At 40.6% G+C, this 144,179-nt stretch overlaps 5 protein-coding genes across 6 annotated transcripts in view; 4 read left to right on the top strand and 1 right to left on the bottom strand.

Annotated features, from left to right (window-relative positions):
* Nucleotides 1-17,795, top strand: part of LOC114666589 (protein unc-79 homolog) — a 223,515-nt gene extending 205,720 nt beyond the window's left edge. Inside the window, exons 46-51 of the mRNA XM_028821501.2 lie at nt 1,424-1,599; nt 2,331-2,514; nt 8,055-8,252; nt 9,636-9,713; nt 14,993-15,034; nt 15,117-17,795. Coding sequence (XP_028677334.1) covers nt 1,424-1,599; nt 2,331-2,514; nt 8,055-8,252; nt 9,636-9,713; nt 14,993-15,034; nt 15,117-15,317 — 879 coding nt within the window. The 3' untranslated portion in view covers nt 15,318-17,795. The remainder of the gene's footprint in view (nt 1-1,423; nt 1,600-2,330; nt 2,515-8,054; nt 8,253-9,635; nt 9,714-14,992; nt 15,035-15,116) is intronic.
* A 3,341-nt stretch (nt 17,796-21,136) lies between these two features.
* Nucleotides 21,137-26,142, top strand: tmem251 (transmembrane protein 251). 2 transcript variants are annotated; one of them, XM_028821771.2, is made up of 2 exons: nt 21,137-21,425; nt 24,272-26,142. In XM_028821771.2, the coding sequence occupies exon 2, from the start codon at nt 24,287-24,289 to the stop codon at nt 24,683-24,685; it is 399 nt and encodes a 132-aa protein (XP_028677604.1). In that variant the 5' UTR covers nt 21,137-21,425; nt 24,272-24,286; the 3' UTR covers nt 24,686-26,142. The 2 variants fall into 2 exon arrangements, with proteins under 2 accessions (XP_028677604.1, XP_028677603.1); XM_028821770.2 differs by having other exon boundaries at nt 21,140-21,350.
* A 2,568-nt stretch (nt 26,143-28,710) lies between these two features.
* si:dkeyp-55f12.3 (uncharacterized protein LOC568418 homolog) lies at nt 28,711-48,970 on the bottom strand. The gene is made up of 2 exons (XM_028821954.2): nt 48,722-48,970; nt 28,711-29,790 (listed from the first exon to the last, which is right to left on the bottom strand). Exons 1-2 carry the CDS (start codon nt 48,921-48,923, stop codon nt 29,663-29,665), a joined length of 330 nt encoding a protein of 109 aa, XP_028677787.1. The 5' UTR covers nt 48,924-48,970; the 3' UTR covers nt 28,711-29,662.
* Nucleotides 48,971-61,996: 13,026 nt separating this feature from the next.
* Nucleotides 61,997-90,710, top strand: ubr7 (ubiquitin protein ligase E3 component n-recognin 7). The gene is made up of 11 exons (XM_028821357.2): nt 61,997-62,194; nt 63,961-64,094; nt 71,455-71,515; nt 75,382-75,477; nt 76,043-76,096; nt 76,214-76,319; nt 76,665-76,783; nt 77,615-77,794; nt 82,876-83,044; nt 86,709-86,770; nt 89,731-90,710. The coding sequence occupies exons 1-11, from the start codon at nt 62,066-62,068 to the stop codon at nt 89,803-89,805; spliced, it is 1,185 nt and encodes a 394-aa protein (XP_028677190.1). The 5' UTR covers nt 61,997-62,065; the 3' UTR covers nt 89,806-90,710.
* A 4,024-nt stretch (nt 90,711-94,734) lies between these two features.
* On the top strand, nt 94,735-140,295 carry btbd7 (BTB (POZ) domain containing 7). The gene is made up of 11 exons (XM_028821221.2): nt 94,735-95,158; nt 100,367-100,577; nt 103,743-104,825; nt 118,625-118,833; nt 123,562-123,637; nt 125,227-125,387; nt 125,759-125,902; nt 129,809-129,998; nt 133,428-133,606; nt 134,403-134,807; nt 137,982-140,295. Exons 2-11 carry the CDS (start codon nt 100,373-100,375, stop codon nt 138,750-138,752), a joined length of 3,423 nt encoding a protein of 1,140 aa, XP_028677054.1. The 5' UTR covers nt 94,735-95,158; nt 100,367-100,372; the 3' UTR covers nt 138,753-140,295.
* The last annotated feature ends 3,884 nt before the right edge of the window (nt 140,296-144,179 follow it).

Genomic DNA, 144,179 nt, shown 5'->3' with positions numbered 1-144,179 from the left:
AGATGATACCAAACTAGGTGGAAGTGCAGATAATGGCAGAACAGTCAGATCATCACAGAGGGACTTGGACATCATGCAGGCATGGGCAGATTTGTGGCAGATGAAATTTAACGTCAATAAATGTAAAGTTTTACACATACAATACACAATAAGAGGTCTGAAAATCAAAAGTACACCTTATGAGAAGGGCTTAGGAATCATAGTGGACTCTAAGCTATCGACATCCTGACAATGTTCAGACGGCGTTAAGAATGTTAGGTTATATAGCACGATGTGTGGAGTACAAGTCTAAGGAGGTTCTGCTCAGCCTTTATAACACACTGGTGAGGCCTCATCTGGAGTGCTGTGTGCAATTTTGGTCTCCAGGCTACAAAAAGGACATAGCAGCGCTAGAAAAGGTCCAGAGAAGAGCGACTAGGCCGATTCCAGGGCTACGGTGGATGAATTATGAGGAAAGATTAAAAGAGCTGAGCCTTTTCAGAGATTAAGACGTGACTGAAGAGTTTACAATTATGAATGGAATTAGTCCAGTGGATCAAGAGTGGGACTTGAAAATAAGTTCAATAAGAATACAGTTGAAAACTTGTTATGGGCTGACTGCACAAATCTTAGAAAGTTTATCTTCAGGTAAAGAACCAAAGACACACAGACAAGTAGTGTGATGGAGAGTCAGACTTTAGGGACCTCTAAATCTCAGCTTGATGTTATTTTAGAGAATCTGGATCAATAGGATGTATGAGTTTGTTGGATTGAATGACCTGTTCTGATCACAATTTAACGGGTTGCCAGCTGGCTTTGGCACAAAATATATCAAAGGGGCACTGTTCAGGGAGTGGATGTGGAGGTGGAGTACTGCTACAAGTATTAGGGGGTTCACATCAATGGCAGACAGAACTGATCTTGTAGCACCAAGGAACTAGAGATGAAAGAGCAGAGCAGACTCTGGGCCGGTCATATCACTTCGAGAGGCCCACTAAATCAACTAGCTGATTAAGAAGCCAGGCTCAGTTATGGGAAGCACTCTGGACCTGCTGGTAGTAGCAGGGAATCAAATAAAAACTGATGGCCATTATGAGCAATGTAACACATCCTCTCTGTGACACACCAGCACTGAGGACTTTTAGTCAATGACTTATTCAGCAGAGTGTGCCAAGAAATGATACTGGGGCTCCTTCGTGCCAATGGCAGTATAGTGCCTTACTGTGACTGCTATCTTAACTTTAGCCAAGTTAGTCATCTTTTTTGCATTTAAGGAGGGAGTTGTTGTTTGTTTTTATAATATTTTTTATTTCTATAACTTCCATAAAAGCTAAATTTCCCCATGAGACAAATAAAGTACCATCTATTTGTCTTTTGATCTATTGTATCTATTTATTTATGGAAAGATAACCATGTACTGTATCTTCATATCTTGAAACCTCAGAGTCATATGAAGACCTGCTCACAGCCACTACATGAAGATACGTTTGGAGGGAACCTGAAAGTAGGATTGTCTCAGATAGCAGCGATGGAAATCAGTAGGGGGAACCATCGCGACAATAAGGCAATCATCCGGTATCTGCCATGGCTTTACCACCCTCCATCGACAATGCAACAAGGGTGAGAAACACCTTTTTTTTGCCAAATTTGATGATCCAAAGCTGGCCATTTGGTCATCATTAACAAGAGAAAGGAGTCTTTTATGAAGGGACTTGTATGCTTTTAGCCTCATTAGTTGAACCTCACAACAGTCAGCTCTAAACTTATGAGAGCACTTTAATATAGTAGACTTTGCAGCCATGAGCAACCTCAGGACATATGATGATGTGAATCCAAAATGTAGCTGTGACGGCTCCCTTTTGACCCAACTGACTACAACCATTAGAAAAGAACCAAAAACAGACAATTTATGTAATGTTCATGTGCAGTTCACAAGATGAACAGGAAATAGAGTTACTGCTTAAATGTTGTGTCTGAGGTTAATTGTGTTCCTTGCTCAGGCTTAGATGTGCTGTTTCCTATGAATTGGAACCACCATATTGGTGGTACAAAAGACTGTGTGGAAACGTGGAAGGGGCCATCCATGTCTTCTTATTAGGCTGTCACCTCATATTGGTAAACTTCTTAATCCTGGGGGTGCCTTCTCAGCACCTGATATTGGAGCGGCAATGGTAGGCCATGTCTTCCTGGGATGGCCCAAGTAATTAATGCAAAACTTTTGAACTTTCACAGGAAGCTCTGCATGGACCCGTGTCCTCCCTTCTTTATTCTTAAAATTTTAGGATCTACAATCTACGCTGAGAGCATATTGTGTGTGATGTTGTCTCATGATTTATTTGTTTTCTTTACAGGCCTAAGGAGTTTATCGAGTGTGTGTCCCATATACGGTTACTCTCCTGGCTTTTGCTGGGGTCTTTGACCCATAGTGCCTTGCACCAAGGATCTACATCATGTATGCCTATACCCCTGGACGCTGGCTCTCAAATTGCTGACCACTTAACTGTTATTTTGATTGGTTTTCCAGAACAATCCAAGGTAACACACAATTCTCTTTTTTTGATTTAATGATTAGTTGAATGATTGCATCAGTGAATACAGTAGACCACTGGGGTCCGAAAGTCTAGCTGCTCACCATCACTATGTAGTTTGTATTTTCTCTTCTTATCTGTGTGGAATACTGACCTGCCACATTAGGTACATTGGAGACCCTGTATGGCTGGATGGGTGGTGGCACCCAATTCCATGTTGACTTCTCCCTTGTGTCCAATGCAGAATTTGATTAGGTGGTGTCTGAATAGTGGGGTTATAAGGTGAGATTTGTTCAGCTAAATGCACTTCGAGGAATACCTCTCAGGAGACGGGGAGTCCCAAAACCTGTAATCCCAAAAAATGCCCACTAGAAGGGGATATCACTTTGAAACCCTGGCTAATAATAAGAGCGTACACAGAGTCTTTTGTGGGCAATTTGGATGGACACTCGTCACATCTAGAAAGTGTTGGGTTGCCAGCCGGGTCACCAACTTTTTATCCAACACAATAACTTTAAACAGAAGGAATGCTTAATGGTGTTAAAATGGTCTGAAATTGAATCTAGTTTAAAAAGGTGAAGTGTAAGGTTTGTGGGTGTTTTTACTCTTAATGTCTACAGCACTCAATGTATCCTGCTCCAAGAAAATGTGCTTAATGTTCTGTGCTGGAGAGTTTCAAAGCAGGTAAGTCCCAATCAGTTCCAAAACTGCCAACTAGAGGGTGAAATCCCATTAAAAGCCCCAGGTTAGTATCACAGAGGGCAATGTAGAATCGATATGAAAAAAAGGATTTATTTTCAAAAATGGCTCTGTTACACAGTGAAGAGCACAAGAGACACAGCAGGAAATGCCTGAAAAGCTAATAGCAATCCAAGGCAAACAAGTCCCGATCGCAAATCCAGAATACAAAGTCAAAAAATCCAGAAATCAACCAAAAAAAGCAAAAGCACAGTGAATCACAGTAGGAAACTCCCAAGTGCATTCGAATGAACTGCAAGGAATTATGGGTTATCCCTGCGTTTATATGGCTGAGAGAAGTCCCTTGTGGTGATGGGCAGGAGGCCTCTACCTCTTGGGGAAGCACCCACAAAATACACAGAACACTTACAGAACATACACTCACTGGCCACATTATTAGGTACACCTCTTCAACTGAATGTTAACGTAAATATCTAATCAGCCAATCACATGGCAGCACCTCAATGCATTTCGGCATGTAGACATTGTCAAGACGACCTGCTGAAGTTCAAACTGAGTATCAGAATGGGGAGAAAGGTGATTTAAGTGACTTTGAACGTGGCAGTGTTTTTGGCACCAGACGGGCTGGTCTAAGTATTTCAGAAACGGCTGATCTGCTGGGATTTTCCCACACAACCATCTCTAGGATGGTCTAGGATGGTCAGAGAATGGTCTGAAAAAGGAAAATATCCAGTGAGCAGCAGTTCTCTGGGTGAAAATGCCTTGTTGATGCCAGAGGTCAGATGAGAATGGCCAAACTGGTTTGAGATGATAGAAAGGCAACAGTAACTCAAATAACTACTTGTTACAACTGGGGTACGCAGAAGAGCATCTCTGAACAAACAATACATCGAACCTTGAAGCAGATGGGCTACAGCAGGAGAAGACCACAATGGGTACCACTCCTGTCAGCTAAGAACAGGCAACTGAAGCTACAATTCACCAAAATTGGACAACAGAAGATTGGAAAAACATTGCCTGGTCAGATGAGTCTTGATTTCTTCTGCAATATTCAGATGGTAGGTTAGAATTTGGTGTCAACAACATGAAAGCATGGATCCATCCTGCCTTGTATCAATGGTTCAGGCTGGTGGTGGTGGTGGTGTAATGGTGTGGGAGATATTTTCTTGGCACACTTTGGGCCTAATCACACATACTACCTGAGTATTGTTGCCCATCATGTCCATCCCTGTATGACCACAGTGTACCCATATTTTTTTAAGCAGGATAACGCTCCATGTCACAAAGCTCATATCATCTCAAACTGGTTTCTTGAACATAACAATGAGCTTACTGTACTCAAATGGCTTCCACAGTCACCAGATCTCAATCCAACAAACTTGCATCAACTGCGTGATGCTGTCATGTCAACATGGACCAAAATCACTGAGGAATGTTTCCAGCACCATGTTAAATCTATGCCATGAAGAATTACACAAGTTCTGAAGGCAAAAGGGGGTCCATCCCAGTACTAGCAAGGTGTACCTTATAAAGTGGTTGGTGAGTGTCCATGGACATAAAAAAATCAGTAATACTGTTAACATAAACAACAAAATAGCCATTAAAACAACATTTGTGCCCCAGTCAGGGTGAAACACAACACATACAACAGACACCTTTGATGTTATATTTTAAAAAACTCCCATGAAGGGCTTTGTTGTTTTCTACCAGTCATGTTGATCTCTGATGCCATCTCAGCCACATCTGCAGGCCTGACAAGTGATTAACAAAACAGAAAATTGATTCTACTGTGTTCTGACAGATGTCAGGGGCTTAGGGAGCAGGGGGCCCTTCAGCTTCAGCCCCCACCTAAAGTCATGGCCGAAATTATCGGCACCCCTGGAATTTTCCCAGAAAATGCACCATGTCTCCCAGAAAATTATTGCAATTACAAATGTTTTTGTATATACGTGTTTATTTTCTTTATGTGCATTGGAACAACATAAAAAATCAGAGAAAAAAAGCCAAATCTGACATCATGTCACACAGAACTCCAAAAATGGGCCGGACAAAATTATTGGAACCTTTTCAAAATTGTGTGTAAATCGTTTTATTCCAAGCATGTGATGCTCGTTTGAACTCACCTGTGGCAAGAAACAGGTGCTGGCAATATAGCAGTCACACCTGAAGCCAGTTAAAATGGAGAAAAGTTGACTCAACCTTTCTGTTGTGTGTCTGAGTGTGCCACACTAAGCATGGAGAACAGAAAGAAGAGCAGAGAATTGTCTGAGGACTTGAGAACAAAAATTGTGGAAAAATATCAACAATCTCAAGGCTACAAGTCCATCTCCAGAGATCTTCATGTTCCTTTGTCCACTGTGTGCAACATAATCAAGAAGTTCACAACACATGGCACTGTAGCTAATCTCCCCGGACGTGGACAGAAGAGAAAAATTGATAAAAGACTGCAATGAAGGATAGTCCGAATGGTGGATAAACAACCCCAATCAACTTCAAAGCATATTCAAGCTGTTCTGCAGACTCAGGGTGGACAGTGTCAGCTCGAACTATCCGTCGACATCTGAACAAAATGAAACACTATGGCAGGAGAGTCCGGAGGACCCCACTGCTGACACAGAAACATAAAAAAGCCAGACTGAAGTTTGCCAAAATGTACTTGAGGAAGCCAAAATCCTTCTGGGCGAACGTCTTGTGGACAGATGAGACCAAGGTAGAGCTTTTTGGTAAAGCTCATCATTCTACTGTTTACAGAAAATGGAATGAGGCCTACGAAGAAAAGACCACAGTACCTACAGTCAAACATGGTGGAGGTTCTAAGATGTTTTGCTGCCTCTGGCACTGGATGCCTTGACTGTGTGCAAGGCATCATGAAATCTGAAGACTACCAAAAGATATTGGGGCACAATGTAGGGCCCAGTGTCAGAAAGCTGGGTCTGCGTCAAAGGTCATGGGTGTTCCAGCAGGACAATGACCCCAAACATACCTCTAAAAGCACCCAGAAATGGTTGAAGACAAAGCGCTGGAGAATTCTGATGTGGCCAGCAATGAGTCCAGATCTAAATCTGTTTGAACACTTGTGGAGAGATCTCAAAATTGCTGTTGGGAGAAGGCGCCCTTCAAATCTGAGAAACCTTGAGCAGTTTGCAAAAGAAGAGTGGTCGCAAAATACCAGTTGAGAGGTGTAACAAGCTTGTTGATGGTTATAGGAAGCGCTTGATTTCAGTTATTTTTTCCAAAGGGCGTGCAACCAAATATTAAGTAGAAGGTGCCAATAATTTTGTCCAGCCCGGTTTTTGAGTTTTGTGTGAAATTATGTCAGATTTGGCTTTTTTTTTCTGTTTTTTTGTGTTGTTCCAATGCACATAAAGGAAATAAACAAGTGTATACCAAAACATTTGTAATTGCAACAATTTTCTGGGAGAAATGGTGCATTTTCAAGGAATATTCCAGGGGTGCCGATAATTTTGGCCATGACTGTAGCTGTACCCTTTCCCATTGAATATAATGGTGAGTCCCGACTCTGCAAGACCCAAAAGGCAGCAACCCGCGACCCTAAGAAACTATGCTGTAGCTCGCTAAAAGCGAATGTCGAGATCGATGTACTGGGGTTCTCTTTTCTTAGTTTTAGTGACCGTTGTGCCGTCAGGGTTTCAAACAAGTTGCAATTTTTATAAGAGCCTTTTTTGGGCAGGCCTGAGAAAAGAGTACTGCCATGGTCTAATCTGCTGAAGCTAAAGGCATGAATAAGTTTTTCTAAATCTGTTTTCCACTGATTTTAGAGATATTTTTGAGATGATAGAATGCTGATTTAATTTCAGCTTTAATATGAATGCTAAAACAGATCTGCATCCAGAAAGGACACCACGATTTCCAACTTGGTTTTAAGATTATAGCGCCTTGAAGTCGCGGTAGGAAGCAACTCAAAGTCTTTCCTGTTCATTTCCAAATAAAGTAGAATCCCTGTATCCGTGGATTTGGTTTCTGCAGTTTCAGTTCTCCACAATTTGCTGTACTGTAGCCTGAAAATATCAAATAGATCATTCCAGAAAGAAATGGTTTCTGCATTCTGTGCGCAGCATGCGGGGGAAATGTCACTGTGTCTGACATCATTTTTGACTCGCTGACGCATTGAGCATTGTATAAACCAGCCTTTAGCCTCTGACATTCACACTGTTCGCATTCATTATCGCCTTCTCACAGTATTGTTGTGTACATACCCCTTAATTTTGCTTAGTTATGACGCCAAAGTACATGTAGTGATGCTGGCAGTTCTTCAAAGACTAAAAGAAATCGTAAAGTGTAACCCTCCAGTGAAAACACTGAAAAATGGAAAAGCCGGTGAGTACCCACATTAGGCTAAGAGATTTTTTAAGAAATAAATGTAAAAGTTTGTTTTGATTGTATGTATGTGTGTGTGTGTGTGTGTGTGTACAAGATATTTTTCTCTGATCTGTCATAACTTGGGGGTTAACCTAAATATCAGAGTTCCGTTCATTCCCGAGAGAACAAGAGCACAAGTATAATTAACGTACAGTGCATTTTATTATTCTTTAATGCTGTTAATCTCTTACTGTGTGTAATTTCTCAGTTAAAGTTTATCATAAGTGTGTATGTAAATGAAAAATGACTGATACTGTATATATAGTTCACTACTATCCTTAGTAGGTTTTGGAAGGTGCATAAGTCTGTCCTTGTGTTAATCAGTATTCTGTCGATTCTGCCAGTGTTGACTCTCTGCTCTCCTGCAGTGGCACAGACTGGAAAACTGGAAAGATGGACAGAAAGAAGAAAGGCTGCGATTGTTTTTTTTCCTTTTCAGTTGAAATGTTGTCATTTTCTTCTTTGCAGACCTCCGTCCTGCACATGTGCTCCCTCTTCCACGCCTTTATGTTTGCTCAGCTGTGGACTGTGTACTGTGAACAGGCAGCCGCTGCCCCATCACTGCAGAACCAGAATGAATTTTCATCCACAGCGATTCTCACTGGCCTGGAGTTCTGGAGCCGGGTGACTCCTGGGATCTTGCAGCTCATGGCTCATAATAAAGTGGTAAGGATGAAATGTGGCTGCACTTTGGAGTGAGGAGTCGTAGCACTTTAGTTCTTTTGTATCACTGCATGGTCTTTCAACCAGATGGACACACAAACACTTTTCCATTTTTTATAGAGTCACTAGCTGTGCTACCTGCCTAAGACAGGTTGAAACCAAAGTAATCAATGTAGACCTCAATGGTAACACTTGCAGGGAACCATCTATCGGAATGTATTTGGTAAAACATGTAGCAATAAAACACATTGCATTTGTCATTCCAGCAGATGATACGTCACAAACATTTCTAGTAATAAAATGGATTACTACAAATGTTTGTGATGTACCATCTGTTGGAATGACAAATGCAATCCATTTTATTACTACAAATGTTTGTGATGCACCATCTATTGGAAAGACAGACACACATGTAGATATACAGACACACTGAGACTTATTTGTAGGAATAAAATGCATTACTATAAATGTTTGTGATGCACCATCTGTTGGAATGACAGTGACATAGCAACCAGACAGACACAAAGACAATGATCCTTTTATTACGGTGGAATAGATATGCTTAAAACAAGCTGAAATCTAAATAGTGAACATAGACCTCAGCATAAATGTTTGCAGCGCAACATCTATTGGAATGTATTTTGTGATGCATGTAGTAATAAAATGCATTGCATTGGTCATTCCAACAGATGGCCCATCACAAACATTATCACTGCTTTTGCAAATCTCATGCCAAAAAGTATATCAGAGACACATGTCTCAGATGGCGCATCACAAACATTAACACTGCCTCTGTGAATTTCATACCAAATCCCATATAACAGAGACATGTGCATTGTATTTTTCATTCCAAAAGATGGCGCATCACAGACATTTGTAGTAATAAAAGGTATTACAAGTGTCATTTCAACAGATGGTACTTCACAAACACTGATTTTATGAATCCCATACCAAATAGTATATAACAGAAGTGTATGCATTGAATTTGTCATTCCAACAGATGGCACATCACACACATTAACACTACTTTTACAAATCCCATACCAGATGGCATATAACAGAGACATATGCATTGCATTTGTCATTCCAACAGATGGTGCATCACAAACATTAATACTGCTTTTATGAATCCCACACCAAATGGTATATATCAGAGACATATGCATGGCACATCACAAACATTGCCAGCAATTCATTTTATTACTACAAATGTTTGTAATGTGCTGTTGGAATGAGAGAGACATAACAACTGAATATACACACAGACATGTATCCTTTTATTTAGATGGACAACATTCTGTCATGTCCAACTTAATATTTAATATTATTGTTTTTCAGATATTTTCAGAGCAGTGCTTACTTTTTCCTTCTGCTTCACATTTTCAGATGATTGAAATGGTTTGTCTGCATGTCATCAGTTTAATGGAAGCTTTACAGGAATGCAGCTCAACAATTTTTGTGAAGGTAATTCTTCTGCCGTTGACAATTAAATGTTTGAAATCAGTGGTTTTAGGGTTGAGGTGATAATTCTGAGTAGTGACAGACATCGCAAAACCATAAGACAGCAAGCCAAACTGTGGATTGTCCTGCTTATGTGTGTCTGCAGCAGTTTAGAGACAGAATGGAATCATAAGAAGGCACGGAGAAGTCATAATTCATATGGGTCGTAACTGGGAAGACATCAATTAAATATCAGACCTTAAGATTTGTAGCCAGAATCAGGAGCAGGAGCCATTAAATTCCAAACTAGGAACAAGAAATTAATCAAGTCTTAGAAGAGTAGTAACATGTGATGCCAGCTTTTAAAACATCACGTTTTTGACATCATGATGCGCAACCTTCAGGAACCACATCCCAGCAGCAGGGGGCCACATCCTTACAACAAGATAGCGGGACCCATAATAATTAAGCTGACGTACACATTGTTGGAGACCTGGGCCATGTTTATCAAGCATCCCAAGGCTGTACCATGTAGCCTGATGGGCACCTCCTCTAAAATGTGACTCCACATCTCAATGATACAGACCCTACGCAGAGCCTTGCAACTCTGATTGGCCAGTGTGGTAATTACATATTTCCTGAAAGACATTTCTGCTCATTTTCCACTATTCTGAATTAACACGGAGCAGACAGGGGAAAGACTTGTCAAACGAAGTTAGAAAATATACACATTTATATGGTTCCTCATCACAGCACTACAAAAAGAATCAGATGGCAGTTAATTTGTGGTGTGAAATATCGTTTGACTTTGGTTTGGAAGGCACCAAATATGTGAAAACGTCAGAAAATGAGAGGGACAAACATAGAAGAAAATATGCAGTAAGAGAACCAGTCGATCCTGGAGGGCAAAAACTGCATTTTAATGGATCATTTGCTTTTCTTGCATGCGTGGTGTGACACACAAGTATAAACTGTGGACTCGATGAGGAAGAATAAATCAGCCTTAACAATCACTCTGATGAATTGCAGTAAACGTCTGGCTAGGTTAAGAATTAGTTCAACCTCAGTTACGAAGCCCCATAGTTCTAGTTAAGAGTTCATGTTTGACAATGAATGATGTCACAACTTCACGACACCCTGTGGCGCAAATTGGAACTCATGACATGATGATAATTAGTAGTTTTTTGATACAAACGCTAGAGCTGCACCACAAAGATAATACTAATAATAACTATATTTAAATATAGTAGTAGAGGAGAAGAATTAAAACATAATACATCCAGAAAGAGTACAGAAGCGATTAAATGGACTTATAAGATATCAGATTAGATTGAGGAGTCCTGAAGCACGTAAGTTCCAAAAGAACTTCCAAAAAAGCCCACTAGGGAGGATTTACTGTCAAACCCCGGCTAGTGATGAGGGCACACACAGGATCTTAATAAATTAAAAACGTTTATTTTCACAAAAGGGCGGCACGGTGGCGCAGTGGGTAGCGCTGCTGCCTCGCAGTTGGGGGACCTGGGTTCGCTTCCTGGGTTCGCTTCCTGGGTCCTTCCTGTGTGGAGTTTGCATGTTCTCCCCGTGTCTGCGTGGGTTTCCTCCCACAGTCCAAAGACATGCAGGTCATGTGCATTGGCGATCCTAAATTATCCCTAGTGTGTGCTTGGTGTGTGTGCGCCCTGCGGTGGGTTGGCACCCTGCCCGGGATTGGTTCCTGCCTTGTGCCCTGTGTTGGCTGGGATTGGCTCCAGCAGACCCCCGTGACCCTGTGTTTGGATTCAGCAGGTTGGAAAATGGATGGATGTATGGATTTTCACAAAAAAATACACCATCAGACTATGAAATGTGAAGACCGGCCTCGACCACGAACAGACACCAAGACAGCTATGTCCGAAACACACTCTTTAATTGTGTTTTTCTCCTTCCAGTACAGCACAATGCACAAATCACTCTCAGTCCTTATTATTTTCTTCTCCTGCTGTCTCCACTCCTCTCTTGTCAAGCTCCGTCACGCTACCTCCCAACTCCGGCTACCAGAATGAAGCGATGCGGCCCCTTTTATACAGTACCCAGATGTGCTCCAGGTGCTTCCTGACGAGCTTCCTACAGCACCTCCAGGTGAGGCGGAAGTGCTGCATGATCACCCGGAAGCACACCGGGAGTATCTGTCTTTGGGCTTAGCAGCACTTCCTGTTGTGGCAGAAGTGCTGCAGTCCATGTTGCCTGGAACATTTGGGCGTCCCCTGGCAGTGGCCACATGCCCCAACAGGGTGGAGCATCCCAGTTCTGATCTTGTGGCTCCCCTGCACCCCAGGGCAATAGCCCTCTCGTGTCCCGGGGAGGTATTGGCGCTCTCCCGGTCCTTCCATGTCTCAGGCATCCTGACTGCGCAGCCTAAAGGCATAAAGGAGTTGCTGGCAAGGTGATCCAAGATGAATAAAATCACAACACAGAATCCAAATAGAGTGGTCAAAAAACTTAGCAGGAGTTCAAAATCCAGAAATCCAATAAATCAAAGAATAAAAATAAATGCAAATAAACTCACCAACATCCTGAGCACATTCACAATGAACCACCAGCAACCGTGGTATAGAGATGGAGGGAAATTACTGGTGGTGATTGGTAGGTGGCCCTGCCTCGTGGTGGACCACACACAACATACATGGAACATCTCCGAGGCTCTGAAGCATAAACACAATCAATAGTAAATAAACATAAATAAAATGAATACATAGAAAAGACCCAAATACAGTTAGGTCCATAAGTATTTGGACAGTGATACAATTTTAATAATTTTGGCTCTGTGTGCCACCACCAATACTTTTGAGACCCTAATGGCTGTCATTCCTAAAAGACTCAAATGATACAGTCATATGAAAAAGTTTGGGAACCCCTCTTAATTCTTTGGATTTTTGTTTATCATTGGCTGAGCTTTCAAAGTAGCAACTGCCTTTTAATATATGACATGCCTTATGGAAACAGTAGTATTTCAGCTGTGACATTAAGTTTATTGGATTAACAGAAAATATGCATCATAACAAAATTAAACAGGTGCATAAATGTGGGCACCCCAACAGAGATATGACATCAATACTTAGCTGAGCCTTCCTTTGCAAATCTAACAGCCTCTAGATGCTGTCCACCTATAGCCTTTGATAAGTGTCTGGATTCTGGATGGAGGTATTTTTGACCATTCTAACATACAAAATCTCTCCAGTTCAGTTCAGTTTGATGGCTGCCGAGCATGGACAGCCTGCTTCAAATCATCCCATAGATTTTCGATGATATTCAAGTCAGAGGACTGTGACGGTCATTCCAGAACATTGTACTTCTCCCTCTGCATGAATGCCTTTGTAGATTTCGAACTGTGTTTTGGGTCATTGTCTTGTTGGAATATCCATCCCCTGTGTAACTTTGTGACTGATGCTTGAACATTATCCTGAAGAATTTGTTGATATTGGGTTGAATTCATCGGACCCTCGACTTTAACAAGGGCCCCAGTCCCTGAACTAGCCACACAGCCCCACAGCATGATGGAATCTCCACCAAATTTGACAGTAGGTAGCAGGTGTTTATCTTGGAATGAGATGTTCTTCTTCCACCATGCAAAGCGCTTTTTATTATGACCAAATAACTCAATTTTTGTCTCATCAGTCCAAAGCACTTTGTTCCAAAATGAATCTGGCTTGTCTAAATGAGCATTTGCATACAACAAGCAACTCTGTTTGTGGCGTGAGTGCAGAAAGGGCTTCTTTCTCATCACCCTGCCATACAGATGTTCATTGTGCAAATTGCACTGAATTATAGAACGATGTACAGATACACCATCTGCAGCAAGATGTTCTTGCAGGTCTTTGGAGGTGATCTGTGGGTTGTCTGTAACCATTCTCACAATCCTGCTCATATGCCGCTCCTGTATTTTTCTTGGCCTGCCAGACCTGCTGGGTTTAACAGCAACTGTGCCTGTGGCCTTCCATTTCCTGATTCCATTCCTTACAGTTGGAACTGACAGTTTAAACCTCTGATATAGCTTTTTGTAGCCTTCCCCTAAACCATGAGACTCAACAATCTTTGTTTTCAGATCTTTGGAGAGTTGCTTTGAGGATCCCATGCTGTCACTCTTCAGAGGAGAGTCAAAGGGAAGCACAACTTGTAATTGACCACCTTAAATACCTTTATATCTCATGATTGGACACACCTGTCTATGAAGTTCAAGGCTTAACAAGCTAATCCAACCAATTTGGTGTTGTAAGTAATCAGCATTGAGCAGTGACATGCAGTCAAATTGGCAAAATTACAAGGGGACCCAAATTTTTGCACATCCAGTTTTTCAAATTTAATTTAATTTCATACAACTAAATACTGCTTCACTAAAAATCTTTGTTCGGAAAACACCCCAGTGCTCAGATGTTCCTAAGAAATGAAAGACATACCACTGTTATCTTTTTTGTTGAAAGTAGAGTCAATTATTATGCAGGCTGAGAGGGGTTCCCAAACTTTTTCATATGACTGTATTTCTACTAAACCCTTTGACTTAATGCTGAAAGCCTACACTTCAATCATGTAATGACTACTTCATTTCAAATCCATTGTGGTGGCATAGAGTGCCAAAATTATGAAAATTGTGTCACTGTCCAAATACTTATGGACCTGACTGTATGAACAAGGACAACATAAAACCCCAGGCCTGGCAATGTGTACGCATAAGGAGGTGATGCTTAAGTTTTATAACACAATAGTGAGGCCTCACCTGGAGTGCTGTGCTCAGTTTTGGTTTCTGTTTTACCATAAAGACATAACAGTACAAGAGAAGGTCTTGAGAAGAGTGACCAGGCTCACAGGTTTGAGCTATGAGGAGACATTGGAAGAGCTGAACCTTTTCAGTTTAAGCAAATGGAGATTAAGAGGAGACATGACTGAAATCTTTACAATTATCTAAGGAATTAGGACTGTGGAGTACTTTAAAATGAGTTCTACACGAACACAAGGACAGATGGAAACTTTTTAAGGGTACATTTCACACAAACGTGAGGAGGTTTTTCTTCCCACAGAAAACTGCAGATATCTGGAGTAAGTGACCAAGTAGTGTGGTGGAGAGTAGGACTTTAGTGACCTTCAAGACTTGACTTTATGTTTTTTCAGATAAATACAGGAGTCAAGCTTGTTGGGCCGAATGGCCTGCTCTTGTACATGAAGTGCCACAAGATGGTCTTCACAGTGGCTGATATATGAAGACAATGCCGATTTGTTGATGTTTCCGTAAGGTCCCATTGTTACCTTCTTGTGTCCTTTCTGTTTTACAGCTTATTCCAATGTGGCTGCCCATGATTCAGTCAAATATAAAGGTAACAGTGTTAGATCCGTACGACTTGTCTTTCCATCTTTCATCTCGTGTGTCTCACCGGTTCTGTTTCTTGTTTTTAACAGCACTTATCTGCAGGACTGCAGTTGCGACTACAAGCAATACAAAACAACGTCTGCCACCTTTGTTTCCAGGGGGCTCAAAGCGGCGGGCAGGCAAGCGCTGTGTCCTCTGCAGTCCGCAAGTGGCTGCAGTGCACTCAGTTCAAGATGGCCCAGGTAGAGATCCAGTCATCTGAGGCAGCGTCTCATTTTTACCCCATGTGACCTTCACTACCGACTACCCTGGCTTTACAAGCCTGAATGCACCCCACAGCAAGAGGTTACCAGACCTTAGGTTTGAAGGATGGTTGATATTTCCCCTTTTTAGATTTGATTTTGTGTTACCCATTTGAGGCCATGTACTCTCTTGGAGTGAGTGGCATTCCTCTCAGATGGTGCCAAACAAGTTCCTTACTTCGCCATCCTAGATGGAAGTATAGAACCACTGACTATTGAACATCCGGAACTTCAATGGCAAGATGTCCTAGGATTCTGTTATTATCAGTGAACAAAGCCATGATGGATGGGACCAATGGCCGTCACCCTCACAGATTTGCCATATGTACATTCTGTATGAGGCCCTCTTCTGTATGAGGTTGTGTCAGGAATCAGCTGGGCACAGGCTGTTGGGATTGTTTAACATGGAGTCATCATCTGAAGTTTGGCAGGCTCCTAGTGATGCCACACCAGCCATTGCAAAATTTGGCCCTGCCTGCCCAGCTCTCTGATTCATGGTGTTCTTGTTAGAAAACAACGTACAGCATGCCAGGAGGAGCTGCTCCTAAAATGGCTGACAGGTGCAGTACCACCATGACTCATGATACACCATAGAAGTGCCAATTGAGTTCAAATTGTATTCTCCATGTTCTATGTTAGCCCACCATCAGTCCAAAGATATGCTGTCATGTGCACAGAAGGGAACAAGTGTTGACTGACATTCCTTCTCAGATTGGTACCTGGTGTGCCCACAGTGCCACCAGACTAGACTCTGCTATGCACAAATGACTGTTTGTTTGTATTCAAGTATGGCTGTCCTTCTTTTAAGCCCCCCTTTAATGAAAAGGTGCCATGGAATGTTGCTCATTTCATTGCCAGTTGTGTCCGTGTTTCACCAGCTGTACAAGAGTGAAATCACAGAAAGTGGCAAAATATTTTTACTGATATTTAAAATGCCAAGTGCACCATTTAGCATTTTGCAAACAGAAGCAAAATGACAGAATGAAACCCAAGTGGTGTGGGAATTTCCACCCAATTGCAAAATCGGTTAACATGAAGATTGCAGCCACAAGGGGGTGCTGTAACCCTGCTGTGTATGACATAGTGCCGTCAGTGTTGGCTGCTGTGGATTCACATCACCTGACTGCAGAATTAGTAGCCATAAATCAAGTGTCATTTCGAGTGATATCTCTGTAATGGAAGACTTTCATCTGATGATGGCGGGTAGCAAAGAATTATTTCCTTTAGAAGTCCTCGATTTTTGTACACTGGGCCATGCGAACGATGACGGTCAGCACGGTATTCATCTCATAAACAGAGACAAGCCTGAATCCCAAGATCTCTCCCTTGTTTTAGAAGATGTCCACTCACCAGTCAGTCAGTCAGTGATTTTCCAACCTGCTATATCCTAACACAGGGTCACAGGAGTTTGCTGTAGCCAATCCCAGCCAGCACAGGGCGCAAGGCAGGAACAAACCCCGGGCAGGGCGGCAACCCACTGCAGGGCACACACACACCAAGCACACACTAGGGATAATTTAGGATCGCCAATGCACCTAACCTGCATGTCTTTGGACTGTGGGAGAAAACCCATGCAGACACGGGGAGAACATGCAAACTCCACGCAGGGAGTTACCCGGGAAGCGAATCCAGGTCTCCTAACTGTGAGGCAGCAGCGCTACCCACTGTGCCACTGTGCCGCCCTGTCCACTCACCATTTACTTTAAAATGAGGCTGGTGCTACTGAGGCCAAATGTACTCACCACCTACTTGGGTGGGATGCTGGGAAAAGTGTACCAATACTTAATGGGGTCTAGTGAGCCACCTAAGGGTTAACTGAGCTTCCTCGCTTCTGACTCCTTCCGTGACCGTGTAAGGAGCCAATGGTGGACTGGTGTTTGATGGCAGCTCTCTGGTGACCACCCGGCAAGCTTGTATCCTGGCACTTGACGTGGATGAGTAGCACATTTCATGTACTGAGATATGAGGATTAAATGAAGTAAAGTTGAAAAGGCCACAACTGGTTAAAAAAGTATGCAACTGGACATTCACAGCTTTTTGAAGTTCTCCTTTGCTCAGGTGATATCTGTATGCTTGAAGTTGAGCTCATCCGGCGCAGTTCATACGTGGACGGCTCAAGAAGGTTGCCCCCGTTGAAATGGAACAAACTGGCAGCGTTCATCCGCATGTACGGAATATTCCTGTTAATGTTTTTTTTTTTTGTGCTATTTATTTTTTCCAGCTACATATGCATTCTCTGCCAATTGTTTTGTCTTTCTTTCATACGAATAACCGGAGACCATCCAAGGCCAAAGGAGAGCAACATGGTGGACTTTTGGGGTGGATGTACATGACTATGACTTTGACATGACGGTGTAAATACGTATACCCCCATTTGTAAAAATAGATTATTTTAGTTAATTGTAACAGATTATTTATAATGTTTCTGGTGTAATACACAAATTAATAATAAAAGCTATAAAAGTACCCGTTTTCCGTTTTTGTTTTTTTTTTGGTCTCCTCCTTTTGATTGAACTGGTGTCGTTTCAGGGTCAGTAGTACTATTGTCACACTTATTACTGAAGGATGCATCATGGTGGCACAGTGTGACTCCTACACCATCCAGCCCTGTAAAGTAGCTGTGACACTCTGGTGGAGCCCCCTGCTGGGGTGTACACACTTCTTACTTGCAGATGCTAATCAACATGCATTAGTTGCCACTCTCATCAGTAGAACCACATGACCTCAAAACCTCCGTCCACCCCCCAATCCCCCCCCCCCCCCAAATATTAGCTGGACTGCAAATGGTGGTCCTGCAGGAAATGAGGACTGAGATCCCTGGGTTAGCCCATCATCTGTTCACACTGCTTATTGTTATAAAAAAGAAACGGAAAGCTTCTGACTCTTAGAAAGCAACTAGCAAGCCCGCGATTCTCGAAAGAATCGCAAATCCAAGAATGGCAATCACTTTCTGTTCCCTCCGATATTTGGAGGGATGCCTCTGCTGTGTCAGAAGCGCGTTGTGGGTGCGTTCGTTCATTGTGTTTATCCATACGGGCTCGTTTTGTATTTCCGTTAGTTGAGCTCTTTCATTGTGGAGCCATGACGTCTTTGTTTCTGGTGTGTCTGAAGCGTGTTGTAGGAGCCTCCGTGTATTGTTTTTATTCATGCGGTCTCGTCTTTGTTGTTCTGTGGCTGTGTCGTTAGGTAGAAGTCATTTACTGTTAGGAAGCATAATCCAACTTACATTTAATACTGAATTACCGTTATGTGATTCAAATATGCCACACCGACTGCTGGCACAGAGGATTAGAGCAAGTGTAGTTTACAGGTTGTGGTGCTTGGGCGCCACGTACTGACTCTGGGAAGTACGGGCTCGGTTTTGTATTACAAATCGTTGAGCTCTTTCCATTTGGAGCTGTGACTCCTTTGCCTCTGCTGACACCAACTGCTGGCACAGTGGATTAGAGCAAGTTCCGCTGGGTTTGACTCTGGGGCGCTGCAGCACAGTGCGCATGCGCTTTGGTGCGTCCGCCGTCCGTGTTTCGTTTTGGAGTCGTGACTTCTTTGCTACTGGTGTTTGTGAAGCGCGTTGTAGGAGCCTCCGTTTATTGTTTTTATCCATGCAGTCTCGTTTTTGTTTCTCTGTTACTGAATTACCGTTATGTGATTCAAACATGCCACACAGACTGCTGGCACAGTGGATTACAGCAAGTTTAGTTTACAGGTTGTGTTGTTTGGGCGCCACCTACTGACTCTGGGAAGCCGCTGCGTTTGACTCTGGGTCGCCGCGGCGCAGTGCGCATGCGCTTCGGTGCATCCGCCGTACATAAATTAAACTGTCATGTAGTAATATAGATAAAGGAAAAGAGATGGGCTCCATTAGCAGAAGTACTGGAATACCAATGTAGGAGGTGTGTGTGGCGTGAGAAGAAGAAAAACAAATGATAGATTGATGTCAATCTATCATTTATCAGTGTTGCCTTTGACATTGCCATTAATTAAAAAAATTAGTAAGATGCCCACCTAGAGATATCAGATTAAGATTGTGTGTGTGTGTATGTGAGGATTTTAACTTCTGCCCTCCCAAATATGTCTGTAGTTTACCTTCAAGCCAGGCTGTGAGCTTAGAAAATGAAGAGGTCTGCGCAGATTATGAATGGGCTTCATAAAACAGCGAAAGTCCTCATTAAACACGCTCACTCCCTCTGTGGTGTACTTCAACAAATAACCCAAACACACGGTTCAATTAACCAAATTATACTTTACATTTATAACATAAGAACAGAAAAATAGCCGGCTGCAACCATATATTGAGAGAAGATTTACATTTATCAATCATCCTGCAAATATTTAACCTCTCACTTCAGTCGCTATCTTTGGCAATTTGTATTCTCAGATAGTGTACAGTGGATTTAATCAGAACATTGCAAGCACTGATCACAGGACAATCATGAATTAACATTAGTTTGCATTTCTTACAATTTAAAGTTAAACCAGATGATTTTAAGTAAAACATCTGATAACTTCAAAGATAGATTGACAGAGAAATAGATACATGAAAGGTGCTATGTATGAGATGCATGGATCGGAAAGGCACTATTTGATAGACAGGTAGATAGGAAAGGCACAAAGATAGATTTATTAATCCTGAATAAAATTGCAGCAAACGGCAAAAATATTCATATAACAAGATTTATAATAATCTTGGGTATGTTAACAATGCTTAACAATTATCTGTAAGTAAATTTTTAAAAGTGTTTGTATTGACTAAGTGTAAAGGGGTTAAAATTAGAACAAAGTTTTTAGGATATCATTTACGGTTTTTTTTTTACGGTATAACGGTGTCATCAGCAAACTGAGAAATGGAGATTGTTTTTCCAAATACATTACGTTTAGTAATATCTGAATGTTTATTATACATGGCAAGCATTTCTGGGACTATAATAAAAGTGGAGATAAGGTGCAACTTTCCTTTTTTTCTACGATAAACTTTAAATCTTAGCATCTCCTATACGGCAAAGAATCTGAACTACTTTAATGAGAATGCATAGATTAAATTGTATTAATTAATTTGTTTCCATTTTTTTTTTTACGGTATAACGGTGTCATCAGCAAATTGAGAAATGGAGATTGTTTTTCCAAATACATTACGTTTAGTAATATCTGAATGTTTATTATACATGGCAAGCATTTCTGGGACTAAAATAAAAGTGGAGATAAGGTGCAACTTTCCTTTTTTTCTACGATAAACTTTAAATCTTAGCATCTCCTATACGGCAAAGAATCTGAACTACTTTAATGAGAATGCATAGATTAAATTGTATTAATTAATTTGTTTCCATTTTTTTTTTTTACGGTATAACGGTGTCATCAGCAAACTGAGAAATGGAGATTGTTTTTCCAAATACATTACGTTTAGTAATATCTGAATGTTTATTATACATGGCAAGCATTTCTGGGACTATAATAAAAGTGGAGATAAGGTGCAACTTTCCTTTTTTTCTACGATAAACTTTAAATCTTAGCATCTCCTATACGGCAAAGAATCTGAACTACTTTAATGAGAATGCATAGATTAAATTGTATTAATTAATTTGTTTCCAAATGATGGCCTAGACGATTTTGACGACGCACTGACTGACCAATCACGTTCAATAAAACATTTATTTGAGTCAGAGCGGCGCCACGCCCCCAAGCTTGTTACGTTGCTTTTCGATACTAAGCCCCGCCCTATCAATTTTATCCGGCTGCAGGTTGAAGACTCGGCCTTCTACGCCCCCGGTCGCTTTGGCGAAAGCCACTCCCCTTTCACTGCCCCATTTCGCCCGCCTCCTGAGGACATCGCGGCCGCGGCTCTGACGCGGTTGCGCCGACGGTGTCCTTGGCAGGAAGTTTCAGACGATCATATGATTAGCTGGTTTGACTCGTTGTGTGCCCGTGGCAGGCACGAGGTGGCAATGGTGGCGATTCGAAGAGACGGAAGCGCCAGGAAGAAAAGAAAAGCACAGGGGAAATGAAGCGGCGTCGTGAAGAGGACAGGTGAGCGAAGACACAAGCGGACGGGAGAGGGAGCCGGCCACCCCGCCGAGGGCCTTTTATTATCCTGAAACGGCGGTGAGCGTTAAATACCTAATGGGGGATCGAAAAAGGGCAGCAGAATAGAAATAAGGAATGGCCCCAAGTACTGTTACGATTTCGTTGTGATTTGGAAGACCGTTGCCGTTCGCAGTGTGCAGAACTGAATAAGCGGCAAACAAGGCGAGGGCCGCAAAGGCTTCTTTTAACGGTGGGTGGGCGGAACGATAAACAGACAAAAAAAAAATGCTTTTGTGCACACGTGTTACTGGCAAAGTGGCAGGATGTGACAGTGTGACCAAAGACTCACTGGCAGCCTGTCCAGGATGGGCTCCTGCCTCGCGCTCGATGCTGTCCCTCAAGGACCCCTCCTCCGCAAACCTGAATTGATGTAGTCGGTTAGGAAGTGGAGAGGAGAAAGAGGCAAAGTGTTGGAAAAATTGGTTTAAATTACTTGGAGAATTAAAGCGACTCTGCCAGGGATGTTAGTGCCACAAATTCAGAAATACAGGTCAGTGCCAAAGCCAAGTCAAGGATCTCGGGCAGCCATCATGCCAAAAGCTATCAAGCCCTCCTCTGGATGGAGAAGACCAGGGCGGGCCACAGAGGGCAAGTCTATTGTTTGGCCTCGACATTTAAAAGAAGTATTGAGTGCCCTGGAGGGAGTTTTGCATGTGCTTTGCCTGTCTTGTTTTTTTATTTCCTGGAGCAGCGGCTCTTTATATATTTTTGGTTGTTATTGTTTTTATAGCCTTGTTTACAGTTCTTTGTCATGTGTCCTTCCTGTGTGGAGTTGCATGTTCTCCCCATGTCTAAAAGGATTTTCCCCTACAGTCCAAAGATATGCAGGTTAGCTAGATTGGCAATGTTGAAATTGGTGTGCGTGCGTGATGTATATGCTGTCGGGGGATTGTCCCTGCCTTGTGCCTGATGTTTGCTGGGATGGGCTGTAGTAGCCCCAGTAGACCCTGCTCAGGATAAAGCAGATTTTAAAAATGGATGAATGTATGTTTAATGCTTTGGGTCCCCTTGACCCTTAATTGGATTATGTGGGTTTCAACGGATATTTCACCCAGCGATATGTAAACTTTACTCATGTAGTTTAACATGATGACCAAGAAAAAAAATTCAACCTCATATTTTCATGCAGAACAGAGATAACAAAGCTTTTGAAACAATATAAGTCAATACTGACCAGTGTTGGACAATAGCAAAGAATATCAAAGACGTCCATTAATAAAAAAAAAACTCATGTTACTGGTGTTGCATCATCCATTTGTCTAGTCAGCAGCACACAACTGGCCTAACACATTACTTAATTTTAGCAAAAAGAAAGTAAAATAAATCTCAGGAAAATGAGAGTCATCCATAAACTGGAAGTCCAGTCACAATGGATTGCACTTCTGAATTGTAGACGGGAGTCTGAAAGTTGATTTTTTTTCAGATTGAGGGTGAATTACATACTTGAGGATTCAACAGAAGTAATGGGAAGTCTGGAAGCACTTCCTTAATCAAGGAAATGTGGGAATCTGGAAGAAACTACCAAGACATGGAGCTGAAGCAGAGACCTTGACAGCCTTTAAGAAGGATTTGGATGAGATGTTGGGACAGCTTAGCTATTAGCTAAACAAACGTGTGAAAGTTGGACTGAGTGGTCTCCTCTTGTCTGTCAAATTTCATTTATAGTTTTGTTCTCTTGTTCAAAAAATAAGGAGGGGGGGGCAATCCCCTTTGAGCAAACAACCTGTTTGTGCACAACTTTCATTTAATGGAGTTAATTTATCAGTACTTTAGAAAAAAAAAAAAGATGCCTATTTGCATGTTGTCAGCATACAACTGGATGGCTTGGTGTGTGGATTATGCAAAGCAATTTTTTTTTTCCATGGATGATTTTTATGTATCCTCTCTGTGACACAGTAAGGCTGAAGACTTTCCACCATGGAATTATTCATCAGAAGTGTCCAGAAATGCAACTGGGGCTCCTTTATAAAATCACCAATAAACCTGTATAGCACATCACTGCGACTAGGACCGTCATTTCAGAAGTCTTCCTTCTTTTTAGTAATTTTTATGTGTATTTGAAAGGGTTATGTGCGGTATGTTGTTTGTCATATTTTATGTATTAATCTTCTCTAAGAAAACAAATTTCCCTCTGTGAACACATGCAGTCCTAGCTATGCTGCTGTCCAGCATTGGTCACCATTAAGTCCCGATGAGATTCAATTTTTTTTCTTTGTCATCTTTCAAACTGCATGGTGTTAGTAACATGGAAAAATAATCATTTTTGTATGGAGTATTCTTTCAACAAATGTACAGTTATGTTCAGGGTAGCACGGAAGCACAGCAGCGAGCTTTGCTGCCTCCCAATTCCAGAGTTTGTATGTTCATGGTGTATGCTGCATTTCCTTTAAGAATCCCAGGGATGTGCTGACTCTAAATCCGGGTTTTCCAACTCCGGTCCTGAAGGGTTACAGTGGCTGCAGGTTTTCATTCTAACCCTTCTTCGTAATTAGTGACCAGTTTTTGCTACTAATTAACTTTTAGAGTTGGAGACCCCTGCTCTAAACATAGTATCTCAATAAGCTGCACAGTGGACTGGCACCCCATCCTGGGTTTGTTCCTGCCTTGCCCATGATGCAGTTGACCCCAGCTTCACACTATATAAAAATATGATTTGTCTTATTCATATCTGGTGGTTGAAATCTGTAAAAGCATACAATTTCACAAGTTGGTTTGGATAATTCATAATGTTACTGGTTTGAGGATGCCAGTTTTCATTCTTTTACTCAAGACCAAGTAAACGTAGTGCTGACGCTCACTTCACATCGCCTCTTATTTGTATCGATGAAGTTTGTTTTGATTTGAACATTCTTTGTGCCTTTCAGGAAGGAGTATGGAGAATGATGAACTTTCGTCAGCGTATGGGATGGATTGGCATGGGACTCTACTTACTGGTTAGCGCGGCGGCCTTTTATTACGTCTTTGAAATCAACCAGACGTACAACAGCCTGACACTGGAGCAAGTAGCACAGGTGCCGAGGGAGTCGCAGACGGGACTGACATCCTGGATGCAGAGCCTGAAGAGCCGCCTGCTGTCCTTCCCCTTTTGGATGTGGGCCCTTATTTTCTTGGTTCCTTACCTGCAAGTTTTTCTATTTCTGTACTCTTGCACTCGGGCTGAACCCAAAAACATTGGCTACTGTATTATCCCTATCTTTTTAGCAGTCATTTGCAATCGGCAGCAGACGTTTTCAAAGGCCTCAAATCAGATAAGCAGGTTGCAGCTGATTGACACTTAAGACTTTTGTGTTTTTTTTTTTTTTTTTATGAATTGCAAACTTGAAAAAGAATTTACATCTTCAGACATTTGCTAATTTCCTGGAAATCACAGTGAAGTGACACCTTGCACTTTTGGTTGTACAATGTGGACATTTTTTGAATCAAGAAACGATTTTTACAGCTGACGTCTTAAGAGAGGACTTTGTAGAAGGGGGTTTGTGTCCCTCAGTGGTCCTCCAGCACACTCCGAGGGAATTGAGGGATGCGCCTTGATGACCAGATACACGTTAATATATGACTGACAATGTGCTCTCATTTTGATGGGTTTTTTTTTTTTTTTTTTTATAAGTTTTAATGTAAAGTTTGCCCTTTTGCAATATGTGTAGGTAGTTTTAAAACCTCCACTCATGAGGAAACCTGAGTAAGAATGATTAGTTCCCTCCATGCTGGGTTTTTCTTTCTGTTTTAATTCTGTTTTCAAACAGAAGCCAGGTGTTTATCAGAAGAAAACAGTATCATGAGACAGAAGGGTGATCCTCCACTGCGATTAACATGCAGCAGCCCCGGTGTATTGTATTTATTAGTAATATTTAAGCATTCACCTGCAGTTTTGCATGCACAAGTTCACCATAAGTCTGTAACTGATGTTGTTTGGACTTCTGGCTTTGGTTTGCTTCAGAGTCATGTCTGAAAACTTGGATCGTTGATGCGTGCACTGTTACTGGTTCATCCTATCTGTGATTCAGTGTAACAGAGAGACCACCACATGATCCCCCAACTAAAGTGGCTGTCTGTAACACAGAATTGAGAGCGGGAGACCAGGAGAGGGAGTTAAATGTTGACCACAGTTTCAGGGCTTTTTGATTTTCATGTCTGTATTGCGTGGTTGGAGGCATTAGCAGCAATTTTAGGGGCTGTTTGAAGAACGTGGTTATGGCACTGTACCGTCCTGAACATCATGAGACCTGATTTATTAATGGATATTGTTGTGAATAGTCTTCATTTAGAATTATGTGTACTTTTTCATAAAAATGTGACAATTTTGAAATGGAAAGTACATTTACTAATCCCAGTAACATCATTGCTAGTTTCTCAGTGAGAACTCCGTTGGCTCGTTTTTCTTTTTTTCCTTCCACAGTCTGTTGAGATGGGGAATGATTGCTCAGTGCATTTCCTAACAGTAAGCCATATTAAAATGTGGTGTAAGGACGGGCTGCTCCTGCTGTGAGGGGGTACGCCAGATGCCAAAGAGGTGTGTTTGTTTGCTATATCCTTAAAATGTGTACAACTTAATGGGAGCTCTAATGGCTTGTAAAGGGGGGGAAGAAATCAATGCAATTTTGGTTTAACTAATGTTGGGTATTTTGTGCTTCTAAAATTCAAGGTACTTGGTTTCTGCTTTTTGTTTTCAATGAATTGCACTGTGATATAATAAAATTATGTTTGAACGTAATTTTGGTATTAAAATATCTGGACCAGGGGTTCTCAAGGTTGGTCCTGGGGGCCCACTGTGGCTGCAGGTTTTTGTTCCAACCAGCTTGTTTTTAATTGGATTCCTGGGCTAATTAAGTGAATGCTTATTTCCCAGATTCTGTGTTTTGGGAACAATATAGAAATTAGAAAACTAAGTTTGCTAAAATGAAAAAAAAAAAATTAAAATGTACTAAGCAGTTATATGGGAATGATGTATTTTTTTTTTCTTTTTAACAATATTTTCATCTTGATGTTCATTGTTTTTTTCTGGGTGTTCTAATAATTAATCCATTGTTTTCTAATTAGTGGGTCTAACGCTAAAGTAGTTGCAGCCTTTCACGATTCAGTGTTGTGTGCCTGGGTGTCTGCTCTGCTCATTTTTAATTGTCATTATCAAGATACAATGAAAGGAGCAAACTGCACAGAGAAAGGGCAAAATATAATGAAAACAACAAAAGGGAATTAAGCATTTAAATTTATAGCAAAAGCGGAAATATTTCTAAATGTCTTATAAAAATCATGCTGCTGTGCTTTCTTAATGTAGAATAAGATAAGAGAAAAAATACCAGCTAATTGAGATCAGTGTTATTAGTTGTCTCTAATTATGAATCTGGTTGAAGCAAAAACCTGAAGCCACAGTGGGCCCCCAGGACTGACCTTGAGAACCCCTGATCTGGACCAAGGACACAGCTACTTTGTCTCACTGATTGTGTCCATTGCATGAGCTGTCCATCTAGTCTACTGCCACAGTAAGCCTCTACCCTACCATCCCTTGGTGCAAGCCTGGAGCCCACCTAGGACTGAGTGCCAGTGCATCACCAGACAAACCTGTACTCTGCAACGTGGCCAGATTGGAGCCACCAGTAAACCTGATATCCTCCTCTTGTGATAGTTGGAAAAACATGCAAACTCCACTTTTACCATATTTGATTAACAATAGAATCCCTGAAGTTTAATTTTTTTTTGTTGTCCCTGACCTCTGACTGCAAGGCAGCCTTTGTCGATTTTTTGTAAAGCATTTCACTCGGTTGACTGAGCTGCCCTGTGGGACATCTTGAGGATTCACAGGATCTCCTTGAGGTTGCTGGATATCAGGGCCGGCGTGTACACTGGTACTGTGAGTGCTGTGCAGAGTGGAGGCAGAACCTCTGTGTTTTTCCCACTTGATTCTGGGGTTCCTCGGCGGTGAGCTCCGCTCCTACTCTGTTCAGTGCTTGTATGGACTGGGTGTTGGGCAAGGTCGTGGGGTTCAGTGGCTGTGGGGCATCTGTTGGTGAAGAAAGATTCATGGATCTTGACTTTGCTGACAATGTTGTGATCTTTGCGGAGTCAATGGAGGCTCTGATCGTGGCACTCGAGAGACTGAGTGAGGAGTCTTGAGTGTCTGGGCTTGCAAGTGTCCTGGATAAAAACCAACATCCAGGCCTTTAATGACCACTTTTACACCGCCATCAGCAGTGTGTCTGTCTGCGGACACAGTGTCAACCTTGTTGAGAGGTTTACTTACCTTGGTAGTGACATTCATGTCTCTGGTGACTCTTCCTATGAAGTCAGTAGCCAGAAAAAGAAAGCATGGGTGGTCATGAGGTCACTGGAAAGGAGTGTGTGGCGCTCCCGATATCTATGCAAAAGGACGAAGGTCCAAGTCTTTAGAGTCCTGATGGTCTTGCTATATGGTTGCGAGACATGGACGCTATCCAGTGACCTGAGACGAAGACTGGACTCCATTGGTACTGTGTCTCTCAGGAAAATCCTTTGGTATCGTTGGTTTGACTTTCTCGAATGAGCAGTTGCTCAAGTAGTCCTGAATGAGGCACATTACCTGCATTGTGAGGGAGCATCAGTTACGGCACTATGGCCATGTGGCACGTTTCCCCGAGGGATATCCAGCTCTTAAGATCCTCATTGTTGGGGACCCAAGTGGCTGGACCAGACCAAGGGGTTGCCCATGGAACACCTGGCTGTGGCAGATAGAGGGTCATTTCAGGAGGCTGGGACTGGACCGCGTGTCTGCCTGGGGGGGGGGGTTGCCAACCAGGATCCTGAGTTGTTTCGTCGTGTAGTGGGTGCGGCAACGAGCTGTACCAGTGCATGCTTCTTGACTTGACTTGCTTGACCTCCTTAAATTTTCCTGACTTAACCCAAGAAGCTCTTGGCTCCTTATCACTGCGCTAATAGCCCTCTTTTGTTTTGCAAATGTGTGAATTAGCAGAACGCAGCCTGCTACACCCACACCACCACCAACCATTCACCCAGATGAAGGCATCACCTTGCTGCAATCCTCAGAGCTGAAGTCTGTGTTGAAGTGTTTATCTGGCGTTGCATTTGTAAGGAATTATCTAGGTAATGAAATACCTTGATCTGAAAAACATACGTTTCATGTGTGTTCGGTGTCTACAACAATCTGTGTAAATATAGAATGACAGAGGAAATGTGAGGCAAGAAATGCTGAACACACAGCTAAAACAGAAAATGTTTTCATATGTTATAGTAATAATGACAATTTTCATGTGATGTGTGAAGACTGAAGCCCAAATATCCAAGAAACACTTTCACAAAAGGTTTAAGAAAACAAGTATGCTTTTATTGTAGAGTAAAACCGAAGAAAAATAAATTGCTCAATTGACATGTTGCTGAAGCCCAGCTATCAGTTGGTACAAAGTAAAAGACGTTCGCATACGTGTTTGTTTGCACGTTTAATTTTCAACAAGCTGTCACAGTGATGACACTACTTTGTCAGGGATCTGCAGAAATGGCGCAGTGGATCAGCTACCGTTTAGCAACTGCCAGGTAATAGGTTCAAATCGTGCATCATCTCTGCATTTAGTGCTTTTGAGTAGTGAGCTGCTGCTATTATGATTATCATATGATAAAAAACATACATTTGATGTGAGTCTGTAAAATCCTGGGAACATTTATTAATCTTCATTAATTGTGAAATTGTGTCTGCAGTCGGTTGTTTCTATCTTGTTCAATCCCATTTCCTAAATCATTGTCCAAATGGCAACTCCTTTCTGCTGATGGTGATTAAATAAGAACACCGGTGTGTGGTGGGGCCATGGTCAGCTGTGTGTGTGTGCATGTAGTATTTCTGCACAGGAACTCAAAGCTTTCCTTCCAACAATTTGGAGGGATGCAAGGCAGGAAGGAGCATCCCAAGATGGGACAACTAACAATGGCCTCATAAAAGAAACACCCATAGTTTAGTAATGTTTTGTGATAAAGCTAAGTGCCACATTGGCAGTATAACCTAATGGTTAAGAATTAAATGACAATGATGCCTGTATATGGGAACACTCCCAGTGTGTTCACTGTGTAAGCTAAACAAGATGAGGTGAAATTGTAGGTCAGGGAGTCAAGTCAGGTAACAGGACCGACAAGATTTTGGGGGAAAAAAAAAAAGATTACCTTTGACAAAAAAAGTTTTAATCTGCTAAACCGAAAAAATTCAACATAAATGGCATCTTTCAAAAGATATAAAACGTCCAACCTATATCGCTTGAAGTAGACTACAGAAGAAGATGTTAGGTACAGCTCTTGGGATTCAAAGGTGGGCTTTGCCGTTTTCGTTTAGGAGGTGGAGGTGTGGAGTGAGACTTTTTGCTTTTCACATCACCATCTTCCTCATCGCTGTCATCGTCCTCCTCTTCATCTGTCAAAGAAGGATTTTAAAGACAAGAAGGGTTCAGTTCCTTGTTTAGGATTTGTCTGTTTTTCCACATAGCCCATACAAGTTTACAATTTCAAAGACTGGCAGACAGGCTACGTGTTAGTGTCAATTTGTAAAGTGGGACACCAGGGGGCTCATGCATAACGCCATGCGTAGAACTCACACTATAACATGACATAAGCACAAAAGCCGAAATGTGCTTACGCACAGAAAAATCCAGATGCAGGAATCTGTGCATACGCAAACTTCCACATTCTTCTGCTACATAAATCCCAATCAGCGTGAAAAGTAACTCTCGTGCACGCGCCTACTGTCCCGCCCCAGCTCCTCCCAGAATTATGCCTCTTTGAATATGCAAAGCAATGTAAATAGCCCTTAAGGTCAGTGTTCTGTGAAAAGTCAATGGGAAAAGCAAGAGAAAAAATGGAAGAATTTCAGCGAATACCAAGTGGAGGCAAAGAAAAACGTACTATTTGTTGGTTTAAACAGTGATATGAACAACAAAAGGAAGCTAATCGACTGACAGAGTGTCGGAGAAACTCGAAAGCTCAAGTTCACAAAGTCGCACAGTGCCCGAAATGTCAGATATCAAAGTCATCATGAAAAGGTGAGACGTAGCCCACCATCTGAGTGTCCTATGAAAGCTTATTAGGGTACAGAGAAAAAAAAGGCACACAGTGGGGGAAAAAGCATGAAATATCAACTTTAATCTCGAAATTTCCACTTTAATCACGTAGGTTATTTTGTCATTAAAGTAGAACATCATAAACTTCATCTTAAAATCGTTTAACCAGTTTCTCAAATCACATCGTATTTAAAGTAGCACGGTAAATGCTTTGTTTTGTATGTGTTCTTCTATGTGCTCTGTGTGTGTGAATCAACGCGTGCTTCTTAAACTGGCTTTCTCTTCTTCCGATAGGACACAGAATCCATTACATTCGTGATATTACAGCTCTCTGAATAACTAAAATACTGACATGTATACGTGATATCATTTTCATGATGATATGGAGTTAAAGCACATTATTAAACATGGGAACACGGTGGCACAGTGATTATGCGCGATCTTCGATGAAATAATTTTATTGCAGCAGTACTCAGGGGCGGCTCTAGGCTCGTGGCAGCCCTGGGCAGAGAAAGAATCGGTGGCTCCTTCGCCCGCCAATGTCAATATGGTATCTTTTGCATGGCGGATGGCCACGTCCGTTGCGGATACTGCATAGCCACCTCGTGCTCATGACACAAGCGTTTAACTTTTGCCGAAATTGGCCGCTGCATTTTTAGCTGTGTTGTTATTTTCTCTTTCTGTTTTATATTCAATATATATTGGCGTGGCGGCCCTGTGCAGGTGCACAGTTTGCACATGCCTAAGGCCGTCCCTGCAGTACTGTCTCTTTCAAACGTACTAACCTCCAATTCCTGTCCTTCCTTTTCTTTCTCCAAGTAACCGATCGCCACACAATCAGCTCTATAATAGACGTTAAGCCATCTGTAAGCTTATAACGCAGATTCTTCAAAACTTTTAAGGAACATTGAAATACCTTCATAGTACATGTTTTATTATTCTATCATTCACACCTGTCCCAGTGAAGCATCCAGTGCTTTTAACTGTATAATATAATAAACATATTTTGCTGCATTTCATCTTAAAAATGATATCGTCATCATATGTAAATACGCACTTTATAAAGTGGCTCAGGTTGTGCAATATTATAACTGTAGTGCAAGTTTACAGTGAGGTGATTGTATTTATAAGTCCAAACAGTTCTACAAGGAGCAGTTGATGGACTGATTGAGTGCGTTTAGAGCTCTTGGGATGAAACTCTTTCTGAACTGCAAGGTCCATACAGGAAAGGTTTTGAAGCGTTTGCTGTGTGAGAAGCAGTTCAAATAGGAAGCATGGCTGAGGCAGCGTGTGCTTGATGCTATATACCGATAATTCTCTTTCCGATCAGCTGCTTCGAGTGGTGCAGTGAGAGTAATATGGAAAAAGATGATCTGCTGTGGCAACCCCTAACGGGAGCAACTGAAAGAAGAAGAAGGTGCAGTGAGAGTAACAATGCTAAAGCAGTTATGGTATTTTGAATAGTTTGACCAGTCCGTGGACCATTATATTGTTACTGGTTAATTACAATCAGATGCATTAAACTAATAAACAATATGCGGTTAATTTCAGTGTATTTATAAAGCCACCTCAGGGACATGGATCTGAAAAAGAATGATAAACCACACAGGAACAGTAGCACTGCTTTGACGCTGTGTGCCGCCAGTCTGCAAAACTGAGCAGAGAGCTTGTGTACGACAGGGTATGATGTACCGTGAAAATGTGCATGGCTGTACGGCAAGTTTAGGTTTTATACACTGCGATTTGTACGTGGAAACGTTCTTACGCAACATTTCTGTGCGTACGCACTGTTTATACATGAGGCCCCAGATGATGTCTACCTGCGTCCATTTATAAAGCACTCTGAATAGGCAGTGACTGTATAGCAAAACTGGAAGGTACAGACAACAGCGGCACTGGCTGTCCTCTTGAACCATTAAATAAATGACCACTTGCAACATGAGGACCGTTAAATGATGCAGCAGCGAACCTGTGCTACATGCTTGAGAATTTGCACACTTTTCATATTTGAAAGCAATGATGTGTAAATGGTAACCTGAGAGGAGAACTAGGTGGCCAAAAATTCCTTTATCGACCATAGGGTGATGGCTCCATCCTATTCACTTGGCACACTGCAACCTGCCAGAGGACTACCAGGCTAATTGCTGCTTGTTCTGTGAAAAAGCACAGCCAATATGATAACTAAAAGCGCCTTGTGTTTGCTTCAAGCGGTGGTACTCGTATGATACCTGTTCAGTTTTTGCTACTCTTCAGCTCATTTCTCCTGCTGTAGGGGGTTAGGCCACTCTGCCTATCACCATCTTTGCGCTCATCACCTTTATATACTCACATATAAATTGGGTCTTGAAACCCAAAAAATTGATCATAAAATCAAACCCGACTTATACACCCGTTCAAAAATGTGACTTAAATTTTTTTTTTTTTTTTTTACATCTTCTTGCCTCCTCCAATCTCACATCAGTTTCTCAGACACATTGAAATTTGTCGCAGCAGCACAGTTACCAATTTCTTTCGCTATTTCATTGACGTTTAATTTAAAACCAGTTTCATATTTTCTTCTGATCGCTCCATTGTAGATAAGGGATGCTCTTACGATAAAGGTGTCTGAGGGTGTGAGATACAAAAAACAAAACAGTGCAAACGTTGCTTCAGATTGGTTCTGGTATTACCGTGTGGTCACATAGGCACAATAGAGAGAGAGAGAGAGAGGGGTTAGGAGCACACGCAGATACAGTGCACTGCCGCACCCAAATAGAAAAAAAATGGCAGCGTGCTCCGTGATTACTCTGTCAGGTGGGCGTTAGCATATCGTAATCTCTTGGACCAATAGCGTGAGTTTCCATATTCGACTTATACGACCGACATTATAAAATACTAGTTATTTAGCCCGTTATAAAATACTAGTCATTTAGCCCGTTACAATAACGGGCGCTAGAACAGTAGTGCATAAACATTAGTAGGAACAGTTTATATTAAATGGCAAGGGACTTTGACCTCATTCTTTTTGTTGGTTGTATTTTTCTTTCTTTCAGCCTTTCTTTTGTTGATGTTTACTTGCTGAGCTGACCGTTCTTCGTGGGCTGCCGCCATGTATTGTGTGTCTTTAATTTTCTGTGACAGTAATACCGTCTTGTACGGCTCTACTCAATAAGGGCGCGCACAAAAAGGCGAGCTTCAAAAGGGCGACCTCAATTGAGTGCGGCGAATAAGGGCTCGCCTTTTTGTGCGCGCCCTTTTTGAAGGATACCGTCTTGTACGTCCGCTGGCTTGTACGTCTGTAATATACCTTTAATTTTCTCTGGCGGTAATACAGGCGTGCGTGTCGATAATATGCCTTTAATCTCCTCTGACAGTAATACTGGCTTGTATGTGGCTGTAATATGCGTCACTGTATTGTGTACCTTTAATTTCCTCTCGCAGTAATACTGGTTTGTATTTCCGTAAAACGCCTCTAACTTTCTCTGACAGTAATATCGCTCGTCGCACCGTGCCCCGCGCATGCGCACTTCATCAGAAGACACCCACACACGGACACCTGGACACACACAGAGATTTTATATATATATATATATCAGAAATTATACTGTAAAATCGAGTCATGACTTATCCGCAAGTATATACGGTACTCTGAAAACTGTCATGGAAGGCCAAAACAGTGCAGCTTAAAGGAATACTCCACCCAAAAAATGATATTTTTTTTACACATTACTTACCTTATGTAGTTTAAAGTGGCGGCTGAGAAAAATTTTAGTGTCATGTCATGTAGAACAAGATAAAAAAAAGTTTGATATGATAGAACCAAATGGCAACCTATGCTGAACAACGGCAAACGATGCAAAAAACTTTCTTGGAAAAAAGAAAAGAAAATCTCACATTAGTTGTGTCACATAATCCACATATCAGTTACCTAGTGGTATGCGTTTTTGATAAAATACTGTTAGTTACTTCCGAAAAATTCAGCAGACATCATAAACAGGAAACTAAGGTCTCATGGCAGTCTCTTTTCAAATTGAATACAGGTCTGCTGACCAAATCGTGAAGGGGAGAGGGTGGTCTTTTATTTAGAAAGTCCACAAAGTATGCTGGAAGTGTCTACCTAACAATATTTTAGCAAAAAAAAAAAAGCATGCGTTCTGAATATGCGACTGGATAACAGACATGTGGATTATGCGACATGAGTAACGTGAGATTTGTTTTTTCCCTTTTTCCCGTGGTATTTTTCGCATCTGTGGCCACCATTGCCTATTGTGATATCAAACTTTTTTTCTCTCCTTTCTCCATGAAAATATATGATTTTTGTTTTTGGCCAACACTACAAACTGCACAGGGTAAATAACATATAACATTTTGGGTGGCATATACCTTTAAAAATGCAAATCATTACCATCTTTTGGGATGCCAATAATGTCGAGACTACCGGCTATTAAAGATCTTTGTTTTGTCAGTTTACTGCCTTGATAAAGGACAGAAACAGAAAATACTCCCTTGCACTGATTACTTTCTGTGTAACCAAGTAAGATCTTTCAAGATTGATTTTATTTGTAGACTTTGCATTTAAGCAGGAGTCTGATGACTTTGTGGGGCTCCAAGCGAGCATTTGCTGCATTTGTGAAGCTGTTTTGAACCATCTACAGCCATTTAACGACAAATTTTGGTACGTTAAAAGGATGCTTTCTAGTACTGCACAAGAAGAATTTTGAAAAAATTTAATTCTGCATAAATTTCACATTAAGTTCTATTTGAAAAAAGGACAAAAGGCATAACAAATTAATTGCCAGCATCATTCCCAGTATGACAGACATGTGTAAAGGCCGCACAGGAACATGGTGCTGAAGAGAATAGTGATGTGTAAAGCACAAACAAGCTAGCACTTTTGTATTTGTCTTGGTCTCTGAACAAAAGTACTGTTACAATGACATTAAAAAAATGACTCTGTTTGAGGCGTGCACAGTGCATGCTATGATTTACATTGCATTCTGCGACAGTCTGAGGCTATCACCTTAACTTAAATTCATTGCCGTCTTCGGGAAATAGTCTTATCAGTAAACTGTTTAAGCAAATGGGTCGTGATGGTAACTAGCCAATGACTGACTTGGTAGATGACACCAAGCACCTCCCACTGATCGTCTCACCACTCTGACTGAGTGACTACGACCATCTCAGTACACTGACTGACTGAAAGACCGAATGAACCAGTATGCACCCTACTGATCTGGAGAACCACTTCAGTACACTGAACAAGTTCACCAAAAGAATCAGTTTGTGTGCTGAATGGAGGAATGAACTACAGACAAGAGACTTGCTGTACACTGAATCTTGGTTCAGTTCACTGATTATATACAGTCATATGAAAAAGTTTGGGAACCCCTCTTACTTCTTTAGATTTTTGTTACTCATTGGCTGACCTTTCAAATTAGCAACTTCCTTTTAATACAGTTAGGTTCATAAATATTTGGACAGAGACAACGTTTTTCTAATTTTGGTTCTGTACATTACCACAATGAATTTTAAATGAAACAACTCAGATGCAGTTGAAGTGCAGACTTTCAGCTTTAATTCAGTGGGGTGAACAAAACAATTGCATAAAAATGTGAGGCAACTAAAGCATTTTTTGAACACAATCCCTTCATTTCAGGGGCTCAAAAGTAATTGCACAATTGGCTCAAAGGCTATTTCATGGACAGGTGTGGGCAAGTCCGTCGTTATGTCATTACCAATTAAGCAGATAAAAGGCCTGGAGTTGATTTGAGGTGTGGTGCTTGCATGTGGAAGATTTTGCTGTGAACAGACAACATGCGATCAAAGGAGCTCTCCATGCAGGTGAAAGAAGCCATCCTTAAGCTGCAAAAACAGAAAAAACCCATCCAAGAAATTGCTACAATATTACGAGTGGCAAAATCTACAGTTTGGTACATCCTGAGAGAGAAAGCAAGCACTGGTGAACTCAGCAATGCAAAAAGACCTGGACGTCCACAGAAGACAACAGTGGTGGATGATCGCAGAATCATTTCCATGGTGAAGAGAAACCCCTTCACAACAGCCAACCAAGTGAACAACACTCTCCAGGGGGTAGGCGTATCGATATCCAAGTCTACCATAAAGAGAAGACTGCATGAAAGTAAATACAGAGGGTGCATTGCAAGGTGCAAGCCACTCATAAGCCTCAAGAATAGAAAGGCTAGATTGGACTTTGCTAAAGAACATCTAAAAAAGCCAGCACAGTTCTGGAAAAACATTCTTTGGACAGATGAAACCAAGATCAACCTCTACCAGAATGATGGGAAGAAAAAAGTATGGAGAAGGCATGGAACAGCTGACTATCCAAAGCATACCACATCATCTGTAAAACACGGTGGAGGCAGTGTGATGGCTTGGGTGTGCATGGCTGCCAGTGGCACTGGGACACTAGTGTTTATTGATGATGTGACACAGGACAGAAGCAGCCGATTGAATTCTGAGGTGTTCAGAGACATACTGTCTGCTCAAATCCAGCTTAATGCAGTCAAATTGATTGGGTGGCGTTTCATGATACAGATGGACAATGACCCAAAACATACAGCCAAAGCAACCCAGGAGTTTATTAAAGCAAAGAAGTGGAAAATTCTTGAATGGCCAAGTCAGTCACCTGATCTTAACCCAATTGAGCAGGCATTTCACTTGTTGAAGACTAAACTTCAGACAGAAAGGCCCACAAACAAACAGCAACTGAAAGCCGCTGCAGTAAAGGCCTGGCAGAGCATTAAAAGGAGGAAACCCAGCATCTGGTGATGTCCATGAGTTCAAGACTTCAGGCTGTCATTGCCAGCAAAGGGGTTTCAACCAAGTATTAGAAATGAACATTTTATTTCCAGTTATTTAATTTGTCCAATTACTTTTGAGCCCCTGAAATGAAGGGATTGTGTTAATAAAATGCTTTAGTTGCCTCACATTTTTATGCAATCGTTTTGTTTTCCCCACTGAATTAGAGCTGAAAGTCTGCACTTCAACGGAGACGTTTCACTTCAAATTAATTGTGGTAATGTACAGAACCAAAATTAGAAAAAAGTTGTCTCTGTCCAGATATTTATGGACCTAACTGTATATGACATGCATTATGGAAACAGTAGTATTTCAGCAGTGACATTAAGTTTATTGGATTAACAGAATATATACAATATGAATCATAACAAAATTAGACAGGTGCATAAATTTGGGCACCCCAACAGAGATATTACATCAATCCGTACTCGAGCCTCCTTTTGCAAATATAACAGCCTCTAGACGCTGTCCTCCTGTAGCCTTTGATGTGTGTCTGGATTCTGGATGGAGGTATTGTTGACCATTCTTCCATACAAAATCTCTCCAGTTCAGTTAAATTGATGGCTGCCGAGCATGGACAGCCTGCTTCAAATCATCCCATAGATTTTCGATGATATTCAAGTCAGGAGACTGTGACGGCCATTCCAGAACATTGTACTTCTCCCTCTGCATGAATGCCTTTGTATATTTCAAACTGTGTTTTGGGTCATTGTCTTGTTGGAATATTCAACCTCTGAGTAACTTCAACTTTGTGACTTATGCTTGAACATTATCCTGAAGAATTTGTTGATATTGGGTTGAATTCATCCAACCTTCAACTTTAACAAGGGCCCCAGTCCCTGAACTAGCCACACAGCCCCACAGCATGATGGAACCTCCATCAAATTTGACAGTAGGTAGCAGGTGTTTTTCTTGAAATGTGGTGTTCTTCTTCCACCATGCAAAGTGCTTTTTGTTATGACTAAATAACTCAATTTTTGTCTCATCAGTCCAAAGCACTTTGTTCCAAAATGAATCTGGCTTGTCTAAATGAGCACTTGCATACAACAAGCAACTGTGTTGGTGGCGTGAGTGTAGAAAGGGCTTCTTTGGTCATCACCCTGCCATATAGATGTTCTTTGTGCAAATTGCGGTGAATTGTAGAACGATGTACAGATACACCATTTGCAGCAAGATGTTCTTGAAGGTCTTTGGAGGTGATCTGTGGGTTGTCTGTCACCATTCTCACAATCCTGCGCATATGCCACTCCTGTATTTTTCTTGGCCTGCCAGACCTGCTGGGTTTAACAGCAACTGTGCCTGTGGCCTTCCATTTCCTGATTACATTCCTTACAGTTGAAACTGACAGTTTAAACTTCTGAGATGGCTTTTTGTAGCCTTCCCCTAAACCATGAGACTGAACAATCTTTGTTTTCAGATCTTTTGAGAGTTTCTTTGAGGATCCCATGCTGTCACTCTTCAGAGGAGTGTCAAAGGGAAGCACAACTTGCAATTGACCACCTTAAATACCTTCATATCTCATGAGTGGACTCACCTGTCTATGAAGTTCAAGGATTAACGAACAAATCCAACCAATTTGGTGTTGCAAGTAATCAGCATTGAGCAGTTACATGCATTCAAATCAGCAAAATTACAAGGGGACCCAAATTTTTGCACAGCCAGTTTTTCACATTTGATTTAATTTCATACAACTAAATACTGCTTCACTAAAAATCTTTGTTCGGAAAACACCCCAGGACTCAGATGTTCCTAGGGAATTAAAGACATACCACCATTATCTTTTTTGTTGTCACTAGAGTAAATTATTATGCATGCTGAGAGGGGTTCCCAAACTTTTTCATATGACTGTATGTATGGGAGATGGCATCAGAAAGTAAAATGGCAAAGAAAAGAAGGAAACTGCAGGAGATTAACCAAAAACTGAAATCAACTTTATTTAGTCAAATTTCAATGTTATCACAGTTTTGTCATGATGTGTGCACTATTCTAAGGTTCCATTTGTAGAATTGTTTTCTTCTAGTATGTAAAAGTTGTACAGGATATGTATGAGGGAAGTGTGACTGTGGTGAGGTCTGCGGTAGGAGTAACGGATGCATTCAAGGTGGAGGTGGGATTACATCAGGGTTCGGCTCTGAGCCCTTTCTTATTTGCAATGGTGATGGAGAGGTTGACAGACGAGATTAGACAGAAGTTCCCTTGGACTATGATGTTTGCTGATGATATTGTGATCTGTAGTAAGAGTAGGGAGCAGGTTGAGGAGACCCTGGAGAGGTGGAGATATGCTCTAGAGAGAAGAGGAATGAGGGTCTGTATGAACAAGAGAATACATGTGTGTAAATGAGAGGGAGGTCAGTGGAATGGCGAGGATGCAAGAAGTAGAGTTGGTGAAGGTGGATGAGTTTAAATACTTGGGATCAACAGTACAGAGTAATGGGGATTGTGGAAGAGAGGTGAAAAAGAGAGTGCAGGCAGGGTGGAACAGGTGGAGAAGAGTGTCAGGAGTGATTTGTGACAGACAGATATCAGCAAGAGTGAAAGGGAAGGTCTACAGGACGGTAGTGAGACCAGCTATGTTATATGGGTTGGAGACGGTGGCACTGACCAGAAAGCAGGAGACAGAGCTGGAGGTGGCAGAGTTAAAGATGCTAAGATTTGCACTGGGTGTGACGAGGATGGATAGGATTAGAAATGAGTACATTAGAGGGTCAGCTCAACTTGGACGATTGGGAGACAAAGTCAGAGAAGTGAGATTGCGTTGGTTTGGACATGTGCAGAGGAGAGATGCTGAATATAATTGGGAGAAGGATGCTAAGGATAGAGCTGCCAGGCAAGAGGAAAAGAGGAAGGTCTAAGGGAAGGTTTATGGAATGTGGTGAGAGAGGACATGCAGGTGATGGGTGTGTAACAGAACAAGATACAGAGGACAGAAAGATATGGAAGAAGATGATCCGCTGTGGTGAACCCGAATGGGAGCAGCCGAAAGAAGAAGATGTTGAAATTGTATTTATTGTCAAAATTCAATAAAGATGATTATTACTTAATCTTGTTGCTTGCTTTTTATATTGCTTAGTGGTTAAAGATGTTACACCGTTATGATACTATTCTAGACTTTAAACTAGAATAAAGCTTGTTGTTTTTGAGGTGAACGAACCAGTGATTCAAAGAATTTTGGTGAACTAAAAAGAATGATTTGGACATCACTGCAAGAGAAGCACTTCTGTCGAGAAGGGTCCGCCTCCTACCTTCCACAGTCCGTAGAAAGAGAAGGAGAAGAGCAGCTGTACAGTTTTTTCAAATCAAAAAAGGAGCTGAAAACGTTTTCCGACACGGAACAATGGCACAACAGCATCAAAAGCTCAGTATATTTAAAGAAACTTTAGATCCATTAAACAAAACTAATGAGATGTACGATTATATACTGTATAGCGAATCCAAGTGCTCTCTCTTTATCGTCATTACTGACATATCCTATTTCTAAACATATCGTTTCAATTATTTTTTACATCTTGTATTGTTTCTTTTTTTATAGTTGCCATATTATTTCATCTATATTAACTTTTTCACTTATTTATGCAATGTTAGTGTACAATATGAAAAGATATTTTTGTTTATCGTCGTCATTAATGTTTGTTAAATATCTTATTTAACTCGATTTTTCTGTAGTTAAGTTAGCTATTTATAAAAGCACGATAGCGCTTTCTGCCAAATTAGTATTACATATTATTTTTGTCTTGATTTCCACAGTCACATCCACATTACTAACCGAGAATGGTAAACAGGATGGACGCAGGGACATCCGGCCATGGGCCGTGGACGCAAAAGACGTACTGCGCAGGACATCCCAAATACTGGACATGCAACGACGCGCCTCTCAAACGGCACAAGCAAAAGATACACGTCACGGACATCAACGCCAGACACCTGCTAAACGATTGCGCCACTTAGCTGACAACGCGTTCAATAATGAGTCCAGTATTCAGGAAAATTCATTGGGATTAATGAATGTCATTTGCAATCATTGTCATTCACTTAACTTCCCTGAAGAAACAACTGGTAATACAAGTAATGAATTTACACGTTGTTGTCAAAAGGGTCAAATTAGACTGCCTCCTTTATTTCCCCTTAGAATATTTGAACACTATTAACCCAGCCGGATTACCACAACACAATCTTAGCCTTAAAAACGGAACAATAATCATGCTATTAAGAAACCTTAACACTAAACAGGGTTTATACAATGGTACACGTTTAGTCGTCAACACCATGCCACACAATGTTATTGAAGCAAAACTTCTTACAGGATCACATGCTAACAATACTGTTCTAATTCCTAGAATTGCCCTTACAAGTTCTGACCTGGAATTACCTTTTACACTTAAACGGCAACAGTTCCACATTAAACCTGCCTTTGCCATGACCATCAACAAATCACAAGGACAAACCATGGACAAAGTTGGCATCTGCCTCTCTGAGTCCGTTTTTGGACATGGACAACTTTATTTGCTTCCTATATGCGTCATCTACACCTTCACACTATGCTATATCTCATTCTTACATCACGCTCTTTGTAATTTCACAACACCAGGGGTTGGCAAGCGAAGCGAGCAGGGGGCAGAGCCCCCTAGTTTCTCCATAAAGGCAGAGAATATAAAACCAACTTTGATTACATTGATTAAATATCAAAATGAATCCAAGTGCCCTCTTTGTAAAAAGTAAAGAGACTACAACATCCTGAGTCATGAAGGCCACATTGTCAAGTATGCAGGTAATTATGCCAGTAGTGTATGCTTGCAAACAATACTGACGTTTAGATTTCTGAACTGGAACTTTTTAAATACAGTTTAAAATGCTGAGCTAATCCTGCATTTTCTGTTTGGCAGGTTTTACTACTTACAGATGTAACACAGGGTGTGTAACAGGAGGCCATTTCCATTGTTGTTTTTGTTTAAAAGTCATTGTGCACAGTTTACTGTATGTCAGTATTGAATATTTTTCTTTGATTCATTTTTTTACCCCTTGTATTAGGGCCTTCCAAGTCAGATGAATAGCCATGACTGTGGAATTTTCATGTTGATGGTATGACCATTTCATATTGTAACTATCTTTTTTTGTTTGTCTGTATTTAATGTTGTGTCCAGGTTTCCAAATGACCATTTTATGGTTTCTCTGTATTTCATTCTCGGGGGCCCCCTTCAATTTTATCGAGGTATTTCTCAACTTTAGTTCTCTCTTCTTTCATTGTAGTATTTGTACAGGGACGATTATATCTGGTTGTTGGTTCCCATTATTGTCACCTTCTACAATTTGTGTTGGATATTTGTGTTATGCTTATTTTATTTGTATATTTTTTTAATTGTAGCATACTGTCCCTAGTGGTTTTGATGTTTCAGAAATGCCTACCTTTCAAAATCCAGATATTTTAAATGTATGTTTATGATGGTTTGCATTAATATTTTTGTAACATTAAACTCCTTTTAACAACATGACTCTGCTCAGTCCTCTTTAGAATGACATGCTGGCTTTGAGGAAGCGCTAGTGTAGAATGTTGCTTGAGAACTCCAACCCCAAGGGGTAAATGAAATTTAAATTTCCATTTAATAACTTTAATTCAGTTCTGCAGTAATATGGCAAATATACTTAGCCATATTGTAAATCAAAGACAAATAGTCCAAATGTTTACCATTATAAACTTAGTGCTTCTTTTTGAAATCACTGAAGTAACTGTTCACAACGGATTGAGCGAGCAATCACCCTTCGAAATGAAGGCCAAGAACCAAACAAAACAATTAGAAGGTACAGAAATAATGGAGAGCCAGGACAGGGTCATTTTTTGTGCTGATTCTTTTGGTTCTTTTTTTTTTACATTTCCTTAGGTAAATGTTATTTTCTCTGTTTTTCAGGTTTAGACTTTATTGAGCCATTAATGAGAAGACAGAGTAAAGACTTGCACTACATCTGAAGTGAAAAAAAAAATGTCTTGCTATTCTGTTCCATAGCACTGCGCTTATGCAGGTTTCAGATCTTTACTTTTAGAAGACACGTAAGCCTCCCTTCTCCAATATCCAGCACAGGGCACCGAAGAGCAGGTACAGACACCTCATTTTATAAATTTCCACAAGAAAGATGAATTATATTTTGTTGATGCTGACTTACAATTCCTATGGTATAGTGAATAAGATGTACAAAAAGACTTAACGCTTGTTTCAGATGCATACTGTTAATCGTTAACCAGTAGCAGTCAAAGCCCAAAAGACTAAAAGCCTGTTTTACATCTTCTGACAAACTATAGTACTAGTACAACTCTTAACGACCTCAAAATATTTGAAATGCATTGTGTACTTTGTTAATAATAGTGTATTATAAGAAACATTGAAGACTTGTTAGAATCTGTGATTGAAAACAGCAATGTTAATAATGTATAACAAATTCAAAATATATTGAACGTTATTTTTTTACTTTCCTTTTCTTACATTCCTTGTAAATGTGGAGAAAAAGGCTATAAGCTTTATAATGACCATTTAAAGAATTTTTTTTTTATTTATTTTTCTAATAAAACATATTACAGCAACACGGAATCCATCAGCATTTTACTGAGGCAGAGAAGTGGTGTGCTGAGAACATTTCTGTGTTCAGGGGGCACATCTCACTCCCTTCATTACTGTCAATGGACAAAGATAAAATTGAGGAGGCCCTTCAGAAATGTGATTTGCTATCTGAATTTCCAGAAAAAGACAAGAGGGAATATGTCCTTAGACCCTTCATCATCCTTTTTTCCACATATGGAAGACATGCATTTGTTTTTAGATAACGTGAGAAGGAAAAGGAAAATGACTGTGTTCTGTAAGAAAATGTAACAAACATACATGTCCCTCATTGTTCAGTTACAACCTACAATTCTTGTTCAATTATTGTTCTACTAGACATTAAGCCCGTTACAATAATGGGCGCTAGAATGGTAGTGCATAAACATAAACATTAGTAGGATAGGAAGAGTCTACATTAAATGGCAAAGGACCGTCTATTTTCTGTTACAGTAATACTGGCTTGTATGTGTCTGTAATATGCGTCACTGTATTGTGTGCCTTTAATTTTCTCTCACAATAATACATCTCTCCAGCAAGTATTGTAATCTGTGCTGGCGTGCAGCTGATTATTGTATGTATGGCGTCTCCCCAGCAACGGATTTTATCTGCATGAAAATAAATCTACTTTTGAAAGTCATCCTATTGTAATATCATGAAAATTCGTATGTTTAGGAAAACACTTTACACGGCCAGGTTTGTTAATCGCAAATCTGACATCCTCAGAGTGAACACTTGCACAACAACAAACACTAATCCCACCTCTTTGGGAAAGCTGGTCTCCGCGTCTCAGTACCCGATTGAATTTTTCGTGCGTTATGTTTTAGGTCTTACCTCATTTACCGAAATCCGATTGGATCGGCCGCACGATATTTTATAGGTCCCACCCTCTCTGTCTTGTGTGACGCGTCAGGCGGCCTTTGAAGCATCGCACCGTGCCCCGCGCATGCGCACTTCACCAGAAGACACACACACGGACACGTGGACGCTCACAGGGATTTTATTAAAGAGGATATTTTATACATTCTTTACCTTTTTTGTAATAAATGTTTCAAACCAACGTCATCTTTACAGTCCATTGTCTCAGTTCTGCACTTCTTAGTGTTATGTATTAAAATAATGTTTTATAAAGCTGGGCAAGGCAATTTTTATTTTTAAAGCACATTTACTATAGCCAGAACTGAACCAAAGTGCTGTACAAGAAGGGATAAAAGAAGCAGTTCAAATATACTGTACAGTTGTGCTTGAAAGTTTGTGAACCCTTTAGAATTTTCTATATTTCTGAATAAATATGACCTAAAACATCATCAGATTTTCACTCAAGTCCTAAAAGTAGATAAAGAAAAACCAGTTAAACAAATGAGACAAAAATATTATACTTGGTCATTTATTTATTAAGGAAAATGATTGAATATTTCATATTTGTGAGTGGCAAAAGAATGTGAACCTTTGCTTTCAGTATCTGGTGTGACCCCCCCTTTGCAGCAATAACTGCAACTAAACGTTTCCGGTAACTGTTGATCAGTCCTGCACACCGGCTTGGAGGAATTTTAGCCCATTCCTCCGTACAGAACAGCTTCAACTCTGGGATGTTGGTGGGTTTTCTCACATTAACTGCTCGCTTCAGGTCCTTCCACAACATTTCAATTGGATTAAGGTCAGGACTTTGACTTGGCCATTCCAAAACATTAACTTTATTCTTCTTTAACCATTCTTTGGTAGAATGACTTGTGTGCTTAGGGTCGTTGTCTTGCTGCATGACCCACCTTCTCTTGAGATTCAGTTCATGGACAGATGTCCTGACATTTTCCTTTAGAATTCTCTGATATAATTCAGAATTCATTGTTCCATCAATGAAGGCAAGCCGTCCTGGCCCAGATGCAGCAAAACAGGCCCAAACCATGATACTACCACCACCATGTTTCACAGATGGGATAAGGTTCTTATGCTGGAACGCAGTGTTTTCCTTTCTCCAAACATAACGCTTTTCATTTAAACCAAAAAGTTCTATTTTGGTCTCATCCGTCCACAAAACATTCTTCCAATAGTCTTCTGGTTTGTCCACGTGATCTTTAGCAAACTGCAGACGAGCAGCAATGTTTTTTTTGGAGAGCAGTGGCTTTCTCCTTGCAACCCTGCCATGCACGCCATTGTTGTTCAGTGTTCTCCTGATGGAGGACTCATGAACATGAACATTAGCCAATGTGAGAAAGGCCTTCAGTTGCTTAGAAGTTACCCTGGGGTCCTTTGTGACCTCGCTGACTATTACACACCTTGCTCTTGGAGTGATCTTTGTTGGTCAACCACTCCTGGGGAGGGTAACAATGGTCTTGAATTTCCTCCATTTGTACACAATTTGTCTGACTGTGGATTGGTGGAGTCCAAACTCTTTCGAGATGGTTTTGTAACATTTTCCAGCCTGATGAGCATCAACAACTCTCTTTCTGAGGTCCTCAGAAATCTCCTTTGTTCGTGCCATGATACACTTCCACAAACATGTGTTGTGAAGAGCAGACTTTGATAGATCCCTGTTCTTTAAATAACGCAGGGTGCCCACTCACACCTGATTGTCATCCCATTGATTGAAAACACCTTACTCGAATTTCACCTTCAAACTAACTGCTAATCCTAGAGGTTCATATACTTTTGCCACTCACAAATATGTAATATTTGATCATTTTCCTTAATAAATAAATGACCAAGTATAATATTTTTGTCTCATTTGTTTAACTGGATTCTCTTTATCTACTTTAAGGACTTGAGTGAAAATCTGATGATGTTGTAGGTCATATTTATGCAGAAATATAGAAAATTCTAAAGGGTTCACAGACTTTCAAGCACAACTGTATGTACACAGTACAAAAATGCAAGCAAAACCAACCATTATATAAAAGATAAACTCAAAATACCCATACATACATATTTATAATCATGAATGTACATGAGCCAACATATACAAACAATGTGAACCTCTTGCAGGGTCAAATGGCAGCAAGAACAAGTAAGACTTTAATGATGACTTAAAAATAGCCAGCACTGGAGCAGACCTAGTATAATAAGGTGAGCCATTCCAGAGAAAAGGAGCAGCCACCACAAACACCCGATTCCTCCTTTGCTACAGCCTCAACCTCGGCACAACTAAGAGCATCGGGCTAGTAGACCGCAGGGCTCTTGTTGGCACATACAAGTGAAGAAGTTCCAAGAGGCAAGATGGGGCTGATCCATTCAAACATTTGAAAACAAGAAATAAAATTTTAAATCAATTCTGAAACGGACCAGCAGCCAACAAAGCAAGGTCAGTATTGGTGAAATATGGCCACACTTATGAGGGCCATTCAATAAGCGAACAGCAGAGTTGTGGAATAGTTGTAGGTGTTGTAACAGGGCCTGACCAACACCTACCTACAAAAACTGCAATAGTCCAAACGAGATGTTATAAAAGCCTGGATGGCCTTTTCAAGATCACTGAAAGAAAGAAAAGCCTTTACCTTAAAGTCTCAGCTGGAAAAAATTTAATGTAACCTCACAATTTATCTGTTTGTCGAGTTTGAATGAGCTGTCAAAGATCACGCCTGGGCTCTTAACTGAAGCTTTATGATACGTATATAGCAAGGGGTCCAAGAGCAACATCAGAGACACTCAAATTTTTTAACTATTGGACACCATGATCACAATTTTATTATAATTTAGTTTAAGAAGATGTATTGCCATCCAGGTTTTAATATCATTCAAGCACGCATCGAGGGTCTGTATTGTCTCGCTTTGATTTTAATGGCAAATCTATTTGAGTGTCTTCAGCATAGAGAAGCCATACTTGTTAACAATGGAGCCTAAAGGTAACATGCATATTAAAAAGATAGCTGGTCCAAGGATGGAATCCCACAAGTAATAGGAGCTACAGAGGATGAGAACTCACCCAAATGAACAGAAAAGCTCCTACTGCTTAGATAAGATTTAAACCATTTCAGGGCATTACCTTGGATGCCTACATACTGTTCAGGGCAGGATATATGAATTGTAAGATCCACAATATCAAAAGCTGAGGTAAGATCTAGCAGTACAAGAATGGCAGAATCACCAGCATTAGTAGTTGGGAAGAGGTCACTGCAAACCTTTAACAAGGATGTTTCTGCGCTGTAAGAACATCTGTATCTGGATTGGAATTTTTCCAGAATACCATTTTCATCCAGAAATGTTTGAGTTAGGACAACTTTTTCTAAGACTTTAGGTAAAAAAGGCAGTTTAGAAGTTGTCCTGAAATTTGACACATTAGATGATTAGAGGATCCTTATTTTGATTTTTTTTAATACGTTTCTGCACCACAGTGTGTTTCAAGGCTGCAGGAACACAACCAGAAATCAAGCTAGCATTTATTAAGGTAACAATACTTGGTCTGACAGAATCAAAAAAACCCTTAACTAATCGAGAGGGGACACTGTCCAGGGGGCTATTTGTAGGATTCAGGCGTTGCACCAAATCAGAAAACAGAGACGATGACACACGCAGGATCAAAGTGGTCAAAGACAGCTGAAAACACTATGGGAAGAGATGAATCCTTAGTAAGCAGTGAGACAGATGACCCAATAACAGTAGTCGTATTTACAGAAACGTTTATCTTCGTTTGGATAGTAAGCGGAGGGTTACATGGTAAATCAACGTTACTAGTTTTTCAACAAAAGCGATGTGACAGAGGACGGAAGCGAATGCTGGAGGCGTGGTGTGAAAGGCAGGAGGCGTGGAAGGTCGAGTCTGCGACCTGCAGCCGGATAGAATTGCATCCGTCCAGCACTTACTTTTAATACGCATGCGCAGCCAAATCGGCTAATGACACGCCTCTCTTCCCCAAACGCGAGCCTACGTAACGCCCACTCTAGACTCGTGGCCCTTTGGCTTCCCCGTGCATGCTTACCGTCCGACAGCGGTGTGCTTGTCGTCTGCAAAGCGCCGCTCTTCTCCTGCTCTACCAGCTCGTTGAGCACCACGGCAACCTGTTCCCTCAGCTGTTGGACACCGTGTAGCAGAGCCGGTAGGGTGCTAGAAACCGCTAACGTGACTGCTCTCGTCTCTCCGTCACGGTACTTCAGCTCTCCGCGCAACTCCTGGCTGGCCATGTCTGCCGCGGTGACCTTTGACTGAGCCCCGCCTTTCAGACGAAGTCATTCTCGGGAAATGAAGGCGTAGGATTAGATCGTGCGAGAGACGCTGCATTTCTGTTACAACGAGGTGTATTGTTATGATTACTTCGAAGTATCCAGATAGGAGATTAGCACTTAATTTATTTCTTTTAAATAGCCGTGTCTTTTGGAGAAAAACCAGAAGGCAACGTTTAGGGAAGGGCCTCGTCCTCGCGGTGCTACTGCCACCTGCTGGACTTAATGCATAATAGCGATTGGGGGTCTTCTGGCGCAAAATAAGGCTAACATTTTCATCTTTGTAATTCTTTTTTTCACATAAACTATTTATTGACAATTGTATACGTGCACAAATAAATATACAGAAAGGAGAATTAAACGCCAATTACCAAAAAAATTGAACTTAGAAAACATGTATATAGTAAAATGCACGATTAAAATTTCAAATAATTTATCAACATTGATTTTATCAAAGGCACATGTTTTTAGAAGTTTCATTGTTTATGGATCTTGAAATTATTTTTATAGATATAATAAAAACAATCTAAAGTTAGGTTTTAAGTTAGTGTTAGATGCTTTATTTGTCCCCAAGGGGAGTTAAAGTAAAAGAGAGAAAATAAATATACATTTATAACAAAAAACAAACCACCCGACTGACGTGAACAGCTGCTGCTGTCAACAACAGGCCTGAGGCGGCATTAAGATGATCAGAACTGTCCAGATGTTCAACAGGCGCTGCTATTTCTCTAGAATTATAAATAACAATGCTAGTAATCCCAGAGTCTTTTTCTCTACGATTGATCGTCTGCTAAACCCTGGTCACTCAATGGAATACCTCCAAAATACTTCCAGTGAAACTTATGAGGCTATTGCTGTATTTTTTAATCAAAAAATTAATGATATTAGAAACAATATAGTACATCTCCCCAACACTGATCCTCTTAAGCCCCAGTAAGCCATTATAAACAAATTAAATTCCTTCACTAGGATAGATTTACCTGATTTATATAAAATAATTTCTCAATTGAGACCCTACACTTGCGTCCTTGACCCAATACCAACAAGTTTTTTCAAAAAAGTATCCGGCGTGCTAACTGACAGTATTCTTGACATAGTAAACTTGTCATTAGATACGGAAGTCTTCCCAGACTGTCTTAAGACTGCTGTAATTAAACCCCTACTCAAGAAAATAATCTTGACTCCTCTGCTTTCGAAAATGTTAGACCTATCTCTAACTTGCCTTTCTTAAGTAAAATTCTAGAGAAGACAGTCATTATGCAGCTAAATGACCACCTCAATAAACATGCTATTCTTCATAAGTTTGTTGGGAAAGAGAAAACTGAAATTTTAGTGATTGGTAATAATGGATATAATGAGGTTATTAGAAATAAACTTGATGCATTAGGATTAAAAGTCAAGAAGGAGGTAAAGAATTTAGGGGTAACTGTTGACTGTGACCTGAATTTTAAATCATATATTAATCAGATCACTAGGACAGCATTTTTTCACTTAAGAAATATAGCAAAAATTAGAACTCTTATATCATTGAAAGATGCTGAGAAATTAGTTCACGCTTTTGTTTTCAGTCGGCTGGATTACTGTAACACACTCCTCTCAGGACTACCCAAAAAAGATATAAATCGATTGAAACTAGTGCAGAATGGAGCTGCTCGAATCTTAACTAGGAAAAGAAAATTAGAGCACAGATGTCACTTCATTGGTTACCTGTGTCATTCAGAATTGACTTTAAAATACTGCTTATGGTTTATAAAGCCTTAAATAATCTTGCTCCATCTTATATTTCGGAATGTCTGACACCTTACACTCCAAATCGTAACCTTAGATCTTCAAATGAGTGTCTGCTTAGAATTCCAAGAGCTAAACTGAAAAGAAGTGGTGAGGCGGCCTTCTGCTGTTATGCACCTAAAATTTGGAATAGCTTGCCAATAGGAATTCGCCAGGCTGATACGGTGGAGCACTTTAAAACACTGCAGAAAGCACATTACTTTAACAAGGCTTTTTCATAGCTTCATTTTAGTTTAATCCTGATGCTCTGTATGTTAAATTAATTATCATTATTATTCATGGTGGCTCCAAAATCCGTACTAACCCCTACTTTCTCTTCTGTTCTTTTTCCAGTTTTCTGTGGTGGCGATCTGCGCCACCACCACCTAATCAAAGTACCATGATGTCCCTATATTGATGGATTAAAGACCAGGAGTCCACGTGACCGTCATCATCAAGTCATTCCATGAGAACCCTGAATACAATGAGGACTGACTGAGGTCATTTACAGTGGGTACGGAAAGTATTCAGACCCCCTTCAATTTTTCACTCTTTGTCATATTGCAGCCATTTGCTAAAATCATTTAATTTTTTCCCTCATTAATGTACACATAGCACCCCATATTGACAGACAAAAAACAGAATTTTTGAAATTGTTGCAGATTTATTAAAAAAGAAAAACTGAAATATCACATGGTCCTAAGTATTCAGACCCTTTGCTCAGTATTTAAACAACCAGGCACTGCTCATCACTTGTCCAATACAGTCCCCACAGTGAAGCATGGCGGTGGCAGCATCATGCTGTGGGGGTGTTTTTCAGCTGCAGGGACAGGACGACTGGTTTCAATCGAGGGAAAGACGAATGCGGCCAAGTACAGGGATATCCTAGACAAAAACCTTCTCCAGAGTGCTAAGGACCTCAGACTGGGCTGAAGGTTTACCTTCCAACAAGACAATGACCCTAAGCACACAGCTAAAATAACGAAGGAGTGGCTTCACAACAACTCTGTGACTGCTCTTGAATGGCCCAGCCAGAGCCCTGACTTAAACCCAATTGAGCATCTCTGGAGAGACCTAAAAATGGCTGTCCACCAACGTTTACCATCCAACCTGACAGAACTGGAGAGGATCTGCAAGGAGGAATGGCAGAGGATCCCCAAATCCAGGTGTGAAAAACTTGTTGCATCTTTCCCAAGACGACTCATGGCTGTATTAGCTCAAAAGGGTGCTTCTACTAAATACTGAGCAAAGGGTCTGAATACTTGGGACCATGTGATATTTCAGTTTTTCTTTTTTAATAAATCTGCAACAATTTCAAAAATTCATTTTTTTGTCTGTCAATATGGGGTGCTGTGTGTACATTAATGAGGGAAAAAATTCATTTAAATGATTTTAGTAAATGGCTGCAATATGACAAAGAGTGAAAAATTGAAGGGGGTCTGAATACTTTCCGTACCCACTGTATGTTAGGTAGAATGCCTAGAGGGGACTGGGCGGTCTCATGGCCTTCAGGCCGTCTGGAGTTTTTTTGTTTTTTCTGTCCTCCCTGGCCATCAGACCTTACTTTTATTCTTTGTTAATTAGTGTTCTCTTATTTTAATTCTTATTTTGTCTTTTTTTTCTCTTTCATCATGTAAAGCACTTTGAGCTACATTATTTGTATGAAAATGTGCTATATAAATAAATGTTGTTGTTGTTGTTGTGGGGGGTGTCGCCGAACCCCAGACACAGCTACACACAAACAGTCCCGGGTTCACATATATGTATATATATATATATATATATATATATATATATATATATATATATATATATATATATATATATATATATACTGAGGAACATAAGTATTTGAACACCCTGCGATTTTGCAAGTTCTCCCACTTAGAAATCATGGAGGGGTCTGAAATTCACATTGTAGCTGCATTCCCACTGTGAGAGACAGAATGTAAAATAAAATTCAGGAAATCACATTGTATGATTTGTACAGAATTTATTTGTATTGCACTGCTGCACATAAGTATTTGAACACCTGGCAATCAGCAAGAATTCTGACTCTCAAAGACCTGTTACTCTGCCTTTAAGAAGTCCACCTCTACTCCACTTAGTAATCTTAATTAGTAGCACCTGTCTGAGCTCTTTAAAGACACCTGTCCACCCCACAGTCAGTCAGACTCCAACTACTACCATGGGCAAGACCACAGAGCTTGCAAAAGACACCAGAGACAAAATTGTGGACCTCCACAAGGCTGGAAAGGGCTACGGGGCAATTGCCAAGCAGCTTGGTGAAAATAGATCAACTGTTGGAGCAATTGTCAGAAAATGGAAGAGGCTAAAGACAACTGTCAGTCTCCCTCGGACTGGGGCTCCATGCAAGATCTCACCTCGTGGGGTATCACAGATGATAAGAAAGGTGAGGAATCAGCCCAGAACTACACGGGAGGAACTGGTCAATGACATGAAGAGAGCTGGGACCACAGTTTCAAAGGTCACTGTCGGTAGAACACTATGCCATCATGGTTTCAAATCACGCATTGCACGGAAGGTTCCCCTGCTCAAGTCATCACATGTCCAGGCCCGTCTGAAGTTTGCCAATGACCATCTGGATGATCCAGAGGAGGCATGGGAGAAAGTCATGTGGTCAGATGAGACCAAAATAGAACTTTTTGGACTAAACTTCACTCGCCGTGTTTGGAGGAAAAAGAAGGAGGAGTTGCATCCCAAGAACACCATCCCTACTGTGAAGCATGGGGGTGGAAACATCATGCTTTGGGGGTGCTTTTCTGCGAAGGGGACAGGACGACTGCACTGTATTAAGGAGAGGATGAATGGGGCCATGTATTGTGAGATTTTGAGCAACAACCTCCTTCCCTCAGTCAGAGCACTGAAGATGGGTCGTGGTTGGGTCTTCCAACATGACATTCACCCAAAGCACACAGCCAGGATAACCAAGGAGTGGCTCCGTAAGAAGCATATCAAGGTTCTGGAGTGGCCTAGCCAGTCTCCAGACCTAAATCCAATCGAAAATCTTTGGAGGGAGCTGAAACTCCGTGTTGCTCAGCGCCAGCCCCGGAACCTGACAGATCTAGAGGAGATCTGTGTGGCGGAGTGGGCCAAAATCCCTGTTGCAGTGTGTGCAAAGCTGGTCAAGAACTACGGGAAACGTTTGAGCTCTGTAATTGCAAACAAAGGCTTCTGTACCAAATATTAACACTGATTTTCTCAGGTGTTCAAATACTTATGTGCAGCAGTGCAATACAAATAAATTCTGTACAAATCATACAATGGGATTTCCTGAATTTTTTTTTACATTCTGTCTCTCACAGTGGGAATGAACCTACAATGTGAATTTCAGACCCCTCCATGATTTCTAAGTGGGAGAACTTGCAAAATCGCGGGGTGTTCAAATACTTATGTTCCTCACTGTATATATAATATATACCTCCACTCCAGCCAGGTGAGTATTGTCCTTCTCCTCTCCCAAGTCCGACTCCCTGAGCAAAACAGAGGGCTTCCTTTTATACCTGTTCTGGTTGTACTGTGTCCAGGAAGCGCATCCAGGTCAGGTTTAAAAACGGGGTATTCATCTGCCACTATCAGCCCTATTGGAACTCAACAGAGAAGCCCAATGGGGCCACAACTCCATGCTGCCCTGCGGGTGTCCATAAAGAGACTTGCCAACAAGGGATGCTGCCACCGTGCACATGTGTGGTGGCCACCCATTGTCCCACATTTCTGGCCTTCTGACCTGGACGGGGACCACTAAACACACCAGCTGGGATCCTTCTCCGCCCGGTCTGTCCATCCATTATACTGGCCTTCCATCCAGGTAATCAATTCCCTTCCATTGCTGCAGGGATGTCAGTTCAGTATACCCCCACCCTTCCTAACTGTCCGTTATACTGTCCTCCTGGTCAGGTAAGGAAATGGATCCATCCATCACACAGACAATAAGATGATGTATGAATAAATAAGTAGCAGAAGAATGGTCTAACATACTATACATAGTGCCAAACAGAACTGTACAAATATAGAGACTGTAATAGACAATAGTAGGATAAAGTGCAGATGGCAGTATAGATTGTATAATGAGGGACAGATGTTCAAAAGTAGGGGAACCGAGCAGGTCACTATTTAAATAACAAACATAAATTATACAAATAAAAAAATACCCAGCCCCTGCCAATAACAGCACCATGGCTGCTCAGTAAAGTGTGTCTCTGCAGCCTTCTAGCTTATCTGCAGTTCGGTCCAAAACAAATGCGCTCTTCTGTTGGGGGGGCTCTTTTTATATCCCTCATTCCTCGTTAGGACGGGGCTCAAGAGGATCGTGGGGTGTGGTCAAGCCTCTTCTGACTGCGATCCTTTGGAACTGTGTGGGAAAAGACAATGTGGTCTGCGACAGCACCCCCTCTTTTCCCATAGTGGTATAGCTTATCAGAGCCATGAAGGTGCCTCCTATGCTCACTTGTGTGACAAGATATGTACAGCACAATTGTGCATAAACCAGCAGGTGGGTAAAGTACAGGGCGGCCTGGTGAGGTCTGTCAACACCATCTGCTTCCTCCCAAAGGCTATTGTTCCTGAGGAGGCTGAAAAGATTTGGGATGGTGACCAAAACACTAGTGAACTTCTACTGCTGCACTATTAGAAGTATCATGACCAGGTACATCACAATGTGGTTTGGTAATCTGATTCACTAGGATTGTAAAATCCTCCAAAGGCTGACCTTCCACTGCCTTGTACCATCTACTCCACCAGCTGTCTGAGGAGGACTGAATCCATCATCTCTTATGAAAGCTCATCCAGCTCATCCTCAGTTTTCACTTCTGCCTCCTGAAAAGCAATACTGGAGTGGCACCACATACTCCGCGTTCTTTAGGAATAGCTTCATCCCCAAAGCCACATGGTCGCTGAACTGTCGGGCCAGAATCCATCAATGTGGAGTTAGCTCGATCACTCAATACCCGTGTTTTTATCTGGGTACTCCATTCTTTCTAACATCCCTAAATATGTGCTATTGTGTGAGTGGGCATTCTGTGCAGTGTGCGTTCCAGCTCTGAATTTGATTAAGTAGGTTTGAAATGGTTATTTATGTTTCTTTCTGTGTACAGTTGGACAATCTACAGGGTATTAATTCTGGAATGTGGTTAACATTACTTTGTCAAATAGTGAATCCATCCATTTACTGAACCTGCTTGCCCACTTATAGTCCACAGTGGCCTAAAGTCTATCCTGGCATCATCAACACAAGCCACATGTGTGGTACCAATTTAGTTACTGGTTAAGCCGTTTGATCCTCCAAAGTCTGCCCCAGACTGGATGGTTTTAAGTTTCCTTCACCTGTCCAAGTCGTTCAGTCTGGTCAATGCATCTCCCATAGCTTTCTAGTTTTCTGAGGTCCTGAGCTGCCCACTGTACTCTAGATGTGCTTTATTCCAAATGTAAATGTCAAAATCCTTTTTCCAGTGTTTTTCTGGTTTTCCCCATTTTGTCTTTTTAAGTTTGATTGGCTTTCTGTATCATCTGAGAGTCCTTGTGCCCTCTGCATCGGCCCTTGCTGAAGTGCGCTCTATATAGATAGTGGCTGTCATGAATGTCCTTGCAGAACTTCTGTCTGAATGTGTGCTCAGTTCGGATGTTTTTTGAAATCCTTTCTGATGCCTGCTAATTTGGTTTTGCCCAGATTTATAATGTGACCATGCTGATATTTCTATTGTTAACATAAATGAGAAACCAAGGGGCACCAGTCTGATTTGGCCAATGTCATGAGTTACTCAAAAACCCCAGGCTAACAACATGATAAGCCAGAGGAGAGGCCTATCATATTCCACCCCACACCCCATGGACCTTAAATTTCAGATATTTCATTAGATTGACAACACTGTGGTGCACTGCATGGAAGTTTGTCACGGATTCAGCAGCCTGCGTACAGATGTTGTTTTTGTGGAATATGCACATTCTCCCTGTATCCCCTTGGAAATTCCTCCCAAGACCCTAATGGAACTTGATGATTTCAAATTATCCTCTGTATATGGAGTGCCTGAGTAGACCCAGTAGTGGACTAGCATTCCATCCAGGCCTAATTCCTGCCTTGTGCCCGGATGCTGCTGGGATAGGCTCCAGGACCCCATAACCATGAATTGGATTACATGGGTATGAGAAGGTTATGCATGGTCAGTACATGGATGGGATTGCCAGGACTGTCACACTGTGTGATTCAGAGTGCCCACTTAAGCTTACAGGATGGGCTGGCAAATATGACAATTCAATGCTAACATTGTGGTGCCAACATCCAGTTGGCTGATGTAACAGACCCTTTATTGGAGAAGAATACAGCTGACTGGAATATCTGATTCGTGCCATGCCCCAAACCTGCCCTTGCAAAGCTGCTTGAGCCATTGCCCTGTGTCCTTAACTAACTTCTTTAACAAGAAATAAGTGGAGTGTCACAATATGCCAACTGTAACTTCACATGTCCTTGGTGTTTTGGCACTGCTGCTCTCCAGTCCCAGGTTCAAGTCTGTGTTTTAACAGGCATGTTTTTTGTCAGTGTCCCTGGGCACTTCAGCTTTCTCCCATACTCTATGGCAGGGTTGCCCAATGCCTCGATGACCGGTAGATCGCAAAGGTAGTGCAGGTAGAATTTTTAAACATTAGTCTATCATATATCCTCCCTATGGCATTTGCCACTTGATTGACATACAGGGAGGCCAGTCTGAGATCTCTTTTCTTCTAACACACTGGCCATCCCGCACGCACGATTAAACGCGTGAGCTACTGCAAAACTCTGGCTGTGATCTAGTTAGCCTTCCAATTTATATCGACTAAAGAAGGGATTTAAAAAAAATTTGTTTGGGGAGGGTATGGGCTGGGTATGGAATTGGAAGAGGATTTTTTTTCTCACAATATCACAATCGAAGTGCGTTTGTCTGATCTGTCAATCTATCACTGCTATTCCAAACAAGGAAAATGTGGAAAGGCACTTTCAAACTGTTCATAAAAACTAAGAAACTGAGTTCCTTCCGAAAAGCGATCCGAGAAAGGAGAGGGAACTAAAATCGCAGTTAATCGGACAGCCGTCATTTTTCACATTCAGCTGAAGTCTGGGGCTCTTGGACAGTTTTGGAACTTACTCACAGAGAAAAAGTACCCAAACACAAGGAAATGTGCTACCTCCTTGACTGCATTATTCGGCTCTACTTATTTATGCGAGTTAGCGTTTTCCCACATGAAGATTATTAAATCCAAATACTGTAGTGACCATAAATGTATTGAATTGTTATGCAAGGTACAACAACATATATTTTATGCATAAAATATGAATATACATTATATTTATTATAAAATATAATATATATGACTTCCGGCCTATTGCTCTGACATCACATGTGATGAAGACCATGGAGAGGCTGCTGCTTCACCACCTGAGGCCACAGGTCCAACACGCCCTCGACCCTCTGCAGTTTGCATATCAGGAGAAGGTGGGAGCGGAGGATGCCATCATCTATATGCTACATCGATCCCTCTCTCACTTGGACAGAGGCAGTGGTGCTGTAAGAATTATGTTTCTAGACATCTCTAGTGCCTTCAACAAAATCCAACCTCTGCTCCTTAGGGACAAGCTGACAGAGATGGGATTAGATTCATACCTGGTAGCATGGATTGTGGACTATCTTAAAGACAGACCTCAGTATGTGCGTCTTGGGAACTGCATGTCTGACATTGTGGTCAGCAACACAGGAGCGCCACAAGGGACTGTACTTTCTCCGATCCTGTTCAGCCTATATACATCAGACTTCCAACACAACTCGGAGTCCTACCACATGCAAAAGTTCGCTGATGACACTGCTATCGTGGGCTGCATCAGGAGTGGGCAGGAGGAGGAGTATAGAAACCTCATCAAGGACTTTGTTAAATGGTGCGACTCAAACCACCTACACCTGAACACCAGCAAAACCAAGGAACTGGTGGTGGATTTTAGGAGGCCCAGACCCCTCATGGACCCCGTGATCATCAGAGGTGACTGTGTGCAGATGGTGCAGACCTATAAACACCTGGGAGTGCAGCTGGATGATAAATTAGACTGGACTGCCAATACTGATGCTCTGTGCAAGAAAGAACAGAGCCGGTTATACTTCCTTAGAAGGCTGGCATCCTTCAACATCTGCAATAAGATGCTGCAGATGTTCTATCAGATGGTTGTGGCGAGCGCCCTCTTCTACGCAGTGGTGTGCTGGGGAGGCAGCATTAAGAAGAAAGACGCCTCACGCCTGGACAAACTGGTGAGGAAGGCAGGCTCTATTGTTGGCATGGAGCTAGACAGTTTGACATCTGTGGCAGAGCGACGGGCGCTCAGCAGGCTCCTATCAATTATGGAGAATCCACTGCATCCACTGAATAGTATCATCTCCAGACAGAGGAGCAGCTTCAGCGACAGACTGCTGTCACTGTCCTACTCCACTGACAGACTGAGGAGATCGTTCCTCCCCCAAACTATGCGACTCTTCAATTCCACCCGGGGGGGTAAACGTTAACATTTAACATTATACAAAGTTATCGTCTGTTTTTATCTGCATTATTATCAATCTTTAATTTAATATTGTTTTTTTGTATCAGTAAGGTGCTGCTGGAGAATGTGAATTTCCCCTTGGGATTAGAGAGAAAAGCCAAGCAAAATGACACCTTTTATTGGCTAACTAGAAAGATTACAATATGCAAGCTTTCGAGGCAACTCAGGCCCCTTCTTCAGGCAATTGGGATTAATAAAGTATCTATCTATCTATCTATCTATCTATCTATCTATCTATCTATCTATCTATCTATCTATCTATCTAAAGTATACTCAGTATATATATATATATATATATATATATATATACAGTATATATATATATACAGTATATATATGTAAATATATATACAGTATATATATGTGAATATATATACAGTATATATGTATATATATTTATATATATATATATATATACACACACAGCATTTTTAATGTAAGTAGATCATTTCGACCTAGTCATTTTAAAAGTAGCTCGCAAGCCGAAAAAGTGTGGGCACCCCTGCCCTATGGCATGTATGCATCTCATTGACTGACCACTTTAAAGTGGCCAGATTTGTGTGGTGATACTCTGCCTTTCAGACTTGCTTTATGCCCACTGCCATGAGCTGGCTTGGAAAGTCTATGAATGAAGCGGTGCCATTTAATATTTATGCTTGTATCTTCTGTTTCAGTCATGCAAGCATAATAAAGGACATGTTCACTTCATGACAGAAAAAGAGAACTCAAAAGAAGCCATGTCATTTGTAAATTCCCAAGGACATCTTATAGGCAGAATGGAGTTACTGTCAAGTTGGGGTGTTTTGGTGTACTGGCAGGGGTCAAACATCATGTGATCAACCTGAGACAGAAAAAGACTGGCAACATCCAATTGGTATTCCCAGGAGGTGGTGGCCGTGTTTGGTCAAGTGTTGACAATGATGACAAAACAAAAAGGAAGGGCCTGGCAATGTTCACCCACGTGAGAGTTTCAGACTGCCTTCTCATCTGGATTTTTTCCATTAGCCAAGGACAAAAGGAAATGCAAGAAAAATTATGACAGGCTGAATTGTATATTGGGGATGCAAGTTTATTGCACTGGACTAGCATCCTGTCCAAGGTTTGTTAACACCTATGGACCCTGATGTTCTGGTCAGTTGGGCAATTTAAGAATGTTTTGTTCCTGACAGTCCCCTTCAAGTGTCTGAACTGGACTGGCACTCGCCTCTTCTAGTTTCTGCCTAGCGTACTGGCAACCTTTTCTTAGTGTGTACCTGTCCCTGGCCCGGTTATTCGATTAAATGTTACTATATTGTGGTGCTTGAAGTTTCACAGAGGACCTGCCCAGAGTACAGTCACCATTTCTTACTTTACACTCAAAGTTTCATGGCCACCCTCTTGTTCTTCAGTCAAATGTTATTGTATCACCGTAAGTATTTCCCACCAGTAATTTGGTTCCTATTCAAGCACTGCTCCATCTTACCTGGCAGAAACTTTGTTGAGTCTCTAACGATGACCATCCAGTACTGCACAAAAGACAAGGTGACTGTCTGGCACACCATGTTCTGGAAGTTCTGGTCTCCCATTCATCCACTTTCAGCGGCTGTCAGTTTTACCACAGGGATGCCAGTCCATCATAGGGGCACACTGGTGCACACGCCCTCACCCTGAGTTACCTAAAACCTTGGCCTGTGAAAGAATAACGGAGGACATTGGAGAAACAACCAAACTCCACAATTGCAGTCAGTCGAATTCAGGTCCACGAAATAGCGCTAATGACAACCATCTTATAATATCCGAGAGGGCCACGCTGAAATATTTTTTGTCATAGAGTAAAAGCGGTCCAACGTGCAGATCTTCAGATCAGAAACCCCCCGGAGTGTAATATTTGCTGAAGATGTGATATCGTATCGGTTTTATCTCCTTCTTTTTACGTGTTTTTGGGGTAAAACTTTGGTGACCAGATTCTCAAAGCCTCAAGCCGGGACACAGCTTCTTAATCAAGCTACCAAACGGCGGGGTGGGATAAGCATACAGTATTAGTAAATCCGTCTTGTGCGTGCTCGTAAGACATATAAAACAATCGAAGAGTGGAGGAGCTTGGTGCACTTTGATACCGCACGGCGGAGCTACGTATGCGACACAATTTATCTTTATCAAAGAGCCAGCCTGTTAAAAATGGCACATTAGAACTTACGACTTGGCTTATTAGAACAAGGACTCACCACCTTGTCATTGCGAAGCAGGTTTCGCCCCCCAAAGTCCTAGTTAAGCGTTCTGTGGACCTGAGTTATTAGTATACAGCCACGCCCATTTGTCAGTAACAAGTATGGAACGCCCACACATGTCTACTTGAGCCTTCCGTAGCCTGTACTCATTAGCATATTACCGCGCCCATTTGTCAGTGACGGACGGGCCACACCCCCATCTGTCTTATATCAGACAAAGTAAATGGCGCGGGGAAACCACAACGTCTAAACATTCCATCTGACCACACTGTTGTCTGTTGATTCACACGCTGTCAACAAGTCATCTCAAACGAGGTCAGTCCAAACAGGCGCTGCTGGGTTTTATCACAGTACTTTGAGCTTACACGTTGATAAATAACGGGCAAGATGCAGAAGTGATGTCTGGCCAGAAAACGCGAGTACACGTCCTCCCTCCGCACAGCGCAGCGCCACTTAGAAATCCCGCCCATCTCCTCCCGCGTTACATTCTGCCCCGGAACTAATAACGCATATTGTTGCGCTTTTTTTTCCTCCTCATTCCAGGCTCACTTTTAAGGATGGCGGCAAACGACGGAGATGAGGCAGTTCTTTCCCTGGTTGATGTTCTGGAGGAAGATGAAGCTTTGGAGGATGAGGCGTGCGCTGTGCTAGGGGGCAGCGACCCTGAGAAATGCTCGTATCCGGAGGTAAAGGGTTAGAGTTTTCTGGACGTCAGTCGTGGCTGTGCGAACCTATAGATAGATTTGTCATTTGTTAGCGCAAGCAGCTGCATTCCAGACAAGACCCTAAAAGAGTCCCCCAGTCTGTGCCTTTAATCCTTTTGAAATTTTCCTGAATTGACACCAGTATGGCTAAAGTGTGCTTCTTCTCTATTCACAACACATCCGGTGAAATGATGGCTTTTATTTCAAGACTTGTCTAAATAGCCTGTTAAAGAAAACTGGAATGGCACAAAGTTAAAGTATTAGACCGTTGTGCCCTTTTTTGGGGGGGGGGGGGGGCATCTGCTATTATTCTAAGATATCATGGATTACTGTACTGTATGCATTTTATAAAATGCCATATAGTATGTCAGTAATATGTGAAGGCTTTATTACTGTTAGATGCCATACAATTTTTCTAGCTCACTCAATCCTAAGTAGGGTCGTGGGGGGCTGGAGCCTATCCCAGCAAGCATAAGGTGCAAGGCAGGAACAACCACTGGATGGGGGCACCAGTCCATCACAGGGCAAACGCAGACTGGCAAATTTTAGCATGTCCAGTCCACCTAAGTGGCACATCTTTGGACTGTGGGAGGAAACCCACGCAAACACGAGGAGAACCCAGGATGCCTTACTGTGAGGCGACTATGCCGCCCATTACTGTTGGATGTTTGTCTTCAGGGAAAAATTAAAAAAGAGAGAAAATGTATGACCCGGCAGTCCCAATCACAGTGAGGTGCTGTACATTTCTTTGTCTCCCCCTTTCTTAGATGTGTTTTTGCTGTCAGACTTCTCAGTTTAAATGTTTATTAGGTTGTGAGATGGGAGGTCAGAAATATTTATTATGTTTTTGTGCCACAGACATGAGAGCTATCAGTGATGCTGCAACAGTATATTTAATCTTGTGATGTGCCACTCTCGCGTGTCATGGTCAGCTCCACAGGTGTCTTATTTGTGGTACTGCTGTAAAATTTAACATGTCTCCTGATGTCTGCTGTTTTTGTAACTGGAGTTTTCACTGTTTGGATTGAGTAGAATTTTGCATCAGTTTCAGTGATTTGGGCTCCAGTTCCCCAAGGATGTGTTGTTCAGTCAGTTGGTGCACTTGCCTCCTCTGCTTTTTGGCAACAACTGCATTTGCTTCTTCTGTGTGGTCATTTTTTGCCATGTCATTTGTGAATGTATGTTGTTGATGTGTTGTGAGGTGTTTGTCACCTTTTTAGTGGACTGGTGGATAGCAGCCTTGTGTCATCCTAATCCCAAAGTCTTTTTTAGGCTTTCCTTGTCCATAAGCCTTGCCCATCTTTTATTTATGTTGAGCTGTATTTATCCTCTTTGGATTTTTCACCTTTCTGCATTGTGTTTGATCTGTTTTGATTGTTGTGGTGTCACCTAAAAATGTGTCTTTCCCATTCATATTAATAAAGCTGGCTGCCCACTGTTGCACCCTTCTTACAGAGCTTCACCGATGACAACCTCTCATATGTCCATTCCATGTCTGCCATCCAGTTCCTTTTCTCATAACAAATATACTTCAGCCTTCTGAGTTTGGTGGATGTGTGTGCAGCTCTGCACAACATATGTGTGTTTGTTTTTTTGTGTCCTGTTGCTCATTTTAAAAACTGCCTGAATGGATAACTACACGCCCAGAAATGATGTACATATCGAGGATGGTTTGAAGCTTTTAAGAAGCTATGTTTGCTGTCTGAATCCACTGGACCTGTAACTCTGTTTTTTCTTCTCGCAATTAGGGCTACGTTAAAAGACAAGCGCTGTATGCCTGCAACACCTGCACACCCAAGGGCAGTGAGCCAGCCGGAATATGTCTTGCCTGCAGTTACAAATGTCATGAGGGCCACGACCTGTTTGAGCTGTACACCAAAAGGTAAGCAGCACTGCCTGTCACAGACTTCAAACCCCATTACTGCCAGAAGGGATCTTACTCCTTTGGGCCTTTGAGCAATGCCCTTAACCTGAAAATTGCTCCAGGGATGCTGTAGTATCGCAGACCCTGCACTCAGCCTTCCAGAGGTCATGCAAATTCCCATCAGGGATTAATACAGTGTACCCAAAAATACCTAATACTTACAAGGTCACTTAGTCTGTCATGGGCTGCAGCGTTAGTGGAGCAATCTATGGTGCCATGAAGTAGCACTGGCACGGGGATAAGATTTGAGCTGAAAGTGAATTTCATTATTAAATGCTTTACAGACCAGTCAGGCAGACTGAAACAAAAAAATGAAAGAAGAAGTGAAGTGTCTACAGACATAAGGAAGCTGTTACTTTACATTTAGCTGATGCCAAGGGAAGGTCAATGACTGTGTTTGATGAGTAGTCTAGAGTGCCATCACAGGATGCTACAGTAAAGGTACTTGAAATGGCTTCTATGTTGACAGGGCAGCCTTGTACTTTCCCATTCCAATTTAACATAAGCTTTTACTTTTTAAAAGGTTATTCTTAATGGTTCTTTCTACTCCTCTTTGTGTAAGATTCAGTATTTTTCTCAATTCCCTGTGGTTACAAACCCATACTATACCGTGAGACTGTTGCTGGTTGACACTTTGAACCTAGCAGGCCAGATTTTGGGCCAGCCACATAGTGGTATATACCCGAAAGGCTGGTATAACAGCCCACCAATCTATCGTCACAACCCTGGAGACCTGAATAATAGCCTGCGCATATCTAATAGTAATAATAATAAGTTGAATTTATAGAGCACCTTTCACAAACTCCAGGTCGCTTTACATACAAAGCTAAAAAAAAAAAATGTACACAGAAGACACAAGTTCGTAAAAGAGGAAAGTTTTGAGTTGAGATTTAAAGGTGGAGAAAGAGGAGCAATCTCGGAGAGACTGAGGAAGAGGGTTCCAGAGTTGAGGGGCCATAATACTGAAGTACCTGTCTCCCAGGGTGGAGAGTCTGGTACGTGGAGATTACTGCTCGAGGACCTGAGAGAGCGACAAGTAGTGTACAGAGCTAGGAGCTGAGTAAGGTAGAGTGGGGCAAGGTTATGTAGGGCTTTGAAGGTTAGAAGCAGAATCTTGAATTTAATCCTTGATAGACATGGTAACCAGTGAAGTTGGGAGAGAACAAGGGAGATGTGAGCAGAACGCCTTGTGTGGGTGAGGACTCTGGCTGCAGAGTTCTGAATGTACTGTAGCTTCTGTATAGATTTTGCAGGGAGGTTGATGAAGAGGGAATTACAGTAATCAGATAATCTACAGTAATATCTGTTAAAGTATGCTGTATTACATTACTATACTCTCTAAATCTTGCACCCCACCACATTAGAGGCATGTTTTTGAAAGGCTTCTATTCCTTTCTGCCATGGTAACCCAGCTGGCCGGAATACAGACCTTCACTATATTAGAATATGTACGTATATCCTGCTATCCAGTTGAGCTGTCCTGCTCCTTACACAATTTTCACTTTTTTTTCTAAGCTGCATGTCAGTTTTTTTTTTTTTTTTGGTAGGCTTGAAGACGAACACAGAAAGGATTTCAGTTGTAATTTAGCATGGGTTCCACACAAAAACTGTAGACACGTAGTGTGTGCCGGGCAGTACATTCCAGCAAAGAGAACATTTGCCCTTCTGCTGCACAGGAAATGACCTCACGTTGGGATATCTGTGTTATGATGTGACAGGTGTACTGCCCCGATCAAAGTCCCCACCTGTCACCCAAAAGAGTTTGAGCACTTGATGGCAGAAGTGAGAGCCCCGCAGGGAAGGAGAGATTTGGGATGACTGATTCAAGGGTGGTGAACATCATGTGAAGTGTTCTTGTGCATTGTTTCTGGCACCAAAAACTTTTGGGATTAGGTTCATACAGTCATATGAAAAAGTTTGGGAACCCCTCTTAATTCTTTGGATTTTTGTTTATCATTGGCTGAGCTTTCAAGGTAGCAACGTCCTTTTAATATATGACATGCCTTATGGAAACAGTAGCATTTCAGCAGTGACATTACGTTTATTGGATTAACAGAAAATATGCAATATGCATCATAACAAAATTAGACAGGTGCATAAATTTGGGCACCCCAACAGAGATATGACATCAATATTTAGTTGAACCTCCTTTAGCAAATATAACCGCCTCTAGACGCTGTTCTCCTATAGCCTTTGATGAGTGTTTGGTTTCTGGATGGAGGTATTTTTGACCATTCTTCCATACAAAAATCTCTCCAGTTCAGTTCAATTTGATGGCTGCCGAGCATGGACAGCCTGCTTCAAATCATCCCATAGATTTTCAAGTCAGGGGACTGTGACGGCCATTCCAGAACATTGTATTTCTCCCTCTGCATGAATGCCTTTGTAGATTTTGAACTGTGTTTTAGGTCATTATCTTGTTGGAATATCCAACCCGTGCGTAACTTCAACTTTGTGACTTATGCTTGAACATTATCCTGAAGAATTTGTTGATATTGGGTTGAATTCATCCGACCCTCGACTTTAACAAGGGCCCCAGTCCCTGAACTAGCCACACAGCCCCACAGCATGATGGAACCTCCACCAAATTTGACAGTACGTAGCGGGTGTTTTTTTTTTTGGAATGTGGTGTTCTTTTTCTGCCATGCAAAGTGCTTTTTGTTATGACCAAATAACTCCATTTTTGTCTCATCAGTCCAAAGCACTTTGTTCTAAAATGAATCTGGCTTATCTAAGTGAGCATTTGCATACAACAAGCGACTCTGTTTGAGGCGTGAGTGCAGAAAGAGCTTCTTTCTCATCACCCTGCCATACAGATGTTCCTTGTGCAAATTGTGCTGAATTGTAGAATGATGTACTGATACACCATCTGCAGCAAGATGTTCTTGCAGGTCTTTGGAGGTGATCTGTGGGTTGTCTGTAACCATTCTCACAATCCTGCACATATGCCGCTCCTGTATTTTTCTTGGCCTGCCAGACCTGCTGGTTTTAACAGCAACTGTGCCTGTGGCCTTCCATTTCCTGATTCCATGTCTTACAGTTGAAACTGACAGTTTAAACCTCTGAGATGGCTTTTTGTAGCCTTCCCCTAAACCAGGAGACTCAACAATCTGTTTTCTGATCTTTTGAGAGTTGCTTTGAGGGTCCCATGCTGTCACTCTTCAGAGGAGAGTCAAAGGGAAGCACAACTTGCAATTGACCACCTTAAATACCTTTATATCTCATGAGTGGATATACCTGTCTATGAAGTTCAAGGATTAACGAGCTAATCCAAACAATTTGGTGTTGTAAGTAATCAGCATTGAGCAGTGACAGGCATTCAAATCAGCAAAATTACAAGGGGAGCCAAATTTTTGCACAGCCAGTTTTTCACATTTGATTTAATTTCACACAACTAAATACTGCTTCCCTAAAAATCTTTGTTCGGAAAACACCCCAGTGCTCAGATGTTCCTAGGAAATGAAAGACATACCACTGTTATCTTTTTTTGTTGAAAGGAGAGTCAATTATTATGCAGGCTGAGAGGGGTTCCCAAACTTTTTCATATGACTGTATGATAGATTATAGAAAACGATGAAAACTGAGACTAAAAGTGATACAGCTTGTTCTATAGTATCAGTTTATCATTATAACATTGTTACAATTATATAATTAAAATATTTGTTTTTCAAAATAGGTTTTCTACCAGTTGTGTGACCAATTTTTAACAACAATTTACACCAAAAGATTATCTTTAGTGCTCAAGTGCCTTTGCTCTTTGACATCCTCTCACAAATTTGCCCTAAATGTCTTATCACGTATTAATTTTGCAGTGTCAGGAGCACCTGTGGTAGTTGCAAATAAAACAATTGGCTTTCTGACAAGTTGTCATCTCCGTGTTCTACAGCAATGGAAAAATACTGTGCAAATTAGTCAGCCTGTTTTATAGATGGGTGCTGTGGTAAAGTGAGGTCTGCGGCTGTTTGGCATTTTAAATTAATAATCGCTGCATTCGCTCCTTCGTGTGGGGCAGCGTGGTAGCATGGCAAGTGGTCCCTGGGAGTGGACGGACCTGCACTTAATGCACAGGTGTAGGATCGTCCATGACCCTAATTGGCACTGGGAGCTGCTAGTCAACACAGCTGTACCACTTCCCCATTTTAAAAGGGGGAGCGTGAGTAGAGGAGAATCAAGAAAACAAGTAAAGATGGAGGCAAAAGAGAGAAGGCAGGAAGCGGAATGAGCCGGTGTGAGTGAGCTAAGGAAAGGGAGCAGGCTCAAGGGAGAGAAGGCAAGCAGCTGGGAAAGAGAGCCCCTTGAGTGGTGCGAGAGGCAGAGGCCCAGGGGACTGAAGGAGTGATCACTCTGGCTGAGTAACTCATGGAGCCAGAGTGATATGCACTAAGAGAAGCAACTCGCCGTGAAAACCAGGCAGGCAGCGGGTGTCGTGGAGGCTTGGGAGGAGACCTCCAACGTGAGCGCCATGGGCGTTGGGGTCCCAAACCTAGGTCCAGTTAGGGAGCCATGCCATAGCTAAGGAACGGCAGGGACCCGTACTTGCTGAAATTCAGCTACATGTATCAGTAGGGCGACTCCTCAGCTGCTTGGTCCGTATGGGATAAGCAGAGGAGCCACCAGTGAGAAAGAAAGCACCGGGCTTCTTAGTAAAGACGGTTTCCTGCCAGCTATTTCAAACTCATTTTTAGTGGATTTAATTATTCTGATTTTAACCTCCACAGATACACCTTTTTAAGGATTATTTATTTATTATGGATATGGGAGCACTGCATTTTTTTGAAAACTTGTTTCGACTTGTTTTTTAATAAAAGCACTGATTCATTTTTACATCATCCCCTTGCTTCATGTGTGTTTTGTTCCCATCAGCCACACTCTTCTCGGTTACGGTACTGATGGTATTGGGTTCAAGAGGAAGAGGGAGCAAGGAGCCGACCCGCTCCATCACAGGTGCTCTCGGATCAAGAAAACACTGCCGTGTCTGTACACATTAGGTTTATGGGTTGTAATTGCATCTTGTATTGTGCTTAGCATGCACGAGTCGTTGTGTCACTGGACTCTGTAGTTAGGACAATGTTGGTGCGCCCACTACCACAAAGTTCAAAGAGGACCTCACTTGCATCTAATAATCAAACACGTCCTCATACTTTAGCCCCGTGACTGTTAGCAGGTAGGCATAATTGACATACTGTTTGTAAGCTGATGGTCCAATGTACACTCTGGCATTAGGGAGCCATCAAAATTGCGTGCAGTAATATTGTTGATTATTTCTGTTAATAATAATAAAAAAAAAAAAAGTTTACCTAAAAACCTTCAGTGTATTAAAAGGCCAAAGGAAAACCTCTACACCTACTTTGTTTAGTTGCTTCATTTTTGTGTATTGTTTTTGACCATTGATTTGTTGTTTATAATTATGAATGCAACTTCTTGTTGAATTTTTGTTTTGCCTCATGTATATTAATAAAAGATCTCGGCACTTCACAACGGCTGCTCCCAAAGGAACAATATAGGAAAGCATTTGAACAAAATGATTGAAAGTAGAGAAATTACACTGACATAAACATGTCCTGTTACTGTGCAGTAGAGTACACATATAAGGCCACTACTTAGTCGTATAGCACAGGACATGAGAAGGTGCGGTGGTGCCATGTTTCAGTGCCTGATACCAGAGAGAAAAGGGAAGACCTTTAATATTTAGACTTTATTTAAGACTGATAACTCAATGACGATGTAAAATCGGGCACAGAGATCAGTCAAGGTGACGTAAAGGTATGTCTCGAATACAGGGCTGCGCACATCAGCCATCACATCTGTCATATGGCAGCCCTCCAGGCATAGCATGGCCTATACTTTCAATGCAATTTTGAAATTAAAATGGGGTTTTAACAAATGACTTTGCATCTGTGCTTCGTAGAAAGAATTTGGATTAGTAGATGTTGGGGTAGGTCTCATTTAGAGGAATATGTGAATGTTGAATTCAATTTGAATTTGTGCAGGCACAGAGTGCTGTGGCAGCTTCTCAGGTAAAAAGCAAATATAGATTCTGCAAATTACTAAATACAGAATTATTACATATAAAGACATATTTCTTATAATACGCAGAAAACAATTAATGGACAGATATTGTTGGTTTCCATATATTTTATAAATTGTTGAATTCTGACCAGTTGACAATGGAGGAAAGGAAAACCACAAACTCTGTTCATAGCATCCTTGAAGAAAAAGCATTTGGGTGAAGAAATCCATGGTCAGTTGTAAGAGAGGAAGTCAAAGATAAGTCAGATACAGTCAGAGTAATGGAGACCTAGGCCAACTAGCCATGCACTCCATTCCAATGACAGAATCTTTCCATCTGATGATTCCAAAGTTCCAAGTGGGAAGCAGGTATGTACAGTAGTTTGGCGGAATTGGGTAATGGATCAGGCAAGCTGGAGTAGGACGGGGAAATGTTGGAGTTAATCTGTTATTTGATTTGGATTTGAAAGTTTTGGTATGGCTACTGAGGTCCGAAAGCTGGTATCAGTACAGAAATCAAAATTTTAGCACTGCTGTAAATCAACTGCAAGGCTGTTATCCTGTGAGGCCCTTCTTACCCAAGCTATTAACTTTCAGAAACATGTCTACTGGTTCTGTTGTGGCTTTGGATCTCCCAGACCTATTCTTGTCAGAATTTCCTCCAGTGTCCATGTTGTTTTTTTTTTTTGATGGTATGGGACACTGGACTTGCTGACACCTTGGCTTTCTTTGCAATTTCTCTAAAGGAAAGATCTGCACTTTTAGGAGTTATTATAGTCCGTCTGCCTTCCTTTGATTATGCCTTTTCTTTTTTTTTTTCTTCACCAAATTCATAACAATATGAAGTGTGATATTGTTGAAATAAGGTTTGGGGGTGGGGGTGTTGGGTGACACACAGTTTGTTCACACACCGGTTTTCTAAGGTGTTTGTAAGGAATCCACACAAGTTGGGATACCTGTAGAAATTGCTTGCATCTACTTTCAAGGGTTCATTAACTTCCATTGCCAGAAAAAAAGTTGTGAATGCATTACTCATTGCCTGAAGAAGGCTTTCTCGTAAACCTCTGAGTTACCTTACTTTTCACATTTTTTTGTTTTTAACCTCTGCCAGTCTTTTGACCAGTAGTGCATGTATACTTTTTTTTTTTAGTCATTTCCAAATGACTCACTGTGTCACATTATGACTTTATATAAAGGAACTGCTACTGCACTCATTTGGGATGGGACTTTCTGCTCATCCCCTTTGGTCTTTAACCTCATTAAATGCTCATGATCTACTAATGGTTTATTTTGTTTTTGTTTCTTTCAGGAACTTTCGGTGTGATTGTGGTAACAGTAAATTCAATGGCTTTGAATGCAAGTTGTTTCCTGTGAGTATTTTTGTGTTTCTTGTAACGGAAACCTCAAACTTTGTTGTCCACAGTAGAGAACAGAACTATTTCAGACCAGCTTTATACAAAATAATAAGGGGATGGTTTATGGGTTGGTGTAGAGTAAACAGAAAATAGCAAAAGTGCTGTTTACACACTTGCTGTGTGTCCATTGGGCTCACTCACCATCTTGCTCTCTTTCACATATCACTAGAAGAGTAGTCCTCTCTAGTTCACCTTTTTATCACTTTTATTCTTGTATTAAAGTCTTACCTACACTTTGCTGTCAATGCTGTCTAAGCACTGATGGACCCACATCTTGAGTCACTTCAGTTCATCATCTTGAATGCTGTGCTGCGCCTGGCCTCATTAGCACCCTGGTATTTCTGCACCTCAGATCTTTAGGCACATGGCCTTCCCACCTGTCCTAAGTGAGACATTTGAATGTTTAAAGCTCTGACTTATTGTCTTGATGTTAACTTGTCATCTGGAAAAGCCAGCTGTAATTCCCCTCTGACATTTCATGCGCACACCAGTTATCCAGAATGTTGATGGAAATCTCTGTTTTGTGACCTAACATGTTACACCCTAAAGGGCTTCTTTCTGTCTGAGTGGAACCTGTGGTGAGTGTTGAAGACACCCTACTTGAGTGAGACAGTCTCCAAAATGTACTGTAACACTGAGTATTCTCTCTCTCTCTCGTATGTATGTATGTATGTATGTATGTATGTATGTATGTATGTATGTATGTATGTATGTATGTATGTGTATGTATGTATAGTTAGGTCCATAAATATTTGGACAGAGACAACTTTTTTCTAATTTTGGTTCTGTACATTACCACAATGAATTTTAAATGAAACAACTCAGATGCAGTTGAAGTGCAGACTTTCAGCTTTAATTCAGTGGGGTGAACAAAACGATTGCATAAAAATGTGAGGCAACTAAAGCATTTTTTGAACACAATCCCTTCATTTCAGCGGATCAAAAGTAATTGGACAATTGACTCAAAGGCTATTTCATGGGCAGGTGTAGGCAAGTCCGTCGTTATGTCATTATCAATTAAGCAGATAAAAGGCCTGGAGTTGATTTGAGGTGTGGTGCTTGCATGTGGAAGATTTTGCAGTGAACAGACAACATGCGGTCAAAGGAGCTCTCCATGCAGGTGAAAGAAGCCATCCTTATGCTGAGAAAACAGAAAAAACCCATCCGAGAAATTGCTACAATATTACAAGTGGCAAGATCTACAGTTTGGTACATCCTGAGAAAGAAAGCAAGCACTGGTGAACTCAGCAACGCAAAAAGACCTGGACGTCCACGGAAGACAACAGTGGTGGATGATCGCAGAATCATTTCCTTGGTGAAGAGAAACCCCTTCACAACAGCCAACCAAGTGAACAACACTCTCCAGGGGGTAGGCGTATCGATATCCAAGTCTAGCATAAAGAGAAGACTGCATGAAAGTAAATACAGAGGGTGCACTGCAAGGTGAAAGCCACTCATAAGCCTCAAGAATAGAAAGGCTAGATTGGACTTGGCTAAAGAACATCTAAAAAAGCCAGCACAGTTCTGGAAAAACATTCTTTGGACAGATGAAACCAAGATCAACCTCTACCAGAATGATGGCAAGAAAAAAGTATGGAGAAGGCGTGGAACAGCTTATTATCCAAAGCATACCACATCATCTGAAAAACACAGTGGAGGCAGTGTGATGGCTTGGGCGTGCATGGCTGCCAGTGGCACTGGGACACTAGTGTTTATTGATGATGCTACACAGGACAGAAGCAGCCGAATGAATTCTGAGGTGTTCAGAGACATACTGTCTGCTCAAAACCAGCTTAATGCAGTCAAATTGATTGGGCGGCGTTTCATGATATCGATGGACAATGACCCAAAACATACAGCCATAGCATACCAGGAGTTTATTAAAGCAAAGAAGTGGAAAATTCTTGAGTCGCCAAGTCAGTCACCTGATCTTAACCCAAGTGAGCATATATTTCACTTCACCTCAGACAGAAAGGCCCACAAACAAACAGCAACTGAAAGCCGCTGCAGTAAAGGCCTGGCAGAGCATTAAAAAGGAGGAAACCCAGCATCTGGTGATGTCCATGAGTTCAAGACTTCAGGCTGTCATTGCCAGCAAAGGGTTTTCAACCAAGTATTAGAAATGAACATTTTATTTCCAGTTATTTAATTTGTCCAATTACTTTTGAGCCCCTGAAATGAAGGGATTGTGTTACAAAAAATGCTTTAGTTGCCTCATGTTTTTATGCAATCGTTTTGTTCACCCCACTGAATTAAAGCTGAAAGTCTGCACTTCAACTGCATCTGAGTTGTTTCATTTAAAATTCATTGTGGTAATGTACAGAACCAAAATTAGAAAAAAGTCGTCTCTGTCCAAATATTTATGGACAGATATATGTATGTGTATGTATATATATGTGTGTGTGTGTGTGTGTATATATATATATATATATATATGTGTATGTGTATATATGTGTATGTACAGTATGTATATATACACTCTGTGTGTACCTGGTTCCTGTTCCTGCAGCACTTTCTGGTGTGGCGGAAGTGCTGCAGTCCATGGCTCCAGGAACTACCCAGGCGCCCCCTGGAAGTGGTCATGGCCCCCCACTGGGTTGAGCTTCCAAGCTCCATGGCCCCCATGCAATCCAGGGAGGCTGCCCTCTTGCATCCCGGGTAAGATACTGCCCCTCTCCGGGTCCTTCCGTTTTCCAGGCGTCCCGGTGGGACAAGGTCCCCGGTTGTCTATCACAGTGTCTGTGTGTGTATGTATATACACTACTTGGCCAGAAAAAAAGTCGCCACCAAAAAAAAAGGTCACACACTCTAATATTTCGTTGGACCGCCTTTAGCTTTGATTATGGCACGCATTCGCTGTGGCATTGTTTCGATAAGCTTCTGCAATGTCACAAGATTTAGTTCCATCCAGTGTTGCATTCATTTTTCACCAAGATCTTGCATTGATGATGGTAGAGTCTGACCGCTTTGCAAAGCCTTCTCCAGCACATCCCAAAGATTCTCAATGGGGTTAAGGTCTGGACTCTGTGGTGGCCAATCCATGTGTGAAAATGATGTCTCATGCTCCCTGAACCACTCTTTCACAATTTGAGCCAGATGAATCCTGGCATTGTCATCTTGGAATATGCCCGTGCTATCAGGGAAGAAAAATCCATTTTTGGATCCATTGAGTTCCCTTCGCATTGTGTGTGTGGAAATGCTCTTACTTTCACTATTAAACATAGACCTGAGTTCTACTTTTGTTTTTCTTCGATTTGAGTTCACCAAACATTTAAGTGATCGCCGATCACGATCATTCAGGATTTTTTTCCGGCCACATTTCTTCCTCGAAGACGATGGGTCCCCACTATCCTTCCAGTTTTTAATAATGCATTGGACAGTTCTTAACCCAATTTTAGTAGTTTCTGCAATCTCCTTAGATGTTTTCTCTGCTTGATGCACGCCAATGATTTGACCCTTCTCAAACAGACTAACATCTTTTCCACGACTACGAGATGTGTCTTTCGACATGGTTGTTTAAGAAATGAGAAGCAATTCATTGCACCAGTTGGGGTTAAATAACTTGTTGCCAGCTGAAAGATAATCTCCCATGCAGTAATTATCCAATAGGAGGCTCGTACCTATTTCCTTAGTTAAATCCAGGTGGCGACTTTTTTTTTGGCCAGGCAGTGTATTTGTAAATGTTAATTCATATACTGTTCTGTATAATGTGTACACATAGTGTGTTATAAGATATTTGATCTTATGATTGACTGTTTGATAAACTTAGTGAAATTGTCTTCTGATCAGCCTGCCTTTTATTTTTTTTATTTTTTTGGAAGGATAAAGACAAAGTGAATGTAAGTAATAAATATAATCAGAACTTTTTTGGATTGTACTGCACCTGCAAGAGGCCTTACCCAGATCCAGAGGATGAGGTAAGACTCTTCATATGAGTGAATACTACTACATGTGTTTTAAATGTATTTTGTTTATGACAAATTATAACAAAAATGAAATAACAGTAGACACATATCATCTTAGGTGGTGACTTTATGTGTGTGAATGTGCAGGGGGTTGAAAGTATTGAACTAAACTATATACAATACAATTCAATAAACAATGCAAAAGACTGTTGTGCAGTGACCTGGTGTAACTTACACATGACCCAAGGCCATACATAAACTGCCTGCTTCTGCAAATGCAATTTTTGAAATTTTTGGCATTCACCTTCTTACATTTGGACGGCCCTTTTTCATTTGGTCAGGCCACAAATGCATAACATTTGATGAGCTTATGGCTTCCCCTTAGTTGTCATTAACAACTTTGCTGTGTGGGCCGTATTGGTTAGCCCAGAAAAGGCCCTTATTTTTCCTTGGAGATGTTTAATCCTGACATGTTCAGTTTTGCCCCGTTCAGTGAGCTGTGATAAAGTGTCTTTTTGGACATGTTTAGATTTACCCGATTTGTTTGTATTTATTTTATTTTATTCCCATGTTTCAGGTTTCAGATGAAATGATCCAGTGTGTTGTTTGTGAAGACTGGTTCCATGGCAGGGTACTATGACTTGTATATCCTCCTGCTCTTTTCCAAGCTTTTCTATTGATCTACAATTAAAACGTGGTAAACTGTTTTCTAGACATGATCTGTGTTGTGCATGATTTTGTTTTGCAGCATCTTGGTGCCATTTCAGCAGAATGCACAGAGCTCCAGGAAATGACTTGTGTGTCATGTATGAACAAATGTCCCTTCCTGTGGTATTATGCAGCACACATGGCAGGTAGGTTAGTCTCCGAAGGTTTTTACTTTGGTGATTTTTTTGCACCACTTTATCTTTTCCTGTATAGACAAGGTAGTTTGGACTTTGGGCTAAAGCAGTACAAGTTACACACCAAAAGCCCAGTTTCTATCTTGCCAATTGGGAATAGTCATAAAATTTTCTGTTCTTAAAAGTTGACTTAAGGCATCTGCTGAATATATAAGAGACTGGTATGAAAGCTTTTTGTAGGGACATTGAACCTCTTGCACATAATTGGTCAAGGGTGAGTGGTTCAGGGGAGTATATATATACAGTATATATAATTTAAAAAATATATTTTTTTTTTAATCATCTTCTTGTTTTCAGTATCATCAACTCTACTTAAAGATGGCATAGGTGGCCAAGTTGAGACAGAGCAGACCAGAACCAAAGTGACTGAAGAAGCCCAGGAAGAGGCCTCCACCAGCACAGAGTCCCAGAAAGAGGTGAGGTTTTCTTTTTCTAGTTGAGAAAAAACTTGGTGCTTAATCACTTTGGGAAGCATAAAATATCCCTTTTATGGCTCCCATTTCACACAAGCATGATAACCCACAGTTTATGAGCCAACCACTGCTTTGTTTCTGGGACAGTTAAAGAAGTCGTAGAAAATGTCTTTGATCCTTTCCTGTTTACGTTTTTTCACCCATTGTTTTGCGTGCATCTCACATTAATCATTTGACATTTGAGAATCTTGGTCATCTGACAAAGTAGACGAGAATAATTGTGACTGGTGGATATGACTGTGATTGATCTGGAAATTAGTTGGGTTCTCTCAGCATATGTGAATATACTGAGTTAACATTAACCTATCACAGGTAAGAGTAAAAGAGGCTATTAGGCATCACTTCAAGGACTCGTGTTACATTCTGTACATTGATATTCTCCATTGAGTGCAGATCACATACTGTAATTGACTGACTTTATTTTATGTATTTATTTCCATGATTCCAAAGGCCTTCCTGTCATGTCATCAGTCCCATATCACTCAGTGATGCAGCCATGTTTATTTAACCTTGGGTTCTCTTCAGGCATTCTGATGGTAGTTTTGCATTTGTAGGGGTCCCATGGAAGATCCCAGCTTAACATTTTCCATGAATTTGGAAGGATGTGATCAAACAGTAACTGTTGCAAGCATGCAGCAATAGCAGTGTCTCAGGACTGCGACTGAAGTGGTCTTAAAAAATAAAACGAATGATTTTATAATTGCACAGCAGTACCAAAGATTGACATTAGTGAAGAGAAAATCTGAATCCCTGAGGTCTGTGTTCTGTCCGCAGGTTACCACTAATGGAGACAGCAACTGTAAAAGAAAACTGAGTGTGAACGATGATGCCGGGTGTAACAGCAACAGCTGCAAACTACAGAAGATGAAAGAAGGTGGACTTTCACCAAAGAGCTCGGCAGTTTACTGGCCACAATCATGGCGTTCCAATCTGTGCACTTGTCACAACTGCAAGGTTTGCTGCTTTTCACATGCGTTTACATGAAAATGTTAAATAATTAATAGTTGTTCTCTAGAACACTTTACAGTCATGTGAAAAAGTTATATGGTTTTATGTATCAGGACACAATAAAAAACAACATATGATCCTTACCAGGTTCTAAAATGATTTAAATCTAACCTCAGGGGTAAAAACACACAACAGATTCCACCTTGTCATTATTTATTTAACAAGGATGAAACCAAAATGGAGAAGCCATAGGTGCAAAACTAAGTACACCCCATGATTCAATACCTTTAGCCACCTTTCACCACCTTTAGCAGCAAAAACTTGTAGTAAACATTTCCCGTATTACTTTATTAGTCTCTCACATCGTTATGGAGAAATTTTGTCCCACTCTTCTTTACAACGTTCCTTTAGTACATTGAGGTTTGTGGGCATTAGTTTATGTAAAGTTCTCTTAAGGTGCTGCCACAGTATTTCAATCAGGTTGAGGTCTAGACTTTGACTGGGACACTGCAACACCTTGTTCTTTTCTTTTTCTGCCATTCTGTTGTAGATTTGGTGGTGTGCTTGGGATCATTGTCATGTTGCCAATTTTGGTCACGTTTTAGCTGTCAGACATAAGGCCTCATATTTGACTCTAGAATACTTTGGCACACAGGGGAGTTCATGGTCGACTCAGTGACTGCAAGGTGCCCAGGTCCTGTGGCTACAAAAAAAGCCTAAATCATCATCCCTCCACCGCCATGCTTGACAGTTTACAATACAATACAATAATACAGTTTATTTTTGTATAGCCCAAAATCACACAGAAAGTGCCGCAATGGGCTTTAACAGGCCCTGCCTCTTGACAGCCCCCCAGCCTTGACTCTCTAAGAAGACAAGGAAAAACTCCCAAAAAAAACCTAGTAGGGAAAAAATGGAAGAAACCTTGGGAAAGGCAGTTCAAAAAGAGACCCCTTTCCAGGTAGGTTGGGCGCGCAGTGGGTATCAAAAGAAGGGGGTCAATACAATACAATACACAGAACAGAACAAATCCTCAATAAAAAAATAAAAAAATGTTTAGAAGTACGGAGCAGAATTTAACAGTAGATGATATCACATAATAAGATTTAGATAATTTTAGACTCCTGGAGACCTCATCCATCAAGCTGCCTCCCCCATTTGGCCATTCCACGGCTGAAACAGTGTTGGGCCAGCCAATCCAATGAAAGGACCCCTCTTTCTCATGATTCCTGCGATCCTCCATCAGGGATGACTTTACCTTAGGCAGGCAAAACAACTTGGCAGGTGGGCCATGGCACCAAGTGCCACATTTGAGTACCGAGAAGAGAAACAATAGGTGAGGGTTAGTATCCAATTCTAACTATCATGTTACTTATGTTTTAATGCTAATGACTAACAACAGAGATGCAGTCTGTACAGTTAATCAGCAGCTCTAGTCAGGATATGCTAAACTGAAGTAGTGAGTCTTCAGCCGGGATTTAAAAGCTGAGACCGAAGGGGCATCTCTTATAGTAGCAGGCAGACCACTCCACAGTTTAGGGGCCCTGTAACTAAAAGCTCGACCTCCCATTGTTATTTTATTAATCCTTGGAAACATAAGCAGACCAGCATCTTGAGATCTTAATGTGTGCTCTGGTTTGTAAGTCATGATAAGTTCAGACAAGTAAGCTGGACCTCGGCCATTTAATGCTTTATATGTTAAAAGAAGGATTTTGAAATCTGCCCTAAACTTAACCGGGAGCCAGTGTAAGGATTTAAGAACTGGAGTTATGTGTTCATATTTTCTTGTTCTTGTAATAATTCTTGCAGCCGCATTTTGTATTAACTGGAGGCTATATAGAGAACAGTTTGAACATCCAGTGAATACTGCATTGCAGTAGTCAATCCTACTAGAGACAGTTTGTATGAGGTGTTTGTGCTGATATGCTGTTTGGTTTTCACCAAACGTGGTGCTATGCATTATCTCCACTTTGTCCTTGTCTGATCAAACGACAGTATTCCAGAAGTCTTGTAGTTTGCTCAGATGCAACTTTGCAGACCTAAGTCATGCTGTCATGTTCTATAAGGAGAGAAGAGGCTTTCCCCTGGCAACCCATCCAACCATAAATACTTGTTCAGTCTTTTTCTAGTTGTAGTTTCATGAACTTTACCATTTAACATGCTAACTGAGGCTTCTGAAGTCTGAGATGTAGCTCTTGGGTTTTTTGCAATTTCTCTGATCATTGCAAACTCTGACCTTGGGGTGAATTTGCTGGGACATCCACTCCTGTGAAGAATGGCAACTGTCCTGAATGTTCCACTTGTGAATAATCTTTCTCATTGCAGAATGATGGCATTCAAATTGTTTGGAAATGGTCTAATAACCCTTCCCGGATTGATGGGCAGCAACAGTTTCTTCTCGGAAATCACTGCTGATGTCTTTCCTCCTTGGCATTGTGTTAACACACACATAAATCCTCCAGACCAGTAAACTGCCAAAACGTTTGTTTTTATAGAGGTGGTCATACCTCTTTTTAGTTAATCAAGTGCATTTGATTAGCAGCACCTAACTGCTACTTGCTCTCTTAATTCCTATGGAAGCAGTAAGAGTGTACTTAATTTTTCACACACTGCTTCTGTATTTTGGCTTATTTTTGTTAAATACTTAATGACACAAACACATCATGTGTTGTTGTTCATCTGAGGTCTTATTTACCTAATTTTAAGACCTGCAAATGACCAGATTTTTTATGTCTTGATGCATAAAACTTTAGAATTGAAAGAGGGTGTACTTTCTTTTTCTCTTGACTGCAAGTCATTTAGGAGAACACTGTATACACAGCAATGTTACAGGTGGCATAAACAAAATGAAGTTACTTTTTGGTGTATGACAGTCAAAATCTGCAAAGCACTTATTCTGCTTGCATTAAGTATATCTGCAGTGTGCGTTGTCCAGAGCCAGAGACAGAGAAGTCATGCCTAAGGTGTTCAGTTAGGTAGTTTAACATAGGGTCGGTACATTTGAGTGTTCACTGAGAAATTCAGTTTGGGTGTTTTCATCATCCGAGTGACATCAGTATCTTGATTCACTTTCAATAAAGTATGCATTTTATTATATAAAAAAGGCCACGAAATTGCTAAGCAGTTGAAATCATGCATCACCTTCATATGATTAAAGCGTCCACCAGCGAGTGAGAGCTCATGACCTGGTTTATATACACCAATATAAATTTTATTGTCAAGATCGTAACAAGGTCCCCCTTTTTGTCTGAATTTAAAATGGAGGCAAGTGCTTCTGCATGTTACAAGAATGCTTATATGCCATGTTTTATCTTTATCCTCCAGTGGTGAGTGCTTCTTTGTTAAGCTGGTGAGTAATGCATTATACATGCACTGTAGTCAGATTTCTCTTTTCCTAACTGAGTGATAAGCTGATGAATGTTTTTTTTTTTTGTTGCCGTTTTTCCCCTGAATCCCGTACTGACAGTCGGATCAGTAGGAGAATATTTAACCCCATTGTCTCATTTTCCCCATCTGTCTATCCATTCTTTATCTAAGCTCCTCTTCCATCCCACCAAGACTGGGTATAAGATTACAAACAGCCCTGAACTGGATGAAAATGTGCAGGTCATGTCCAGCTCCCCTTCCTTTCTGGAAGCCTCTCAAACCTGATTCCATCAGTATCGTAACCAAGATGAGCCGGTCATATGAGTATACACTAAGCAAGGGGATGGTGAAAAAGTGCAAAAGTGCTTTTAATAAAAATCAAGTCCAAAACAGTGGTCAAAGTGCATTGCTTCCATATCCATAATAAATTATCCAATAAAATGAAGGTGTTTGTGGTGAATAAAAAGTTATAATAAATCTATTAAAACCAGAGGTTAAAAATACACAGTCATTGAATCCTTAGTGTTCCTTTTAGTACAGGATGATCCCAGCCCACCACCTTCTTTGTCTACCCGGCTCACCCATGATTCAGCAGCAACGATCATCATTACCTGAACCCCGTCTTCGGCTGACTCCAAACAGCTCCAGCCAGACCGTCCGAGGTCGGTACTCCTCCCATCATCCTTTATGCACCTGAAGTCATACTTCAGATCCCTGGAAAGGTCATCCACCATGCCCTCCCCACTCTACAGAAATTGTCAGTGGGGTAAACCAGCCCCTAAAGCGCCAAAAACTACACTTCTTTGCGGGGCTGCTTTTTAAGCTGAACCCAAGAATGCTTTTGACATCATGACACTGCCTGTTGGGAGCACTTCTAGGTAGACGCCCTCCTCGAGTGGCACCCAAAGACCCTGACAGGTTTATGTATCTGCTATCCAAATCCTATATAACCCTGCCTGTCTCCGAACTGGGACGGCTCCAGGGTGACACTGCCACCTGTTGTATGGGGGAATGACCTGCTCCTGGTTTCTAGCTTCCTCCAGTCCATCCACTCTTCTTCTGTCCCAGCCAGGATGCAAGGTGTCCAGACCATGTTGTCTACAGCTATGCAGAAATTCCATTATGGCCTCCCAGTTTGGATGCTTGTCCATCCTTTATGTCACTTGCACTAAACATCACATATTTAGTGTATACAAACCTACACCTGCTTGGAGAGGTCGGGTTACTCTGACTTTCACCCAGACAGACATGAAAAGAAGAAACAGACTCCACAACTTGAGCTGGCTGGTGTTTAAACCCAGAACTTGATCAGCCAGCTGAGCAAACCAGTGCTGCACTATCCTGTACTTGAACATTCAAGTTATAGGTTTAGGCCTGGAAACAGGTAAGGGACCCTCGTTTCAGCCTGACAAATTAGGTAATCTATAGTGCTTGTGTTCTGATTTTATTGTTTATTTATTATTTTATTCATTTTCTCCAAATCTTAACTTGCACAATGCTGCAAGTAGAAGAAAATACAATGCAGAATAGACCATCTAACACAGCAGATTAAGTAAAAAGTGCAACTTTTTTTAAGCAAATGGCAGCTCTTGTCGAATAAGGCCAACTCTGAGAGTGATTTCTAGTAAATCAGTAGTTAAATAAGTGCTATGCTCATGATGTTTGGGCCAAACTAATCAGTGCTTATTCTTTTTTTTTTTTTTTTTCTTTTTTTTTTTCAGAAGTTCTATGCTGATCTGGAAGTCCCATTTCTGGTCGATGAGTCAGATACTGTATTGGCTTATGAGAACAAAGGCAAAATCATTCAGGAGAATAACCAGGAAAACCGAGATCCTCTTCTGGCAGCACTGAGCAGTATGGACAGATTTCAACAGCTGGAAATGATACATGGTGAGAATTTTTAAGATTTCACATTGATTTGTTAAGTGTTCAAGTTTTACCATGGTATAAGTAATTTCAGTTTTGAACTTCTACAGATATTTGCCATATATTTTTTTAGCAATGCTGTGATTTGTGTGTGTGTGTGTGTGTGTGTTTGTCTATTTTTTAACTTTATTAATACAATTAAAAATTCCTAACTGACCAGTGGGCTGGCTTGGATGCTTTCCCACATTGAGAACTGTAAAGTATGCTTATACTCTCCTCCCTCATGTCAGGGCCTTAGCTTTGATTTCTCTCTCAACTCCAAGCTCATGGCTTTCTAGACAGGAAAGCCCTGCTTGAACTACTTCAGGGTCCTCAGACCTGAAGAACTTCTGTAATTACAAATGCTTTCCAGAGCTCCTGTCACTGCACATAAAGAAGTGCCCTGGATGACTCCTGCCCTAAACACCTCTACAAGTACATCATATAGACGTACACACTGTAAGGGCCATACACGCCTGCAACGGTCTGGTGATGATGGCTTGTATCGGGGTTCATGCATTATGCATTACAACTGCCTGCTAGACTTTTCAGCAATGTGCTTACTTTTATCATGTCATCCCTGAAACAGTTAGTTCTGGGGGTTCATCCCACATTTATAATTCTTCCCTGCCTGCCAGACCATCCAGAACACTGACAGATGTGGTTTTGCTAATGACATACATTGACAGAGTGTAGGTTGAAGGTTTTCTCAGGTTGCCAATTTCAATTTGGTTTACTGCTCACCATTCTGGAGTACTGGACTTGTTTGTTTGTATGGGTTCAGGAAGTACTTCAGGAAATCTGCACAGTGGTTTTCCTTGCAGGACTTAACCAGTGTCTTGTGATGTCTACTTTGTTCTAAGTAAACGCTTGGTTCCAAATTTCCAAGAATGTTAACTGTAAGAGCTTTTTCTTTTTTAAAATAGTGTCAGTAGTACCAAGAACGTTGATACTGCAGTCATGTTGGTACAGGCAATTATTCAGGATGCACAATATGATGTGAGTGAAACTACATATAAAAATGGCTGGCAGTGCCAATACTACAGCACCTGATCAACACAGAAAAGGAAAACAGCTGAGGTCATGTCTGGAAATGCTTTTCTGTCCATGCAGGAGAATTTCAGCATGCGATTGCAGGAATCATACCTGTTGTTTTACAGTTAGGTCCATAAATATTTGGACAGAGACAACTTTTTTTCTAATTTTGGTTCTGTACATTACCACACTGAATTTTAAATGAAACAACTCGGATGCAGTTGAAGTGCAGACTTTCAGCTTTACTTCAGTGGGGTGAACAAAACGATTGCATAAAAATGTGAGGCAACTAAAGCATTTTTTTAACACAATCCCTTCATTTCAGAGGCTCAAAATAATTGGACAATTGACTCAAAGGCTATTTCATTGGCAGGTGTAGACAAGTCCGTCTTTATGTCATTATTAATTAAGCAGATAAAAGGCCTGGAGTTGATTTGAGGTGTGGTGCTTGCATGTGGAAGATTTTGCTGTGAACGGACAACATGCGGTCAAAGGAGCTATCCATGCAGGTGAAAGAAGCCATCCTTAAGCTGGGAAAACAGAAAAAATCCATCCGAGAAATTGCTACAATATTACGAGTGGCAAAATCTACAGTTTGGTACATCATGAGAAAGCAAGCAAGCACTGGTGAACTCGGCAACGCAAAAAGGCCTGGACTACATGGAAGACAACAGTGGTGGATGATCGCAGAATCATTTCCACGGTGAAGAGAAACCCCTTCACAACAGCCAACCAAGTGAACAACACTCTCCAGGGGGTAGGCGGGCGTATCGATATCCAAGTCTACCATAAAGAGAAGACTGCATGAAAGTAAATACAGAGGGTGCACTGCAAGGTGCAAGCCACTCATAAGCCTCAAGAATAGAAAGGCTAGATTGGACTTTGCTAAAGAACATCTAAAAAAGCCAGCACAGTTCTGGAAAAACATTCTTTGGACAGATGAAACCAAGATCAACCTCTACCAGAATGATGGCAAGAAAAAAGTATGGAGAAGGCGTGGAACAGCTCATTATCCAAAGCATAGCACATCATCTGTAAAACACGGTGGAGGGAGGCAGTGTGATGGCTTGGGCGTGCATGGCTGCCAGTGGCACTGGGACACTAGTGTTTACTGATGATGTGACACAGGACAGAAGCAGCCGAATGAATTCTGAGGTGTTCAGAGACATACTGTCTGCTCAAATCCAGCTAAATACAGTCAAATTGATTGGGTGGCGTTTCATGATACAGATGGACAATGACCCAAAACATACAGCCATAGCAATCCAGGAGTTTATTAAAGCAAAGAAGTGGAAAATTCTTAAATGGCCAAGTCAGTCACCTGATCTTAACTCAATTGAGCAGGCATTTCACTTGTTGAAGACTAAACTTCAGACAGAAAGGCCCACAAACAAACAGCAACTGAAAGCCGCTGCAGTAAAGGCCTGGCAGAGCATTAAAAAGGAGGAAACCCAGCATCTGGTGATGTTCATGAGTTCAAGACTTCAGGCTGTCATTGCCAGCAAAGGGTTTTCAACCAAGTATTAGAAATGAACATTTTATTTCCAGTTCTTTAATTTGTCCAATTACTTTTGAGCCCCTGAAATGAAGGGATTGTGTTAAAAAATGCTTTAGCTGCCTCACACTTTTATACAATCGTTTTGTTCACCCCACTGAATTAAAGCTGAAAGTTTGCACTTCAACTGCATCGGAGTTGTTTCATTTAAAATTCATTGTGGTAATGTACAGAACCAAAATTAGAAAAAAGTTGTCTGTGTCCAAATATTTATGGACCTAACTGTATATAAACCAGAAAAAGAAGACAAAAAAGCACATACATATAGACTTGTGTTATTGTCACTTTTACCTAATTGTTGATTTACCGTAGTTCAAAAACAGATTTGTGCATGCTGTTAGAACAAAATAATGTAACTAATCAGATGAGGTGTAATCACTTGTATTGTCAACACATGTGTTAAGTGAGGATGAAACCATAATGAGATTTATCACTGTTAATAGTGTCCTGCCCCATCCCGATATATGAACAGAGATGTTGCATTCATTCTCTGACTGAAATGAGCACAACTTTTCGTTTTCAAACCAGTTTATACAGTTCAGGGTTACAAAGGAGGGAGACCTCCCATCCATCCACAGTTTACACATGCAGGACTATGGGATGAGGGAGGACTTGCAGTGTCGACAACAGGTGACTTGAAGCAAGTGACCATTTGATATGACTACGCTGGGGATGACACAAATTGTTCCATTTGTTAATTACCAAAATAAAATGTATTTAGTGTTTCATTGCTTCAAAGGACAAGGCACATCTCTCTATTAATACAATTTGTTGACAGAGATTCATAATCACCATTGTTTTTTCTGTTTTTGCTGTGATATTGAAAGGTATCAAGCTTTATAAAATGTCACTGGTATTGGTATAGAATACAGAGATTCTGATATCATGACTTTCTCAGGGTTAACTGAATATCCTGCAGAACTGGTGTTTAATTCCTGCATTTGGTAATTTAACAGGCAGCTGGTAATTTGTACACTTTTTTATGAGAAAGACTGTAAATAGGAGGAAGGCCATAGCTTCATAAATTGTCTTTAATTCATTACCTTTCTTTCCTTCCAGAATATAATGATTTGAAAGCTGAGCTGAAGGATTTTCTGAAGAGGTTTGCAGATGAGGGAAAGGTAACAGTTGTGTTTGTTTTTAAAATGGTCAAAGTTTAACACTTCATTTGCACAGAGTAGTGCTTGAAAAGCACTCCATGATGCTGAGATGAATGACTAAAAGAAGTAAATGGTGCATACACAGAGCCCAATTGAATACTGCATACAGTATATACAACATAATGTGATGTGCTGCATTTGACAGTCAAGGATGGCCGTTGGATTGGGTCTGCTGTTCCTGCTGTGGGTTTAGTGGCGTAGGATAAGGTGGTTTGGAAGACTGAGCCCACCAACCTGCTGCGTAAGTATTACAGGATTTGGCACACTGGAAGAAGATTAACTCCAGACTTGGGACACACATGGAGAGATAAGCTGTCTCAGGTGATCAGGACTGGCCAAGAATGCCTTTCCTAGTCTGGAGTGTGAAATGAGATCTTTGTTAAAAAGTAGTGTCCATCATTTCATAAACTGTATTTTCAGAGGCACACAGAAATACTGTAGGTGAAACAAGAACAAATATAACAGTGCTCTGCATTAGGAAGTAGCTACTGTTTAAAGAAGGTAACCAAGAATACCATTAAGGCATTTCGTAAATCAAAACTACAACTGTATTACATTACCCAACATTTTTTAATGATAAAAAAAATGAACATTTTGAAAAAAAAACGTAGAAGTACTGCATATAAAAGTTCTGCCCTGTTTGTTCTGCTTTGATTCTTTTTTTGGAGGTAGATTTTCAACATTAAAGCATCACTTAAAATGGAATGGAAAATAATTCAAATACAGAGCTCATGAAACAGCATTTGTGGAATGTAAACTGCCAGACCTCCAGGGCTAGAACTGACTCCTTCCAAGTCTGTGATGTTAAGATGGCTAACAGACTTCCTTTTAGCAAGGACTTGGCTCTCACTTTTTTTTTCCCCTTTTACAAATGAATGCTGATGTACCTTGAGCTTTTTCACAGAGAACATGTCACATTGTCTTTAAATGAAACTGTTGTTTCAGTCTAGTTTGATGAAAATCTTGATCACATTGTCCATGTTTAGAATTGTGTGCCTCGTGTTTCTGGTTATGTTTTCTGCCTAATGGCTTGTGGGATATGCCTCAGTAACCCTGCCTTGGAGAAGGTTAAAACAGTGATGTATTCATTCATCTTCCAAACCTGTTTATCTAGGGCAGGGCAGCTGGTGCCTATACTAGCAAGCTCTTTTCATATAAGTAATGTACACCCACACAAATATTATACTTTGTGTTTATAAATGTATTTATATACACATGGGCCAAAAAATAAGGCAAGCCAAAAACTGATAGAAATGGTGTTTACAAGAGTTACTTCTGAACTCTTTCAAGTTAGTGGCTGATTTCACTGGTACAAAAAAAAACCCCACATATGACAAGCCATTTGACTCGTCTTGAAGTCTAGTTATGCCAAACTTGGATATTTTTGATGTCTTGCTCCTTTCCCCCTCTAATTTTGGCCTTCTGAATTCCAAAGAAAACTCTATTAAACCCTGATAATAAAGAATAAACCAATAGGTGTCATCAGCAAAAATGATCAAAAGGACTTAATGTTGTGCAGGCCATGTCAAGTGATTTCCCCCCCAACAGGGCATCCACACTTTAATACGATACAAGAGGTGAAAGCTGCACCTCTTCACGAAATTTCGAAAAGTAGGGATTGGCAATATAGGAGTGCCGTTTTTATGCTATTTTGAGGTTGCTGATCAGGACTATGATCGTATTTTTGATGTTTAATTTCTTACTGATGGTCCTAGCCCTCGAAGGGCCACTACCAGAAGGTTATAGATGATAGATTTCAAGCAAAAAGCATGTGGGGTATCGTTTTTAACTATTTCAAAATCCATGGTTACAAATATGAGGTTATTTTTGATCCTTTACTAGCCCTCTATGGACCTCAATCAAATGGTGAAAATTGACAAATTTCTATTAGAATCCAGAATGTTTAGACTTTAATGTTCAAAGTTAAGGCATCCATTTTAATATTTCGTATATATAACATAACTCAAATTGTTTATTATGTACTTCTACCTTATGAAACAAAGTGTTGCATTTCTTAGGAAAACCCCAAATTAGGACAGCTTACTGTAATTCAGACCTTATTTTATCGTGGTTTTAACAGCAAATCAATGGTCAGGAAATTAGCAGAAATTAAACTAATAGATGAAACACCTTATTATGGCATAGCTTATACCTTCAATTTCCTTAAACACTGAATCCTTGGTAAGGGGTAAGCTTGTAGGCGGCTTTTTACAGAAAAGTCAATCTTGTTGCAGACAGTTCTGATGGCTCATTGGCCCATTCTTTTTGTTTCCATGTATGCATGTTTGTATGTAGGCTTGAGTGTTGGATCAATATTAAAATTTTGGCTTTGGTATCGATACCAGCTTTCAGACCTCTGTACCACTACCAAAAGGATTACTCCAAAACCTGGTTTTACTCCCGCAGCCTTGCTGTGCTGCACCACCACGCCACTTTATGCACTGCTTGCCTCTTGAGAGCCATGAAGTCCTGGTCATGTCGAAGCAGTAAGGTTTGGTCCCACAATGACGTTCAGCTTTCACAAAACTACAAGCCTCAAGGCTATCTGAATGCTCCTACTGTGTTGATTAATCCATGATTTCCTATCCTTGCCGGATGAGCATCCAGCAATGCTCACAGTAGCACGGTTGAGGCTTTGTCTGCAGGCCAGCCAATTTGGCAGTTGTTTAAGTTGGGCATTCTAAGATGTGAAACAAGAAAGGAGGTGGACTATTAATTTCCAAGTGACTCTTGTCGATAATGTAATTTGAACATAAACATTTTCAGAAGTTAGACTTTTTGGGCCTGACTTGACCTTTCTTGTGCTTCATGCTTCCTGATCCCGTCTGTGTGCCCACTTCTTTTTACTTTTGTCTCTTTTCACGTGATAGTTGGTTGTATGATATGTCCCAGCTACGGTCCTCTTTCTCTTCTTTCCTTAGGTAGTGACCACAGAAGACATCCACAGATTTTTTGAAGAGCTTCAATCCAGGAAGAGGAGAAGACTGCAGTATTAACAGCTCGGGCACTCATCCAGTTGGTGATGAAAATGTTACCTTTATATCTTTTTTTTTTTTTTTTTTTTTTTTTATGAAAATAATGTATTTCAAAAGGACTGCTCATATTTCTGGTGTGTGCCAGAAAAGCCTCGAGAATGAAGACGTTGCACTTGAAGTGACGGCTGCAAGTCTTATCATTAACCGGACTGACATGGATTTTCGATGGAGTGAAACTTGGCACGTTCAGGTGGCCACATTTTACAATGTGTGACTTTGTTGAGTTGCCGATAGCCTTTGTATCCCCCTGGTTGTTCGTTTCCTGTTTCTGCGATCAAGTGTTTTTTGTGTTTTCCTGGATCAGCAATCTCTGCATTTCAGTCGTTAGGTATTCTGAACACATGGTGAGCTCTTTGACTTTCTTTCAAGGTGTGTGTGTGTTTGTTTGTGTGTATGTATTCATCAAGTCGTTGTTCATTCTAGCCATGAAAAGTCGTAATGTATCACTAAATGAACCATCCAAACCATATAAGTGCAGGGAGAGGGAGATGGACAAAGTGTGTGTGAGGGCGAGTAGTGACTCCCTGAAACAAATGAAAAGGCCATGGGCGACATCAACTGTCTTGGATGTGTCAGGGGATCGAGAATCTTGTGAAGACCTGAGGAAGTGGCCAGCAACTCACAGATGAAGAATAAAATCTCCTGTGCCGTGACAGCCAGACTGCAACTCTGTGTGTGTGTGCGCGTGTGTTTCATCTCACAGTTTGCTCTGTTGTTAAACTTGTGCCCATTTTTAATGGTTTAGCCTGTTAGCCGCATTCATCTGAACTAATGAAGATTTTAAAAGCTCTCACTTTTATTTGTTTTACTTTGTTTCTGTATTTTTTTTTTTTTTTTTGAGAATTAAAAAAGTCGAGACCATTCTGGTTGAGTTATTGTGATTTGTAGTAAAGCATTGTGGACAGGAAAGTCAACTTTACAAAACAGTGGTGCTGCTGATCCAGGACAGTCTGTAGGCCGCAACCTCATAATACGGGCACATGAAGAGGTGGGTGATGGCATGTGTGTGCCAAGCTGCCTGGGTTAAGGGCACTACACGCAACCGCTGAAGGCCTGCTTTAACAGACCCGGGGCCATATGATGGTAGATGGGGATTGTGTTGGGCTTCCATAGAAGGATGGACAAGGTAGTCTGGTGAGCTCCAATTGGGTTTAAATTAATTGAAAACTGCACACAAGGGTTGGTGTGCAACCCATCCACAGGCTATGAACTATGAATGAATAATAAATGGTAAAAGGAGCACAAAGTCCACTTCAACCTCTTTGTCCCCATGGGGTGCCTCCTTTCTCTTTAAGACCCAGCAATCAGGGTGCTGACATGATGTTTGAGTCAAGATCAAAATATTTACTGAGCCACTGCAGCCTTTCCTTTGTAACCTGGAAGTTCCCTTTATCTGAACTTTATTCACTTTCTTCTTTTTCTTCGTCTTCCTCCATAGCACTTGGCAAACCAACCTAAGGTGCATTTGAACTTGATTCATGGCAGTGAGGCTCTTGTTTATTGGCCCAGTCCTTGCAGGTTGGACCCAGAGGCTGGTAAGGCTCCATTTGTTTTAGATGTCATCCCAGACTTCTGGTTAGTTTTCGTGTTACCCCAAAGAGTGTCAAGCTGACAAGCTTGATTGGGATCCCAGCTGGCCACCCATATCTGGAGCTTCCTAACAAACTCTTAATCAATTTGGACATCTGCATCATTTAATATGGGTGCTGGAGTGACCAGCAGGGAGGTCCCCGTCTGTAATTCATGTTGCTGGCCTTGTGCTTCAACGGTAGGTGAATCAGCTGTTTCGCTGGCCAGAAATCAACTGCTGGGCCTTTAACCTTAGGTCAAACAAATGTGATGGTTGGTTAGCCCAGTGTGAATGAGTCCTGATCTGGTCTGACATCCCATATAGGCTTAGTTCCTTCATGAGAGCTAATTATCCATTGCTAAGCCTTGGTCCCTGCAGTGGAAAAGGCTGCTATTGTAAAATGTCAGATGGTGGTAGGAAGTCACTCACATAGTGCGTCCATCTTCATGTCTACTGTCTCAGCCTGCTCACCCTTACCGACTAGGCTGTCTTTGTCACTTCACTGCCTTCTCATTGTGACCAACACTGTCCTCGACATGGGGACCTCAAATGTCAACCTGCTGGTGTGGCATCAAGAGACCTTCATCATCATCACTTTCTATTAATGCTTTAAAGAAACTATTGGAGGAGCCGCATCACGAGAATTTGACTTGATAAAAGTGTGGTCAGCCCTGATGACTATTAACCAGAAGCTTGGGATTCTCCATTGTGGTTTTGCACTGCCTCAGTAAAAGCTGCAGTGCTAACATTTCTATAGCACATTTTCATACAAATGATATAGCTCAAACTGCTTTACAAGATGAAGAAAATAAAATAAAATTGGGCAATACTAATTAACAAAGAATAAAGTAAGGTCCAATGACCAGGGAAGACAGAAAAAAAACTCCAGAGGACTGGAGAAAAAAACTAAATCTGCAGGGGTTCAGAGGCCATGAGACCACCCAGCCCCCACTGGGCATTCTACCTAACATCGATGATCTCAATCAGTCCTCATGGTTTTCATGCTTCACGTGGAAGAATTTGATGATGACGGTCATGTGGACCTCTGGCCTTCAATCCATCAATGTAGGGAAATCACAGTTCTTTCATTAGGTGGTGGTGGTGCAGATCACCACCAAAGAAAACCGGAAAAAGAACAGAAGAGAAAGTATGGGTTAGTATTGATTATGGAGCCACAATGAAGCTATGAGAAAGCCATGTTAAAATAATGTGTTTTTAGCAGTTTGTTAAAGTTCTCCACTCTATTAGCCTGGCGAATTCCTACTGGTAAGCTATTCCAGATTTTAGGTGCATAACAGCAGAAGGCCACCTCACCACTTCGTTTAAATTTAGCTCTTGAAATTCTAAGCAGACACACATTTGAAGATCTAAGGTTACGATTTGGAGTGTAAGGTGAGAGGCATTCTGAGATATAAGATGGAGCGAGATTATTTAAGGCTTTGTAAACCATAAATGGTATTTTAAAGTCAATTCTAAATGGCACAGGTAACCAGTGTAGAGACATCAAAACTGGAAAAATGTGCTCAGAATTTTCTATTCCTAGTTAAGATTCTAGTGGCTCCATTCTGCACTTGTTGCAATCGATTGATGTCTTTTTTGGGTCATCCTGAGAGGAGTGTGTTACAGTAATCTAGCCAACTGAAAACACCTCACACAACTGTGTTTGACTAGTCCATCACACACCTACCTGCACAATTACACTTTATACTTCTGTTTTTATACTTTATGCTGCCTCTGTTACTTATTATCTATCTGCTACTTATTATTTATGTTTATCTTTATACGTTGGTTTTGGCATTTGGTGAAGACAGCAAAGAAAGAATTTCATTGTACAAGGAAACACTTACTGTGCACATGACAATAAACTTTGAACTTGAAAAGCGTGAACTAATTTCTCAGCATCTTGCAATGTTATAAGAGGTCTAACTTTTGCTATATTTAAGTGAAATAATGCTGTCCTAGTGATCTGATTAATATGTGATTTAAAATTTAGTTCAGAGTCAATAGTTACAACTAAATTCTTTACCTCTGTCTTGACTTTTCAGCATAATGGATCAAGTTTATTTCTAATAACCTCATTATATTCAATTTTTCTAATCACTATGATTTCCAATTTCTCCTTATTTAGTTTTGAGAAAATTACTACTCATCCATTCAGAAACACAAGTAAGACATTGTATCAGTGAACCAAGAGAGTCGGGGTCATCAGGCGCTATTGATAAATACAGTTGTGTGTCATCAGCATAGCTGTGGTAGCTCACGTTATGCCTTGAGATGATAATGTAAGGGAGGTTATGGTAATGTTAATTGGCTCCTGTTGTCTGCATGTTCTTGAACATCAGTGGCACACAGATGGCATCAGACATCTGCTTGGTCATTTTCGAAACCACCCAATGAGAGGCGCAACATTAAACTCTCTTCCTGTATTCGCTGACTGACTCCACAGTTGTTTGTGGCTGTTGACCCCTTTTAAGAAAGCATGGGATCCATCTATTCATCCAGTTTTTCAACCTGTAAATCCTAAAGTCAGGGTCCATTTTACTGTCACTTTAGTTTGTTCATAAGTATTCCTTATTTTTTTGCCTTCTGCGCCTGATAAACCTTCATTTTTAGGCCATTTTTGGACAGTAAGTTACACCCTTATGATTAAGAGTGAAACCAACAGGTGTCTTCAACAACGATCATCAGAAGTACTTGAAATCGTGAACTGTCCCCACGGTTCACCTCCTGATTGGATATAAGGGGTCACCAACCTTGAAGAAATGGGAATCAATAATGCAGGCATGTGGGGTGTTATTGTATGCTAGAAGGTGAAAAATGCAGATAGACTCCAGCTGCAGACCTACAAGGCTCCATCCACTCCATTGAGGAGGTTGATGCTTTAGTTCAATTCTACATCAGTGATAACACTTGGTTACGCTATGGTTAAGATTAGGGTTATTAGACTCAAGTCAGGTAAACGAGTGACAAAAACCTGCAATCCAATTGGCTGTCCTGCGGAACACCTGAATCGCGGTGGTCTGCACCTGGAACCACCTCGGAAAATGACAAATTTCTACTACAAATCGAGAATATTTAGACTTCAACCATTTAAATTAATACACACACATTTTAATATTTCAAAATATGTGACGCAACTATTCTTGTTAATTTTGTATTTCTAACACATCTTTACATTTCTTATGAACACCCCGACACAGAGCATCTTACTTGGTTTTGTATGATATTACCTTGGATTGCATGTCATGTGTCCGCCACACCAACAGAGGTCAGAATGTAGCGCGGCTCCGCGCACTGTCCGCTCCAACCCGTCCGTCTGCGGTATCGGTGGCAGCTGCCTGGAATTGGGCCGAGGCCGAGAACGCTAATCAAGTATCGTGCAGGCCGCTCGCTCGACGCCACTTGTTTTCTGCAAAAACGAAGTAAAGCGGACGGTTTTGGTGCGTAGGGAACCCAAGTCAAACCTTCACCGGCCTCAGCGGTACACCGGACAGCGGCTTTCCAGTGGAGTTCACGGCCGACGTGTGCGAGACGGGCGGGAGCCCCGGGCTGGAGTGGCATGTCGGGGCCGCGGACGGACGGCTGCAGCTGACGCTCGGCTCGGCTCCGTTTGTTTTCGTCTTGAGTGGCTGTCTTCTGTTTGGAGGGGGGGCGGCGCCAGCTGCAAGTTTTACCGGACAGAAGTCGCGTCTCCTCCCAGGGAGGTGACGTGAAGAAGCTGCCGAAGAGAAAACTTCACACCAGGTGAGAAAAACAGGAAAATAAAAGACTGCGGACGGGAGGGTGTGGAAGTTGCGGGGCTCGTCTGTCGGCCCGGACGGGACACTACAGCCTCTTTGAGCTGCCCGCTGGTTTCCCCGAGCGCTTAAGCGACTGGCCACGCCGCCGCCGTTAAGTTTGAGACCCGCGTAGGGGACGCTTTTCACGGCCGTCCAGGGCTCGCGAACCATCATCAAGTTGGCCGAGAAAACTTTGGACTTGAGTCACCTACTCGGGAAGACCCCCGGCTGTCCTCGCGACTATACTGGAGTGGTCCGTCCTTGCGCACCGTCAGGTCCTGGCACCAGCTTAGCTTAATTAGAAGGGGCGCTCAAGGCCAAACACTGGAAAGGTGACGGAGACACGGGGAGAACATACAAACTGCGGACAGCGGACCTAAAGGGGACTCCTTTAATCTCCTTGGTGTTTTGTTTACTCTTGAAAAACAAGCCAAAAACGTCATTTTGATTTTAGCGAGGTAAATGCCAAAACCTCAACATAAATGCAGTGGGAAAGGTCCTGTGCTGATGTAGATTTGTTACGTGTCCTTTGAGGGACGCGTTTTGAGGCAGTCACCAACACACAGTCCCGTGTCACAATCGGGACAGTAGACGAGTGTTTCGTTAGGCACTTTTCTTGGCATAGATTGTTTGAGATGGTAAAATGTCAGTGCCTGCTCCGCATGATCAATGTGCCGCTTGTGTTTTTGTAGCCTACCACACCGCAAGGCTTATTGACTACCACATTTCACATCACATGTGCATTGACAGTTGCTGCACTGTGAACGATGTTTAGGGGCTAACATACACTTGATTGCAGGCATTCAGGCTGTTTGCCATGCACCTACTTGCACCACGCATATCAGGACAGTCTGGTTGTATGGACCTGTATGTCTCAGTTTCTCTACCCGTTTCAACGTCTGAAGAGCAGTTCAGATTGTCATTACTTATTGCATGATTTAACTTATCGTTCCGTTTCAGTTTGTTCAAAGCTTGGTGTTACAGCTTCTTGTTTATACACTGTGTGTTTTGTTGAATGAATAGTGATGAGTTACATTAGAGTTGCAATATGCTTGGAAATATTAATCATTTTTTTGTGTAAGAAACCCATTGATATGTTAGTGACATTGTGGACGTTATCTTTACGGTGGATTCTGACAGTATGTGGACACCTTTTAATGTGTTATAGATTTCATTTGAAATTGATACATTTGCCATTTTTGACCATCAATCTCCACACGATAACCCAGAATGACAAAGTGACGATGTGTCATCAGGAATGTTTGGAAAGTTATTACAAATCAAAAAACTGAAATCTCTCCTTCCTAGAAGTGTTCAGACCCTTTGATGTGGCACTCCAAATTGAGATCAGGTCCATCCTGTTTGCTTGAATAGTCCTTAAGATGTTTCTACAACTTGACTGGATTCCACCTGTGTTAATCTAAACCGATTGGACATCGTTTGAAAAGGTAAACTGTGTATAGAAGGTCCTACGATTCACCATGCAAGTGATGACAAAAACCAAGCCATGAAGTCCAAGGTGCTATCTACATAAGTGTTCTCAGGAGCAAAGTGGCCTTTGTAATTGTGACATTGAAGAAGACTGGAACCACCAGGTCTCTTTCCTAGAGTAGCCAGGTGAGAACGGCCTTGATCAGGCTTGTGACCAAGAACATAACGGTCATTTTAACGGAGCTTCCAAAGTTCTCTGCTGAAATGGTTGAACCTGTCAGAAAGAAGACCATCTCAGCAGCACTCATTCAATCAGGTGTATATGTTAAAGTAACTAGATGGAAGTCACTCTTGAGCAAAAGACATATGACAGTCTTATTTCTAGAGTCATCCATCTTGTGAAATTGAGTAACCGAGTAACAGTCTAAGAGGCTTGGTCAGGGAGGTAACCAAGACCTCAGTGATTACTCTAGCCAAGCTTTAGAGGTTCTATGGTAACATGAGGGAACCTGTTGGAAGGACAACCTTCTCAGCAGCACTCCATCAATTAACCACTCCTACGATAAAGCATGGTGGTGGCAGCATCATGTAATGGAGACAGGGAGACCAGTCAGAATTAACTGAGGGATGAATGCCGCAAAATACAGAAAGGTCCTTGAAGAAAACCTGCACCAGGGTGCACAACACCCCAGAAAGTGATGACAGTTCAGACACAAAGCAGTCAGCCAGGATAACATAGTGGCTTCATGACGAGTCTCATGATTGTTCTAGAGTGGCTGAGGTCTACAGAGAGTTTCTTGAACTTGAAATTGCATGTCGGGACAAAAATTAAGCCATGTGTTGGTGGGATCATATATTCACAGCTGTGTAGTTCTCCTTGATGTCCAATCAATTCTGTTTGCCCCAGGTGAACTCCAATCAAGTGCTAGACCAGGGTTCCTCAATCACAGTCCTGGAGGGCCTCAGTGGCTGCAGGTTTTTGTTCTAACCCAGTTGCTTAATTAGAAAGCAATTCTTGCCAATAACTTAATTTCATGGCTTGTTAGTGCTTTAACTCTGCTATGTCAGGTCATTCTCCTATCCTAGATTTTCTAACCTTTTCTAAGGATATCATCCAAATGATTTGAAAGCTAAAATGGACAAGTAATTCTCAGTCTTTCACTGTTTTCTCTTCACTTTCTTTCCAAGTATTTAATTAAACCAAACAGTACACGATAAACACATACAGGTGTAAATGGTAACAAGCTAAATGGAGAAATGCTGGCCTCTTTTGTCATTTGCATGTTATTGCTAATTAGGAGCAATTAAAAACCAAGAATACAGCTGTTTAAGACTAAAATAAGCAATAAAGGTTCAAAATCTTAATGAGCGAAACAAAGTGAAGCAGAAGTGTTACTTGAGCAGTAAGTGCTTCTCATTAAGCAATTCGGTTGGAGCAAAAACCTGCAGCCACTGCACCCCTCTAAGACCTTGATTGAGGACCCCTGTTCTAGACAGATCTCAAGGATACTTAAATAAAACAGGAGGAACCTGAGGACAGTATGGAGTGCCACTGCAAAGGGTTTGAATACATCCTGGAATGAGAGATTTCAGTTTTTGATTTTTAAATTTTCAAGCTCTTCTGATAATGTTTTCACTTTGCCATGGGTTATTAAGTAGATTGATGGGCATATACGTCACATTTCTCCCATTTAAAATGAATCTACAACACAAAGTGAGCAGAAAGACATGAGGTCCAAAGACTAACTGAATCTATGGCATCTGCTAATTTATTGTATAGCCTGTACAACACCCTCAATGGGAAATTGTAGAAAGTGGTTTGTGTGAAAAGTACTAAAGTTGTTTTAACATGAGTCATGGCTGTCCTGTGGCTTGGTAAGAGGTTGTGTCCATCTTCGTAGTCCTGATTCCATGAGTAACAAGATGATCACTAAGGCGTGAGTTAACCAGCCCACCATGAAGCAGGAATTACTCTGATACTGATGTGTTCAGGATGAATGTTGGCCACAAGAAGAGCGATGAAGCAAATGCCAGGCAACCTTTGAAACACAATTTGAGTGATGGTCCTTTCTAAGACATTGGTGGACAAACCCAGCACTTGATCAGCAGGGTTTTTGATTTCAAAGTGTCATAGGCAGAATACAGGCCTTAGATAGCTCTGCTGAAGCTCTTCTGGGGTGTGTATGTGTAGATATCCAGTTACACGCCATAGACAGCCCTGGCATGCTGGGAATATGGTGCAGACAGGCCTGCTCATCCATCATTAGACAGCAGCTGAAACGCATAAAGACAGGATAACAACAAAACAGAATACTAACAACCGTAGCCATTAAAACAATTGTGATGGGAACAGGACATTCAACCAAACAATCTCATCCATCTATGCACCTAATTTTTCCAAAATTGCATCAAGTCAAGTTTTGAAGGTCATCAAAGTCACACAATCTGTCACACTGTGTCTGTGGTTCTTTGTGTCTGCAAAATAATTTCTAACATTTGTACATAATTGCCTCTTAACAAGTTTCCAGCTGTGCCCATTCATTGTTGAATTCATTTTAAAGTAAAAGCAGGGATCTACTGTACACATTCTATTCTAGTGACAAGTCCACTGCAACTTCAGGGTCCCTCTCATGAGGTGGACTTCCAAGTTTCAGGTCCCCAATTATGTATACAAGTCTCACATTTTTAATTTGTATCTGCAGTGCTTTACATTATGTGTGTTATCCAGGTCTCTTTGTATTGATACGGCTGATTGTGCATTGCCCGGCATTCTACCAAGTTTGTAGGTCCACCATACTCAACATTCAAAATCCAAGAACCTCATGTTTAGTATGTGTGAAATAAAAACTGGACACATCCCTCAGGCTCCATTAATATGTGCGACTTGTTAGCATTCAAGGTAAGAATTACTGAAACCACAACCATAACAATGAAGTTGTTAAACTTGCATAATCACAGGTAGTACATGTACAGTCATGACTCAGCAAAGTCCCGACTAATGACAATGCACTTTAACAATGGAGCTTCCATAGAGATACTGTACAATTAATGAAATCAAATAATGTCGAAATGCTGTTGTATTACAGTATTGATATTGTTATTCATATTACTGTATGTCAAGAATTATTCCTTTACATGATGTATGTATTATGCTAATGTGAGGGTAGGTTGGCTTAGGGTAGGGTACGTCACGTTCAGTGTATACTTTTTGCATCATTGTGACAAAAATGACACAAAGGTATGTTTTGGTGACCTGCTAGGGCATGCTGTTTCGCCATATGCTGTGCACAGAATTTAGCATTGCAAACACGGTGCCCTGTATCCAAAGTCAGCACAGCAAAATGACGTCAGACCCAGAGGCCCACCCCCTTAATATGTTAAAGTGCTTCACAATGAAACCATCTAACAATGCACTTGTCGGAACCATATGCCATTGTTAAGCAAGATATGACTGTATAGCCCACATAGAAGACTGCAGTCAACCTGGGGTCCAAGTGCACTCTGACAGTCGACCTGTAAAGTTGGAGTTATGCATAACAATGAGTGCAAGTTGCTCTGGAGTTATAGGAAATATTTTACAATGAATGGTCACTTGTTTTCCTCTGTTCGTTTTCTGTCATGATGCTGAGCCTTGACAGTTGGTGTCTTTAAACTGACCACACTGGCATGTTTTGGTCTCAGTCATGTACTGTTCATATCTGCTGGTTTACCCATTGGGTTTTTTTCCATTTTTATGTTCTAGGAATGAATGATCTGGATTCGGTGTTTCCTGTGCTGTAAGGTCAAGTGGCACCGTGGCCAGTTGCCAGCTGAAAGCGAAAGCGGGGAGAATGAAGCAGCAGGACGGCACTTGGGAGCTGATGTGAAGAAAATGGGTGTCAATGCCTCTAATTACCCCCACTCATGCTCCCCTCGGATTGGGGGGAATTCCCAGGCTCAACAGACATTTATAGGTATTTAGTTGATTTGTTTTTTACTTTTTCTGCACTGGAGAGGGTTTATTATGTTATGAAGCCTGATATGCTTAATATGTTGAATTAACTGTTGGTCCCACCTCATAGCGGTATAAGGCAGAAAAAAAAAACAAAGCTAACTTAATCAAGAAGGTTTCACTTTCTGCCTGACCGTGAAGCAACTATTCAACCACCAAGAATGCCCCCCTTTCAATTCATTTACTTATTGACACTGTCTTCCAGTCACCCACTCATTGACATCACACACACTTGAAGTCAGCCACAGACCTGTTAAAGTGCAACAGTAAGAAAAGATCCAGACAAGCATTTAACTCTTTTGAGCTCTAGAATTTAAAATAACAACATACTTGAGTTTGAGATTTTTTTCGTTGGGACAGTTTGCTTATAAAGTGTCCAGTAATCAAATCAGATTCTTGCACATGTTTAAAGGAATACATCACCCAAAAATGATCTTTTTTATGTGTTATTTAACCCAACACTTAGTTTGTTGTGATGGCCAAGAAAAAAATCAAATATCATGTTTTAATATAGAATGGACATAACACAACTCCTGTGACAGTGGCATTTAGTGGAGACTCAGCCTGGACAATAGCAAACAAAATCAAAACATCCCTGACACTCAAATGAGTCATGTCACGTGACTCTTGTGTGAGATATCCAACCACATACATACAATGTCCCAAATACATGTATTTTGGTTAAAATATTTATACATTGATTAGCCAAAACATTATGACCACCTGTCTAAAATGCTGTTGCACCTCCATGTGCTCCCCAAACAGCTGTGACCCACTAAGGCCTGAACACTGTAAGACTTCTGAAGTTGTCCTGTGGTATCTGGCGTCCGAATGTTAAAGGATAAGTTCAGTATTTTTCAAGTCAGTTATTTCTTCACAATCCTGATATACATTCATTTGCACATAAAATTGTGTTGTAAATTTTAAAAATTCCTTTTCTGTTCTTCCATCTTGCAATGATGCACCTTTCTATAATTATGTATATTAATGAAGATCATACCAGGTATGGTGTAGTGAAACTGTGCCACTTCCATCAAGGAGTACCATTGCCAGGAATGGGCGTACCTGGTCTGCAATAATGTTTAAGTACAGTAGGTAGTACACATCAAATGAATGTCCACATGAATTCCTGGACCCAGGGTTTCCCAGGAGCACATTGCATAAAGCATCACACTCCCTCCACTGCCTTGTCTCCTTCTCACAATGCATACTGGTGCCATCTGTTTTCTAGGTCAGTGACACACAGCATCCACATGGTGCAGTATAAAATTAACTTAATCAGACCAGGCAATCTCTTTCCATTGTATCAACATCCAATTACAATTCTCACATACCAATTATAGGCCCTCTCAACAATGGGCAGGGGATATCATGGACACTTGACAGCCTGTGGCCACAAAGTTTTCCAAAGCAGCAGTGTTCAATACACTGTGATTCATGACACTTCTACAACCATCATTAAAATAATCTGTAACTTCTGCCTATCTTTTGGTTCATGCTGAACAAACATGTTGCATCGGTAAGTCTTGGCTCCCCAACACGATTTTGGCGGTTTGTGGTTTGCCCATTTTCAGACTACTATTGATGGGTATTCACCCCGGCCCTGCTATTAAGGAAATACTCTGACCCAATCATCTGACCAGAAGGACTTGGCCATTAACAAAGACACTTCCTTCTTTACACCTGCCCGTATCTTCTGCATTCAGCATGTTGACTATGAGAACCTAATGTCAGCTTACTATCTAGTATACCTCTGACTTTGACATGGGCCTTTGTTCCAAGATAGTCTGTGTCATTTGCTTCATATGGGAGTAGTCAGAATGTTTTGGCTCATTGGAGGAAATTAACAAAATTGGAGCATACTCAAACAGGATCAAGTGTTTGACTTCAACAACTGCCTCCCTCTCTCATTTATTGGTCAGTCCAACCCAGTTACATCTCTTTCATTGGCTACTATGGCGTGGCACAATTAACATTGAAAAGGGTGAACTGTAAGAAAGGAATAAAATCAGAGAATGAAAGATAAAAGAAAGCTAAAACACAATCCTGTGGATAGTCAGCCTCATATGTGTGCATACCCGGCAGAGGTGCTTCAAAAGAGGGTCCATTCATCAGTCTCATAAACAGTGCAGCAGACCAACAAATAAGGTGAGCGGCAGATCTTCATTTCAGAAGCTTCATCGTGTTTCAGTGTGTGTCACTATTTTGTATCAAAGAATTTTCTGGAAGTGGTTTAGCCAAAGTATGCATGTCTGACACATTGGGCCTGACATTTGAATTATGTGGCACAAGTGATTTTTTTTTTTAAATCCTGTGCGTTGTTCAGCCTGGGTCTCTGTTTAATCAGGAATGTTACAATCTTTATTCCCCATGAAAGCATGTGATTAAAAGTTTTCCTCCGCCATTACGATCGTCAGTATTGTTAAATAAACAGGTCAAAAGAAAAGTATTTTCAGGTTGAGTATTCTCTTTAATGAACTCATTCTGTTACTGTGCTTTTTTCCTTTCAGTTTAATTAAGGTTCAAATTAGTTTTTTTTTAGAGCAGGGCATTTCATTCTCAATGCCTATCACATTGATTTTCACCTGTTAGCCTGTCAGTGCTCTTGTAGTTTTTACTTCAGTTTTAGAGTTTATGTAGTGCTGTCCATGTTACGAGTACAAACATCTTCAGCTCAAAGCCTGATTGCACAGCACAGATTTCCTCCACTGAATACAGAGCAGTATTTTGTAGGGATGTTTTAGTGCCCAGAATAAAATAATACTGTTTGCCAACAAAATGGATAATGCATTCAAATCAGATTTGCACACTATTTAATTTATTAGTGTCTAATTAATTATGAGATTTCTATCTGTCAGCGAAGTTGTTTCTGCGTGAAGATTAAGGTGACATTTAAACTGACCTATTTTTTTAATGTTAAATTAATAAGAAATGCTCTTTGAATGTCACCATTTTGTAGATGACAGTTTGTAGAGTGCTATTTACACATCTGGTTGTTGAATTACCTTTTTTTCTTCCAAGTACTTCTGTTCATTTCTATGTCATGACAATGTAATTTTATATCTCTTTGTTTTTCTTTCACACATGGTGTTTTCAGTGTTCATCATTCACACTTTGTTTCCTGCAGGGACTTCCTCTTACTCCATCCAGGGCTATGGCTGTGATTCAAAGCTCTACAGCCTGGATCACAGCCATGAGAAGCCACAGGATAAGAAGAAGAAGTCCTCGGGCTTGGCCACACTCAAGAAGAAGTTCATCAAAAGGCGTAAGTCGAGCCGCTCCGCGGACCATGCCAAACAGATGCGCGAACTTCTCCTTGGCTGGGATGTGCGCGACGTCAGCGCTCTGGTAGAAGAGTATGAGGGCACGGCAGCCTTAAAAGAGCTAAACTTCCAGGCCAGCCTTGCTCGGCCAGAGGCTCGTACACTACAGAAAGACCTCTCTGACCTCTACCAGTACAAGTACTGCACAGATGTCGACCTCATATTTCAAGACACATGCTTCCCTGTACATCGGGCAATTCTCGCAGCCCGTTGCCCCTTTTTTAAGACTCTACTCTCCTCCTCTCCTGAATATGGTGCAGAGATCATGATGGATATTAATACCGGTGGGATTGATCTGCCCATGTTCTCAGCCCTGCTGCATTATCTGTACACTGGGGAGTTTGGGATAGAGGACTCGAGATTTCAAAATGTCGATATTCTTATGCAACTGAGTGAAGAGTTTGGGACACCAAATTCTCTGGACATGGACATGCGAGGCTTATTTGAGTTCATGTGCTACTATGATTCTGTCCTTGACTTCTCCTCTGAGTCTGATCTTGTTGAAGCCTTTGGGGGCAGCCAGAGCTCTATGGACGAGGAGTTGAGAGCACATAAAGCAGTCCTTTCAGCCCGCTCGCCTTTCTTTCGCAATCTTCTTCAGAGAAGGATTCGGACAGGGGAGGAGATCACTGATCGGACGCTGCAGACGCCCACGAGAATCATCTTGGATGAGTCTATCATACCGAAGAAGTATGCCAAGGTCATCTTGCACTGTATGTACACAGATTTGGTGGACCTTTCCTTTGTTCTTCACTGCAGTCCGTCTGTCGGCAGCCTTTGTGAAGTTCAGGCTCTTGTGTCAGGCAAAGGAAACATTGGTCGGGCCGAAGAAGCTATGGAGCTCTACCACATCGCCCTCTTCTTGGAATTCAACATGTTGGCACAAGGTAGACTCTGTTTAATTAAAGATTTTCCTGTTGAAGTGTGTGATTTCACGGCCTTCAGTTTGTTATGCACTGCATTATTTCTGTTGCTAAACATATGTACAGTATTTCACTAGGAGTGGGCTGTCTGGCCATAAATCAGTATTGCAATGTAATAACCTGTTTTGTGAGCTTTGGTAGTGAGGGATATAATGTATTTGTACATACTTTTTAAACTCAATTCTATTTTCTAACAAATAACAAGTGATTAATCATGCACCTCTTTATCCTTTATAGCATTTATTAAGGCATGCTCTTCAGATGGATTCAGTAGCAGATGTGTTCACCTGTCCAGCTTGACAGTTCGATGACAGTTCAGCCTCTCACTCACTTACGCCACCACCAAGTAAACTTAGGACAAAATTTGGCATTTTACGTTACTGCATAACTAGACATGTAGAGGCCTTTTTTGCTTTATCAGTGTGGTATTTTTACAATTAAACTGCTGACCACGGGCAGTACCTGTTCGTTTATTATTAACAAAATGATATTCTTTGAACTTGGTATTCATTGAACATAGAACATACTAAAGTAAATAAATCAAATCCCCTTAATATACATTCCTTTTTTTAACAAATAACACATTTGCACAGAATATTTATCCATAATACACCTGGCAAAAAAAAGACACAGTTCTAATAAAATCTTTCATGTTTATCAAGACTTATTTTGGCTAACTTGCTTAACAAGTTTACACGTAAAATTGACATTTAAGTTAACTCTTTGAGGGCTGAATATTTTTCCAAAAAACAGTTTTCTGAAAAGCACACAAAGCAATCGTTTCCCACATAAATCAACATAACTTTTCTGTTGCTGCATGCTGTGGCCACCAGTTTGCAGACTCTTGTGGCTCAAGCCTCTCATGGGCGGCAAGATGGCTGGCAGGAAATGCGTGGCAGGCCGGCTGCCATGCCTTCTTTGTGGGGCTTGGGCGTCAGCAGCGGTTGCGGTCTTAGTGCAATGCAATCTGGTTTGTACCTCTTGTCATTGTAAATGGCGGTCCTCCCAGGCGAATGTTGCATCAGCTACACGAACTTGTTCAGCACCACGATCAGCTGGGGACCGATCAGCTGATGCCGGTACCTCACAATCCTTTTCGAGTACTAGCATCAAAATTAGAGTCTGACACATCAGAGTCCATTTCAGAGATAACATGCAAAACGTCATCCACAGAGTATTTTACTTTGCTCATTCGCTTCGATATCTTGCCAGATAGCGATGCCATTTTTGCCACCGACTGCTCTTCGCTACTCGCGTGAGTGTAGGGAATGTCGGTCAAACCAACAAAGCTAACTTTCCTCCTAGCAAAGGGAGTCGAACTAAAACGTAACGGCAGGTTTGGTCACTGTTTACAGCTGATTACCACCCTCAACCGCCTCCTCTTGAAAAAAGTTGACATCCGCCCTGAAAGAGTTAAAAAGCTTACTGTTTACTAAGCAGTGAGGGAAAATTCTTATTTTGTCCATCCATCTATTATCCAACCCGCTGTATCCTAACTACAGGGTCACAGGGGTCTGCTGGAGCCAATCCCAGCCAACACAGGGCGCAAGGCAGGAAACAACCCTGGGCAGGGCGCCAGCCCACTGCAGAATTCTTATTTGTTCTTTTTCTAATTGCAAATGTGAGCTGCTTACTAAACCCAAAATTGATTTACATCCACACTTAGACAAGGAGTTTCTGTTTTAATTAAAAGACAAAACATAAAGGTCAAATCAAGTTGGGGAGCATGCACTGGTACAGTGCGTTGCCGCACCCACTACACAACAAAACAACTCAGGATCCCGGTTTGCAACCCCCCAGGCAGACACATGGTCCAGTCCCACCCTGCGGAAATGACCCTGTATCTGCTGCAGTCAGGTGTTACGTGGGCAACCCCTTGGTCTGGTCCAGCCACTCGGGTCCCCAACAAGGTGGATCTTACGAGCTGGATCACCCTCAGGGAAACGCGCCACATGGCCGTAGTGTCGTAACTGACACTCCCTCACAATGCAGGTAATGTGCCTCATTCGGGACTCCATGAGCAACAACCAACAGTACCCAAGGATTTTCCAGAGAGACACAGTACTAAAGGAGTCCAGTCTTCGTCTCAGGTCACTGGATAGCGTCCATGTCTCGCAACCATATGGCAAGACAGGAAGCACCGGGACTCTAAAGACTTGGACCTTCATCCTTTTGCATAGATATTGGGAGCGCCACACACCCCTTTCCAGTGACTTCATGATCCACCCCCCCCCCATGCTCTCCCAATCCGTCTACTGACTTCATTGGAAGAGTCACCAGAGACATGAATGTCACTGCCCAGGTAAGTAAACCTCTCAACAAGAACACTCTCTCTGCAGACAGACACACTGATGATTGCTGTGCCCAAGAGGTCATTAAAGGCCTGGATCTTGTTTTTTATCCAGGACACTCGCAAGCCCAGACACTCAGACTCCTCTATCAGTCTCTCAAGTGCCCTGATCAGAGCCTCCAAGTGAGTTGAAAGAAGGTTCTGTTTTAATTTGTGACAGGGGAGTGCATCTTTTCCACTGCCGGTTTATCAGGACAATACATACATCTGCCATTTCTCTCAATGCACATGACTTTAGATTCCCTTTTCTCAGTTTATTGCTCCACATTCTTAAACACTTTGAATGCAAGCTTTGAGTTAACTTGTATCCTGTTGAGCCAGTCAAGACACGACATAAGGGGAGAATTCAAACCTTCCGTATACAGCCACTATAGATGTAGTCACTTTGGTGCCAGATCTCAGTTACCTAATACAGTGCTGCATCTAGTGGATAGCCATAGGTTTTTTTTTTTGTTTGTTTTTGCTGCATTCTGGTAATAAAAGGTCCTGCAGTCAGTGTCTTAACACTAGAATTCCTGAAGCCTATGAAAAAAATAGGAATGCCGGGCCACTTTAAATTCCTTCGCACCTCTTCATCAGTGTCTTTGTTTTGCAAATATGTCAATAAGCACAAGCAGCAAGCAGCTTGCTATCTCATCCCCCACCAACGCAGCTGAAGTCAAATGGAAAATTCTCAGAGCTCAAGTCTGTTTATCTGAGTGTGAGGTGTCTGGAGTTGTATAGGGTAAATAATATATCGTTATTTGGAATACATACATTTCATGTGTGCTCCGTGTCTACAATGATCTGGGTAAGTATAGGATGACAGGAAATGCGAGGCAAGAAATGTCGAACACATAACTAAAACAATTTTTTTTCATGTTATATTAATAATTGACAAAATGTTGATGTGAAGTGTATAATGTGTGAAGACTGAAGTCCAAATATCAAATAAACACTTTCACAAAAGGTATAACAAAACAAGTGTGCTTTTATTCAAGAATATAACCAAAGAAGAAGAAATTATTCAGTTTACATGTTGCTGTCAGTGTGTAAAACTGAAGACCAAATATCAATCGACATAACCTAAACATGCCAACTTGGCTGGTGTAGAGGTAAGAACTGCTGCCTCATAATTAAGAGGTTGTGTGTTTGATCCCTCCCTTTATTTACCATTTTGAGTATTGAGCTGCTTTTGTTATTATTGTTGCATAATAAATATATATCATTTGATTTGAGTCTGTAATAACCAGCGTAAAGTTGTGCTACTTGAAAAAGATAGCACTGAAGGGATATAAGCAGACACACAAATGCTGGAGAATCATGTCTTCTTGGTATCTTGTTATTTGAATTTTTTTATTCAGTTTTATTCTTGAATAAAAGCACACTTGTTTCGTTATACCTTTGCAAAAGTGTTTATTTTATATTCCAGTAGCCACTTGAATAACATTAAATCTGTCTCTGCCTCTTTCGCGCATGCACACACACATCCATGCATGAAAATGGCATTACTTGAAAACACTGTTATTTGAACATGAGTTGTCATTTGAACATGTTTTTCTTTTCAGTCTTGCCCAATCTCCATATTATAGTGCATGGTACTGAGAAAGCAGAGAGACGTCTTTTTTGGGCGCATACAACGTCAGTATGCCACTGCCAGATCTAAACACTAGCATGGAGAATTGCTTGCATACTGAAGTGACTTTAGCTGCAGGTGGACGTTCCCGTCCCACTTTATTTATGGTGCCAAGAAGAATTTTTGTTGCTGTGCAGCAGTTTATTAGCCAGAAGTTGTCTGTTATTGCGGTTCTGCCTTTGTCCAGAAATGGCTTTCTGACCACGGTCTCGGAAAGTCTTTCTCCTGTGAGATGACTGGGATTTTTTCCTAAATAAGGAGTAGCATTGCACATGTACTTAGTCTCCAAATCTGCCGCAATCCAAAACTTTATGCCAAATTTGTCAGCCTTGGTTGAGATATATTGCAAGAAAGGACAGTGGACCCTGGTTGGAAACAGTTGCTCATCAACAGTAAAATGTTGCCCTGGGTTGTAATTGAAAACACAATTCTTAACAAAACATTGTCAGATGTCAAAGAAATCAGCGAATCTGTCATTTTTCCACATGTTATGCATGGGTGTCTTTGTTGTCAAAGGGAAATGCGGCATGATAGTCTGATAGTGGCCACGGGGCATTGTATCTTTGATTGCCAGAATAATAAATAGTTCTGACCAGGCATCAACCACAGCACCAACGGTGGTCATCACTGATCTTGTGAAAAGAATGGAGGTAGGGCTGGGCAATATGGACCAAAAATCATAGCTTGATATTTTTTAGCTGAATAGCAATATACGATGTATATCTTGATTAATTTTTTCTTCCATTAAAGTAATACCAAAAAAGACAGTTCTGAGTCAAAGCCACATGTCTCAAATGTCACACAGGCACTTTTTTTAACATATAGCTGTAGATTTACGTGAAAAATGGTTTGAAAATAAACTATTGGCATATATTAAATAATAATGCTCCTTGCATAAAATAAAATAATGTTCTTTCCTGCATAACAAAAGACTTACAGCTGTGAAATTAAGAAAATTTAAACAGAAAAGATACAGAGCAAAAATAACAAAAAGCCAACTTCCTCTTTAAAAAGTGGGTTTCCACTGAAGTAGAGTTCTTTCTTTACCAAAATGCTTCCTCCTGTGTGTAGTCCTGTACAAAAATCTAGGACGTTGTTCAAATAACAAAACATGTAAACAGATTGAATTAAATCAACAAAATTCCATCCTTTAGTCAGTGCATCTTTTTGTGCAAATCTCCAATAAAAATATAATGAATACAAAAGTAACAACAGGCCAAACCACCTACTGTACATTTTACAAATTTTTGTGCCAGGAAAACTAGTCGGTCAGTGGTGTCAGTTTTCAAGGATGCCCTGTGGCAGGTTACAATGTTTCCATTGCAACTGAAAATCCTTTTCATTTGAGAGGGTCAGCATCACTCCCTCCAAAAACTGATAACAGGTAGCTAGAAAGTTCATTTTCTATTGCCTTCCTCAGTATGAAAGTGTTGCTGTTGGCTGGGCTGGGCTGTGCTGGAAGAAGCATGCCAGTGATGTTTTCTTTTTAGCTGTGTGTGCCACTGCTGCTGCTTCTTGGTCTGCAGACTCGGGCACAGCTGGTTCAGGCAGCTCAGAGAAACATCTACCCTGATAACGGAGCAGGGACTCTGCCTCCATGACAACTTTGTTTTAGTGCATCCATTTTCTCACTTGGGATGTATTTGACCCTGAACCGTGGATCTACAAAAGAAGTGATGTCCAGTAGGTCACTGGTGAATGGGTCTGCATATTTATTGTTGAGGTTTTACACAATGCTGGCCTTGATGTATTTACACAGCTCACTATCCCCCTCTCCAGGTGCCAGGAGACTTGTGTTAAACAGGTGTTGCACAGGTCTGACACATGACAGGATCACATACTCTTCTCCTAAAAGAGCATCAATAAAGTTCTGAAGGGGTTTCAGAGCTTTCTGAACAGCCTCCAGGACCTCTGTGTCCTGCCAGGTAGGGACAAGAGGTCTGGTTTTCAGGTTGACAGAAATGACTTTAGAAAGTGCTCTGTTCTGCTCCAGGACCCTTTCTACCATTAGCATCCTTGATCCCCAGTGAGTGACTGTCTCGGTGATTAGCTGCTGACCAGGCAGACCCAGCTGCATTTGCACTTCAGCCAGTTCTCTTCTCTTCCTCCAGCTGTAGGAGAAGCTGCTGACAACTTTCTCACAAAGAGAAATGGCTCGGTTGATGCGGGTATCATTCATACCATGTCCTGTAACACACAAAGTAAAAACTTTTAGAATCACTTTCATTTTTATGTAAAGAGGCAGGTCACTCAAAGGCCAATTAACATCCATCTGTGTTTAGTAGGGATGTATAAGATTTAAATATGTGTGTAAACTGGGTTATGTAATGTGTAACCTACAAATGGTTTTAGTTAAACTAGGGGTGGGCGATATGACCAAAATTCTATATCACGGTATTTTTCTAAGGTTTCACGGTATTCGACGGTATTTTTTTCCCCATGCATGAGTGGATATTAACCACATTTTCCACTGCAATTACTGGCTAAGAATAACCTATTCCACTGTCAAGAGTATTGTACATTGTACAAAAAAAACATTTTAAAGTGCACACAAGTATTAATACAGGTTTGCATTGCCCCTTAAAGTGATAGTTTTCAAGGGGGTGGCACTAATGGAGAAGGTATCGCATTGCATGACAGATGCAGTCAAAATATAGAACCTTTTTATTGAACAAATTTTGCAAAAACAAACTATAATTTTGACAACATATTTTCAACCATACAAAGAGGCATTTAGACTTAGTAAAATATCCAGAAGTGCTTGTCAAAAATTGTATTGCACCGAATGTCTTAGAAAAGGAATAAATAGTAAATATTTTTTGTAAACCAACCACACTTTCTGTTAATGTTAACAATCTCTGTCCACTGACACGTTAAAGTGACTTTTTAAACAACTTTATCATCATTAAACTGCATAATATTTAAACTAATAAATAATAATAATAAAATATAGTATTATTACTGATAGTTGCACTATTACTTCAAGACTTCAAGCCCAGGTGCATTGCACAGTATTCACCAAATTAAAATAAAATAAAACAAGTGCAACTTGGTGATGACATCTTTACCAATTGAACCATCATTTAGGCAAACTGCATTAATATGAACCTTGCTTCAAGCTAAGCTATACTGGGAAGAAAAAAACAAACTATATGTCGAGAACAAAGTCAACACTTCCACTTTATTCTCACCGTTTATGTCGAGATTAAAGTCGACATTTCCACTTTATTCTCATAGTTTACTTCATAATTAAAGTAGAATGTCGTAAACTAAACTTCTTCCTAAAATCAATGTTTAATCAATTACTTAATTTACCCCGTCATAAATTAATGCAGCACATTAAATGCTTTGTGTTACGTTCCCCGACCCAGTTGTTAATCACTACGCTTCTTAAACTGACTTCCTCCGCACTAAGAGAAGACAGCGATCACCATACAGAATCCATTCACTTCATGATATTCCTGCTTTCTGAAAATTTAGAATGCTAAGATAAATACTTGATATCATTTTCATGATGAAATGCATTAAAGCAGGTATTACACATGCACGGTAGTGAGGCGGTAGTGTTGCTCCCTCGCAGTAAGGGGTCCCCAGGTGTATGTTCAGTGTAGAGAACTTTATGGCAGGTGTGACGAGGCTCCAAAAAACTGGATGTATGAATAGCTATTGCACAGGTTTAACTTAAATATTGTGTAAATGTTGGGTTTGTGATCTGCTGGTCGGAGACACGAACACAGAATTCAATGCATGTTCTTCTGAGCAGGTTATCTTTATTGCATGCATGCTGTCTCTATCTGACATAGGCTACCAAAACCCCAGTTCCTATCCTTCCTTTTTCTTTCACCACATAACCAATCACCACACGATAAATGTCTTTGTGAAATTAAAACTAGGTATAAACTTAGCCCACGGAGTGTTCAGAACTTTAAAAATATCTTCGTTATACATGTTTAATTATGCCATCCATTCAGAGTTGCGCCCATCTCTGAACGAGTCGCCAGCACATCGCAGGATGAATACAAGCAAAACATACACTAGCAGGGTCAATATAGCACAACAAAACCTCACATCCTACATGACTTTGAAAGGAAACTGAAGCACGCCGAGTAAACCCACCAGAAAAACATGCAAATGCAAGGCAGGCACGCTGCCGTGCCCCCATATGATTAATGCATGCTTTAATGCATTTCACCATGAAAATTATATTAAGTATTTATCTTAGCATTCTAAATGTTCAGAGAGCAGGAAGATTATGAAGTGAATGTATTCTGTGCGGCGATTGCTGCCGGCGCCTCCTCTTAGTGCAAGAAGAAGTCAGTTTAAGAATTACTTAACACAAAGCATTTAATGTGCTATATAACTTATGACGGGGTTTGAGAAAATCTAGTAAATTAAATATCCATTTTACGATGAAGTTTAGTTTACGATGTTCTACTTTAATGACAAATTACGAGAATAAAGTCAACATGTCGACTTTATTCTCGTCATAAGCGTCAAGATTAAAGTGGAAATGTTGAGAATAAAGGCAACATGTCGTCACACTATTACACAGTACCCAGGTACATTACACTGTATTGAAAACAAATAAAACAAGTACAACTTGGCTTGCAGTATTATCCAGTAGTATAGAAACAGTATTTACACATCTGACCTTTTAAAACTAAAGCATCTCCAGGCGACAGACGTGACTCCTTTTTTTCGGCTCTGTCCATTTTCACCGTGCAGCATACCTATGCTACCGCCCACTATTTGGAGGTATAGCATTGAAAAAGAGCCCTAGTGCAACAAATCTGTGTTTAGCGGTGTAGCAGTGAAAAAGGTCCCCACTTGAACAGTTTCCCGCTGCGCCACGTTCCGAACGTCGTTTAGGCAATTTAAACCGGTGTTGCGGTATAAGAAAAATCCGTATCATAAAAAAAATAAAAAACGGTTTTCGGTATGAACCGGTATACCGCCCAGCACTTCCTGCTAGGTTGCTTTCTAGAGATTAAAGGTTTATTTTTCCACATCTTAAGAATATTCTCAAAGCTCAAATATCTATTTTCATATGTAAAGAACGTTGTCACTATGAAATGGCTCTTAGTCAGGCACTAGTTCAACCAGAAACCACACAACCCAGTAAAGTGCCAGTTTAAGAGTGCAATGTTCTCTGTGTAGGGAAAACACCTACCAGCTGATAAATAATTAAGCACAGGTAACACCCCAGAAAATGTCCAGTGACTTCTGATTTGAGCCTGTCAAAATGAAGATCTGTAAATTTTGTTAAAATGAAAGGTTGCTTTCAGTTTTCCCATGTTACTAATTGGCTTTAATATATTTTAAAAATGGTTCAAGAAAGAGAACATGATTAAGCATTATTACAAAAAAAATGTGTTTTGAAATTTTTCAGGTAGAGAAGGTAGAACTTTGGAGGTCAGGTAGTTCTACTCACTAATCTGGAGAGGAGCTTGCTACTTTCTATAAACAACTTTCTTGCAGTTTTATCAATTAAGATATGATGTGTACTCCATTGCTTTGGGCTTTTGGCTGTAATGTCATCATTTGACATGTGATGGTGCAGGGTGGCCGAATTCTCCCAGCTGCTGTAGGGAGCCTCTTCAAACTGCCACAGTCTATAATGGAACTGGGATGAGCTAGGCGGAGGACACACGCACACAGCAAGTTGTAGGTGAAATAGTGCCAGTGCTTTTATTAACACATTCAAAATCAAACAGTATCCACAATAGTGCAGTGTTCAAAAGTCCTTAAATAAATAAATCCAATAAAAATGAGTGTCTCAGTAGAGGTTAAAAAGTTCAATAAATAGAGAATTTATTAAAAAACAACAAGGTACAATACACAGGCATGAGACAGTCCTTTACAATTCGGTTTTTGTGTGTTTTTTTTTATTTATTTATTTTATTTTATTTTTTACTGTAAGTAGCAACAGCTACAACAAAACAAACAATAATGATCTGGCACTTTACGTTCCGTTTAATGAAACAGCACACTAGCACAACTGAATCTTTTTTTGCAGTGCCATTCATCAGGTAGGAGCCCAGATCCTCCGCAATGCTGTATGCTAAGGCTGCCGTAGAACAGTGAGTGCCCTCCAGAGATGTTACTAGTTTGATGCATCCCTCTGAGATGAAGGTTAACTTCACTTTTAGGGTCTAGGAGATTTGTTACAGCCTGAGTTAATGTGTTCTCGGCCAGAAAGAACTTTTTGTAGAGGTACATATGTTCAGCGTGGTACCCTACAGATTCAAAGCAGCAATTCCACCTGGTGTTTCCTGCCTCAGGGGGTTCTTGGCAGGCTTCTTAAGGAAGGCAGACTTTACCCACATCACTAGTGCTGCCAGGTCTCTCCCACCAAACTGATGACATGACTCAAGCAGGTTGAATGTACACTGTTAGGCATAACCCCTTTTAAAACTTCCTGGTCTGCTTTCAGACAGTGTGATGCATTGTCTGTAACCACTGCTTAAAATGTCAGTAAGATTTAGCTGGTTGTTGTGAAGGGACTGAAGTGCTGTCTGTAAAAAGGTGGAAAAGTTGCAGCTCTCCATAAAGATAACATCTGCCTAAAAGTACTGGTCTTCAGTACCTGTAATTGTAATTATTTAAATAATTTATAATGATTCTTAAAACGTAAATGTATCATTACATCTGTAGCTTCATCTACGGCTTAGCTTTTGCATTGCAATGAATTATTTTAAGATAACTGATCTGGAAGACACTAAATCTGAGAATTAAACAGAAAAAAAGAAAGACACACTTTTAGGGGCTCGTTGCATCTGAGGAGAAGCCTGCTCTTCTGCCTAGGTTTGTAGGTCCTGAGTTTATAACAGAAGAGTCAAATCTGGGCCTTGCGTGCCTTGTCACCGTGAGGCAAAACATTTATTAAATCCAGAAACATTGTTGTTCATTTTTAAAAGGGAACCAGTTAACAACCAGTACCGTTCATTAATAACATTTTTCTTTGGAAAAGACTGTTAATACCAGTTAAATATAATTTAATGTACAATTAGAACTGCCTACATAAAAGAATTACCATACAACCAAATGTTTACTCACCTAAAACTATGTTGAGAATTATGTGGTCTTGGCTATCAGTGGTTTCATCAACTACAACATAAATTTTACTGCCATGAATCTTTCGAAGAACTGCTTCCATATGTTGTTCAAAGACATGGTGTAAATGAGTTTGACGAAAAATTGGAATTGGGGGTTACCCCTTGGAGTTCTGATTGCACTGATATGTCCAATCAGTTACTGAGGGATGATAAGCATGTTTGGTGAACAGAGGTTCATACATGCAAATTGTGATTGAAATCGTTGGGCTTACCATTGCACCATTACCTGTTGCATTTTCTTATGGTAGTTTTTTGTAGAATTTGAAATTTACACCAGACTGTGCATGCAACCAAATATACAGCAGAGTTTACTGTCGATCAGAAGTTGTCATGTCTTGTGCAATTCGACTTTAAATGGCAGTTGTCTTAGTTGTAGAGACAGACGGATTTAAAATGTATTCATTTGTTACTGATTTATTAAACCTCCTTCAAGTAATGTTTATCTCAGGAAAAACAAGCCAAAAATGTTGAATTTTCTTCAGCAAAAAAAATTATTATTATATGTAACAGAAACATGTAAATATCAACATAAATACAGTAGGAAAGGCCTGTTGAGTGTGCACTGATGCAGACTTAGTGGACATCCTTCATGTCACATGTTTTGAAACCGTCACAGACACGCAGCTTTATGTCACAATTGCAACAGTAGAAGTGTGTTTCTGTGCACACTTTTATTTTTTTATGTTGCTTGTCTTTGACTGGATAGAATGTCAGTGCTTGACTCAACCCTTATATTAATGTAGGCTACCGCAGTGCAAGGCATAGTGACTTCCACTTTTCCCCGACAGAAACATTGACGGTCACCATATTGAGAGCAGTTCCTGGGGGACTTTCTTGTTCTTGCACTTGATCACAATTATTTTGCATTTTTATCACACACCTGCTATCACACAATGCTAACACTTACATGACCGAATTACTGGGCATATTCGGCAATTCGGTCGTGTGATGCGTAAGTGCCATGCTGGATGGATTGGTATCCCAACTGGGATGGAAGATGGATCCTTGCCTGTGCAGGAGGCCATAACAGAAGGACTACAGGAAAGGAGGTGTGCAACCCAGCTGGGTTAATGGTAGATTCCTATCTTAGTTGGGACAAACCAATAATGAATGGACAGTTCATTCCCCAGTACAAAACAGAGCAGTGTTTCTCTGGTTTGGCCCCAGTATGGACACCCCCAGGGTGGTCTGGGACTTGAAGATTTGAAGGGCAACCCTGTCGGGGTCCTTGGGTTCCGCCAGGGGTCACTATTAGGAGTAACTCTGCATGTTTTAGAGGACTTCCATCTGACCTGGAAGTGCTCCCATTACACAACACCATAACCCCAGAAGTACTCCCGAGTCAGGTATAAAAGAAGCCATGTCAATCTTGAAAAGGTGAGCTGGAGTTGGTAGGGAGTGCGACGATGCTTGTGGAGGAGAACAGAGGAGGATAAACATCGTTTACTGTATTATTGATTTGAAGAGAGGAAAAGGTTTTGTTGTTGTTAAATCTTTATTTAAAAGAACTTGGAAGCATTAAGCTAGAGACCTATTTGGGGGGGGCGCGTTATACTTTTTAACTGAAGTTAAAGTGTTTGATTACTGTGTTGTTTGTATTTTTTTTTAAGGATCGTATTGTTTGACTTTTTGAACAATGAATATGTTGACCTCTGAAATCTGTCCTTTTAACTACTGACATGCCTAGAAAACAAATAGCTAAGTTTTGTGAACCATCTAATGGCCCTTGTACCTTTCCACGGTACTGTATTTGTGGATTTGAAGTGGACTTGCAAACTGTAAATTCATAGTTTTTATATTCTTTTAAAAACGCTCTTCCTTTTTATCTGTTCAGTCTTTTTGTATGTCTTTTGTTTGTTTTCATTGAAGATCACTAAGCTTCCCAAAAAAAAAAAAAAAACATAGCTGAAGAACATTTGCTGGGCTGTTAGTGCTCATCTGTACCATGGCTCTTTTTATCCTATAATGTATTTTTCATTTCAGTTTGATGCCTCGTCTGACAAATCCTCATTTCAGTCTTGTATTTGTTTTGCTGCTCATAAAAAAAAAAAAAAATAAAACGCACCTTTGCAGTTTATTTGGTTTAAGTCCTCAGTGTTGTGCCTCATGATCCTGTGCGTTAATCCTACAGATGGCCAAGCTTAAGCCACTGTCATAGAATTTGTGATTGACGCGCTGGATGAGTCTTTCTGAGGCTATTTGAAAAATGAACAAGGCTGGCGTGTTCATGGACTCGTCTATCAGGAATGCAGGAGCAGATTCAGTGTTACGTGTGTGGTTTTGCCTCACTTCTGCACCTGTTAGATGAAAAGGTAAAGCCAAATGGGTGTTTAGCCACATAGTTGACAGTGCACACTTTTGGTTTGGCCAGTGCCATGTTTGAGTTTTTAAGCAGCAAGTATAGGGATGAACACAAATCCAATTTACTTTGGCATTGTTAAATAGATGAAAAACTGAAATCTAATGACCTGATGCTTTTCCACAAAGACTCTGAAAATACCAAGCAAAGTACTGTGCTATTTTCATATTTTTTCACATCGGGTAGAAGTCAGTGGTGTGGACTGAACTAGCAGATTTCAACTGCTAGGGGCCAATGCCTTTTCAAGTGTGTATAGAATTCATGTCATGTCAGGCAAAGACTTTCTCAACATTACAGCATTTATTTGCTTTTTCACCCATTCAGGTTGTGAGGATATCATTGCTGAAAGCATCTCTCTGGACACCGTGATCACAATCTTAAATTGGAGCTCACAGCCGTATGGATCCAAATGGGTCTCCCGTCAGGCTCTTCATTTCCTCTGCGAGGAATTCTCTCAAGTTATGACCTCCAGTGTTCTTTATGATCTCAATAAGGAACATTTCCTGGCTGCTATTCAGTCTGACTATCTGCAGGTAAGTCCAGCTCCACAATGTCAGATTCCACCAGCCTTGAAAAGAAATACAGAATACCTTAATTACTAGATAGATAGATACTTTATTAATCCCAAGGGGAAATTCATTACTGACAAGAGATTGTTTGATAGCTCTGGAAATATTGGAATTTTTTTCCCCACTAGATTTGTTTATAAAGATAGACAAAATTTCATGTTGTTCAAAAATGTCTGTCTATGTATCTGTCTGCCTATCTATTAGATGGTAAATGCTGATAGATGCTGTTAGAATGTATTTTTGTAATGCATGTAGTAATAAAATGCATTGCATTTGTCATTCCAATAGATGGCACATTACAAGTGTTACCACTTCAGTTTCGAATCATGTAACAAATGCCATATAACTGAGGCAACAGACAACTTAGTAAAAGAAAATTGAAATAGAAAAACCTAAAAAGAAATAAAATGGCGGAGAGTGCAAGTACCCCGTTAGGGTCTCAAAAGACATCTCCTGGGAGGCCAGAATGCCACCTTTACAGCTGGCAATGGGGTTTATTTATTTAAATGTCTTTTTCCTGCACTTATTTTGCTGTGTTAATGTTAGTAGATCACCAGAATGTTTGATAGACACATAAGATTTGTTGTGCCTTAATTCATTCTTACATTTTTTGAGTTAAATTTTTTAGGTTATAGTGTTGATTGTTTGTGTTTTCTGTTTGAGTGAGAAATGCAATGCGTTTTATTAGCACAAGCAACAAATGCCTTGGAATGAGTGTATTGAAAATGACACCATATTTATTGCAGTTCCACTCTGTTAAATCCATTTTAGTTGGGTAATGGAAGTGCTAAACCAAATGTCTGCAATTTATCATGAACTGTGGCAACTACTGTGTAAATAATTGTGGGCTTAATAGTTTTATGTTTTATACTTTTTCATTCCTACCTTATTCTGTCTCTTCACAGTTCACATTCAGTTTTGAGGTTATTTGTTGGTAGTTGTAACAGCATTGATAAATGCAATCCTTGATATAGTCTGTGCATGTCCTGTTGAGTCAGAAGTCACCCTAACACTGAAGATGAATGAATGTGGCACAGCCCCACTTGTGTGTTGGTGATGCTGTGTTCTTAATTTTTATTTTAATGCTCCACCATGACTTCATTCATGGACTGCATATCTTTGATTGATTTTAATTTTGTGGTACTCAATCACCAAATTGTGTTAAAGATGGTAGATTTTACAAATGAGTGGGAAGAGATGAGATTAATTTTTAACTTTGGTAGGGAAAATTTTGAGCAGATGCAGCAGAGTCTGAGGAGGATAGACTGGGGTACGCTTTTAAGAGTGGAGACAGTCGAGGAGCAGTGGAACAGGTTTAAAAATGTTTTACAAGTAATGCAAGACATGTACATACCTAAATTTGGAATTAATAGGAAATTTTAAAAAACTCCAGAGTGGATTAGTAAAGAGTTAAAAAAAGAAGCTTCAAAGGAAAAAAAAACACTGTATAAGAAGTATAAGACTAATAGCTCCAAAGTGAATTGTAGGGTATATGAGAACATGAAGGCAACCATTAAGAAGGATATTAGGGAGGCTAAAAGACAGTTGGAGAGAAATATAGCAGATAATGCCAAAGATGACCCGAAGAGATTGTTTTAGTATTTTAGTAGTAAAAGAACAGTCAAGGAGGAGGTGAAGTGCATGAGGAATAGTAAAGGGGAATTAAAAGATAGACAGTGAAATTGCATTTTTCTGAGGTCTTCACAAGTGAGGAAGTGGATAACCTCCCAGCAGTAAATGGGACTTCTAAGGAGGTTCTGATTGATTTAGAAATTGTAGAGGGAGAAGTGCTGCTTAGATTAAATAGCCTGAAATCAAACAAATCACCAGGACCAGATAATAATTACCCTCGAGTTCTTAAGGAGGCTATCAAGTACATACATTGAAAAATATTTTTAGGAAGTCACTGCACACTGGGGATGTTCCAAAGGACTGGAAAATGGCAAATATTATCCTTTTATATATAAGGGGTGACTGGGCAGATCCAAAAAAATATAGGCCAGTAAGCTTAACGTGCATCACAGGAAAATTAATAGAAGGAATTATTGAAGATAAGATTGAGCAACACATGGCAAGGACAGGAGTTTTTCTGAACAGTCAGCATGGGCTCAGAAGAGGGAGGTTGTGTTTTACTAACATGCTGGAATTCTGTGAGGAAGCAACACAAGGATATGATCAAAATGGAGCGTATGATATTATTTATCTTGACTTTTAGAAAGCATTTATCAAGGTGCCACATGAGAGGTAGGGATTCAAACTAAAAGCAGTGGGAGCACAGTGTAATGTTTGTAGATGAGTGCAGAATTGGGTCAGACACAGGAAGAAGAGGGTTATGGTGCAAGGAACCTTGTCAGAATTGGCTGATGTTTAGAGTGGTGTCCAGAGGGGTAAGTGCTAGGGCAGCTGCTACTTTTAATATATACTATATATACTCATGTATAAGTCGGTTCTTGAAACCCAACAAATCGATCATAAAATCAGACCCTGACTTATATGCCCATTCAAAAATGCAACCCTTAATTTTTTTTTTTTCTTCATCTTTTTGCCTCCTCCGATCTCACACCAGTATCTCAGACACATCGAATTTTGTTGCAGTGGTGCAGTTACCAATTTCTTTCGTTACTTCAACGACATTTAATTTAAAATCAGCTTCATATTTTCCTCTGATCGAATGCTTTATTGTAGATAAGTAATGCTCTTACAATAAAGGTGTGTGAGATGCAAAAAACACAAAACAGTGCAAACGTCGCTTTGGAGTAGTTCGGTCTTACCGCATGGTCACATAGGGACAATAGAGAGGGAGAGGAGGTTAGGAGTGCACGCTGATACAGTGCATTGCCGCACCCACATAGAAATAAAAATGGCAGTATGCTCTGTGGTTACTTTCTCAGGTAGGCATTAGCATATCATAATCCCTTGTACCAATAGCGTGAGTTTTCCGTATTCGACATATACGACCGACATTGTAAAATACCAGAAATTATACGGCAAAATCAAGTCCCGACTTATCTGCGGGAGAACTTATCCGTGAGTATATATTGTATAAATGATTTAGATTGGAATATAAGTAACAGGCTGGTTTAGTTTGTAGATGATACCAAGGTAGGTGGATTGGTAGATAATATTGGAATCTGTTAAATCATTACAGAAGGACTTGGGCAGATCTGTTGCAGATGAAATTTAATGTCAGTAAATGTAAAGTTTTACACATAGGAAGTAAAAATGTAGGTTCCAATCTACAACTGGAGGTCAGAAAATCAAGAGTACACCTTATGAGAAGGATTTAAGAGTCATAGTGGACTGTATGCTATCAACTTCCAGACAGTGTTCAGAAGCCATTAAGAAGGCTGACAATGTTTATATAGCACAACATGTGGAGTACAAGTCCAAGCAGGTTGTGCTCAACCTTTATAACACACTGGTGAGGCATCATCTGCAGTCCTGTGTGCAGTTTTGGTCTCCACGATACAAAAAGGACATAGCAGTGCGAGAAAAGTTCCTGAGGAGACCGACCAGGTTCATTACAGGGCTACAGATGATGAATTGTGAGGAAAGATTAAAAGAGCTGAGCCTTTTCATTTTAAGCAAAAGAAGATTAAGAGGAGACATGATTGAAGTGTTTAAAATTATGAAGGGAATTAGTACATTGGATCGAGACTGTATTTTAAAATGAGTTCATCAAAAACACAGGGACTCAGTTGGAAACATATTAAGGATAAATTTCACAAAAACATTAGGAAGTTTTTTTTTTCACAGAGACCCATAGATACTTGGAATAAGCTGCTAAGTAGCGTGGTAGACAGTAAGACTTCAGGGATTTTCAGAACTTGTTGTTTTTTTTTAGAAGAGTTAAGTGGATAGGACTGGCGAGCTTTCTTGGGCTGAATGACCTGTTCTCGTCTAGATTGTTCTAATGTTCATAATATCCTGTGCCTGCAGAGCCCCAATCCAGAAGTGTCTGATTCTAATCTGCTATTTAAATGCTGCTCTCCCTGACACTTGAACTTTTTTTTCTGATGGATCTCTGAGTTGACCGCTTCAAAACACCCTCATAGCAGGGATCGCACAAGTTCAGCATTTCTCCTACATTTGCTCTTTAGGATCCCCTGAGGTATCACATCTGTCAACCGGAGTGTGAGGCTCCATTTGTGGTAAATTAATACTAAATGTGCATTATTCGCATTTCCACCTTCCTAAATGGGGCCCGTCTTAGGGACTTGGAGTTTAGGTTTCAGTTTCACTAGAGAAAATTGCAACTGTTATTTATTTATTTTTTTGTTAACCTCTTTGAAGTATCATTACCTTGTGGTGTTTCGAGGACTTTATTCTCGTGTTACATTCTAGTATTATACTGAGCCAAGTGTTCTGGGGTGGAGTCCTACTTAGATTTACTAAGTGTGTTAAACCTGAGACATAAGTATATTTTAATCTGTGACTGTATGCTCCGTTTATCAGGTAATATCCTGTAGCCTCCAAGTCCATGATAAAAGAGGAGACAGATCAGTAAATTTACAGACAGCTGCAGAGCAGAGTTCAAAACAGTAAAGTCATATAGGAGCACAACTGCACAAACTGAAATAGAAAGTGTACCTTGCACATCTTATCCATATTATTATTATTAACGTTTTCTGCACTTAGAAAAAACTCACAAGTACCGTGTGATTCTGGGCTCATAGTTGTGTTCTGTTTCAGGCAAGTGAGCAAGATATCCTGAAATATGTTGTGAAGTGGGGAGAGCACCAGCTGATGAAGAAGATGGCAGAAAGAGGTAAGAGTGCAAAATGTGCCCAAAATGTGCTTCACATTTAGGGGTACCTTTGAGGGGCTGTGGCTGAAGTGATATTCACAACAGACCAGTGCTTTCTGTCTCCAGTTCTATGGACCCCTGTGGCTGCAGGTTTTTCTTCCAATCAATACTATAATCACTCATTCATTTTTCCCTGTCATTGTTGAATTAGCTAGAATTTTTTTCCTTCCCTTATTCTTCATTTATAAAATAGCTGTAAGGCATGAATAGCATTAATAACAAATTTAGAAATAATATTTTTTTCCCATAATTTGATTCATAACTTTTTTCCATTTACCTATTAATCCACTTTTTTATTGTGCATGGAGTAGGCCTGATGACAGAAGACTCATGACAATAAATGGCTTTACTCTAAAAAATTTCAAAATGGGGTTTGCTAGATTTTATGTGAAGACAGCAAAAATGTGTTTGTTACGTGGAGAATATTTAGTGTGTGTTTTTTTTTTTATTCTGAGTTTCATACCACTTTTCCAGGCCTTTTGGTTATTTAATCAACCCATTATTTCCTAGTGACCACAATAGTAGGTCTGTCACTGAAGGAGCTAAATCCTTTTGTTATTCTGTCATGTGCACCAATGTCTACTTTGTTTGTTGTTGCTATTATTATGGTTTAGTCAAAAAAGAAAAACGTAACTGAATAAGACTACAGTTTATTAATAATGTAATATTATGGCAATATATGAAAACTGTTTTTCTTATGTAAATCTCACCTTACGGCCCTTTCCTACATGCTGAGTGGGAGAAGAAAAGGGTGATCTAAAAAACATAGATCAGTTAGAGGGAAAATGACTGAATGATTGGGAAACTGGGAAGAACAAAAACCTGCAGTTGCAGGAGGGTGCCAGGACTGGAGCTGGACACCATTGCCACTAGTCCCTTATGTTCCCCATGTACACGTAAAGACTGTATTGTATAGGTTATCACATTCACAGTTCTAAGGACTCATTTGTTTCCTGAGTTGCACCTTACAGGCCAGTCTTGGGAAGGAGTTAGCAGTGTTTACTGTATATTACAGTCTGAGCCTCTGGTCATGCTGGACATTTGTAATTGGTTGTTTTCTGCTATCACTCTTTCTGTTTTCCAGCATCACTTAAATGTTTTCTTCCACTCTCGGATGCACAAAATGTCCCGTATTTTACTGTCTGTCTGATTTTTGGACAGTTGTGTCCCTTAAAAAACCACACAAAATCTCAAGCTAGCTGTGGACCAAGACTTGTTATTGCTCATATACTTAGATACAGATGTGACATCTCAAATTTTTGCCATGTTTTGCATGCAATGCCAGCAATTTTAAAGATTGTAGATTACAATGAATTGTACTGTATCTTAACTTAGGGACTTCTTGGTAGATTTTCCCATAACACATGTCTGGTATGAGTTCATGAGTTGTTACTGTATCTCCATTTTCAACAGTTCAATTTAAGACAGTAACACCTTTGTAGAGTTAGACTCCTGGTCGGTGTCATCTTCTTAAGAAATTATAACAGTAGATGGCAGATTTGCAATGTGATGGTTTCCAATACCTGTCATGTCCCTGTTTGTGTGTACAGAACCAAATTTATTAAGTGGTACGGCTCACAGTGTGAACAAAAGGGGAGTGAAACGCCGAGACCTGGATCTTGAGGAGCTGAAAGAGATGTTATCACCTTTGCTGCCTTATGTCCGCATTGATCATATCCTGCCTCCCAACAGTGAAATCCTAAGTGAAACAGTGAGTATTTAAGTTGCCTTTTTTTTATTTTGCTTGAAACTCTGCACTCTCTGTGCCTTAATGTTTGGTTGTTTGCCGTGGTTTGTCACCTGTAGTACCCAAAAGAACTGCCTTAGGAATAGTGCTAGTCTTTGCAGAGTTCCATTAGTTCATTCATGCTGGTTGATTAAATGACATAAACACAAAGTGGACCTGCAGCCCGAACACATTGGACCTCAATATTAATTCCATAAAAACCTTATAATATTGCTTATATTTTTTTGTAAGCTTTTAGATGTTTGTGAAAGTTGAAGAAGTCATTTACATCAAGTATTTTAACAACTTATTGTAAAACGATAGTTTAAATGTATGGATGTGTTGTTCTTCCTCAGATGAAAAGAGGTTTAATCAGCACCCCTCCGTCAGATATGTTGCCCACGGCAGAAGGAGGTAAATCCAATGCCTGGCTGAGGCAGAAGAGTGCAGGCATCTACGTCAGACCTCGTCTCTTTGCGCCTTATGTAGAGGAAGCCAAGGTAAGTTGCTGTCAAATCATAATTTTCAGGTGGAAAATGAGCATTTATTTTATTCTTTTTGAATTGATCCTTACATTGTACTAAGCTTTAAGGTATCACATTTTTTGTTATAGCATATAAAAAGGTGTTCCACTCCACAATCCCAGAGGATTACAGACTGAAACACATGTATTACTCCAAAAAGACTGCAGCACCTTAATAATTTATAAAAGTGCTTTCAAAAGATGCTGACTCCATAACACCAATCATATTCTTCTCCTTCCTCTTATTTTGATGACTGTTGTCCTTCACTCTCGAGTTGCTTGGCTTAGAAATGGCTCTTTTTCAGCTGAACCTGGAAAGAAGCGCTTGTGAACCAGGCATACCCTCCTCCCAGCAGCACCCAACAGGGCTGCCCATTGGAACTGTAAATCCCACGCAGCCCTGTGGGCATCCTAAAGGAACCTCCTCCTGGGATGTGCCCACCCAGGGAACACCTTGCTCCAACGGATAGTGTTCCACTGTCCTATCATTTAACTGACCTCCTGATCAGGAGTGGGCATACCCAATATCCTGGCCAGGACACCTATCCCTCTATGATGTCCATCAAAATGTATTATTTTATTTTACATTTTTTACATTTGATCATGTCTGTTTTTTATTTATGTAGTGGTAATTGAAAGTTAGTGAACCATTCAGAATTTTCCATATTCCTGCACGAATATATGACTTAAAAATCATCAGATTTTCACTCGAGTCATAAAAGCAGATATGGAGAACCCAGATAAACAAATGAGAAACATATCATACTTTATTTATTTATTGATGAAAATCACCCACTATTATACATCTGTAAGAGGCAAAAGTATGTGAAACTTTGCTTTTAGTATTTGGTGTTAACCCCTTTTTGCTGCAATAACTGCAGCTAAACATTTCCAGTAGGTCGTAATCAGACCTGCATATTGGCTTGGAGGAATTTTAGCCCATTTCTTCATACACAGTTGCCTTAACTCAGGGATGTTGCTACATTTTCTCAAATGAACTGCATTCTTCAGGTCATTCAATATTTCTATTGGGTTAAGGTAAGGACTTTGACTTGGCCATTCCAAAACTTTTATTTTCTTCTTCTTCAACCACTCTTTGGTGGAACGACTTGTGTGCTTGGGGTCGATGTCTTGTTGCATGACCCAGTTTTTCTTTAGCTGTAGTCCACAAACAGATGTCCTAACGTTTTGCTTTAGAATTTGCTGGTATAAATCTGAATTAATTTTCCTGTCCACAATTGCAAGCTGTCCTGGCCCAGATGCAGCAAAATGGGCCCAAAGCATGATTCTACCACCACCACCATGTTTTACAGATGGGATGAGGTTCTCATGCTGGAATACAGTGTTTTTTTTTCTCATTTGATCCAAAAGTTTAATTTTGGTCACATCTTTCCATAAAACATTACTCCAGTAGCTTCCAGGCTTGTCCACATGCTTATCATCAAACTATAGACAGGAAGCAGTGTTTTTTTTTGGAAAACAATGGCTTTCTCTTTGCAACCCTGCCTTACACACCACTGTTGTTCAGTGTTCTCTTGATGATGGACTCATGAACATTAACATTAACCAATGTGAGAGAGGATTTTAGTTGCTAAAAGTTTACTCTTACTTCACTTGTGACTCTCGTGGACAATTGTACTCCCTGCCCTTAGAGTGATCATTATTGATCAACCACTTTTGAGGAGAGTAGCAGTAGTCTTAAACTTCCTCCATTAATGCACAATCTGGCTGACTGTGGATCGGTGCAGTCCAAACTCTTTAGAGATGGCTTTCTAGTCTTCCCTAGCAAGATGAGCATCAACAATTGTTTTTCCGAGGTCCTCTGAAATGTCCTTTGTCCGTGGAATGATACACTGATACTGCACAAACATGTTTGAAGATGAAGGCCTTGACAGAATTCTGTTCTTTTTATATAAACAGGGTTCCTGTTCATATCTGATTGCCATCACATTGAATGACAACACCTGATTCTAAGTTCACCTTCAAATTACCTGCTAGTTTTGCATACTTTTGCCACTCACAGATATATAATACTGGGTGACTTTCCTCAATAAATAAATGATCAAGTCTAATATTTTTTGTCTCATTTGTTTAGCTGGGTTTTCCATATCTACTTTTAGGACTTGAGTGAAAAATCTGATGCTGTTTTAAGTCGTTTTTATGAAGAAATATGGACAATTCTGAAGTGTTCACTAACTTTCAAGCACCATTGTGTATTTGTTTTTTACAGCAGTTGGTAGAGTAGGCCTTTTTAGCTGGCAATTAATTTATGTATTTATGGTTATTTTAATTGTTAATTTCATTCGATTTTTAACTGCAGATGGCACACCACTTAACCAATGATGAAATAAGAGTTTGGAGCTCTTAATGTGACTCCACTATATTATTAATATTTAAATATTACTTTTACTGTAAGTCATGAATTAATGATGTCTGTGCGACGTTTGGGTTAGCATTGACTTACTGTCATTTGTAAAGCTTTAGGTATATACCCTTACAAAGAAATATGACTGTGATTAATAGTGGCCTTTTATATGTAACCTCAGAGGTTAAGCCCCATTTAACTAGCGTGTGCTTTATAATGAAACCTCAAGGGCTCCTTCTTAGCATATATTACATAAATACTTCATATGCAACTTCAGAGGCTGGGGAACTTACTTCAATGTGTGTTAAATTTAATTCCAAGCATGTTTATAAATAGAATACTCCACAATTATGAATATTGTGACTGTGAATCTCAGAGGATAAGTCTACAGCATGAGCCAACATTATACCTTTACAGCATTAATGCTCTCGATAGCAGACTCAAAGATCAGGCATGGCTTACAGTAATTAACAATTTATTACTAGGAAAATCACAATTATATACAGAAACCATATCATTACAGATACACAGCATATTGTGGATAATGGCTAAGAATAAAAATGTGTTCTGGGAGATTGTCCTAGACAGAGGTAGGCAACGTCGGTCCTGGTGAGCCGCAGTGGCTACAGGTTTTCATTCCAACCCAATTGCTTAATTAGAAACCAATCCTTGCCAATCTCAGACCTTATTTAATTTTATGGCTTGTTAGTCTGTGCAATGTAAGGCTCTTATATCGTAGATTTTTTTCCTTTCCAAAGATATCATCCAAATGATATGAAGCCTAAAACAGATCATTTTCAGTCTGTCACATTTTTCTATTAAGTGTTTTATTAAATCAAACAGTGCATGATGAACACACACAGATGTAATTGGAAAAAAGCTAGCTGGAGAACTGCTGGCTGCTTTGTCTTTTACATCTTATTGCTAATAAGGAGCAATTAAAACACTGAATGCAGCAGTGTAAGATTGAAATAAGCAATTAAGGTTGGAGAACCTTAACAAGCGAGACCACTAAAATGAAGCATCAAAATGTCACTTAAGCAATATGTGCTTCATCAGCAATAATTGAGTTCTCGTTAAGGAACTGGGTTGGAACAAAAACCTGCATATACTGCGGCTCACCAGGACCGACGTTGCCTACCCCTGTCCTAGAATCTTCCAAATTCTGTTGTGCAGCCTGTGGCAAGTTACTGGTCCAGTTTTACAGCACCAATTGAAAATGCGGGCTGTGTAACTCATCCCAGCAGTTTAGTGCATGTGCCTCATGCTGATAATGGACACACAACTTGTGACCCATCAACTTCCCATAGATCTCCAGACTCTTAGGTGGTTGTTATTTAAGAGGTGTTGGTCTTACCATCTAAATCATGTTTGGTCCTTACCTTAGAATTAAAGTGTGAACAAGTGGGAAGAGAGAAGGTGGAAACGTTTATTCTTTGAGGAGGATGAAGTTAAGAAACATATAATGTTCAGCTTTCTTACTCGTCATTGTTTTGTCATATCTTCTCTCTGTTTTAGTCTGTTTTAGATGAGATGATGGTAGAGCAGACTGATTTGATTCGTTTGAGAATGGTTCGAATGTCCAATGTGCCTGATACCCTTTACATGGTTAACAATGCAGTCCCACAGTGCTGTCACATGATCAACCACCAGCAGATCCCAGGAGCCCAGAGCAACCCACCCACAGTTGTAGCCAACGAAGTGCCCGGTGAGTAAACCTGACGAGTGTTTATTGATTATACATGAGGAGGTGTTCTGAATGTCCTTTTAAGCTTTTGACAAGCAGTGTATTTATTCTTATTCTAAGTTTCTTTTATATAAATGTCTAATTTGTTTTGGTGTAGTATAGATTCCTCCAAATGTCTATTCAGAAATTTCTCAAATAAGGCTTCAAAAATAGCAGTACGAGACTTCAGTGAAAAGGTGCTTAAAGCATGCCACCTGTTTCTTTGGAAGACACAGCTAAGCAATATCAAAATTAGAGCCATGGAGGGTTTCTCAAGCTTGAAAAGCCACTCCCATGCTTCAATGCAGTCAGTATTTAGTCTAGGAAAAAATGTTATTTTTAAATGTCAAGGAAGGAAAGAAGAAACTTCAGGCTTGTGTCAAACAGCTATTGCTTATTTTATATGATAAGTTTTATATTTATATGATTGCAGTGACAGATAAAGCAGATGCAAAAGTTTTGAGAATGACAGAAGTATTGGTTTTCACAAAGTTTGCTGCTTCAGTGTTTTTAGATCTTTTTGTCAGATGTTTCTATGGTATACTGAAGTATAATTACAAGCATTTCATAAGTTTCAAATCCTTTTATTGACCATTATGGTACAACTTTTCCCAACCATCCAAGAACAGTTTGGTGATGAACAATGTCTTTTCCAGCATGATGAAGCACTGTGCCGTAAGGCAAAAGTGATAACTAAGTGACCTGGGGAACAAAACATCAATATTTTGGGTCCATGGCCAGGAAGCTCCCCAGACCTTAATCCCTTTGAGAATTTATGGTCAATCCTTAAGAGGCAGGGGGACAAGCAAAACCCACAAATTCTGACAAACTCCAAGCATTGATTATGCAACAATGGGATTCCATCAGTCAGGATTTGGCCCAGAAATTGATTTTACAGCATGCTAGAGTGAATTGAAGAGGTCTTGAAAAAGAAGGGCCAACACTGCAAATATTGACTCTTTGCATAAACTTCATGTAAGTGTCAATAAAAGCCTTTGAAACTTATGAAACACTTGTAATTATACTTCAGTATACTATAGAAGCATCTGACAAAAAAGATTTAAAATCACTGAAGCAGCAAACTTTGTGGAAAAAAAAAAATACTTCTCATTCTGAAAAATTTTGGCCATAACTGTACATATTTGTTTTAATTTGAGCAGTGCAGTGTTGAAGAGAGAGACTTCCTGTCACACTATCATGATGAACTTCTCTATGCTGCACTCGCCTTCAAAAGCAATTGGTCAAACTAGCATAATTTTAATATACTTGGAATACAGCAGTACTGCAAAGGTTTTGCATGTGTTGACCCAGATGATCATTTATTTATTTATTTTTTTATAAAATTATAAAATGTTCATTTTTATATCTATAAAAGGCCTGGGAAAGTTAACTCATTAATTTTTGTGATTAGTATGTCCTGTCTAATATGTTAAAAAATATTGTCGCATCCAGGACCAGCAACGTGCTTTGGTTAGGGCACTATTTTCATGTAATTTTTTTTTTTTTATTTTCAAAACAATAGTACAAATAAGTACCAAAACAATTACATACACAGCCAGTATTGTATTTATATGCTACCTTTAAAAATTTCATGAAATAAAATTTTAATTTAAATGTTTAGCATTTCATATTACGTGGGTCACAATGATACGCACGTCAGTATGTAGCATTAGTGTTCATTTTTCTTGATTTACACATGTTGACATAGTTGCAGGGGAGAGGAACGGGGGTAGGTAGGGTGGTTTATGACAGTTCTGGTGCAATACTAGAGAAAGGTAAAAATATCGGGGTTTTATTTCTATTTTTTCTTTCTCTAACAAGATTGAATCAACTTACAGTGCTGACTGCCCTAATATAATGACAAAATTCTGCAAAATAGTAGTGTCATGATTGTCCCTACCCATGAGTCAAGTCTGCAGTATTTATGCTAATTTATGCAAAGAGTGCAACATAACCATCCAAGTAATGCACACTGCCAGTATGCCAGGAGCAAAGGTGTAGAGCAGTGTTTTACAACCATATTTCTGTGGTGGCACGTTTTTTGTAACCCCAAAAATCCTAAGGGGCATCACGATTCTACCACCCACAAAAGCATTAAATCTCTTAGATGTGATAAACTGTCCAAAGGAGGAGCAATACAAAGCAGCTCAGAGATTGCTGCTCACAGACACAGCATTTATTGAGCACTTTGGACGCATTTTCCAGTTGCTTCGTCCTTTTGCCTGGTCATACAAACGGTTCTCTCTCTGTCTCACTCCCCTAACCTGGGGTCACATGCAACTGGTATGCCCACTATCCCTTGGATATACAAGAGTCACTGGCGAACATGCACGTAGGCAGATGGACACCCCCCCATAACATGTCTCCTGGCTGCTAAAGTGCTCTCTAAGTGCTGTGTCTGCACAATGGTCATCACAGACCTGCTTTTATGGCAGCTTCTCCAGGTAGTCCCATCCTCCTCTGACAGGTCTCGGCCACCTGAGGAGCGTGTCTCTCTCAGGTCTGGACCCAGATGCACTACACTGTTATTTCCACGGCACACCAGTTGAAAAACACTTGAGTATAATTCTCAAGTCGTTGATAATGATGAACAATTGAGGATGTCATTTACAGAGTTATAACACCAGTTTTAATGTATGCCTATTTAAGAGATGCTTATTCTTTCAATTAAATCAGTTTTCATTTGTGCATTCAAAGTCAGCAGTAGTTTCAATCATTTAATTTTAACTTTGACACATCTTTTGTCTCATATGCTATTTCAATTTGAGAATTAATACATTGACCTTGTTTTCTTACTTCCTTCTTTTCAGCTTGCCTTTTAGGAAGGCATTCACATTCAGGTTGTGCTTGCTCAAGTAGTATTTTGTTAAAAGTTCAGGTTTAAGGTCTTTGCCATATTTTTTTTAATCTTTTGTGTTGATTCTACATTTAATCTGTGATTCAGTGTTTATTTACTATATGATTTTTGTATTCATTTTATAATTACGTTTTAATTTTAGATGCTATTAATTGTGATAAGTTACATACATTTAGGCAACTAACTAGTTAATTTTTAATCAATTCCCAGCCCTAATAAATCTGTGTGTCTTTAGATATAATAGGGTGGGGTTGGCTGGCTGAAGTCCAAGTGCTTTTTGACCAGCTCAGTGAGCCTGCTGGTTGCTAACCGTAGAAAAGTTTGTGTCCATAACAGATTTTGCCCATTATGAAGGCTGTTTTTTTTTCTAGTACACTTTCCTTGGCAGCTTGTTGAGTGATTGCTAATGTAAATTTATTTTTGTAATTATGTGCAAATGTCTGAAGTAATTCAGCCAGCAAAGAATGACTCCTCTGTTCTTATGTCGTTACAATTGCATTTCTTAATTGACTCATGAGATGATCGATGATTGCCTGTTGCCTCTTTCTTTTTAGTTCCCAAGTTAAGTGTTGTCAAAGATATGATAAGAAGGTTGCATGAGTTACGGCACACGGACCAATTGCAGAGAGCATATGCTCTTAACTGCGGGGATGGAGCTACAGTCAGCTATGAGATTCAGATCCGTGTTCTACGGGAGTTTGGGCTTCCTGATGCTGCAGCAGAGCTTTTGCAGGTGAGACTCAATGTGATCCCAGATTAGCTGGAGTTCTCAGATGCGGGTGGGGGGTTGGTGGCTGTACCTAATGGTGTTGGAAAATCAAAAGGTGAAGTGAAGAAAGCTCATGGAGAAGAAAATAAATATTAATAAAGAGATGGGCTTTCAGAAAATCCAAGATTCAGCACTAGGGGGGCATGCCTACAACATATGTATATACGTGCTTGATTTATGCTGGGGACAAAAAAAAACTATCAAACCCATAGCATGATGCTTGTGTGGGGTAGTATATATGAAAGACAGATTTTAATTGGATATGCTGTTAACTTTGGACTTTTGGAAAGCAAACAAGTACTTTTTAAAACAGATTTCTCTGAAACTTAACTGAGTTCAAGAGAGGTCTCGTACTCTGACTCAATTGGTAAAAGAACAGCAAACCGCTTTTCATTGCAAATTGTGTTCCTTGACACTTTGTATCCAATACTGGAAGGAGAGTGAGTGGTGCCCTACTTCGGCACAAACTTTCCACAATCGAGCCCTTTGCCTTTGGATGTTCTAATATCTTTCAACCCTGTGCTAGTGGAGGGATCTGTACACTGGTGATGTTTTTGATGGGTCTAGGCTTTTAACATTCCCATCATTTAAGAATTCTTTTTATTTTCCTGTGTTTTCTACCCGTTTATTACTTATTCTGTCCTTTAAATACATGAGTTGTGAAACATCGATTTTATAGTAGTACAGTGTAGTGTGTTTGGGTGTGAGCAGTCAGTCATAATCTTTGTTAATGCTGTCCTTTTTAAATTTTACCCTGCAGAATCCTCACAAATTCTTCCCAGAAGAACGCTTTGGTGATGAAAGTCCGGTGTTGGTGGCACGCCAGTTGAGTCGCACTCGGAACAACAGCACTCCAGCGGTGGAGAATTTGTTTAGTGACCTGGACTCCTTCACTGCCTTCCATCCTCCACTGCCGCCTCCTCCTCCACCATATCATCCTCCTGCCACACCAAATCACCCACAGCTCAAAAGTGGGTGGCAGCTGCGAGCTCCAACTCAACAACCCTCACGCTCTTTCTCCTACCCCTGTAATAACACTTTGCTGCATCTGCGGAACTCGTCCAAGCACACTTTCCCTGCTTGTCACTCTGGATCAAAAGCCATTCACATGGACTGCACAAGCCCTGCAAGGATGGGAAGGACTCTGCATCCAGAGAAGCAGGGGGTATGCATGCATTATGTTGTTACTTTTCTGTCATTAATGTGCGTTTTAAAAATGGCACTGAAAATATGACTAGCACATGCAGGGTGTCTTAACAACCTGAAGGACTAGTGGGGGAAAAATGTGTTGATCCTCATAAATTAAGCAAATCACATGAGACAAGTGTTAAGAGACACAGACAATCAACAGTTGCATTTTATTGTTGGCAGAGGGCGCATGCTCCCTGGCAGTATTTTTTATTTCCTCTGCATATATACAGAATTGCAACCGTACTAGAACTGATATATCCTCCCTGGTAACGATGACAGAGATAGTAAGACGAGACATATGGTACTAAAGAAAGGAGAAATAACTTGATTTGAAATGAAGCAATCAATCCCATATATATATATATATAATAGAATAGAATAGAATACAGGTAAAATTCCGTTACAACGAATATCTTTACAAATAAATTTTCATTACGACGAAGTATTTTTATGGTCCCGACAGTTTCCCCATATGACACAAAAGTCTATAGAAATCTCGTTACTACGAAGTACATTCAGCAGATACTGCCCAAAAGACCTTGAAATTCCTGAATGAATCATCCACAGAGCAGTTAGTTGTGCACAACGATCCCCAAAAAGAAGCATTGTTAAAAAAAAAAAAATTTTCTTTGGACTTTCCTCGTGCTGTTTTTGTTTTCGGTGGTTTCCAGTGATACCTTTTGCTTATTGCTCGTCAAAATTTGAAAAGCATCCATTGGAATATAACTCATTGTCACCCTCTTATATAAACGGTAGACATGAAAACAACTAACAGTTCATATTAGAAAGAAAAACTTTACATTTTTACAGCTCTCGATTGCGGCAAAAAGAAAAAAGACATTGCCAGTGAATTCGGAATTTTGCCATCGACACTGTCAACTTTCTTGAAAGACCGAGCAAAGAAAAGAAAAATCTCGGGTTGCAAATGTATGCGAACTGTTGCATTTGAAGACGCCAAAAAAGCAGTTTTTATGTGGTTCAGTGATGATCGTTCAAGAAACATTCCTATTAATGCGGCACTCATTCAAGAAAATGTGAGGTTTCTATACTCTGTTGGGACCTCCCCTAACTGGACAACACACTGAAGAGCGTCCTGAAGTGCGATCACCACGTCTGTGGAAAACTGTTCATCTGTTGCCGGGGCAACAGCAGGCTCACAGCTCTGATGCGGCTCGGCACTGAAGCAAACAGAAAAGATCTCGATGGGTGATGCAAGGAACATTGTAAATGCAGGGCACAGTATTACTTGGCCACTAACCTGGCCACAACCCTTCCTGACTGCTGTGTCTGTGTATAGGAGTGTGGCAGATCACGCTACAATAAATAACCATGCTGTTCCTGTTTTCAAGCTGAATAAAGCTGGATTTGCTAAAGTACTGTGACTCGGCCTTGTGTTTTGATCTGATTGATAACTGTGCTGCCCACAACATGCTTCCGCATTTAAATAATGTTTGCTTTGAATTCCTCTCACTCAATTGCACAGCAGTGCTTCAGCCATTGGGTTTGGGCATCATTCGCACCCTGAAAATGTATTATTGCAAGGAAATGCTGAGAAAAATTCTCGTCAGCATAACTTGTAGACAGGAGAAGATTAAAACTAATGAGAAAGAAGCTATTTAAATGATTGCAAACGCCTGGACGCCAAGTTAAAGAAAGCACTATAGTGTCAAATACAGAATCTCATTACAACTAAATATTTTTTAGGTCCCTGGCAGTTCATTATAACGGAATTTTACCTGAATTTAAATATATTGAAATCATCAGAAAAAAATTGAAATGCAGAGTCTGTAGTTTCGTTTTCCGGACGTGCTCGCCGCCTTGTCCTTGTCTATCAGCGGCTAAGTGAGTTTCTCTCTCCTCAAAGGTTTCGTTTTTGCCGATGTGCTCACCTCGCTTGTGTATTAGCAGCTAAGCAAGTGTGTCTTTTGTCAGCAGTTTCATTTTGGCAACGGAGTCGCTTTCTTTCAGCTTCATGGTGTAGCCTCGCACTGCTTTCTTCTTCTGAATCGTTAACTTGGGGCCGCCTTGCCAGCTCTTTGAGCTTTGCCTCACACTTCATGGCCAGACAGACCGACAGACACACACACATCCACGCATAGACGTTTATATGTAAGATATGCCTGAAGAAGGGGCCTGAGTTGCCTCGAAAGCTTGCATATTGTAATCTTTCTAGTTAGCTAATAAAAGGTGTCATTTTGCTTAACTTGGATTGCACTTGTAAAATGGAGTCAGTTTGTAAAGCTAAACTTAAGTGTATTAACAGCAAGCAGGCTCAGAGATTGTAGCACGATGCTCAGCGGTAGTTGATGTTCAATTCTGCCTATGAAATCACACACTGTTGCCGAGCTTACAATTAACAGAAGTCCTTCAATAAAGGCAGACCTGTTTCTTGAACAGGACCAACATCGTATGGACACACCTATGGCAGGTCATTCTCATTCTAATATTGAATAGTATGTGGTAAACTGATTTTTTTTTTTTTTTTTTTGGCCACACCTATTATATCTTGGTAGGATCAACTGATCAAATTTGAATCATTCACCAAAATTATCTGTGCAGTCAAAAGAAAATAGGCAAAAATCAGGATTGAGTTACCTTTCGCTACTGTGTGAGCGTAACTTTCCAAAGATGAGTTTTTTTACATCAAGAGCAACATTCCAAAAACATTAAAAATGTGAAATTGTTAAATATGGGAATGTTAAATTCAGGGTTCTACTGTTTTTTTTTCTTTTTTCCCCTGGTTGGGGCCCGACCTACATTATTTCCAGAGATTTGAATTTTTTGTTAAGCCATTGATCTAAATCTAATATTGTTACTTCCTATATGTTATTCCCATACATTTATTTATATTAAATATCATCTGCCACAAAACTGCCCAAGCTTGTATGCTGTCCAAATCCTCTTGTAACAATTGATCTCATACTCCATTGTCTGCCCTTCCACCTAGTTTGACATCATTTGCAAACTTAACTCACTTAATGATTATATTCTTGTCCATATTTTTTATGTATATTAAAATAGAGCAGTGTGCCAGCACTGACCACCTTGGGGCTTTCGCACATCCCATGCTGACACATCTGTTCTAAAGAGTTTGTTTTGCCAAATCTGACTGATACTGTTGTCTTTTTTTTTTTTCTCCCTCAAACAGAACATGGAGCCAGTGATCAATGAGTTCATGCCCGACATTGCTATGGGAATATCCGCCATGAACCTTAAGGAGAGGAGACTGCCAGAGCTGGCTGTGGATGCAGACGGGTACAGAGGAGGCACTGATCAACATCATCAGTCTTCATCCATTTCTGGTTCTTCTCATTGTCCACCATCAGCTCCCTGCTATTCCAGCAGGTATGGTCACAACTCACGGAAGAAGCACAGCACCGAGCAGAAAACAGAGATCCACCAGGATTATCCTGATCTGTATGACTTTTCCTGCCAGCAAGTCAGCCCAGCCTCCAGCCACCACACACCTTCCTCATCACAGAGCAAGTTTGTTGGACCTGATCTGTATAGTCACAGCAGGCCACCCCCAGGCTCCTTCACATCATCTTACATGGTCCCAGATATGCATTCTCAACGTCCTGGCACCGATTCAATTCATATTGATGTCCTTGAGCAGCCTCCTCAGCGGCTTGACTTAGCGTTGGCTGGACATAATAGCACCAGTGTGCCTGGACAAGGTATGGTCAGGCTGAGATCAAAAAATGACTCTGACCTGACGTGTGGCCTGGGATCAGAACAAGCTCCGGGTAACAGTCCAGCAAATTATGAGGAGCAAGCCCTATGCAGGAGGTCGATGCCCGACGCACCAGGAGGTTCGTTAGAGCCACACCGGAATAGTGGCAATGAAGACACAGTAGCTGGCAGGGAACGCAGGTCGCCAATCAAGCCTGAGTACCCCTACAAGAAGTCTGCACTTTAAACTAAACAACGACAGGGACATTCTGAAAGGCTTTTTGACTTTTTTTAAATTTTTTTCCTCTCTGGATGCTTTTGCACTAAACAGAGGTGCCTGTACCACTTTCATTGTCAAAAATAGCTGTCATCGTTAGCAAATCAGTAGGTCACTCTCTTGCTTTCACATTTCTCGGTCGGTTTCTCATCACATGGCAGGAAGTTAGGAATGGCTTCTGAGAAGACTGAAGCTGCTGGTCAATTGCAGTTTGAGAGTTAATTCTTGGTCGTGTCCATTCGGATATCTCAATTGGTTGGTTCCACTCTCAGAATCGTTTCTGAAATTCTGTTTGTAGCACTTTTTGAGAATATGGTATTGGCTGTGAGGGAGTCTGCATCAAGTCGGTTTCATTCCAGGTGGTTGAAATCATTACAATACTTGCAGATGGGGACGCTATAAAGATGTGGTACATTGTATGGTGTTTGGTGCCACGCAGGAGTAAGGTCCTGGCCTAGTGGGAGGAAGTAACGGCTTTTGGTGCTCTCATGAGGGCAGCCCGTTGAGATGCCACTGACCGATTTTAACCATATTCATCATTTCAAAAGTCCTCGCTGTGTGCCCAACTTCCCTCTCGCTCTCTGTATTTTATTTATATATATATATATATATATATATATATATATATATATATAAATAATGTGTGTGTGTGTGTGTATCCCAGTTTCTTTCTTATTTATTCTTTCTGTATATTTTACTTTTAGTTTGCTTTTCATGTTTGGTATTTAATAATTTCATTTTTATATATTGTCCATGGTAATGTTTGTGTTTCTCTTTATTAATATTGCTGTTTTTCCATTAAGTTATGAATTACTCATTTTGTTAGTTGATAATTCATCTGCGGTTCTTTTTTTTTTTTTTCCTTTCTGAGAGCATTTCAGGAGGGCATGCTGTAGTCCCAGGGCTTTCTGCGTACATTTATTGCCCAGAATGCTGCCTTTTTGCTTTTCATCTATTATGAACTTGATCTGCTTAGTATGTGGCGCCACGATGGCAGAAAACACGCAACGCAATTCACTGTGAGACGGACACGGACTCGTCTTGACCTCGACAGCAAGTGCCTGTTCACAATCGGCAAGAACTGTTGGAGGGTTCACCCCCGAACTCTTGTTCATCTGACCAGAAAGCGTGAGAGATAAGCACAACCTGGGAAGGCAATGGCACGAACGGGTGTGCCTGTGTGCGTGTTGTGTCATTATCATCATTGTTACTCTACAGCGGTGCCTACTCGTTTTGGTTTGACCTCCTTTGACTCGGGTTGCTTTGGGTTTTTTTTTTTTTTTTTTTTTTTGTTTCTCCTCACCTATCACTACATCCCCACTGCTTCACCTTTACCAAGGTGCATTGAAAGGGAATCGCTGGAGACGTACGCAGTAGTCGTCCGGCGCCATTTGAGTGTCAGCTGGACTGTTTGGAATAGAACTCACTTTGTAATACATTTTATATACTATTTTTTACACGTACAAAAGATATTCTTGTAAACAAAACAGTAAAAATCCAGCTGGTGAAACATGATTGTGCTCCTGTTTTTGATTTCTTTTCCAAGGTGTCACTTGCAGGTCGTGTGAAGCAGTTATTGGCCAACAATTTTTTTGGGTTAGTAGGGTGCCACAGCCTAGAGGGGACTCCAGGCTACACCGGTCCAAGTACTTTGTCTTCTGTAAATGGGAGGAAAGTCGATGGCCTGAAAATGGGGTAGGGGGAGTCGTCTGTCTCCAAGACCACTGAGCCTCTAGACCACTCCTCAAAGAAGGGTTTACTGCTGTTACACTCCTTTAATTATCTTGTGATATGTTGCTTGTATCCTGTACATGTGAATAAGTCATTTGAGGTCAGGGAGTCTGGCCAAATTGGCACAAACCCTCCATTGTCACATTGGGCTTTAGTTTGATTTGAACATCATGCAGGACCACCTTGATAGCTTGACCCAGGAATTACTTGAGAGAAGGGTGAACATGGCCTCCTCCTTGTTCCTCTGGCTTTTCAAAGACTCTCTTTCTTGGGGGAGCACTTGCTTTGAATGTCTCCGTACATTGACTGAGTGTCGCCTCTCAAGTATGGCTGCAATAGCTTTTTTGGTAACCACTTAGTTGGACAATTTTTTTAAATCAGTATTAAAAAGTGCAGGTATTCAAAAACAGAAGAGATTGCTTCCTTGCACAATGCTGTTCTTTGAATAATACAAGTTCTGAAATAGCATTTGCCAAAAAAAAAGCCGTTACATTTTTGTGATTATAAGGTTAAGTGGTAAAGAGGATAAAGATTAAGTGACAACAGATCAACTAGTATGTATTGTTTAAATTTATCCAGTAGATGGCAGCAAAGACCACAAGGTAAACTGACAGTCGTGCGTTTCAGGCCGCTTTTTTCTTCACATTATCAAATGCAGCTGTCAAAATCTTCAGAAAAAAAAATTGCACAAGAAGATTTGCATGTTGTTGATGACTCGGCTTCTGTACTGTCCGGAGAACCTAAGATGGGGACATTGAGAGTGCTACTAGATCAGTGTTTCCCAAACTCGGTCCTGGTGAACCCCTGTGGCTGCAGGTTTTTGTTCCAACCAGATTCCTAATCGGTCACAAAACACCTGATAGCACTGATCTCATTTAATTAGCTGGGGTTTTTTTTTCTTTTATTTGACATTCAGAAAAGCCTAGCAGCATGATTTTTACATTTATAAGACATTTAGAAATATTTCTGCTTTTGCTATAGATTTAAATGTTTAACTCTCTTTTGTTGATTTCATTATATTTTGCCCTTTCTCTGTGCAGTTTTTCCCCCTTTGTTGTATCTTAATAATGACAATTTAAAACGAGCAGAGCAGACACGCAGGCAAACAACACTAAATAATCAAAGGCTGCAAGTACTTTAGCAACCGACCCACTAATTAGTAAATAATGGATTAATTAAACAATTAGAAGACCTAGAAAAGTAGAATGAAAATCAAGATGAAAATACTGTTAAAAAGAAAAAAAAATACATTATTCCTGTATAACTGCTCGGTACATTTTAATTTTTTTTTTTTTTTTTTTTTTTTTTTTTTTTTTTTTTTTTTTTAAGCAAACTTAGTTTTCTAATTTCTATATTGTTCCCTAAACACAGAACTTGGGAAATATCCGTTCACTTAATTAGCCCAGGAGTTCAATTAAAAACAAGCTGGTTGGGACAAAAACCTGCAGCGACAGGTGTTCACCAGGACCGAGTTTGGGAAACACTGTACTAGATTATCTCCAAATGTGAAATGAAGAAGGGAACCCCATTACTTCACTGCTGCTCTTGTACTGACTGAGCTCCTTTTTAAAATGATTCCACACTTTTATCTGCATTTGACAAGTGTCGGAAATGGACAGTGTAAATACAGTCAATGATCATAGAACGCAATTGATAAAATTCAATAGTAGGTTATTATAATTGGTGACTTTCATGACACCAATGTATTACTAGGTGAAATAACTCCACGCTTTTGAGTTTTTTAATTTTACTTTATTGATTTTATTGAAATCACACAACATTCCATAAAATAAATCAAGTTTTACAAAAATAAGATCAAAAACAAATCAATCCCCACCCATGAGAAAGAGAACTAAGCCAGCCGTGTAAAACTTAAAGCTTGTACAAATAAGTAAATAGATAAATTAATAAGTGAATAAACAGAAATGGTGAAGGAAAAAAAAGAAAAAGTGGAGAGAATCTGCTTCCTCAGTGCTTTAAAAGCTTATTCTAAAATGTTATTAATTAAATCCTGCCAGGTTTTGAAAAAGTTCTGCACAGATCCTCTAGGTACGAATTTGATTTTTTTCCAGTTTCAAATAGCATATAACATCAGTCACCCACTGACTTAGAATAAATAGGTGAGTTCGTATTTTTCCAGTTAGGCAAGATAAGTCTACATGCCAAAAGTGTAGTAAAAGCTATCACAGTTTGTTTGTCCTTCTCCACTTTAAGCCCATCTGGGAGTTCACCAAACACAGCTGTTAGTGGATTAGGAGGGATTGTGACCCCAAGGCTGTCTGAAAGGCATTTAAAGATTTTGGTCCAGAATGATGTTAATTTGGTGCAGGCCCAAAACATTTGACCCAGTGAGGCTGGAACTTGATTGCAACGTTCGCAGGTTGGATCTTGCCCTGGGAACATTTTGGACAATTTTAAGAGAGAGAGATGTGCTCGATACATAATTTTGAGTTGAATAATTGTATGCTTTGCACATATGGAGCTCCCTCCACTCCCTTTCTGAGATGTTGAGTGAGAGATCTTTTTCCCATTGTCCTCTTGGATCTTTGAAAGGGAGGGAGCTTTTGAGTTCTTAACAGTTTACCCCTTCACTGTATTTACATCATCTGCCTCCACCACATCTCAAATCGTAATAAACATTAGCTGTGATTATTTATGTGATGTTCAATAAGACAACTTAATTGATGACAAAACTGGGTCCCATCCACATCACTGCGCTTTTGTTTGAAAATACTGACATTAGTCTGCCTTTTGTCCACACTACACCATTTTTTTTAGCCCAATAAACTGACAATTTTGAAGATGCTCTCTTTATTATGTAGCCCTTCCCTGATTGGATCCTGCTCATGACAGTGTCTCACTTCCTGACTGGACATCCTTCATGGAAGAATATCATATTTTTACATAGCGAACATAGAGGAGTTGCTCTCCGTGAACTTTGTTGTGTTGCTTACCTGCATCCATCTGAATTATGTTTTATAAGGGTTGAATGCTGTGTTTGTGCGCAAAAGTAAATAATTTTATCAGTCGTTACAGTTTTGCTATAAATCCCATGGCCTGTGTGTATTACCAGTCCAAGGATTTTTCTGCCAATGTGTGAATACCCAGCATAGATAAATGTCTACACTAGATGTGTTTTTGGTCCTTTTAGTGTGGATGGAGATACCCTTGTAAACAATTTGAATATGGTAGATATAGTGGGGCAAATGATGATGTAGGACAAAGTCAAATTCTTGGGGTGCAAACTGGCCAAAATCCTGTTTCATTGTAACAAAAATTGCATAAAATGAAACAAAATAGTGCGCCTTCTTAATCACTATTGTTGTTCTCTCTGGAACGTCAAATGAGCGTTTCTGGCTCAGTTCATCACAGAAGCAGGGTTAAAGTCGAAATTGAGATGCCATCTTCTGGGAGCATTCTCCATTTATATCCAGTGGACTGGAAGGGGTGGAACGTCCTCTGCTTCAGCACCCTCAAAGGGAGTTTTCTGAAAGCTGAGGATGAGTTGCTGCAGCCCTAATCTCAAGGCCTACCGTCTCTAACCCCAGACTGTTTAGGGGCTTTGTGTGTAAGGAGCCCTGGAATTGCAGCTTCTTGTTTCCTTGTGTATCATAAAGGTGGTCTCAGTAAGTGCGGGGGAAAAAACTTTCCTTGGTACACCCTTTT

Source organism: Erpetoichthys calabaricus, chromosome 16 (genome assembly GCF_900747795.2).
Source record: "Erpetoichthys calabaricus chromosome 16, fErpCal1.3, whole genome shotgun sequence".
Lineage (NCBI taxonomy): Eukaryota > Metazoa > Chordata > Cladistia > Polypteriformes > Polypteridae > Erpetoichthys > Erpetoichthys calabaricus.
The sequence above is the reverse complement of the archived record's forward strand: the minus strand, read 5'-3'. Positions and strand labels throughout refer to the sequence as shown.

What these genes read in the sequence shown, in the direction of transcription:
- tmem251 (XM_028821771.2), top strand. Translation starts at nt 24,287, where the DNA reads ATGATGAACTTTCGTCAGCGTATGGGATGGATTGGCATGGGACTCTAC.
- si:dkeyp-55f12.3 (XM_028821954.2), bottom strand. Translation starts at nt 48,923, where the DNA reads ATGGCCAGCCAGGAGTTGCGCGGAGAGCTGAAGTACCGTGACGGAGAG. An exon ending in AAGCACACCGCTGTCGGACG is followed by an intron (nt 29,791 to 48,721) that starts GTAAGCATGCAC and finishes CTTCTTTGACAG; the next exon opens with ATGAAGAGGAGGACGATGAC.
- ubr7 (XM_028821357.2), top strand. Translation starts at nt 62,066, where the DNA reads ATGGCGGCAAACGACGGAGATGAGGCAGTTCTTTCCCTGGTTGATGTT. An exon ending in TTGAATGCAAGTTGTTTCCT is followed by an intron (nt 71,516 to 75,381) that starts GTGAGTATTTTT and finishes TTTTTTTGGAAG; the next exon opens with GATAAAGACAAAGTGAATGT. An exon ending in GCACAGAGTCCCAGAAAGAG is followed by an intron (nt 76,784 to 77,614) that starts GTGAGGTTTTCT and finishes TTCTGTCCGCAG; the next exon opens with GTTACCACTAATGGAGACAG.
- btbd7 (XM_028821221.2), top strand. Translation starts at nt 100,373, where the DNA reads ATGATCTGGATTCGGTGTTTCCTGTGCTGTAAGGTCAAGTGGCACCGT. An exon ending in GGCTCAACAGACATTTATAG is followed by an intron (nt 100,578 to 103,742) that starts GTATTTAGTTGA and finishes TGTTTCCTGCAG; the next exon opens with GGACTTCCTCTTACTCCATC. An exon ending in ATTCAACATGTTGGCACAAG is followed by an intron (nt 104,826 to 118,624) that starts GTAGACTCTGTT and finishes TCACCCATTCAG; the next exon opens with GTTGTGAGGATATCATTGCT.